Source organism: Cuculus canorus, chromosome 2 (genome assembly GCF_017976375.1).
Source record: "Cuculus canorus isolate bCucCan1 chromosome 2, bCucCan1.pri, whole genome shotgun sequence".
Taxonomy (NCBI): domain Eukaryota; kingdom Metazoa; phylum Chordata; class Aves; order Cuculiformes; family Cuculidae; genus Cuculus; species Cuculus canorus.
The window spans coordinates 89,390,401-89,517,797 of NC_071402.1; the positions used below are offsets into that span (position 1 = coordinate 89,390,401).

Sequence of the window (127,397 nt, forward strand, 5' to 3'; positions counted from 1 at the left end):
CTCTGAGCTTTCTCTTCTCCAGGCTGAACAAGCCCAAATCTCTCAGCCTGTCCTCGTAGGGTAGGTGCTCCAGCCCTCTGATCATCTTTGTAGCCATCCTCTGGACCATTCCAACAGCTCCATATCCTTATTACGTTTAGGATTACAGAACTAATATCCTGGGCTGCATCAAAAGAAGCGTGGCCAGCAGGTAGAGGGAAGTGATTCTGCCCATCTGTTCCTCTCTTGTGAGAGTATTGTGTCCAATTCTGGTATTCTGGAATCCCCGACATAAGAAAGATTTGGAGCTGTTGGAACAGGTGCAGAGAAGGGCTACATTGATGATCCGAGGGCTGGAGCACCTTCTATATGAGGACAGGCTGAGAGAGTTGGGGTTGTTCAGCCTGGAGAAGAGAAGGCTCCAGGGAGACTTTATGGAGATCTTCCAGTAGCTGAATGGGGCTACAAGAAAACTAGGGAGGGACTTTTTACAAAGGCTTGTAGTGATAGGACTAGGGACAATGGGTATGAACTGGAGAGGGGCAGATTCTTAGACATAAGGAAGAATTTCTTCACCGTGAGGGTGGTGAGACACTGGCACAGGTTGCCCAGGGAAGTAGTGGATGCCCCATCCCTGGAGGTGTTCAAGGCCAGGTTGGATGGGGCCTTGGGCAGCCTGATCTGGTGGGAGGTGTTCCTGTCCATGGCAGGGGGGTTGGAACTGGATGATCTTCAAGGTCCCTTCCAACCCATACCCGTCTATGACCCTACACCCCGCCTGCGCTCCCGGGGTCGCAGCCCCGCACCGCCCGGTCCCAGCGGGGGGCGGTCGCGGCGCAGCTCCGCCTCCTCCCGGGGCAGCGGGGCGGGCCGCCCGCTCGGGCCTTGCTCACCGAGGCTTTTTCCGCGTTGGGGAAAAGGCTGATGGAGTCTTCGGAAAGCGGTGGAGCGGCGGCGGGGGGAGGCATCGCCCTGCACGACTTCAGCGGGCGGCTGGGCGAGCAGCGCGTGCACTTCCACGCCATGCGGCTGCGGGATTCGCTTTTCCTGTGGGTGGGCGCCGCCCCCGCCCTCGCCAGCCTGGCCGTCGCGATGTGCACGCCCCGCGTGAGTGTCCTCTGTCCCCTCCGGGGCTGCCGGGGGTACCCCGCTGCCTTCGCACTTGTGGGGGGGAGCGTGGGAACCGAGCGCCCCCGGGACTGAGCCCCGCGCTGTGCTGTGCTCCGCTTGCAGGACAGCATCCCAGTGGCCGCCTCGCTCCTGGGGGATCCGTCCGACACCGCCTCCGCCTGCCTGGCGCAGCGCTTGGGTAGGTGTGGGGGGGAGGGACGGGCTGGGGGCTGCCTGCCTCGGGAGCGGTGGGAAAGGTGCGGGGGTGGCACCTTTCTGGTGGTTTTGGAGCCGCCACTCCGGGCTGGGCGGGCTCAGAGGGATGGGAGGAAGTGTCGATCTGCTTGAGGCTCTCCAAGGGGATCTGAACAGGCTGGACCGCTGGGCTGAGATCGATGGCATGAGGTTTAACAAGGCCAAATACCGGGTCCTGCACTTGGGGCACAACAACCCTATGCGGTGCTACAGACTAGGAGAAGCCTGGCTAGAAAGCTGCCTGGAGGAGAAGGACCTGGGGGTGTTGGTTGACAGCCAACTGAACATGAGCCAGCAGTGTGCCCAGGTGGCCAAGAAGGCCAATGGCATCTTAACTTGTATCAGAAACAGTGTGACCAGCAGTTCCAGGGAGGTTATTCTCCCTCTGTACTCAGCACTGGTGAGACCGCACCTCGAATACTGTGTTCAGTTCTGGACCCCTCATCACATGAAGGTTGTTGAGGCTCTGGAGCGTGTCCAGAGAAGAGCAACGAAGCTGCTGAGGGGGCTGGAGAACAAGTCTTACGAGGAGCGTCTGAGAGAGCTGGGGTTGTTTAGCCTGGAGAAGAGGAGGCTGAGGGGAGAGACCTTATTGCTCTCTACAACTACCTCAAAGGAAGTTGTAGAGAGATGGGTGCAGGCCTCTCCTCCGAAGTGACAGGTGATAGGACAAGGGGGAATGGCCTCAAGCGGCACCAGGGGAGGTTCAGGCTGGATATCAGAAAAAAAATTTCACAGAAAGGGTAGTCGGGCACTGACAGAGGCTGCCCAAGGAGGTGGTTGAGACACCATCCCTGGAGCTATTTAAAAGACCGGTAGATGAGGTGCTCAGGGACATGGTTTAGTGGCAGATAGGAATGGTTGGGCTTGATGATCCAAGAGGTCTTTTCCAACCCTGTGATTCTATGATTCTATGATTTATGCAGTGCTCTCTGCCCCCACCGAGGATCAGTTGGTGTCCTCAGGGATGCCACCTGCCTCCCAGTTGGTGCTATGGCTTCACCGTGGTTTCCATTCCGATTCAGTTTTTCAGTAGTATGTGAGTCTGCTGGAGCTCAGCTGGTGGAGTCTCTGCTGCAAGGCACGCAGAGCATTGCCAAAAGTGTGTTAGTTAAGATTGAAGAGGGCTGGAGCACCTCTGCTGTGAGGACAGGCTGAGAGACTTGGGGTTGTTCAGCCTGAAGAAGAGAAGGCTCCAAGGAGACCTTATTGCTGCCTTCCAGGACCTGAAGGGGCTACAGGAAAGCTGAGGAGGGACTTTTTATTCAAGGGCATGGAGTGATAGGACGAGGGAGAATGGCTTTAAATTGGAGGGGGGAAGATTTGGATTAGACATTAGGAAGAAATTCTTCACGATGAGGGTGGTGAGGCACTGGAACAGGTTGCCCAGGAAGGTTGTGGGTGCCCCATCTCTGGAGATGTTCAGTGCCAGGTTGGATGGGCCCTTAGGCAGCCTGATCTAGTGGGAGGTGTCCCTGCCCATTGCAGGGGGGTGGTAATTAGATGATTTTTAAGGTCCCTTTGAACCAAAACCATTCTATGATTCTGTGATCCTGAGGCAAGGAAAGCACACACATGTGCCTATTAGGTGGGATTTTCAGTGCTTTCCTCACTGCGAAGCTGTAATACTTCTGTGCGATAGGGTAGGATGGCCATCAATGTGAGACACGTGTCTTTTGCCTCAAAATTAAGCCAACCCTCATTGCTTCTTGCACCTTCTGGCTCCCAAATTCTGAGACATTCTGGCCTGGAAAGTCCTGGATCATCTTGCAGATGCCAGTGTTTGGTCTGACTGTCCCTACAACACGTAATAAGCATCTCTCCGGATGTCTCCATTTTCAGCAAGTGTAAGACTGCCCTGCTATACCTAGTGCAATGCCAGGCTTCTAAATCTGAATTGAAACTTTCAAACTCCTTTACGTCTAAACCAAATACCTGTCTGAATGCATTTACATCTCTGACAGCTGCATTGTGGTGGTTACTCATCATCCCCTATCAGTAATTGATACAGGTCCAGCTGGCAAACTGCTGAAGTTCTTGTTACCAGGTTTTAAATGCAAGATGCCGTGCTGCTCAGTCTCATCTTACTTCTGTTGTTTCAGTTGGAAAGTTCACGTGAATGAACTATATACTGATCTTCGCTACAGGCAATACTTCCTGAGTTTGTATCATCGGGCAGTTTCATGAGGCTACACTGACTTCTTCTCTGTGGCCATTAACACATATTTGAAAAAAGAGCTGCTCACAAGACTGATGATTGAAAAACAGTACTAGTGGCCTTTCTTCGTCCTGATAACTTATATTTAATAACTACTGTTGTAGTCTCCTCTGGTGGCAGCTTTTTCTCTGCATACCGCTTAAAGTAATAATTCTGTGGGGTATGGTATAACACGATTTCTTTTAGTAGTCAGAGAGGGTTTACTTTGAATAAAGTGTAACAGTTTATTCCACTTTCCATTTGGTCTCCTCTTTATTAATTTCTTCTGAATCTTGCTCTAAGCTTTTGTGTAGCATTGGACTCCAGCTAACAGCTCTAAGTTGTATCGGAGATTTGCACCCTCTCCTGTCCTTTTTTTAGCGCATGTGCTATCTTCACTCTTAAAGATTTATTACAGAATTCATAGCTAGAGTTAGTAATAATTTGCCATTACTTATATTAGTTCTTTCAGTGTTCTAGGACAGAGGCTGTCAGGGTCACCTGATTTTTCTCAGTAAGTGTTCTTAAGTTTTGCTGCCTTTTTTTTATTTAAGGTCCTTTTCTCATTTGAATTGCTAATTTCACTCACTTCATTACTGAGAACTGATAGTATTACTTGGTGCAGGGATATTCTTTACTTTTTATCCTCAGGCCGTAATGCACCTTCTTATTTTCTGTGTGCCTTACGTGTCTTTCATTATTTAATCTTGAGCTTTCTGTGCCCGCTGTGTTCCAGTGAGGCTTTTGGTCAATGTTCCTCTGTATCCGTGCCATCTAACTACTGGGTTGCAGATTTCCTTGCTAGTCAGTCCCTTTTATATTCTTTATAGATAACATTCTTACTTGTGCTATCCTGCTTAAGGTTTATTGTATTAAGGAAGGTCTGTAGAGCTTTGTCACTTTTGGTTGGAAGGGGAAAGTCAGTACTATGCTTCTGGCTTTGAATAATTACATGCTTCCTCTTTACCTGATCGTAACTGACTTTTGAGAATAGAAATAAATCCTCTTTCTGAAGTCCTAAACCTAAGTGTTTAGGCTTGCTTTTGTCAATCCAGCAATTTAAGTCAGCCTATGGTCACTTAGAACAAAATTATTTATTATCCTGAAACCAGTGGGTCTGCAAGATCGCTACTAAGCATCTCTGTATCTTTGTTTCACGAAGTGCTTGGTAAGGACATCTGTGTTCTGCCTTGACTGGAAACACCAAGCTTCGCTGTTATTGGTGTTTTGTTTTCCTCTGGGAAATTAAAGCCTCATTACTCCCACAAATTCTGTCATAACAGAGGTGTGTTCACAGCCAAATGTGACTTGTAGCTGTGCTTGCAAGGTAGCCTTTTTAACTATTCTGCCATGTGGTAATCTTCAGGCAGGCAGTACCTTTTTTTTTTTTTTTTAAATATGCTGTCATCATTTTTTCCATTCTGGTCTTGGCAGGAGCTAACTTAAGTAGCATACGATGCCATTTGAACATGAGTATTTTTATTTCTTATACTTTCCAGTCACATTCTGTTACCTGCCTTTTGTTCTTGCAGTGTCAAGTTCCTTGCCCTCGCGCAGGAGTTTTAGTGCTCCCACACATTTGTGTACACATTCTCCTGTTGTTTTCTTTATAGCCTGGTAGGAGTCCTAGCCAGAACAACTGTATTTGGTGTACTGGTTCTACCTTTTCCCTTATTTCAGAGAGGTCGTTTTCTTCTTTTCCATTGCTGGATACACATTTAACCATATTCCTGTTCCTCTTTCTACTTATTTTATCTGTATGTATTTGTATTAGATGCAAGGACTGTTTCCCACCATCCTGGCTGATTGCCTTGGCACAGGATGTGTCTTACTTGTCAAGAAACCCAAATCCTAAAAGATTGTTTCCTGTAGATTAGTGGATTCCAGTTCTTGAGAAGGTCTTGTCCACTAGTGTCTCCTTTACCTGTGTATCCTGAAATCACGGCACTTTTGGCTGCAGTGACTGCTGAGCAGTGCCAGGTCTTCATCTTCCCTCTGTAGTGACTGGCAGACTCTCAGTGAAGATCACCTCAACCTCTTCTTTGAGTCTTTCCCAGCTGGGCACAATTTTCCTTCACCATCTCTTTTCCAGCACATATGGTCTACAAACTTATGCCTAACACTTGTTCTGACTGTTCTCCTGCTCCCACTCGGCTCCCCTTCAAGGTTCGGTTTGGCCCACGGCCTTGTCCATGAGGTCACAGGAGCTGGGCTTTGCTGCCATCGTGGCTGTTGGCTCTCAGCATGTCTCGGATGAGGAAGCATTTTCCCTGCTGCAAGGACCTGGTGCAACAGGGATCAGCAGCCAGGCTGCATGGGAAGCAGCCCTGATGAAAGGGTTTCTTGAGTAAGCCTTGTTTTTTGTGGTTTTACTCTGAAGCTGCAGAGGGTCTTCTGTGGAGGCATAAGATCTTCCCTCTTCTGTCCTTCTTGCAAGAGTCCACATATCCAAATGAAGCCACAGGGAAGTGGGAACAAAAAAGGTCCTGCTGGGAGCAGAGCTCCTTGGCACAGGTAGGCTTGAGAGAGTCAGTGTTCCCAGGAACTTGAAGAGCATGCCAAGGATTCAATCAAATCTTGCACAAACGTAATTAAGAAGTTGAGTTTTAACATTGCAGTGTACAATGTAGTTTTGTTAGATAGGATAATGGTATTAATTAGTTCAGCATTAGTGTTGCATTCATTTAGGGCATGAAGATGAAGCACTAGTGCTTACAAAATATGCTGCTTTATATCACAAAATCTGGTGCTAAGTGCTAAATTTTTTTGCAATCAGAGCAACGTGCTGCATTATATCAGCATTTTTGTAGGGCCAAGTCATAGAAGACGAACAAGTCCTTGCATTTCAGAAGCAGCTTTACTTGCTGAGCCAGGAAGCTGGTAACTTGTTTGAATGGAAAATGATAATAAATTGATTTACATAAGGAAAATGCCTCAAAAATACTGTTTAAGTATATTTTATATGTATATGTAGGTTTCTTGTAGTTGACTTTGCTATTTAAAAGGACTGAGATATTAGGAGTTCTGGTGTCTTTACTTTCAATGTTTAAAATTTACATGATATTTTTGAATATTCAGCAGAACAGTCTGATTTTTCCCTGGGATTGTCAGCTCCCACCTCATTCCTTGCCAGGAATATATTGTGACCCAAATACAATTTTTTTTGTCTTCTGTTTTCCACAGCTCAGTATAAGTTCAGTGCCTGTGTTTCCTCTATGGTACTCACATTCTTCACAAAGTTTAGCTTTAGCTGCATATGAAGAGAGTTACTAATTTGCTACATGACTGGTAAAATCTAAGTAGGATTCCATTTTATTCATAAAACACATTGCAGTGTTATCTTTTCTGCTCTGATGATTAAGTATTCTTGCCCCAGTGGACATTATTTTTGTCACTGTTGAAGAGCTGTTTTCCATGACAGAGCTAATTATTTTATAGAACCTCTCTCTAGGTATTTGTCATTACAGTAACCTGGAACTTGTGCTTGGCTTCGTCACGTTCAACCCAGACTCTCCAGCATCCTGGAGTGTTCAGAGGCACCATAGAAATAAAGGTTAAAGGAAACAAATTTATTGGCAGCAGAACTTTGTCAATTTGGGCTTGATCACTTTCTTGGGCATTTTCACTCTGTGTTTTTCATGGCATAGACTTACCAGCTCACAAACTAGTTTTCAGTGCTAAGAGTCTAATATAGTTTGTGGTTTCACTTGGGCTCAGACAAAAAAACTAGTTGATAGTCACCAGGCTTATGTTGCCCATTACAGTGATGCGCAGTTGTGCCTAACATGCCAGTGGTCAAGTACTTCTGCTGTTCCTTTATAACTTGGTCCAATATGGCAGGAGCAGAGAATGTTGTCTTAGAAACCTGCATGATATAGCTTTTTGAAAGGCTTGCTTGAATACCATAATCCTTTTTATATAAGAGCAAACTATGGCTGACTACTCTTTTTTGTGTTTTAGCCAGCAAGACCAAAAAACAGATATTTGTCAGCTACAATCTTCAAAACACAGACAGCAATTTCACCTTACTCATAGAAAATAGGATCAAAGAAGAAATGATGGCTTTTCCAGAGAAGTTCTGACTTTGCATCATTGTAAAATAACCTGGTTTTGTTTTAGGAAAAAAGATCGCAATTTTCACACCGACATTACATTAGTATATTTGTTTTGTATTGTTTTATTTGCAGTCGCTATTAAATATAGATGGACCTAAATACAGTTGGACCTGGATTTTGTTTTTCAGATTTGTTACCCTGTAAAGTAGGGGGCAGGTGAATAGAGTAGAAAATACACTGCACTGTGAGAACATCATAGTAAAAGCGTGTGCGGCCCCTGGTGGGAAAAATCTGCTGGGAAAAAAGTTCCAAATTCTACCTCTACAGTTAATCTACGATTTAGTAGCATTGTGGCTTTTAGTGTTCAAATAATAATAAAAAAAAAAAAATATGTTTTTTTGTATGGAAAGCTGTAACACAAAATGAGCGTTACCTTGCTCTGTCTTCTTAGCCCCTGGTGATTGTAGTACTGCTACTAAACACTGTATTTACTTCCATCTTCTGGGCACACACAGAACACAAGCAGGGTTGCACCAAGGGTTTTCTCCATGTCCCCGAGGGCTATCTAGAAGCACAGCTTGAGTTTTGGAGCAATATCTGTCAGGCTGCTGGAAGAGCATTGTGTGTGTAAAGTGAACATACTCATTAGTAAAATCAGAGCAGTCACACTACCACCACTGCAAAACATCCTGCTGCTACATCTCTGGACTTGCTTTTAGGTGGGATGGATATCCTTTCAAAGGCAGATCCACAGGCTATTTTGTTAAACAAGAAGATGTTGTGGTTTGAGGTAAATTAGACTTAGTTTTGTGACTAACTCAGTCTCACCTAAGTAACTTAAATTTCTGAAAGCGAACTGCATGTTTATCAGACAGTTTCTCTCTATCACAGGGCATTGGTGTACAGAGAGGCCAATGCTTACACTTTTCCCTATAGTAACCAAGGCCCTCTTAAAGCTGTCGAGAAAGGGCTGCACCTGCAAGGAGGGGCAAACAGGACAGGTGACCCCAAACTGACCAACAGAGTGTTCCTTCCCATATCTATCATACTCGATATAAAATTGAGAGATCATCAGTGTCTCAGCCCTCTTCTGCACTGGCCAACGTGAGTCCAGTGAGGACTTCATCTGTCTGTTTGCTCCTAATCCTGGATCCAAGTATTTCTGAATCCATTTCCTGAGCTCGGCTCCCTCCTAGCCCTGGACCCGTTCTCTCATATCTGCTCTACATTGTTTGTGATGACATACAGTCATCGAGGGGTGGGAGTGCAATCTCGTATATTTACACATATATTATTACTTTCTAATAATTTTCGTAATTACTATGACTTCATTAAAACTGTAGTTTTAGTTTCCAATCTGCAAGTCTTTCCTCAGTTTTCCTTTCCCTGGGGGTGGAGGGAATTGTGGGACCAAGTGCATGGTTTTAGCTGCTGAAATTAGCTGGGTCAGGGCTAAACCATGACAGAAGGGCAGGTTGTTAACTGTACAGAAAAACCACTGAGCCAATGGCACGGTGACCGCTTGCAGCTGTCGCTCTGTGCTGTGCTGTGGCACACCACCTACTATTCAGACAATTTGAAGGACATGGAGCGTAGCAACCTGATGAGCGAGTTCAAGTTATTTCTTTTGCATTGCAAGTTGAATCCCGACTCAGACGTAAGCTTCTGATACGAATATTCTAGGATTCTAAATAAAACAATACGAGTACTGCTGCTAGACAACTGTCTTAACCTACAGAAAACTGTTCAATTTACCTTGCTGTGGTGGCACATGTAGCAATTAAAAACTAACTGAGAGGTTGCTAATATAGAAGGCATAACCCTTGATGAGTCTCTTGTCTGAAGGGGTTTAAGCACCCAGTGACTTCATCACTGCAGGTCTGATGTGGGAACAGAAGTCCCTTCCTCACCTGGTGGAAAGAGCCGCTGTCCTTGGCCGCAGTTAAGAACAGAATAGCAGAATCCAACTGTTGTAGGGTATTTTCTTTCTAAATTACAGTCAGCTGTTGTTCTGTGACTGAATATAAAAGGTAATTAGGCACAAATCAGTGTGCTGATTTAATTAGTTTCATTTAAAATTGGCTCATTCTGTTTGAGGAGGAGGGTGAGGCTGTTAACTGAGGTGTCACATTAGCTGCTGCTGGGTTGTTTCAGAAGTTCTGCAAAGGAGCCAGACCAAGGAGAGCAAACTGATGGGACAACGTCATTTTATTCTGTACATTTACATACAAAGTTCTTTTCAGTAGGTACAACAGATGTAACATCATGCAGACATTTAGCTTGTAAGACTGTTTTCAGTACTTGATTTAAGCTTGTGCTATGAGGAAGCACCACCAGACTATTCATGATCAAAACGTACAGTAACACGATTCTTTAAAACTTCATCAGGAACTGAAATGGGGAGGGAGGTCTCACCCACTAGACATAACACACTGTACTCCTTTCCCCAAAACATTTTACACAATACATTTAAAATGAGGTTTGTCATTTTATTTTTCTTAAAAAGAAAAAAAAAAGTTACAGCGGGAGGGATCAGCCCCCACTGAATAGTGTTGTCTTATGTGCCAGCTACAGGCGCAACTTGACTTGACATTCACAGAGTTCAGATAATGGCACTTCTGCTTCCAATTTGGTGACCTTTAGTGTTTGGCTCCAGGAAGTGGCAACAGTTCAGTAAAATAGTTCCATAAAAAAAAAAAAAAAGAAAAAGCCTGCTCAATGAAAATTAAATCATGCAACACCCTTTTCTGAGTGGCCACAAACCACTTTGCAGTGTCTCTAGCAACAAAAGCAGTACTGAAACTTTAAAAGGGGATAAAACCCCCAAGATCAAGCATAGTGTCACTTTCACATTATTGTTTAAACTTGCCGAGATGGAAGAAAGCCCTTAAAAGGTAAACCCAAAGAAAAATCCTCTGATGGGCTTAGAGGTTACTGAAGGTTCACAGAAAAAGGCCAAAAAAGACAGGACAGCCCTGACTGATTCCCCTGCTGTGGTGGCCGGAAAGAGCTGCCTGAGAAAAGCTTTTCCTGGTGATGGCTGCAGAGGAAACGCAGCTGAGGAGCCAACGGTGCTGCAAATTGAGAGCCTCATCCCACCACAGGACTAGGCAGAGGTCAGTAAGCATCTACGTGATTCCGTTTTGCCCTGCTGCATCACCTGGTACCCGACTCCTACACACTAGATATGCTTAGTAAAAGCTTTCCAACTCCATGTGCGTGTGTGGAAAACAATAAATCACAGAATCGTTCACCTTTTCAGGGAAAAGAGCAAAACTGGAGCTGCCGAGGCAGGGAATTAGTTTGTGTTTTATTGTCACGACAGAGGCAGAGGACCAGACCAATTTGAGAGGCTGGGGCGTTACGTAAGATTGGTACCATCTACCTGTTTTCAGGCAAAAAAACCAAAAAAGCAGAAAATGAAGTCAATTTCATCAGATTTTTTTTTAAAAAAAAAATAAATTGCCCTGTGTTCCTGTCACCTAGTTTGGTTACTGTAGAGATGTTGATATGTTTAAACAACCATTCTCTTCCTTGGGCCTGTCTGTCATCAGAGAGCAACCACCAGAATAGGAAACGATAAAGCGCTGTGGACAACAGTGGTGAGCTCACCAGAACTGCTGGCAGTACTGGAAGTGGCTGGTTTAATAGGCTTGTGGATGGTCTATAAGAGTAGCTTGAGCACACAGGCACAGAGACCATGGATGAAGGAGCTGCTGGCTCCACGGCACAATGGATGGCAGGATGCCATGCGAGCCTCTCCACCCCTGTGCTCGCCCCTCCTCCTCTGCTTTCAGGCCCTTTTTCTCTTCCCTTAAGACTGGTTTTGCTTCTCCAGTTTTTTGTTGTGAACCCACTTCCCCCCAACCCAATGTGTCTGACTTGCAACAAGCATCTCGTATCGAAGGCAAAAGGTATTGCACAAATTTGGCACGTGAATACTGCATGAATGGGGAAGGCCTGGGTTTTCCCTCAGGTGAACACAGACTGCTAAAGTCTCAGCGCAGAACAAAAAAGAGAAGCAGCTGTGCTCCAGCTTCACAATAAAACTCGAGCGTAAGGAAGATTGGGCTCTTGCTGTCACAGACAGCATAGCAAAGGTGAAATAAACACAGTAGTATAACTTTGGGCAAAACTACCATCAACTGGTCCAGTGTTTCTTACCAGGCTCACAAAGAACCTAAATGTCCACATCCTCTGTACAAAAATTAGCAGCTTTAGGACAACATTGTTACTCTGAACAGGATAATCTCTGTTGCTTCTGCAGGTCTACCTGTCCCCTTGCACTTGTCAGTGTCTGAGGCTGCGCTACTTACTGCATCGCCCGCCAGGGAGCACGTATCTCTGATTTACTGGGGCCTGTATGAGGACATTGGCAGCCTAGTGGAAGATGGAAATTGTTAGGTACAGTAGTTAATAGACAATATATACAGCAAAGGAGGAAGGGGAAGGGAAGGCAGAGGCGGAAAGTGCAAATGAGCGCTTTCCATACATATGAATGCAAGATGTACATCAAACAAAGTGGCAATCATATAGACACTCAATACAACATCAACATCCTGCTGCTCTGTTTGTTTGAACGTCTGCACTACTGAGCAATCACAAATGGATGGCCTGAGTGACAAAGGAGAAGAGGGAGGGAGAGCAGGGAGGTTAACTACAATGCAAGAAAGCTCTTTGTTTACAAAGTCCTTGCATTGAACTAGATACTCACAATATTCACACAGTGAGAACCAAAAGCCAATGGCCAAAGGAAATAGTTGGCATGGGGACTGGAGGAGAGAATTCAAGTGGTCACTATCAAAGTGCCATCTGCACATTAGGAGACACTTCGATGTTCACTTTGCTCAGCCTAGAGTAGGATTGATCCAATTTAATTAAACTTTTTTTTTCTGAATGAAAATCCTACAAGAGCAGTTGGTGAAGAGGGGAAACCTGTGTGAGTTCACTTCTTTAAAAGCCCCAAATGGGCCAATAGCAAACCGTAAGCCATTATTTACAGGCTATCAATTCATTCCTTTCCAATAGTCATTTAAGCATTTTGCCCATTTAAATTGAAAACCCAAACCAGGTAAGGCAATGCCAGGACACTCATTTCCCAGGAGCAGGAATCCCAGCTGTGCTGCCTTTTGGAATAAATGTACAGATTGTAGCTCATGCTCCTTAAGTTTTTGTCCTTGCTGGTCTATGTTCTCCTCCTGGAGCAGTCACTCAAAGAGTATGGGCCTCCTGGTAATTAAAGCCATTCCGAGCAAAATTAATTTTTTGCATCATTTACATCATCTACATTACTATTACACACCAGCGGGAACTTCTGAAATAGAGTAATGGACTCTTAAACTGCAGAAGGCTGATTTTCATTGAAAAATCAGCTTGTTTGGGTAGGATGTTCTTCACTGCATTTGGTGGAAAAAAAAGGTACTAATTTAGAAAGTAACTTTTAAGTGCACATGGGCTATAAAAACAAACATAAGCTGCCTGAAATGCAGTCAGAGTTTGAGTCACAACAGGTTTTGCTTTCTTTCTTCTTTTTTTTTTTTTTTTTTTTTTTTTTTTGGTGTATACAAGCACAGCAGACAACCTGGGCGCTTTGACTTTCTAGACAGGCAGAAGAATGTTGCACAAGTCTAAATTTCAGTCAATTCAACTTTGCGGTGGATACCTCTTTCCCTTAAAGAAACACAAAAACAAAATAGAAAACACACCCCCCCCCCCATGGTTTCTTTCTTGGAATGGCTGCACCTCTTCTAATAAGATGGCTTCATTTTTGCAATCTATGAAAGGACAAGGAAATAAAGTGCTTCTTGAGAATAAATCAAAATAAATATACATATTTAATGGCAGGAAAAAAAGAGTTCTGAAGGGCTACCTCCAGCCAGGTCTTTTCTCAGATGAGTCTTTTCCCCCAGGACTTTTTCAAGAGCAATCTGCACAACAGCTGAAGATGCCAAAAGTTGCTTTAGCAGCAGAGTTGAATTCTCCCAAGTCTGTGTCTGCTCCATCACTGGTTTGTAAAATCTGTGCAAAACACCTTTGCCCAAAGTGCTGTTCCTCCTGCACAACAGCATCAAATAAAATACAAAAGAAAGAGAAGGGAAAAAAAAAACCCAACCAAAAAAAAAGAAGGAAGAAAAATCCACCCGGTTACATTGACTTCATCCCGTTGGCAGTGGTGTTCTCCGAGATCCCATCACTCACAGCTGCTGAGTCATGGAGGCCAGAGTAATCTTTGAGTTCAGAGTTTGTCAGGAGCAGGGGCTGCTCCCCCTTCTTGTGCGGCAGGAGGGGCTGCCGGGTGTAATGTTCCCCATCTGGGATGTTCTCAGGCAGGTTCTGGTTCTTGCTCTCCGGCAGCAGCAGGATGCAGATGATGCAGATGAGCGTACAGCAGGCGAAGATGACATGGTGGAGGAAGTAGCCTTTCTGGTTGTGGAGCTCCATGATGGGGGCGGTCAGGCGGCCGAAGCCTGCGCTGGCCAGGACCAGCCCCAGCCCACCTCCCCTGCAAACACAGCAGAGGTGAGAGCCTGGCCCCATAGCCTCCTGCTGCCAGCACAGCCCCCAAAACATCTCTGTTGGGGAACCCACAGCCCTGATGAAGCCCCCAGGCTACCCCTCCATCTGGCGTGCACTCAGGCATATGAAGTCCCTGAGACAAACCTGGTTTGCTCACAGCTTCCACACTGTACAACCACCCTGCTAGGGAGTTGCTTTGCTGTTGCAGATCATTACTGTCTATTTGCCTCTCTGTGTGGAAATTACTCACTAAAGTATCTTTTCACACCCACATGGTTGCCCCCACATAAAGAGAAGTGAGCATGTAGACAGCCCTCAAAAGTATTCCCATGTCCAAGTATTCTAATATTCATCATGGGAATGCCAGATTTTGCTTAGCATGTCAGCCTTCACCACGTTAGACGAGATACACCAAAAAGCAGAAGTACGGTTTTGGCTGCATCTAAAGTATCTGGCATCAATCAGCAGTGGAGGCAGGAGATTACTGCCTCGATCACTTATACCAAATGCTGAGTGCTGAAATATTATCTCCATAAAAATGTGTTGTGGCTGGAACCTCTCAGCACTGACACTGCAATGACATGCATCCTTTTCAGAAAATAAAAGAAAACATAGGTAGTGGTCAGAATAAGGGAACAAGAGTTTGGGATTAATTTTCAAGACCTCCTCTTAACTCACTGTACAAGTTGAGGTAGGTCACTTGTTTCACTCTTTCTTGCTCTTATGTATACTTGTATCACAGAAAGGAGTTACAAAAAGGGTGACATTGGTGAAATGCTGAAACTGTAAATAGGTAACTTTATAAAATATTCTTTGTGGCACAGATGCTTATTTATTAAATGCAATGTGCTCATGTATTGAGATCGTACAGGTATGCACACCAAAAAAGGGTGAACACATTAAAGTTTTAAAAAATTAAATAAATAAATGTGAATATATCCTCATCCACCCCAGTCACAAGCATGGAAGTTCCTTGTGCAAACCGAATTAAGTGCTTTTTCTTGATGCATGGCTATGCAAGCAACGTCTCTTGCAATTCTTCATCTTGCTCACTAATGTCTCTCTGGGTCCTGGAGCAGGCAGGCCCAGCAGACCTCCAGCTCACACCCACTTCATTTTGAGGCACAGCTTGTGCTCCCGAGACCTGTCCCTGCTGGGTGACTCCACAGAGAAGCGTCAGTGCAAGCATTTCTCTGGGTAAGACTATTCCCTCTGCCTGCTGTGGCACATTTGAGCTCTTCAACCATCCTGACGTGCTGGAAAAGTTAGCACGGCAAGCTGTAGGCAATCCAGGGGACTCCTGGAGTGCAGTGAAGATAATTTCTTAGTCCAGCTGATAATGACTCCCACCTGAGGGGATGCAATACTGGACCTGATGGTTATGAACACAAGTGAGCTCATCAGTGACGTTAGGATCAGAGGCAGCCTGAGCTGCCTGGTGCACTGGTGAAGTTCAAGGTCCAGAGGGATAGGAGACACGCAAGGAGTATAGTCAGGACACTACATTTCAGGAAAGCAAACCTCCAGCTCTTCAAAGAGTTGCTCGGTAGGACCCCCTGGGAGATGGTCTTTGGGGACAAGGGAGCGGAAGAGAGCTGGCAGATCTTTAAGGATGCTTTCCACAAGGCGCAAGAGTGCTCAGTCCCCAGATGTAGGAAATCAGGCAGGAAAAGGAAGAGATCAGCACGGCTGAGTTGAGACCTGCTGGTCAAACTCAAGAACAAGAGGGAATGCACAGGCAGTGCAGGTAGGGACAGGTAGCCTGGGAAGTGTGGTTCTATTCTATGATTCCATCCAGCAGTGTGTCACCCTCAAGTGACTCATTTTAGCAACATCTCTAATCGTGGCTGCTTGTCCTTGTTTTTCTTAATCACTGGTACCCCGCTCCCCATGCCCCTACTACACTTGTCTGGGCAGCATGCTTCCTGTGGCTACTCTGGGAGATGCCATCTATTCCCAAACCATCTGGTGATCAGATGGGCTCAGAGGCTTCAGTTCCTGGCACAATGGCAGAGATGTAATGATCAGCAATAACTGGACCTTACAGGAGACAACTCCAGAAGGAAACTGAATGAACTGCTTTACGTCAAGTACTTGTGGGAAAACAGGTTTCATCCACCACTGAGCATACTAGAAATCACAGCACTGTAAAGCTACAAATGCCAAATCCCCTCAGCCGTCCACCATGGTAAAGCTGATCTTCACCCAATCCTTTCCAAAATCCACTGCTTCCTACTTGACAGCTAAAGGACAGCAAAACGCAACTTTCGAAAGACGCTCTTGGGACACTAACTGGGTCAGCAATTCATGTACCCTCTAATTCTCCAGACTCAGCAGAGCATCTTTTACAGACAACGGTGATTTCCCCAAATACTGCAAAAAATCCCTTATTAAAAACTTGCCAGTTTTCTGATGGCAATTTAGAAACCCAGCTGAATGTGGTCATTGTACAACTGGCCTCCTTGCAACTTCATTAGTATACTCACATGAGTAATCAACACAACCAGCCCCAAATGCATGGCAAATCACTCTCCAAGTTGGCTGCAGAGCAACAAAAGCCCGGCTCATTTACATCAGTGTCTGCTATGGCTAAATTGTATCTCAACCATGGAGGAGGACCTGAGGTGAGTTTTAAAAGCTGCTGTAGAAGGACATCAAGCAAGCCCAAAGGGAATAGGAAAAAACAACAAAGACTGCTCTGTCATTAGGGGTCAAGCAGCTTCAGATTTGGAGGGGAAAAAAAGGTTTTCCATGTGATGTCAGTAATTAGAGCAGGCATAACTTTATCCAGAGCCATCCAAACCTGACAGAAGGGGGCTTAAAAATACATTTTGGTATGCATGCTAGGAGATCTTTTTTAAATGTTTGACTGTACCACAAATAAAAAAAAAAAAAAAAAAGAAAACTGAAAATATGGACAGGAGTTTTTTGTTGTTCATGTGCACACGAGGAAAATGAGTCCAGAGAGGCAGCACCCTCATCACTCACACCATTTTTGCAGGTGCCATGGGGCAGCAAGTGGAAATCAAAACACATCCAGGGTGTTTTGGGATAGCGCTCTTCCTCAGTACAGTCTTCTATGGAAGTGGACTGGTGTCTGTATTTCGGACATGCTCAAAGGTGCAAAAGCAGAGTTGAGTAAGGGAGTGCAAAGGCTGCTGGGGAGGGGCTTTCCCATGGCAGAGCCCCATGGGTGGTCAGAGCCACTCCCCCAACTCCTGTTCTCAGTGGCAGAGGGGAAGGATGGTTTGTGTGAGGCTTTTGATCCCAATATAGGCAAATTACAAAGGCACCTTGGTCCAAAATTTTGTTCTCAGAAAGGGCCTCCCTGATCACAGGGGAGAACTTCCCTGCTTGCTACTGCAGTGTTTTTTCAGATAACAGCAAATATCCTCACTGATATCCTTTGCTAAAAACCTATGCTAAACCTATGGAGGGAGACTTGCCCTTTTCATCGCTGCTCAGAACAGAGACACGCTAATCCTGTCTTCAGATGGCCATTTGTCAGTCTTGAGCAAATGGATTGACATACAGTAGGGCTCGGATCACAGAAGAAGCAGAGAATTGCTCAGGTTGGAGACAACAAAATGAAGCCAACACTGAGTACAGATCAAGTTTTTTAGGGCTTTTTTTGGTCCAGTCATCTCAGCCCCTTCTGGTAGTCAGTCCCTGAAAGCCTCCATGGTTCTCCCTGCCTTTCCTACATGTAAGCAACCCTGTTGTGTGCTCAGTACCTAGACCAGAACTTCAGTAACACATCAGGACACCCTTGGCCCCATGGGGCAAAGTATCACCTTTTAAAAGCCAGGCCTGGTTCAGGTCTCAGTAAACAGCTCTGCACACCACTGGAAATTTGGCTTGAAATAGCTAGTGATGGGTAAAGCTCGTAATTTGGCCATCACTACCCTCTTCATTTCTTTGGCTGGGTGAGGGCAAAGGCAGGATACAGAAAAAAATCAGATTGCTTTTCCACTTGTTAGTAACTGAGGATGCAGAGAGGGAGAGGACACGTCATGTTTTCCTCAGCTTAATTCGCATTTAGTAGCCATGCAGCCTGCAGTGGTGTTGCCATCAAGATTATTAGAGATGGATTATCGGCGCCACTTAGTGCTTAAATTCAGTATTTGGAAGGAACTCTAAACTGAAGCTCCTGGTGGAAAGAACAGGAGTTTCCTGTCTGTAGCCCTCTTACCTATCATTAGGAGACCAGGGTACAATGCAAGGGTATGAACGACCCCTGTGTGCTGGGGGACAGCAAAGGACCTTTGTGTCTCACTGGTGGCACCTCTTGGCAATGAAGGTGACTATTTTTCTCCTGTGCTGTTGTAACCACACAGTAGAGCTGGATGGGTGCTACAGGTTGGCCGTCAGGTAGTTACCACTACCCTGGTAATGGCAGGGCTGTTCTCCCTGCCTCAGGAATGGAGGATTACAGGTAAAAGATTTGATCAGGGAAACCCGAGAGATGGACCCACCTCTCCCTCTGCTTTCCTTTTCCTTAAAGTTCCTTGAGATTCAATCAAAAGCATATTAAGATAGTCTGAAACACTAAAGGGCTTCCAAGGCAGTATTTTGGAGAGGTTATGAGAGAGCAGCCAAATTTGAAATGCGAGACCCAAGGCAGCTTAACCACACCTCTGCCTGAGACAGGTTTATGTACCAGCCTGAGCTCCACCTACTAATTACAGCCCTGAGCAAATCTCATCAAGAACTTCATGGTAGTAGGACTGCAAAGTGCTGCAGAGTGTCATCATCTCTATTAATAAACAGGGACTCTGAAGCATATTCAGCTATTGTCACTCGCCTGGTATCACTCAACATAGTCCGGGGAAGTGGAATTTCGTCTCCCAGCCAGGATTTTGTTCCCTTCCCTGCAGCAACATAAGTGACTTAAAGAAAAGAGCTTGCTTTTTACACTGCATATCTGACCCTACTTGGCAGATTCTCTTCTGGTTGACATGGCCAGTTTCTTCTCTATGTGTCTTTCAAACAGAGGCAAGAAGAGAATTAAAGAGGCATAAAAACATCAAACTGACTGACATGCACATAAGTAAATTGCTGTTAGTGTTTTGGGCTGCTGTGTAATCTTCTCGCCACTCACTCTGCCTTTCCCTGTGGAAATAATGTTATCTGCAAAATACATTCACAAAGTCAGATAGCTTGGAAGAAAAGGCCATGGATCAAGGATACTCTGGCTACTCAACTGATAGTTTTGCCTTAATACTTCTGCAAAGTTATTGAAAAGGCGTATGACTTGGAGAGATAAAAGAAAAAAAAGGAAAAAAAGAAAAGAAAATCCTCTTCCCTCCACTCTCTCTCACTCTCCCACTCATATGACCTACACTCCTGGGAAATTCAATCAGACTCCTGAATCACTGTGGCATTGCTGAAGCGTAATCCAGAATACACAAGCACAATCTTTGTGCCGTGAAAGATGACAGCGAATACGTAAAATGGTACAAAACCCTAACTACACAAAGATATTTATAAGATCTAGAGCACAGATCATCTGTATGATTTCTATTACTGCCCAGGATCAAAGCACTCCTCTTTAGAAAAACTTTGAGTCTCTGCTAAGATAGATCTGGGTACAAAGACAGAGATGACTTTATCTGCAATAAAAGTAGACACTGATGCTGTAGGAGAGGCAGGACTGCAGGCCGTCAGAGCACCTATATGCACCAAAAGCACTTACCACCACATGTTGCAACACCTCTTTTCCACCAAAGCACCCCTATAGCTGGCCCGATAAACCTGCCCTACAGAGGCAGAGATTGCCTGTACATATGGAGTTGTGAGGCACTGGCACAGGTTACCCAGGGAAGCTGTGGATGGCCCATCCCTAGAGGTGTTCAAGAACAGGTTGGATGGGGACTTGGGCAAGGGATTGGAATTAGATGATCTTTAAGGTCCCTTCCAACTCAAACCATTCTATGCTTCTATGTCCTCCCTTGCACACTCATGGAATTTCCCTTTTAATATTAAGCCATACACTTGCACGGTCACTGCTTGTACAAATCCAGCAGAGTAAGCAGAGCAATAACACAGTTTAACTGCATGATTTGCTTCAGCTAAGTAGATAAGACCATATCACATTGGAAAAAATGCAATTCATATGGTGCTTGCCCTGCTGATGATCACCACAATGGGACACAAGGTGGAGCCATTGGAAACAAAGCCTCTCTGTCCACAGACAGGCATTTACTTATGCAGACTGACTGCGGTGATATTAAAGAACAGTCCCAAAATTGCTGTAAGGTCCCCCAGTTATGGGGGATTTCCCCTCCCATACAATGAGTCTAGTTACTCAGTCAGTTATCAATCAAATGAGAATTTCTTCCCCATCCTTTGAGGGGGGTTGGGGGCTCCAGGATCTCACCTGATTACCGTGGGTGTGATTTCAGCACAGAAGAACACGCTGAGGCTTCCAACCGCATGAGAAGAAAACATACCCACGATGGAAAATGCAGTAGAGAATTTGTCTTTGACGCTATCACTCATACCTGTCAGGACAAGTGTGTTCACAGAAAGTAAGAATGAGGCCAAACTTCCAACAAAGAAAATGAGAAAACAGATGTATGTTACTCATTCTCCCTTGACAAGGATTTGAGTGTTTTTTTGTAACACTAATTTAAAACTAGTATTTATAAAATCCATTCCCAAGGATGTTGAAGCACAGTCACCATGTCCAGCAAGGCTGTTTGCTCAATCATTTCATGGCTGGATGGCAGCAGAGGTTCCGAGAGCAAACAGTGTCTGTCAAGCACAGTGAGAAACCCCAGTAAAATTTAAACAAAGCTAAAGGAAACTGCCTCCTGGTCACAAGGATGGTATATCCCCCACTTGCTGCCCTCTCACCACCTTCTGTGGGTGGAGGCGGGATCCAGGATGATACAAGCTCATGTAGTCTGTCCTGGCCAGTGAAGAGGTCACATTACTTGCGGAGACTGCTGTGCCGTATGGGGGGGAACACATCATGCCTAATAGAAGCACTGGGGAAAGGACTGCAAAGTGCAGCAAACACTCCGCACCTTCCTACAGCCAAGACCCGAGATCTGCCTGGAGAAAGGGCTGCTCATCAGCGTGCAGTCCCAAGCAAGTTCACTTCTGGGTTGGATCCAATGAAAAGTAGCACCTGCTTTTGTTTTTGCTGAATATATCAGCTCTCATGGGAGCAAGAAGTATTTGGGGGCTCTTAGGTTACAACTTCCAAAACGTGCTACAGCCTGCTCAGGGCTAAGCCCTTTCTGCAATGCATCCCTAGTCTGTGAGAGAGGGCAAATCCTGTCAGCGCACAGAGACAGACTATGTGGAGGGGATGCTACACCAAAAGACTGCACATAATCTCAAAGTCCTGCCCAGAAGTGATGTCTCAAGTCACTGTGTAGAAGCAGGCCTTCCTCCCAGTGCTCTGTGGCAGTAACACCGCTCTAGGTGCTTGGGCCATGGCTTTTCATATCCACCCACTTCTGACAGATCACTGCCTGAATGATGCAGAGCCATCTGTAAACCATACCTGAGTCTGGAAGTTGACTGTATTTTCCAATCACTGGATTGAAGATCATATTTGGAATTTGGAGCAAGATGAAAATAAAAGAGAAAGGGAGAGAAACCAAGAACACATTGTTGTTACATATGCAATTTATACAAAGGAAAAAAATTAAAAAAGGTAAATCCCACATGCCCCCCAACCCCCTATGCACTTTTTTCCCCATGTCACATCCGGCACATCTTCCCATGGCCACCAGATATGACATGCCATTTCCAGGCCCCTTTCAGAGGGAGGGCAACATGCTAATGAGACAGTGATAACAAATTGAGCAGGAAAACATTTTTAAGAGCCCAGAGTTACCACTGGGATTAACACAAAGGCCTCTTTGTTGTTAGTGAAGGGGAAGAAGAGAAACTGCACTCATACTACAGCCCTGAGGGAATGGCCAACAGAATTTTGGTTAGAGAGCAAAATGCTGTGCATCAGCACTGCTGCACTGGTGGGAGATCTCTTCCTCACCAAAACGTTGATCTAGTGGTCCATGTGTCATACTAGCCACCAGCTGCCATGTGTCCTAACCACAAAGGTGTGCACGGCAGTACTAGGCAGCAAGGATAAGAGCAGCAGCACAAGCTGGGCACATCTCTAGTGGTGATGTCTCAGTAGGCTCCTATGATATTCCAGGTGACACCCTGAGGTCCAGAGGAAGGGCTGAACACAGCAAGTCTCAAGGTCCGCCACAGGTTTGCTGCTGATGGAGAAGAGCCCTCTCCCTCTCTCACCTGCCTTCTCAAATTCTGATTTTGTTTGCTAATTACACACAAATTATGCTAAGCTAAAAGATGCAAGAGGCTGTAACAGATTTCCTAATCAGCAGGGTCACTGCTTCTCTCCAAATACTGTCTAGCTCTTCTGAGGAAGAAGGGGGGCATAGTCTAGACTGGAGAGAGGTGAGCTGCTCTGAAGTTCAGGGCTGCCTTTTCTTCATTTTCTCACAAACAAAGGGGTGAGAGTCAGAGCAGAGAATGCCAATGGGTTCACAGCATTGAGAGAAGTCTAGGTGCCAGTGCAGCAGAACACACCTAGAGCCTGTGGCTGCTTTTAGTTTTAGCAACTTTGCTGACAAAACCTCCTAAACCCATTATGGGAAAGGCAGTAATAATTCCTACACACTGTTTCTCCCCACCTCCCTCACACCTTTATTGTTGTTAAAAAAAGGCAACTAGGTTTTCATGGTTCTGCAGCAGACTAATGGCCCTGACACACTTTCTCTCCACTAAGCAAATTGCACACTTATTACCCTCAACAAACATCTGGCATCTTAAAAAAGAAACCAAAACATAAGATGAATCTAGCGTAGAGAGATCCTGATGGACACCACCACAAGAACTTAGGGTTTGGGGAGGTCTCATATGTGCCCAGTGTGCATGTGAATGGTCAAAGTTTACCAACGGGCTGAGGATGAAATGGGGTCAGGAGGCTTCTCCCACTCTCAGCTGGAACTGCTGGATATAGTAAACATGTGCTTAAAGGGAATGTAAACATACATGCCAAGCTGGGAGAAAACACGTGATTTTGGAGTTTCCTCCACGTCATGAAAGAAGTTCCCTGTTTCCCTCCTACGTTCCCACAAATAGTGTGTTTGTTAAAGGTTAACTTAGTAAACACTTATAGACCACATTTCCTAAAAATATGGACAATTCTTGCTGCCTTGGGGCTGCCTTCTGCATGCAGGAATGTGAAATCTTTCCATCCTCAACACAAAAAATTCCTTTCCCATTAAAGCCCTTAGTTATTTCTAAACTTAGAAATGAAAACTAGCAACAACAAGTGCTTTGGTGTTTGTCTTATATCCAGTTTGTCCAAAGCATGTTTCAACCCTCTTCCCATCTCCTGGTGGGGAGGTTTCACAGGACAGAGTTCTAATGATTGGCAATTGTGAGAGTGGCAAAGCACAGCCCACCTTCCCTCTGCTTTAATACTTCTCTGATCCATCACATTCAACTTCCTCAATCAAAAGAAAATTAAGACAAGGAAATAAAAAAAGGAAAGAGAATATTCCTGTAGCAGTTTTAACAGCTGAAGCAGCTCAAAAGGGCCAGAGAAAGGTCATCACCTGCAGATGACAAGGTGGGACACTCTTGCTTTTGGCAAGAACAGCCCATTTGAAAAGCTGTGTCACCTCACAATATCGTGTGTATACATTCACATGAGGTATACATACACCCCATGTTAAAAGCAGGGTCTCTCAACTGCATATTTCCATGCTACCTATATATTTCTACAACGTAACAAGATGCTCAGAGCAGGTGAAGTACATATACCTACTGCTTTAACTTCTCTTTGATTTAGATGCCGTTAGAAGGGCAGACTCAAGTGGGAAAGTTTTCCTTTCCTAATCCCTACCTAGCTCTTTCCCCAGAGGCTATTTCACTGAAATTAAATTAAAAGCATTTTTTATTTGTTTGGTTTTAAGTGACAGCCCTAGAAACAACACCAATGCTCAACAAGCTTCACCACAGGAATTCATCCAGAACACAATGCCTTTTTTTTAATGAAAAGTGTTTGGGGAATCCTTCTAATGAATTCAGCTTCTTAAACTAAGCAGGTGTATGGCACGTCAAATCTGAGAAAGGCAGAGGAAATGCGAGTATTTCCTAGTCCCTTACTTGCACATCAAACTCATGTGGTCCTGAAAAGCTCTCTCCTTGAACTTACAGTTGAGAAGGCCCAGCTGTAGAAGTGATGCCAGAGCTGTAAGGATCATGAAAAGCAGGAGTCCTCCTCTCCTCCCCAGAAACCCGACCACCGGGCACATGGCCAGGCAGGATGCCAGTGCAATTCCAGCCATGGTGTAGTAGTCCGCATAGAAGTTGTGGGTAATTGCCATCTTTCCTTCATGTCCCATCATGCTTTTTGCAAAACAGTGGTGTATGCCGTAACCTGTCAGCCTAGGGGAAACAGGAGAGGGCAAAAGAACATCATTGCTGAGAAGGCAGCCATCTGCTGTGGCATAATTCAGTGTCGGAACAGGCTAATGCAGGAAGCATCTCTTCTGCTACAGGAATACAACAACTGGTGCAAAAAGACTCAAATGAGACTTCTAGATGCTATTGTAAAAATAAGCAATGATCAAAGGAAGCAAAAGAGAAAACCCTGTTCAACCAGACATTTGCAATCTACTGGCTTCAATTGTTGCTCAAGATCCAAGTATGAGCAACTATACAAGGACTTCTAGTGTGTGACTGGTTTTCCCAACGTATTTCAGAACTCCTCTATCTTGGGAAGGGTATCTTTCTGTTCCCAGTGTATATGCTGACAACCACAAAACCAGCGCTGCTGCGATAAAGCAGCCTGTGTGTTTGGACTGCAAAACACAGCACAATACATGTGTATTCCAGGAAGACACACCTGCCTCTAGCATTTGGTTGTGCTAAGGACTGCATCTCACTTCCCATGTTAGCCTGTTACAACTGAAACAAGCATCTGAAGTCACAAATTGCACTGCAGTAATTATGATTGTGAAACGATAAGCCCTAATTCAATCTACACATTTACACCATCCTTCGTAGCAATGTGTCTCCTCTTCTTTTAAAAGAAGTTTCTTTGTGATGCCAGGGGTGAACATGTTTCCACTCCATTTCACTCCTCTTTCTCCTGTTTACCCTGGGAAAAGGAGCATGGGGGGGGTGGGGGTATGCAGGTCAGATGAGAAGCCTCAACATCACCCCTGATATGGTGCAAAATTACAACAGAGCTGCAGAGGTCAACGCTGCCATCTGTACCCAAGGCGGTCCCTGCTGGCAAGGGCCTCCCATCTCTGGCATTTAGACCAGGCAAACCTCATGTCACAAATTAATTGTCCCTGACAGAGTGGCAGGCACAGATTCAAGTATCCAAAAAATGAATAGCAGTTACATTACATTAATACATCCCTATCCTCCTGAATGTTGGGAATGTGAGGCGCTGTCAGTGTAAATAGGATATTAATGTAAGCATAGAAATGGTTGGGGCAATACTCAATTGCTGTGTGCATGATAGCCCAGGGCCTAGGGAATGTCTTTTGCAATCTTTTGAATCAATGTCATAGTTCATAAAAACACTCCCAATGCCAAACACCTTCCCCCCTCTATATGAACCTACCACAAGTACTTGCTGTTACACAAGAATGTTACTTGCTTTGGATATCTAGACTATAACTGACTCCTTCCATAAGAGAAATGTTAATCAGCAGAACAATATTTAATAAGAGGGCAGAGTTAACCAGGGTGTATCTCTTCTGTGCCCACAAACACACTTGCTGAGGTTGCCATGATCTATAAACTAAATTAATGTATCATTTGGACTTGGCTTTCCAGCCTGCTTCCCCAAGAATTACTCTATTAGCTTAACTTGCTGAGCAGCTCAAAACAGTTGCTTTTAAAACCAAACAGATTTATCTCCCTTGACATCTCATCATTCTCTGGAAAAGGTTCCTTCTCCATATTCCATGCTGCTAAAATTTAGCACATCCTCATCTAACGGGAACAACAGAATTAAAATTAAATATTTTTTCCACCCCCTAAAAACAAGCATGAAAGCTATTTCCTCACACACACATCTGCTTCATGCTCTACTTGGACAGCAAACAGACTCCGTGTGCTATTGCCAAAAGCCACTCTTTAGGCTGTCTAGTTCTGCTTTACAAAAAAGTGTAATCAAATAACGAGAGGAAGAAGGGGCGATTTCCCTATGTAAAGGTTATTCACAAAAACAATTAACACTGGCTATTAAATCCACCAGCTCAGCCTAAGATGAAAATGATTTTTCAGAACAAGGGGAGCCACTCACTGATAGGTGGGACAAAGAAACAAATTCATAAAACCAGAGTTGGTTCTGCAGCTGCTGTGCTGGAGACAGAAGCCTGAAGCCCATGTGCTTCTGGGTGACTATCTGCCCAGCAGAGGGACTGATCCATGTGTTAACATGAGTGAAGGCTGCAGAGTAAGGCCTTGAAATGATGGAAGAAAAAGCCACGAGAGAGCTATGTACTTCTGAAGACAGTAGAGAATGGGGGATTTCCAGCCTTCTCCACACCTCTCATTTGAAAATAAAGGGCATTTTATAAGACAGAAAAACTAGAAAATTTGGCCCTGCTACTGCCCCCAGGACCTGGCTTTGGTTAGAGGCTGATTTTGCAGCATCTGTTTTCCCTTTACAAGGTGCTCAGTTTTGGCCAGAACCTGTAACCTGCAAAACTCTCAGGCAGAGGTCTGGTTTTGCCCATACACACAAGTCCAAGCTGAAGCCTCAGGACGCATGTACCGCATTGCTCTGTGCGAGACAGCACATGCTCTCTGCGTGCCCTTAGCATGATTTGGGCAAGCTGAAGCACTTCATAATCTGCTTTTGAAGGCCTATCAAAGACAGCTGTTACACAAGGGAGTAGGCAACATCTTCCTCTGCAACGTAGGATGTAAACAACTTGAACTTGTACTCCTGTGGCATTAATGGTTTAAAAAATCCCAGGAGGGATCCTGGGAGGCCAGCAGATGTCTGCGTGCATGAGCATGCACCAGCATGTGGCCATGAGAGATCTGAGTGAAAGCAATGCACTTGCAGCACGACAATTGAGAAGACACGTGCTGCTGCTGCTGCTGCCTGAAATGGGCAATGATTTCCTCCACATTTGCCATAAGAAGTAGTTCCCTGCAACAGCCCGTGTTTTTCCAAGACCGTTTATCAAAGACGCTAATGAAGGGTCCCACACTAGGAAACGGAGGAGCTCCCCCATCACTTCACGTTACTGCTTCCGGTTCACCAACCACACAACTATTCAAACCAGAAAGAGATAGGACTTACGAGTTCACACATAATACTACGATGTTCTTCCACAAGTTCCTGGTTCCCACCACTTTAACAATGCAGACTTTCTTTGGTCTCCTGGTGATCTCCTTTTCCAGCTCTGAAACAAACCAAACCAAAATTATTCTTTCACTGGGGAGAACAAGAAAGAGAAGCTTCACTTGTGAACTACGCCTGTTCTGAGGAAACTTCAGGAGAACAGGACACTATCAGTTACACTAACAGGAGCTATGAAAACGCTGAACAACCTGCCTGATGTCCACCTCAGGTTCCTCCTTTTCTTCCAAGCTTCCCTTAATCTCCTTTGGGTATGAAGAATAGCCCAAGAACTCCTTCACATCCCAAACCTTCTCTCAGTTTAAAGCACGTATTTTAAACGTAGGCAGTATGGAACTTGGTCCCAGCAAGCATGATATCAAAGTTCCTGAAGAATTTCAGGATTCTGTGAATTTTTAAACCCTCACAGGCAGGACTGTTCTTGCAGATTTCTCTCAAAGAGAGTACCATAGCCTTCTTACAAGACCTGTTGCATTTCTGCAATGCACAGCTGAAAAAAACATGGAAAGGACTGGAGCTTAAACTCATTTTTCATGGGAATCTTTTGAGGTTTGTTCAAATCCAGGTTACAGAAAGAAGTGGCTAGGACTTTATGTCAGCTTACCCTCTTCCCTCCTGGTCATTTCAAATATTCAAAACTGTTCTAATGGATGTCCTACACAGAAGATTTCTTTTTAAAGAAAAATTCCTGGGCACTACCAACTGTGATGTCTGTGGTCTTCAGAACTAAACCTAAGCTAACTTTTCTTTGCTATGCTGTTGTAACACACAAGCCTCACAAACATTGCATCTGATACTATCGTTGGCTCAGAACAAAAAAAAAAAAAAGTAGGACATTGCTTCCCTCCTAAATATCATTAGGTTAGAGCTTGAACACCACCTAAGCATGTCAATGAAACCGCTGTTTCTAAGCTACAGGATCAGTGAGACAAGAAACTGTAGCTGTAAAGAAGCATCACAAACCCGATGCACTCCAAGAGTATGAACTAGGATTGCTTTTTAGGGCAAAGACTTGTACTGCTGCTTTCTAGATTGGCTGCTTTTGAAGGCGGCAGAGCGGCCCTGTTCTGGACAGTGCATCCGTTCCCTTTGTGCATACGCAATTAGCCTGCGTGTCCTCAGTTGTCCACACTGGCCTGCCCCGACCTCTGCATTACTCCACTGAATAGCAATGTTTTTAAGAGATGCAAGGAAGGGAAAAATAAAAGCAAGCCCTGGTGAAAGAAATAAGATAAATCACTCTAATTTACAAAGAAAAAAAAAAGGCATGCCTTTTTGCTGTTATTTGAAAATTGTATCAGAAAAATAATAAATCAAAGAAACTATTTATATGCAAAATGTTGAGCTATTCAGTGCTCACCAGGTCACTCCTGGTCTTCTATCTAGAGTAACTACAGGGAACACTTCTGAGAAAAGCAGCAAAGGATATTCTGCATTAATGATTGTACTTAACCAGAATATTACCGTGCTATTATTCTTTCCTTACTACCTGATATTATACATTTCTACCCAGAATCTACACAGCACGAAACCCACAAAAGCATAAAACCAAAGGTGGAGCAAAAGAGGAAATTGGCCAAATTAATATTTGTAGCACTCAGCAGGCTCAGCACTAGATCAGGGCTACATTGAAAAAATAAGCAATAAAAAAAGATGGTACCTAATTTCAAAAAGCAAGGTCAAAATGATTTTGTAGCAAGATTCTGGAAAGGAGTAAGTGGGAATAAAATAATTCAGAACATCTGAAGTGGTTAGATAAAACATAGTTATAAAGCCTATAATTGAGCCCAAGCAAAACCTTCTAACAGTGGAAGAAGTCAAAGCAAGCACTAGAAGCAGTAAAACGTTTCAAAAAGCTGTTGATGACTATTTCAGCTGAAGTACAACAATGAAAATCATTACCCGAACACCATACTTTGCACGGATTTCATGTGGACATAAGGGTTCACTCTCAAACTGTCTAAGTATGACCAGATGTCAAAGTAAAAAATCTCCTCCTCCATCAGTCCCTGATTGCATATTCTTTGAATTTTCTTAATTTGGGGTTTTGGTTTTTTTTTGGTTTCTGAAAGTAATTTTTACTTTTCTTTCTTTGGGAAGAGAAAATAGATTTTACTGTCAATATGTGCTTTATTGATCCACAACTTCATAAAATTAAGAGATGCAACACTTAACTTGGTAACATCTCTCTCTTGAGTCAAACGTTATTTTACCTCCACTCCTGCTTTGTTCATTCATTAGGGGTAGCTATAATCTGTACGTTCTTTATTTACTGTCATGCAACCTTCTCATGTGCACTCAGGCCCACTTTTAACCTTTTTTATAAATTAGTCCTTCTGAACCAATTCCCATTAGCGTTTCACACTGAACTGCTTTTCCACCCTCAAGTAATAGACAGCTTCTGGGTTATGTGAACTAGCAAACACATCCTCTGTTTGAGCTGCCGTGAGGATCCCACACAAGGGAGATTTCACTCATTCTCTACCTTGCTTTATGCAGCAGTCTCCCTTTAGTGGACCCTTGCTTCTGCTCTGATGATGGTTTTACTCCATGAATATGCAGCATTATTATATGAAAATGTTCCAAAATGGATTCCAGATGTAGCAGCATTGCAAGGATTAATAAAAAGAAAGAAAAAGGAAAAAAGGAAAAAAGAATCTGGCCTCAAACCTTACACAAAACAATGCAAACAGCACCTGATGCTTCACTGAAAGCTTTCTGACTGCCAGTTATCCACTCATACATCTTTCTATGGTGTTTTAACAGTCCCAAATCTAAGTCACCTGCTTGAGATGAACTCTCCCCAAGTCTCCAACACCATCTATCTTTTTGATGACTTTCTCCATTCTTCATTCCTATGTGTGTATGTATATATATGTTAATCAGTCAGATGTCCTTCAAAAAAATCTCCACCCTACCACAAAAACGATCATTTACGATAATCAGAATAGCAGATAATCAGATAGCAACAAATAACTGTGTAACTTGCAAAAATCCATTACCTACAGAACTGGCTCTCACTTAAGCAGCCTGCTTTTCTTGGAGGTAGCATGCCTGCACAAAAGGATCTGCACTCTGACTGACTATGAGTGGCATCAAGAAAGCCGCAGCTCTTAGACTGTCTGGACTTCATAGGTCAATGCTAAGATCTTAAAAGAGAAGTCAAGCCAATGCCTATTAAAATCCCTTGGAAACAAACTATTGCTCTGTCAGTTACTGGAATAACACCAGGAAATCTCCCCCTACCCTCAATTTATTCTTTGATTTTGCACTGTAGTCACCAATTCAGAAGGAATTTACATTAAATGTTTCAGTCCATTTACCAGACGGGCAAGGGTGGAAAATTAAAAGTATTTTTATCCATTTACTCAGACACCTATTATGAGTTTTCCTACATTCTGGAGCCCACACACACTCTAGGCTTCCTATTCAGGGATTTGGTAGGAAAACTGTCAACAAGCTAACTCTTTATATCTTGGTGGAAATTAAAAACATTCATTGGGAGACTTTAAAAGTCTCATAGGGAGGGGAACCCTACCAGCTTCCAGCTCCCAATATTGCTGAATTGGGATCCTCTGCATTTCAGGAGAAGGGCTTTCAAAGTCAGAAAGTGTATTTAAAGCAGTCAAATGAAGCCACCCATATCTGCATCACTTGGCAAAGAAGAAAAAGACAAAGCTCCAATCAAGCTACCAAAAACAGATGTCCAAAATGACAAGTGTCCTGGGGTGATGGACTTCTGCTGGATTTTTCTGGCTGCTAAATGATACTGTCAGTAGTTCTTTGAACTTGAAAAGAGCTATGGAAGCCCAGCACAGAGGCTCAATCAATCCCTGGAGCGTGACAGCTCTGCAGCAGGAGGTAAATTGGTCCAAAATGCAGAGCTGAAGCAAGTCACTTTCAGCCATACCGAGTTACTTGTACACCAAGTTAGTTATACCTTCAAAGATTTATGTCTTCATGAACTCCTTTTGTGCTTATTTATTCATTTAATCATGGAGGACTAGCAGCCCAATACATCGCATTTGTGAAAAGCCTAATAGTAAAGGAATATTAAAGGCTACCAAATCACAAACATAAATTATGAGGGGGTTAAGCCGTTGACTGATGGGCAGAAAGCAATAAGGAATAGAAAAATGGAACTAGTAAGCGCATGGCAGGAGCTTAGTGCGGGGTAACTCATCTCATTCTTAAGAAAAAAAAAATAAAAGAAATCTTCTTTAATAATCTTACTAAAAAACTTGCCACAAAGCTTAGAAAGCTTAGAAATGTGTCAGTGAGGTCTGTTGGTGATAAAGTGAGGCACTGCCAAGAGTACAGCACAGAAATGGAACATTAGAGAGAACTGGGCAAGCAAAAGCAAGTAAAAGTGCAAGATACTCAGGGACTAATGGGAAATGCTTCTGCTATAAGATAAAGTTCAAGCAAACACTGTGTTGAACTTGGTTATATACTACTCGAACACAAGTGACTATGAGGCAAAAGCTTATTGTGTCCATGAAGTATTTGCAATTCAGACAACAAAATACTGGTGCTCTTTTACAATTCTGATCATCAACACTTGAGAAACTAAAGCTCTGGCAACCTTATTCATAAAAGGAAAGAAGACAGAGGAGAATGTCAGCTCAGCAAAGGAGCAAGGCTGCTATCTGCTCATATAGCATAGGAAAAGAGAAAAAAGATTTAAGATAAAGATAGTCACAGACAGGAGCAAATGGGATGCATAAAAAAGAAAAAGAACCTGGACAACTATACTGTATTTGAGTTGAATGCTAAAATGTACCCCGGTACAAGAGTTTGGAACAAAAGCACAGGATATAAATACTAACAGCATTTAAAATGAAGCATATTTCATGAGAACAACTGTATAACTTGATGACTATAATAGCAAAGGACTGATTGCAATAATTTGTTTCAAACCTGTGTTTCAATGACATTAAAAAAAAAAGATAGGAAAAGCCAGATATAAGGCTGCCATTGCAATCTTCAATTGTTGATATGCATTATGATACAGCACTTAAATAGATGATCACAAGTTAGCTTTTCCCCCCTAGAGTGCTCATGGCAGTCAGCAAATGGGCAGCTGTTAATGATGTCTCTACCTTTCCCTTTCAACATGTGCACCTCCAGCCTTATTATCCAAACCTCCCAATAAGTACAAAATCATGTTTCCTCAGAGACATTCCTATAGTGCTGTCAGAATATTCATGTATTTCATAAGCGCCAATGACATCATCTGCACCACCATTTTGTAAGAGTAAAGACAAAGATTATTCCTATTTTTTTTGCAGGCAGGGAAATAAAACACAGAAGAATTGTGTCCAGAATGAGAAAAATCTCACAGCAATACGCCTTGTAGGTGCCAATACAAATGCTCCCAGCTTTCTGCAAATCAAGCCCCACAATTACATGCTAGAGACACACACTGAAGACATTGTGATTAGTGACAGCACTGAAAGAGCTGGTTCCAGGGAAATTTCCATCACTGTACAAGAACATCCCTAGCAGACGCAGGGAATGAGTACAGCTTTTCAGGGGGCATTCAGCTTCATTTTCCCAAGACTGTTCTCTTTCCCTCTGCAACCCTCTGCCTCATTCACTACACACCTTCCAAATTCTGCAACAAATGAGGAACAGATAACAGCTTCATTCCCACAGCATCGTCCATCCTATGCACTGATTCGTCCATCCTATGCCCTGTGGAAAAAATAGGTTGTAATCATGTTATTAAAGGCTGTATCATCATGCCTTCATGCCAAGAGGCCAAGCAAGGGTTGCCCAGGCAACCTGACTTCTTGTATTTCCCAGAGTGTCATTGTGTGGAGCTGTATCTGGGCCATCAGCAGGTTTCAGATACCTATACATGCATCGCTGCTATCTATGGCCGAAGCTACGGAGGAAATCCCAGCAGGCAGAGCAGATGAGTTGGGCATTACAAAGGGGTGAAGCATATATTGTAGGAGTGAATTTCAAAAGACAAGAATGTTGAGACTGAATCCTTAGGTTCCACAGTTTATTCTGGAGGGAGGGAGAAGCAAATGATTGCAGCCCCTTTGGTCTCCATGCTCTAGCTCTCCTCTCCTCTTTCTCTAGGAGCACCAATTCCAACCAGTCCCTTGTTGCCTTTGCCCCTCTAAGTCCCCAAAAATTATCTTCTTCATTCTTTGCTCCCACAATGCTTTTCATTATCTTATTCTGCTTTTCTTTGTCCACTAGTTCCCTCTCACTGCTCTTCACCTCCACTTGGTTCCCAAGATCTCCTCTCCTACCCCTCGCATCCACCTATAGACTCCATACATCCTCTTCCTCCCTGTTGCACAGCGGAGCGCTGGCATCACCAGGGCTTGCTGCCAGCCCTCTGCATGCAGTTCCTGCCCTATAATGCCAGATCCTCTGCAAGGAAAGGTAGAACTGCGGACAAAGAGACAGTGTGCCAGCTGGGCACAGAGCAGCTGTGACAGGCTGGAGTGCGGCCAGCAAAAGTCTGTGGAGGACTCAACTAGTAAGAAAGAGTTATTCAAGCTGCAATACAGGCTGACAACTTGTCCCTTTTTTAAAAAAAAAAACAATAAATTCTAGCACATTTGGCTTTTCCCAGTGGCATCAAGAGGCATGTCCTTAGTCAAGTGCTCAGTATTTCCTCTCTCCCCTTCAAATCCTGCTTCTCCAGAGGTCACTGCTGCCCTCACCAGGGATATAAAAGGCTCTCTGCTTCCACTCTAGCCAGCCGCAAAAGGACTTGTGCTGATCAGTTTTATTCTTGTCACTCGCTATTTATCATGTACGGCATGTCCTGAAAGAGTTGCACAAACTCCACCAGTTCCTACTCCTGGACAACAGGGGACCACCAGGAGAAACCCACCCTCTCCTGATAGCTGATTTAACATACAAGAGGGCAACAGAAATCACTGGCTGCTTTTGTAAAAGACAGAAATATCTGTGGCTGACACATGGTCCTTTGCAAGCCTTAAAGGCTGCCTTCAAGTAGCACCTTGAACTGTTTTAACTAAATTTCCCATGTTTATCTGGCTGCCCCTGGGACTGCATGGGATATTTAAGTTGGTCACCTTTAAACAATCAAGAAACTGGATCTACTAAAGAAACACAGGTGGCAGGTTTGTACACAGTACTATCACATGAAGTTACCTGTATTAGGGGGCCAGGGAACTAGCATTTTTTCCTCTAGCTAACACATCTAACTCTTCATTCACTATAAGCTTTAAAACACTAGCATAACTGTAGATAGGAATGTTGAAGGATACGAGTAGAGCTTTGTAGGGACAGTTGATCTCTTCTGTTGGGGAAAGAGACTGACTCTCAGACATAAAGCTTGTCCACCCTTCCCTCTACTCTTTACCCAATAAAAAAAAAAAAGCATGCAAGTACATAGATCCAAGCATCAGGCTTCAGAAAAAAAAAACCAACAAACAGCAAAACAAAACTAGCTTAAGTATAAAAGAAAAGTCATGGCAGCATGATGCTCAGTAGCAAGAAAGGTGAATGATAATTTTTCTTTTCATTAAAAGGAAATCCCCTGAAAACACAGCTTTCCTAACTGCATCCATACACAAACACAGCATTTGTCACCACTTCCTCTCCACAACACATCCTGCATGCTAAAGTTTTTGCATCTATTTGGATGCTTGATCTTTGCTTTCGAAAGTGCATTAATATTATTTCTCTAAGCTTAGAAAGGAACAGCTATAACCTGTCTGTCCACTGGAACGCTCCAGTTTTCATCTAGAGATGAGCAAAAAGGGGATTTTATTACTTGGCCTGGTCAAGCAGTTATTTTTCTGTTAAAGAGCATCTGAAATGTTTCCCACCACAGGGGAAGAGAAGGAGAACTGCACAAGGGTGGGTTTCCATGGAAGCATCAAGTCTGACACTCGCGTAACCGCTGATACAGCTTCTCTAGTGGTGAATTTCCCAGCACACTTAAATGTGCCAGCAGGGATGGGTGCTGGTGCAGCAAAGATCAGATTGCAGCACTCGACTTGCTCCAGCAAACAAGAAGACCCCTCATCTCACATGAAGAAAAAACATGCATCCTCCCAAAATAATCCAAGCTACGTAAACAACATGTCTTTAAAAGGTGTAAGGACAGTTAGCACTTTGGGATTCCCAATTCCCGCAAGCATTCTTCTCTCCTGTTCTTTAAACTGATCTCCATGCTTCTTTAGGATTTATTTCACTCGGGTCAAAATGAAATGTACATTTGTTTCTTTCACAGTGGAACAAGGAAGAGATGTGGAAGATTTTGGAAAAACCTGTACTGAATGAATATTACCAAAATGTTTCATTTGCTCATGATTGACACTGACTTTTTTGGACAATGTTTTGTAATATTTGTCAACAAAATTCAACAAATGTTACAAATGACATTTCAAGATGCAGTTGGATAAAAATCAACTTGATTTAATCTAAAAAATGAAACTTTATTTCTAAAAGCAGGTGAAATGTTGAGCGAACGGGTGAAATTTTGAAACTCAAAACATTAGGGATGATTTAACCACATCTAATTAGCTCACCTAGATTTCTTAACCATTAAAGAAGAAAATATGACCTCATAAACCCCAAAATCTCTCTAAGAAGGCTAATTATTCCTGCCAAAAATCACAAGGTGTACCAATCACTCAAAGCCACTTAAAGCTGTCAAGGGGGCAGCTTTACTTTGTTTTTGCAACAACAAACACTACATCACACCCCTGGGGGAGCTCACTGAGAAGATAAGGGCAACGTTAATTTACAACACTCTGGACTCCAATCAACATCCCTTGTCTCACTTTAATTTGTTTGTCGTGCATACACACTTGCTGTGTGAACATTTCCCATCAACTGCCCATGCTGATTTTCTCCAGACATGGGTTGTTACCACAACTGCCAGACCTTTCAGCGGCAGGGGGACCACTGTCCAGACATTTAATTGTTCTCTGTAGAGACATCTCCCGGAAGTGCATGGACAAATCACTCACACCCTATGGATTAATTAAAAAACAGCAGATAAACTTTGTGTCTTTTTTTCCTACCCAACACATGGACCACCTTGCTGTGAAGCAAACAGTCTGCACAGAAGCTTACGTTGCTTTCCTCTTTGAGGAGTGTAGCCTGATGGACAAGTAAAAGCTTTCAGCAGACCTTGGGAATGGTGTGATTCTTCAGAAATGAAAACAAGCCTGTTCATTGCTTGGACATTAATTAAAAACTGCATTTTCCTCTATCCCAGAAACACTTCGACCACTTGAACACTACTTTTTTTTACTAAGGAACTCTTGTTCATAATAAAACACTTCTTGTATCAGTGTCAGCTGCCAAAAGGAAACTACTGCAACTCCTGTAATGATGTGTTTTATACATAGGATACACTATTGTTATTTGGCTGGAGTGTATGAGTAAAATTACAGTGGGGTTTCCAGCTGTAAGGGACTGCAAGGGACTGAGCAGTTTATGCTTTAAACGTATTGGGAGTAATTCAGTCACAGGAGGCTGTTAGGACAATGCTGTGAGGAATAACAGCCAGCAACACAATGGTCCCTAACTTGAGCAAAGCAGTTTCCAGCCCTTTCAGATGGAAAACAAAGGATAAAACAAATCACAAACAAAACCCCCTTCACACAGATAGGAAAGCTCAACAATGGAGTCAAAGGGAAATAGAGGATATTTGCATCAGGCTCAATGGCATCCTTTCTTCCAGACAAGTACTAGCTTTCTACCCATGCCGGGCTGCAGCAACTATGGGTATATGATCATAACGCATAAAAGGAGAGAAATCTTTTCTTCTGCTTACTGACCCACAGGGAGACACAAGGCCTGTGGTTTGATCACATTACTCAGTTGGGATTTCTACTTTTGTCCTGTCCTCACTCAGACTATCAATACTCCCATACACCCAGAATGAGAGAGAAGGTCCTTGCAGAAATATTTTGTTAGGCTCATTTCATCCTTTTGATACTGCTCCTCTCTTATTAGCCCTACAGAAATGCAGCATTCCACCAAAGCTAGGTCAGGAAAGCCTTAGCAGGCAGGGCTACAGACAGAGTTTAAAGAGAAAAGCAAAGGAAGAAATAATTAAAAAAATCCCAACAATATCTTCAACAAATCCAGTATCAACAAGGAGGCAGAAATGACCATGTTCTATACCACTTAAAGTTTGCAAAGCGTTATGTACTGACAACTGCTACATCTAAATGTATTTGTAGGCAGAAAATCCATAGCATCACAGGTGCAATAACATTCTGTTTTCCACATGAAAGGGAGTCCTTCCTTGAACAGGAGTGTATGCCTACCATGAAAGTGCTGGAAAAAGTAATTGGTCACAAATAACAGTCATAAAACCATTTTGATACTCAGCATTGCTCTATGGAGAATATCATTATAATAAATCCCTCTAGCACACAGTTGCATCTTTATAATTTTCATAAATGAAACTCAGGTAATTTATGTTTTCTTTTCCCTAAAACACATTTTATTTCATCTGAAAATTCAAGAAGCTGACTAGCTGAGAAAAGGCAAATTTACAGCTGGTTGGAAACTCCAAGTCCAATTGTGAGGCATTTTGTCACCTCAGAGATAGGTTTTCTCTAAGATGCATCATTTACTCTGGGGAAGATCTGCAAAAAGGAGGTGGGTGGTGGTGGAGAAGATCACTGGGTTAATGGCTGCTCACATACCCCTATACTTCTCAGGACTTTACCAGTAAAATGGCATTTACATCGCAAAGCCATGTTGCGTGTGATGTAGACCCAGGAACTGTAAACCCAGACACACAGTTACGTGCAAACGAGCTAATTAACACTGGTCTGCCAACTGCATCAGAAATGACATCAGTGACCTGGGTATGAATACCACAGACCCAAATCAGACTTTCTCACCCCTCAGAGATGAAGGTTGCTCCATTTGTTAGGCACTGTTGTTAACTGCGAAGTTTTTCTACTCCGGATGAAGTCATTCCAGTGCTGACCAATGTCTTTAGCACTGACTGAAGCTACAGTTACTCTGGAGACTCGCCAGCTGCTCCAGTTACCCTAGTGAGTACCAGCCAAGTGCAGGAATCACCACCTCTACGCATGGGTGGAGCTACTGGAAGAGGTATCTTTGCAGCCCTGGGGTCAGGGCAGTCAGGGTTTGGAAAAGTGGGAAAAAAACCCGGATTTCCATTGTTTTCTGACTTGTGGGAAGTCTGATACAGATTGCAAGTGCAAAATGAGTGTTTATGGACAACATTAGGTCTGCGAGAAGGAACAGGGGAGCCTGAACCAAATCTGACAGGTGCACCACTGAGATGAACATGCAGAAACTCTTTGCCTTTGTTGTATTAGAGCCACACACACACACAGAGTGTACTCTGCAAAGTGTACTGTGAGACAAGAGCTCGACTATTTCAGTGACAATCCTGGTGACAGGGTGTCAGCTCTTCCTAAAAGCATCAGTAAACCAAGGAACTGATAACATAGACTCTCAACCTGCACTCTATCACTGCTGCTTGCAGCCCTTCCCGCACCCCCGGCGCAGCATCACTTGGATGATGCAGGAGAGGAAAGCAAAACAGCTCTTGAAGTAAGGCTTTAAAAAGAAACTGTAACATGGTTTAGGTCAGCCGTTAGGCTGGCACTTCAGAATTAGGGGTTCAAGTCCTGCTGCTTCTCCAAACCAACAAAATAAGCGTTGCGTGACAGTCAGAATCCCTGTGAACAGTTTCCTTAAAAACAGTTTCCAAAGGCACACAGGGCTGAAGGAACACGCTGTAGTCATGGCAAAATACTTCAAGAGATACCTCTAAAGACATATGGCACTGCAAGATGAGACTATAATTACTGGAACTGTTCAACAGGCCAAGTAATTTTAAACACAGAGCTGGAGTTCAGAATGGTTTTTCAAGAAAAGCAAAATAAACGAATGAATGGGATGATTTTACAGGCAGTAAATAGATTATCTAATTCTGGGCAGCAAAGCCATGTGCAGCCTTTAGCGAAGAGCAAGCAATTTCATCTGAGTGGAGGAATTCATGGTTGTCTGTCTGTCCTACTCACCAGGCACCACTCCTTTGATGTCGCTTTCCGTGTTCATTCTGTTCTTGTGCGTGAACTGAAGGATCAGTTCCTTGGATGCCTCAAACTGTTGTGTAGCCATCAGCCACCGAAGGGACTCTGGGAAAATACTTCAAAGATGAAAAACAAGTTAGGGCCACTCCCAAGTTTCCATCATAGGAGGAACTGATAGTGTTTAGCTGCTCATTTAACCATTCATGAGCAATGTAATTATTTTCAAAAAGGAGAAGAATCATTTATGAAACAAATAAGAGGGGAAATATTCAGAATGTACAAATTAATGAAGTTTTCTTTTACACTGATTCACAAATGATACAGGAACTATCCTATCACCTAGAAATAGGACTTATAAGAATTTTACAGTGTATTAGAGGCATTCAGCCCATCAATACAATTTTGAAAGAACTGGGAAAAGGAAGCAGCATTGTCTGCAATAGACATTTGCTGCCAAGAAGTCAATGAGATGTACAGTTATCACACAGTAATTCAGACCAAAGGAAAATAGCTGCTGACAGAAGTGATTTGGATTCTCTTGTAAAGACGAAGAGAAGAAAGACAAGGATTATATTTTTAGGATTATAACAGAACAGCTTTTTAACATTTTAAATCACGTCATGCATCTTCTTCCACATATGCAGACTTTAAGCCATTCTTTTATACAAGTCAGTATTGGGTATGCTCCAGAGAACATTCAGTTGTTACTCTAAAAATTTCCCCTAGTGAAGAAAATAAGTTAGTTGAGTTGCCTTAAAAATACACGTATTCACACAGGGTTACAAAGTAAAAAAGTTTATATTCCATCTGATTGTTTCCTTCAAGTACTGATATTCAACTGATTCATTAGTTTAACTAATCATTCTTCCTTTTTTTTTTCAGATTTTTTTTTTAATACAAACCTCAAAGAAATATGCAGATCTTAAAACAAACAAAACCTCCCACACTTCTATAGATACACAAACTTTCAAATCTGACTCCAAGCATGTTTTTCTTTCTTGTTTAGGCCTCATTTTCACTGATCTTCCAAAAGACCTTTCCAAGAATAAGTTTAACAACTACTTTTAGCTTCAAATATATAATAAACCTCAAATTTCCTTCACAAAACACTAATCTTTGCTGTGGATGCTGCCTCAGTTCTTAAACTGCTAAGCAGCAGACCAGGCAATTGCACCATTATGATGCTATCTTCTAAGGCTGACGCAATTTGGAAGACAGCTTAGCGAAACCTTCATCCTAGATAAAGTCTTTTTTTTGAAGAAGAAGAAGAAAAACTGAGAGAAGCCAGGCGGACTGCAATCCAAATGATATCAGGGAATAAAAATACGTAACAGTCATGATGACAGCCATTCAGCTTGACAGCTTATTTACTACCACTGGTGCTGCATGAATGCTTTGGCATATCCTCCTGTACTGCAAACGCATGTTTTGAAAAATTAAGAATTCTTTGACTGTAAAATCTCCTGCACTTATCTGGGGAGAGGGGACAGCTTCATCCACTAGCCTAAAAGCTCCAGTTTTTGAATGGTCAGCTTACAGGTCCTAAAGGCCAAGTCCTGTGGGGACCACCTTTACCTAAGGAAGGAAGAAAGCTGCAGGGACAGGCATTGCAGGGACAAGCACTGTCTCTGCCTTCCAGCTTCTACAGGTTTCTCAAACTGGAAGTGCTGAAGGCTCACATCTTTCAGCTGCTCCATTACTCAGTGCTGGCAGTGAGAGGCTCAAATCATTTAAAGATCTTTAAAAACTCTTGGGCTGCTTTGAGTCCAGGTTATCAGGCACAGCAAGGGGAAGAGCTGGCTACTCCATCTTTGTGCAGGTGCCTGAGCTTACTTTTGGAGCAGGGATCCTACTGCCAAGCAACAACACCCTAGCCCCTATGGACTTCTACACAGAAATTTGGTCACAATCTCATACATTATCACCTGGCATTAAATACTATGTGTGTATATATATATATTTATACATGAGAGAGAGAGAGAGAGAATGTGTGTGTGCACGTGCATGTGTGTGTGTATATATATATATATATAAATGAAACTGAGAGAGCTTTCTGCCAGGGTTTGGGCATTCTCCCAGACCACCCGACTGAGCTGACTGCAGACTCCTTGTTGATAGTCTTCTACTTCCTCCACCAGAAAGGAAAGGACTGACTTTTTCCAGTTGAAGAAAAGAACAAGGGGTTGGTGGGTAGGGGGAAGCATTGAACTCCCATTACACACCTGCTGCTTGGGAGAGGAGAGGGGGAAGAGCAGGACGGGCACCCGGAAAAAAGATCCAAAGCCTGAGAAATCTTAAGATCAGAGAAGAATCCTTGACAGAAAATGGCCAGGCAGGTACCATGCATAGCTGGAAGTAGAAACATGATCCTGTTCAGATGCAAAGCAAACCGATGGCCACGCAAAGGGTGTAGGGTATCAATTAGCAGACTGCCCCAGGGCAACAAATCTGGTTATCGTAACTTTGTGTCTTCATGAGGGTAATTCTGTCTGATAGTACCATAAAAGAACTGGCCATCCCTTCCCAGTTCTTCAGTTTTAGTTAAAGTGAAGCAGAAGTTTATTTCAGATTATCTATACCTTTGCTGAACTTCATGGTATGGTCCCATCAGGAGCTTCCTGCATCCAAGGGTGTGGAAATAATGCCTCTCTATGACTGGAGCTCTCCTTCTCCTAAGGCTCTAGCACAAACACACGCTTTGAAAGGAGCCTGACTTCTATCAACTTATCTTTATGTGCTCATCACCAACCCCTGTGCTCATGTCTGGCTTTTGTGGTGCTTCTCTGCTCTTCCAGAATGACATGAGAGCCCAGAAAAGGCATCTGCTTGATTTGCAGGTGTCTCAGTCCAACAGCACTTACCTCCTAGACAAAAATGCTGCTTTCCCCTTTCCACCACCTATGCCCAGCTTCCCACGCTGCTTAGCCGCCCACCTCTTGGGGATGGTATATCCTGCCATGTGTACATGGCCAGGAGCAGAGCAAATCTATAGGTGGGAGAGGGCTAAGCCTCAGAATGGAGGGGCAAACAGCTCTCTCACAGCAAGAGGTGGAAGTAAAGAGAGTAAGGAGGAATGAGGAGGCAGCAAGGGCTATCAGAGCATCTGTTATTGAACTCACTGCTTTGGATACGTGATGGGGAATTAACAAGCAGTGCAGTTATTCAGATTTCCTTTATTACGTATCAGTTAGTTTTCTTCCTCCATCTGTAACACATGCTGAGAGTCCACGCTCCGTTCCCCAACATAATGCTGGAGGAAGAAGAGAGGAAAGGAAATAGGTAATGAAACAGTAGCACTTTCCAGAAGATATGCAACAGATGGAAGAGAAAAGCCTAAGTGCATGATGTACCAACAGTATAATTAAACAGGCATCCTAACCAGAGTCCATTTCTGCAAATGGAAAAACCCTGGAAAAAACAAATTCTATTATTCTGACTGTTACCACTATTTATCAAGCTGTCGTATGAGACATTATATAAGGAGGATCTATTATATATGCATGGTCTGCCTCATGCTGACTCACTCACCTGGGAAATGCACTAACATCCAAAAGACTGCTGAGGGGTTAATACTGTCCGTGTCATCTATTTCATTTGTTAGGTGTCTTCACACTATCATTACTGTCCTTTTGGACACAAATGTCTGTAAGCATTCTGTTTGATATTGGGTTCTATCCAGTGGTGGATATTCTGCTTTCCAGCTGGCAGGCATCCCAATAGGAGGTTTTGGAGTAGACCTGAGTGTGTATGTGTTTGCATGTGTATAACATATGGCAGGTTTGGGAGAACAGTATTGTACACTAACAAGAACATTCCAGCTTATTCATCATCAAGATCAACACTGACAAGATGAGACTATTTAGATGTTGCATGTTGGAAAACAGCAGTAGGAGTGGAGGGAAAGCCATTATCTTGTACAAGACTTTTAACTTAACCCGGTGTGCTGCATTTTGCCCTCAGACCAAGGTGCAGCGTATCTGCCTCGAGGATAAGCAAAGAAATCCCCACTGAAGATTACTGTCATGAAAGCAGCAGAACTCCATAAGGCCTTCGTGCATTAATAAAAAAATATACAACTGTTAAAAATCATTATATACTTTAACGAGTTTTTACATGTTGCCACTTGTTAGGTATTACAACTAGCAACTTGTGTGTGTGTGTCCCGCCCTCCGTACATAAGCAACTTGGTCCTGCACATTGCGGTGGCATTTTTATTCATTTTTTTCCAGTGTACAGCAACTAAATATTTTAAACTAGTCAGTGTTATCCTTAAAATGAACCATCAAGCATGTTCTTACTGTTACAGTTTTGTACGATACTGCTATCATAAGCCTCCATTGTGTTATGTCACCACTGCATGTCACTATTAAGGCAGAATCAGCAAAGAAAGGCTTTTTAGTAAATTTATAGCATCCTGTTTGGGATGGACTCAGTACCACTCCCAAGGTGAGAGTCACCCTACTTCTCTTAGGATAGCTGTACCGATGCTGCAGTGCTGCCAGCACGGTGGGCACAAGAGTGGGAGCAGCCAAGAAGGAAGGATTACTTGCCAGAACAATCCCAAGCCACTGCCTAGCGCAGATTGGCTGCTCAGGCTTCAGCACAACATGAACTAAGTCAGGCAAAATTGATCAGGCAGTCTAGTTGAGGGCTGGCTACCTCATGCACAAAAGACATCCAAGCGAGCTTGTTCAAGAACTGACACGTGTTATTTATAACCCATCTTGGCTAACCCAGGCCAAAGAAACTAACAGTGACAGCCCAGAATACAGTTTTTAAAGGAAAATACAGTTTTTAAAGGAAAATTTAGGTCTGCAGCCATAATCAAACAGGTAGGCTAAGATGCGTCCTCTCAAGAATTGTTTTCATCTTCAAAGGGAAGTGAAAGGTGGAGTAATAGCAAAGTACAACTTGCTGTTCAATGAGAGGACCATCTCTCATGTTCCCATCATATTGCAGCACATAACCTATGTGTGTGCTGCAGCTAATTCTAAAGATGTTATTTCTTATTTCAAAGTGAAATCTTTGCAAAAGGTGAATGTAAGAACAAAAGGAAAGGTATGCAAACTTCCTGACGGCAAAACACCTCCCAAGACCAACATTAGGAGCACGTATTTTCTTTGACCCGAAAGGAGGCAGAAATACTTACACCCAGTAGAACAGCATCAGCAGGAAAGGACAGATGATGACAGCCTGAAGGACCTGCCAGTCCCTGCAGAGCGCAGCCAGCCCAGGCATGAGGAACTGCCCTGCCATTTCGATGAAGCTCGCCACCATGGTGATCATGAACCGGTGCCCAGGAGGACAGAGCTCTATTCCTGAAACCCAGAGCACACATGAACACATGAAGTCCCCCAACAGCAAAGGCACCCACAGAACATCTCTTTATGAAACTTTGAGGGAGTTAACACCCTTCAAGACGTTCAGCCAAAGTTATGCACAATCACATAAATCTTGTTGCCTCCTGTACTTGGGCTTCGAATACCCTACCAGCGCTAGAGAAGCCCATTCACCACTGGCTGTAGCACTAACATTGCCACTTCCTTACACCTATGGCATCTTCTGCAGACCTGCTGTATCCTCATTGTCACCTTTCTCAGTCTCTGCCTAGAGAAGTATTTTACGAAACTGCAAGATTTTTTTTTTTTTTTAATCTTTAAGTTAACATAAGGTACAACGCAATCCAATGGTTTTAGGTTGAGCATTTTCATAGTTCAAGACGCAGCATGTTTTTCCAATTAGTTTGCTGGGAGGCAGACAAGCACAGCTCTCAGGGTACAGCTGCCCAGCTCATATAGGATGCCACCTGCCCACAAGTTCAACATGCCACGACTCAGCCAATTTCAAACTGGATTTTGTTGAGTGGGTTGTTTCTGGGTTTTCTTTTTGTTTTCAGCATAGCTAATCTTGATCAATTTTCAAATGAGCCAACCTTCCATCTGTCTTATCCCGTCCTTCATCCTTCCTTTTGCTGTAGGCCAATTTGCTACCATCGCTGCTGTCATCAGTTGTCTCAGCTCCCTGGCGATGACAAGTGTGTTTTGTAGATAAAAGCTTCCTTAAACCCTGAATTCTGGCTACCTTTTTATTTAGTCCCCCAAGATGAAGATGAATTTATCAGAGATACAGCTTGGAAAAGAAAAAAAAAAACACAACAAAACAAACCAGCAACAAAAATCACAGTAGAGAAATTGGGCTGCCTTGTGGAAATATATTCGAACAATTTTTTTTGCCAGTAAGATTGCAACAGAAGCCTGTATTTCCTATCTCCCACTTGCCTGCATTCACTTCGACAGATTAATAATTAAGCACAATAAACCTGCCACAAATGACATGCAGTATTTATCAGCACGCTGACATAGAAACAGGCTTGTAAACATTCATGATACTTTGCTATCAGCATTGTTGCTTATCCTTGGGATGTTTCCTATAGTTGTTTTGAATTAGAATTTAATAAATGTTAAAATTGTAATTGAAAAGCTACAAGACAATAGGAAGAGATGACAACTGCTCCTTCATTCACTCTCTAATCTGTAGCTTGCTCAGCATTTATCACTGCAACACAGATTTAAACAAGCTGACCAGGAACTAGATTGTAGATCAAATGTAGGATTAAACACCACACACTCTTCCCTCCCTCCCCTTTCTTTTTAGCCAATGACAAAAGCCATTGATGGATTTTTGCCAGTAGAGAAGGAAAATGTAACTGTTGCGAGACAGCCCAAATTTTCATTAACTTAACCACAAACACAGCAGCTTTGGAAAAGGAAGGGGGGGAGGAACCCTCAAAGTCTCTCACTTGCTATAAAAGGCTTTCACATTTTAATTAGGAAAACAAGATTAAAACACAGAGCTCCTTATGTCGTTAATACGGTTTCATTCTTACTAACAAAATATCCCAAGTTTAGGTGATTTTTTCTTTTAATTCTATGCAAAGAGGTCACTTCCTTTTTATTTTCCTATCCTTCACAGATAAAGTCGTTCTGTTTGTTTTCCTAAAGCTTCAAGTCCCAGTTACTCCAATGTTCCTTCATTAAGTGCAAGGACAAGTTTTGTTGCTATAGAAACAGGAAGTCTGCATTAGATAGGTAAGGCTTTGGCATTTCAATTGCATTGCTTAGTGTGGTATCAGAAGAAAAAAAAAAATAACCAAGTGGAGAACAACTTTTATATGTAGTCAGACAGAGGTACCCAAATTATAAAAGTTGTATTTTATTAAATCACTAGTACATAGTACACATCTCTATATGCTAGAGTTATTCACTGTATAGAAAGAAAACAGCTTCAGAATTTTGCATCTGTTTTCTTCTCTGGACTATCAACATACATGACCTATTTTTACCTCTAAGAGAGCTGGAGAGGAAAAAAGTTAAATCCTTGCTGTCGCTGGGCAAGCATGATTTTTAAGTGACATCAGCAGGTGTTGTATGTATGAGAAATATCACATCTCTGTTGAAATATTCCATGTATTAGGACAGTCTACTGACTTTCCAGCATCTCTAGCATCAATTTTATAGCACAAAAGATTCAGAACTGCAGTTTTTAATAAGCATTTAGCAGTTATAACCTCTTCCCACCTCCGCCATCAAAGCTCTATTCCTCTCTTATGAGACCTCATCTGGAATACTGTATCCAGTTCTGGAATCCTCAATGTAAGAAGGATACGGAGCTGTTGGAATGGGTCCAGAGGAGGGCTACAAAGATGATCAGAAGGCTGGAGCACCCCCCATATAAGGACAGGCCGAGAGAGTTGGAGTTGTTCAGCCTGGAGAAGAGAAGGCTCAGAGATCTTACAGCACCTGAAGGGGCTACAGGAAAGCTGGAGAGGGGCTATTCATAAAGGCTTGTGGGGATAGGACCAGGGGGAATGGGTGTAAACTGGAGAGGGGCAGATTTAGACTGGACATCAGGAAGAATTTCTTCACCATGAGAGTGGTAAGACATGGGCACAGGTTGCAAAGGGAAGTTGTAGATGCCCCATCTCTAGAGGTGTAAAGGCCAGGCTGGATGGGGCTGTGGGCAGCCTGGTCTGGTGGGATGTCCCTGCCCATGGCAGGGGGGTTGGAAATAGGTGGTCTTTAAGGTCCCTTCCAACCCTAACTCTCCTATGATTCTATTCTCTGCAGCACCTCTGCAGCAGCACCAGGAAAGGCACGCTGCTGATGCTCACATCAGTGCTGCAATGCACCCAGGCACCAGGAGGCCTCTGCAGCTGCAACATTTTCCACCCAGTTCGAATGATAAATTACCAACTCAGATGAAATCACTACATGACAGAGATCAGCTGTATCCACCCATGGCAAATCCAGTAAGATTTAACAAGCAAGTTGTTGGGGTACACTCTTGCACATTTGGTCAATACGGAGTCCAACAGAATTTTAAAATCTGCAGCATTTTCCAAACATGTCTAAAAAAGCACAAAATGTAGGTTTTTAGGACCAGGAAAACTATGGGCTGGAGGCACCATTGTTGCATACAAGTCCTCATTTGATCCACGTTGTTTGCTGTGTGACAACAGCTGCAAGGTTAGGGTAAGATTTTCTCAACGGATCAAAATGAAGAAACAACTGAAAAGAAGTTGTTCATTGCTTTTTCATAGGAGCCAGCCCACAGCACACCACCAGAGTCATATTAGGTAAGATCTCTAAAGCAGGTTTTAGAATATTGAAATTACTTTTCTTTAAACAGGATTAATTTTCACTCCTTCCGTGTTCCTGTGTAGCCCTTTGGGATGCTAATTAGAAAGAAAGAGAAGCCTGAACAAGACTTTACAGGGAAAGCAGGTCCAACCCACAGAGCACATGAAGCCCTGGAAGGCCTTTTGGCGAGTGCATCTGTGGCTTTGCCAGAAAGAATCTGTGTATAAACATCAGTGAATTAATTCACTATAATTACATGGTACTTGAACTGGTGCATGCCATTTATTTCACCTTGTCTATGAAAACAGGTGAGCCTGGAAGAACCGAGGGAGCAGAGCAGAAAGGAAGACATTTCTGGAGTCAGGCCATAGGTGGGTGAGGTAGGACACAACTCAGGCCCACACACATCTTCAGAAGGTCTGCAGAGAGCCATTAGTCCTGAAAGGTTTTGCTTTTTTAATATTCTTCAGAAACCTAGAAATACCTTGCAAAAGATGACAGGGCTCTAGATTATTCCACGTCAAAATCAATTGTCTCCAACAACTGACAAAAAAGGCTGGGCTTTACAGAAAAAGATAGGACTTGATCACATATCTACGCACAGCTAGCAAAATTTAGGTAGATCCCAACATCACTGACAGCTCTAATAAGACAGTGGGGGCAGCTAGAGTGCCTGCTCCAAGCAGGACTAGGGCACTCTTCCCACCAATGCACCACACAAGCTGCATGGGACACAGAGATGGGCCAGGAAGGTTCCTGGCTCAGCCCTGCCTGCCACACAACTGCAAGCACTCAGACTTGGGATGTGGGTGAGGAAGGAGCTAACAAAGAGCTTCTGCAATGCCCCAGGAGGTCAGCCCCACACCACGTGCAGAGCTGCTCCCTCCCATATGCCGGAGGTCACCACCGCTCTGGGCAACAGCAGAGAAAGGCATGATAAGACCACAGGTCACACAACAGGTTACCCACAGCAAATGCAACGGGCACTGGTGCAAGGGACACATCAATTTTAGATCAGAACGGACAAGCAGCCTTTGCTAACAGCTTACTCTCTGGCACTGTGATGGAAAAACCCCTGGGCTGATATAGTTGACAACAAATTTTCAGGCAACCTCTTCTGAAAAGAAGATGGGAAACTAAGTTAAATTATCCAAGTATGCCACAGCCTGACATCTGCAATGCTGCCTTCTCCATTTTCAAGCTGGCTCCTCTCTCCCACCCTGTCCGCCTGCAGCTGAGGAAGGAGCAGTGCATCTGGAGGAGAGGGACACACGCACAGGTGACCAGGGAAATCTACAGTAACATTGGGTTAAGATCAGCTCAAATTGCCACAAAGCATGCCTCTGCACAGCTACCTCCTCCAAACCCCACTGGGTGAGCTGTCATGCCATGAAGGGATTAAGGGCCACATCTCATCCTTTCTCACTTGGTCTCACTCTTGTGCACTGGTAACAAATATTTTGTTTCAAATTTCAGAAAGCCTCTCATTTGTCTTCAAAGGCTGGCATTCCCTCTCATAGGATATTTGTACAAGGAAGAATAGCAAATACTTTTATTTAAAGAAAAAAAGTTCAGTCATTTGCAAATAATATATCAAGAGGAAAAAGAGGTTAAATCGCACCGCCTGAACAACTCTCTATCATTTACCTGCCCATTCTGCAGTCCCAAAACACAAAGCAATTCTTGCAACGCAGCCTAAGTGCTAGCTCCATCAGAAACCACAAGCTAACTGCTTTTTGTGCCTTTGCAGTTTTCTCTCCCCACCCAGTTTCTGTCTACAAGCCATCAAGACTGTAATTATGTAGGAGTATGCCTTGGAGAAAATGGCCAGGACAAATCACCTGAAGTCTGGGCAACAGTATTCCCACTGAAAAAAATCCCCAAGGAGATAGTCTGATTCTAGATTCACATTCACAGTTTCATATTATATTAAATAAAACCCACAAAGCACCATTTTTTACAGTTTTTCTAATTTACTATACACCCAATGCTCTTATTCCCCTCCCTCTAAGAACCCATCAAGATGTTCCCGTATCCTAAAAATGAGGAAACCAATCAGACTCAGATGAATAAGACCCATACGATCCCTAGACTCTGAACAGAAAGCTAAGGCAACACAGTTTCAGGTGTAAAATATGGGACACCAGAAATTCCCAGTGGTGTAAGCATCCTAAAGCACCAGGGCTGTGTTTGCCTCTCAGCCCCAGCAGCTGCTCAGCTCAGTCGAGAGTAACGTGCAGGCTGCAGCCCCAAAATAGGATTTTGCATTCGGACTCTGCTTTTCAACAGAGCACAAAAGGAAATAAAAAAACATCTCCAAGCATTTATTTTTCCAAGCTGTTCAGCTCTTGCAGCATGTCCCATCACCATCACTGTGCTCCATGAGCTGACCCTTTTGCCACAATGAGTTCCGCCACCTCTGTCACTGCAATCTTGAAGACTGCCGGGAGGCGACCCTGTCCCTGGCTGCTGCTGCAGTTCCTTATTCCCACCAAGCTCTCTCAAACCTCAGGGACTTCTTCTTCCTCCAACACTCTCTGTGGGATTTGCCTTCTGCTGTAAACAGATTCTAGGAATATCCAAGTGAGATGATAACGTGGCCTCAAAGTGGCTAGCTGAACAGATGAAATAGCTAAAACTATTAATAAACTCCCAGACAAACCTTTACATTTGCAGCTAGCTGCTACAGGGGGGAGCAAATAAAATCTACCATACCTGCTTATACACCTAAATTTCCAGGTGGTTAACAGGCACAAACTTCTAAGAGCTGCAAGCCCTACCCACAGGCTTCATACAACTCTCATCTCAATTAGTGCTGGTTGACACAGCCCAGGTTAAGCCTACGGTTGCCTCTGGCTAAGTTTAGGCATAGAGCACTTCTTGATCATCTTTGCTGTCACCAGAAGCAAGGGAGGAAGCACCATGTGTAAATACAGTTTATTAGAGAACAGCAAATAAATAAGTGCAGAGAAGGAAAGGTTATCACACACACCATAGTGCACGGACAACCACCAATTGATGTAAACACAGGACAGAGACATAGTGAAAGGGAAGGAAAAATCTAATTTCCTCTCTGGAGAAATCCAATCTACTGCCAAGCAAGAAGAGCAGTAATAGACTAAACCTCCAATGGTCAAATAAGAAAAACGGAATTATATTCCTCTAACAGCACAGCAGGACAAAAGTTACTCCTCTGCACATCCTGTAGTATCTGTATTTGCTGAGTTTTACAGTGTACAAGACAAGCACCTTATGAAACAGAAGGCTGACTGCGTAAGAAGCCTTCAACGTACCACACTACCTGCCATTCATGAAGTAATAAAAACAAAGAGATGTTAAATCACATTTGACGTACTGCAGTTGCCACCTATCCTACTTCCACAGGAAAGCAGCAGCATCTCTGCCGCTGCCATGCAGCAGCCCTAGCCAAAACCGATGTTTGATAACAGTTCCTTTATGTGAATTATGGCATTATGAAACAAAACCAGGAGGAGGAGGATGTCCCTGGAAACCTAAACAGCAATGAAAAGAACATAAGAAACTGGTAGATAAAAAACACGCTAATTTCAGAGTAAAGATGACAGTTTAAATGCAATTAAAAGGTGATTAAAAAGCTTTGCCATGACATGCATCATCGTATACACTAACTGCTACCTATAAAAATAAATTACCTTTCACCTCCAGTCTATAACTTCCTATCCTCCAGTAAGATAATCTTCAAACCCATATAAGTACTTGTTTATTTTTGCACGCAACAAAGATTGCATAGAAGTATATAGGAGTCTTCCTTCTTCCAAAAGGGTGGCTTGCTCTAAAGGAAATGCACAGCTGATCAATCACAGGAATATTTTTCAAATCGATCATCTCTGCTGTTCACAACAGCTGGCACTTTTTCTCTCAGCAGGATCTAAATCACAATTGGCATCTTTTTGACAGGAATGAATGAGACCAGCTGAGACAAAAAACCCGTGTGAGAGGTATCAGAGGAGCTCATTTTCTTTGATGCTTCAGATGAAAGAGATCTGTATTTGTTAGCGAACTTTTAACAATATTGTAGCCACTTAAAATAAGAGCCGAAAAGGAACTTAATAGCCACAAATCCACACGTCAGTCTCTTAATTAACCAGACAGCAAATAATAGTCCAACAGCAGCTGTTTCTAAATTTCACTTTGCAACCTCTAGATGGATAATGGTCCTCTAAAAGGCAAGAACAAAGAAATAACAGATCAGCACCTTGTTTCAGATTTATTAAATGTTTCCCAGCTCACTGAGGCGGCAGGGCAGCGAGGGGCAGCCCCCCTCTCCCCCAAGCACTGATCCCACATGAGATGCGCCTCCAAGCAGGAGCTTTTCACGATTACTGTCATGCTGTTGGATGAGTCAATAAACACACTGAGCCCCGGATTTGAGCATATTCCCAGCAGAACTGTGTATTGCTAAAATGAATTTGACACAGGAACCTCGAGCTGTTTGCAGCCTAGTTTACCAAGCTGAAAACACAAGCACAGAGGAAACCTTTAAACAGAGGGCCAAGAAATTGACTTGGTGGTCCTTAGGTCTTAATAAAGTGCTGCCTGCTAGGTACGCCTTCCCTTTGACTGAAGGAGTCCAAGGGAAGCTTATGTGAGGGAACTCACACCAGAAGTAAAACCCTAGGAAAGCACCTTGCTCCTTTAGCTTGTGTTGACTTAATAACATGGCCAACAAATGCTTACTTACACGGTCTAAGCAAACATTCTGGTGGTTGGTATTAAACTCTCACAAATATAGTTGTAAACCCATACACATGTGTGTATAAATACACACACAGATATGTGAATGTGTGTGTGTGTGTGTGTATATATATGTATATACTTTCAAGGCCAGGTTGGATGGGGCCTTGGGCAGCCTGGTCCTAGTGGAAGCTGTCCCTGCCCATGGCAGGGGGGTTGGAACTGTGTGATCTCTAAGTTCCATTCCAACCCAAACTATTCTATGATTCTATACAATAAGGCAAAAGCTTCTAGTTCCTTTTCCTTCCTTGATTCCTCTCTGACATAAAAAGTAATCAGTGGAAATTTGAACGATGCCCTGAAGAACCCGGTGCCATTTCAAAGGACTTAAATTACCCAGGTAGCATCATCAGTGCCAGGGAGAGCCCACAATACCATAGCGCTGGCTGAAACCACAAGCACCAAGAACCAGCAGAAATGGGGGTGATTCAATCAAAAGCAATTAGTGAGCATGTTTGTGAAAGGTTGTCATGCATTTGTCCTCTGGGACATCCTTATTTTTAAAGATTTATGCCAGGCGTTCTGGAGAAATGTTCCATGAATGCTGTGAATGAAGAACTGGGGAGATTCAGGACCAATAAGCTGCTATATTTTGGGCACTTTTAGTTACATGTGCATTCACTGGAGAATGAAGTGCCACTCAAACTAGCATTAGTAGTCCTCTGTGTTTAGGATTCAGTGTCAAGACTGACAGAGGTCCAAAGGCAGACAGACAGAACGTGAATGCTCACGTGACAAGAGAGTACCCTGTCAAAAAGTATACACATACCGCTGCACCACAATTGGCAAAAGCAGAGTGGCCCCCCTGGTTTGGTCTCCTCTAACTTTAAATCTATGACAATACAAAAAAGAAGAATGAGGCTGGGGTGGTACATAAATGGTGAGAAAACTGCTGATACAAAAGCAGCCAGTGCACTGTTAGAAGTAGTTCAGGTATTGTTTTTCCTCTTCCGTTTACCAGTGAGCTTTTATTTTCCAAGTAACATTCCTATAAGGGAGGGAAAAAAACCCCAGCATTCTAGGTGAAAAAGGCAAGACCAGTGAAGATTTCCTTTCAGAAAAACCTGCTTCCTGAAGCTATTAAAGTTATCGTAATTTTCACTCAAAATTAAGTCCTAAGTTTCCAGTAAGGGTTTTTTATTCTTTATATTAAATATATTAACTGTATGTTGTATAGGACAGCTTTCACCAGTCTGCACACAAGGAGTGCTCTGTCCAGTGAACTCTGCAGCAAACAGCGTAATTCAATAAGTATGCAGAAAACTTGTTTGGGAAAGAGCATTCCCTTTCCATCCCTCTTCAATCACATCTCTATTTCAAGACAAGATTAATTCAGGAGGGCAACACCTGTATATGCACACACAGGTGAGCACTGTGGAATGTCTCCCACGTGCTGCTTTCAGATACATAATTAAAATGATCTCGTAATTGCCAAAAGCTTAAATATTTTTTAAATTTCTTCCCTGCTATCTTTAAAAAAACTGTCTGTGAACAGATTTTCCCCTGACTTAACAGAATTCTTTGACTGGTAAAACCTAACTTGTGGTGAAGAACAATAAACGGGCAGCTGGCATTACAATCCCTCCAGCATTTCATATTCCTGTGTAAACTGCTGTGCTAAGGATGCCCACACAATACAAAGCCAGACCACCCAAACCCATCCAGTGGGATTCAAAGTTTTCCCAGGGCCATCCAAGAAAAATGGGCATTTGTTCAAAAGGGTCTAATAGCCAAGAAGAATATGTAGCTTTACAAGGGTAAAATACTAATACAGCCTTATAAAACCATGGTAAGAGCTAAGTATTTCTGCCGAAAGAATGGAAAGCCTCCCATTGCTTTACAATAACTTTGAAAATGAGAAAGGTCATATTTCTTAACATCCGCCTTCCATTGAGGCGGGCAAGTAGGCTGGGAATACACTGTTCTCCCTGAGAAGAAGCCATCCTCCTGGGGCAGAGGCTCGCTTTTCTCCGGTGAAAGACCTCTTTCAAGAAAAATCCTGCCACTTACAGAAGAGCTCAAAGATTGCAACACTTGCTGATTTGTTCCAAATAAAACTAGAATGAATTGCTGAGCTAATTAATAACACCACATTAAAAGGAAACCGAACTCCTTGGAAAGAATCCAGCCACAGTTCATCAAAGCAGATTCCACTTGTTCTGATTACAAAGCTAGCAAACTTTGTACACATCACAGCTACAACTAAAATTGTGAAGATGTATATGCTGGCACCCACCCTCTTGGAGATGAATGACTTAATCTTTTCTTACTAATTCCTAAGTATTTCTCTACATGATTCTGTATGTTTCAAATGGCAGTTCCCATTGAGTAGTGCTTCACTGCACCTACGACAGTGCAAAGTTAAAGTCAAGACCAGTGGGCAGAGGTAATGCTGCCTTGGAGACTAGCTGGCAGAGCCTGCTGTAGAACTCACTTTGCTTAGGAGTGGCCAAGTCTCTTAAGGTCAGTGGATTTTTGGGAGGTTCTCTCTCCAATAAATTCTGCTGCTTACTTTGAAGACAAATGCACACAGCGAGCAGTTTCTCCATTAAGATAATTGAATTTTAGTTTGTGCGGCAACACTTAGATTGCTTATAGTACATAAATGACAACATGACTTTATGTGCTGCTTTCCTATGCATGCAGTGTCAGAGGTGTGTGGCTTGTGGTGCTGGGTTTCCCCTGCTCAAGGACCAGTTTCAGGTACATCAGAAAAGCCGCCTATATTTATCATCCTTTTGTAGCAAGGGAGAAATGTGAAGTGGGTGGGAAAGGAATGACGAGTAAGAAAGGAGATGGTGGCTGATGACCATAGGGAACAGGGGGGAAATAAACTATAGACCGCTAGTCCCTGTCTCATCGGATCAGATTTCCTTCCTACACTGAGCTATGAACAAATCACTCCACTGCTTGACAAAACAGAAATAATTCAGTTCCGGTTTCCAAATTTTCCTTTGGGTATTCTTGCAGAGCCAGTAAGGAGATCAGATAAGAAAGAATTGGAAAGGTACTGAGATCAGGTTTCAGCTCAAACACCAATTTGCTTCATAAATATATTCAACCTCAGAAAGGAATGTGGGAAACTAAACAATGATTTCCGTGCATGAGAAAAATGTTTGGTGACAGGAGAAAAAAAGCTCTGTGACTGATCCTGCCTTTCCTGGTGTGACAAGGGGTCCTCAGCACCTCCACCCAGGGCTGGGACATCAGCACCTCCTGTCCCATCCCAGCCCCCAGGAGGAGGAGGACGAGACACCTCTCTTGGGCAAGTCCTCACACTTGCTGACACGCAGCAAACCTCGGTGCCCTGTGGGTACAGTCGCCTTCAGCACAAGTGCCATAGAAATATCTTAGGGACTTGACCATCTCCCAGCCCAGGCAGCCACACATCCAAGCAAAGACGACATGCACTCCCTGACTCCAGAGCCACACTAGGCAGGCACTGCAGGCGTGTGGCTCAGAGGGAGGGCACGCCAGGGAAGGGGGGCAGAGTCCTTTCCCATACCATTCACACCACAAACCCGTAAGTCGTTGTCTCAAAAAAGGTTTCAAAGGTATCTTTCAAGCTTCACATTCCAATTAGGAAAACCACTCTGTGCCTAACATCCAGATCTTAATAAGTTACTGACTATGTCCAAAAGGCATTCTGGTTTACCTGAGATCTCAGAACAACTACATCTGTAAGAGCTGTTCTTACTGAAAAAAAGTGCAGACATAATTCGAAAACACCAAAATTAATGTCCACTTATGTTTATGTATGTTTACAGAAGCAGAGAAAACATTAACTGCTCCTCTGTCTCACTGAGTGATGTTTCTAATCAAAATCAGATTAAATAAAAATATTAGACATTTAGAAGTGCTGTAAACTCTTCAGCTATGAAAGACACACAGAGATCGCTGCCAAAGAACAGTCACATATATTATACTGAACTCTGGTGTCTGCTCAATGAAGGATAAAGCTCAGAGGGCTATATAATTGAGAAGCATCTGGAACTCTGAGCCAAGAGTAAAAATAAATAAGTAAATGAGCAGGAATAACATGAGAGAGTGATAAAAATAAACAAAGAGCAAAAATAACAGTCCTAAGTAATAAAATAAATTACAAGTTACAAATCAGAAAGCTTCCATCATGTATATAAGAGAAATAGGTGTATTATGATATTTAGGAACCGGAGTAAGAAAAGCAGGCTTATGATTTTTCTTTATGATTTTCACTATTCTAAGTGGAGTATTAAAGAGAAAATATTTTTGTCTGCTTCATGTTTGGTTAAGGGATTGGAGATTTGCGGACTGCAGATTTGAGCACCTGGAGAGCCTGCCCTTGGAGGGTCAATGAAACAATGCTCTGCTGGGGTCTGCCCACGCTCCTCACCAGGGAGTGGCTGGACCCATGAAGAAAGACCCTGCACAAAGCTGTCAGGATCTGGAGAGCAGGCAGGTCTCTTTACACATCCCTGCCCATTTGCAGGATGCTTCCACGCACAGGGAAGGTTTAATTATAATTTTTTTGACCCAAGAAGAGGGCCAGAGATCAAAATCCTGGGAACACCAGAATTTCAGCCACAGCCACTGGGTGCTGTTGCTCCTCCATATGGCTCTCAAGCGATGGGTGCACATGGTTGTCAAGAACAAGAAAAATGTTTGCACTCAGCACCACCAGCCTCACTGCAAAACACCTGCCTCATCCTGGGGCAAGTTTAAGCTCAAGTTTTGAAAAACAGAAACTTGTCATTGTCACTGTTTCCTTATTTTAACTAGGAATATGTGACTATATGGCTAAGCCATGACAAAAGATAAAAATTCTACAAAATCGCCAACAAAAAGCAATTCAGTTAAGCCATTTCTTCAGCCACTACCTCACAGTTATAATTTGGTGGTACTTGTTCTGCTCTACACCTGCCTTTGTGCAGTTCTTGCAGTGGTGCTCTCACCACAGCCACCATACTCCTCAGGGCCCACCACCAATGCTGATGGACAGGGCCTGCTGAGCCTGATGCTTGCGCAGCCCCCGGCAGCCCAGCTCATTGCTCTCTCTCCTTGGAAATCAGAGCCACAGGAGAGTCCATGCCACAAAGCAATCACCCAACTTCGTACACAGTTGCAACACAGCAGTATGGGAGAGTGCAAATGCCACCAAGTCTCAGAGCGGTAAGAGGTGAAGCGTTCTATTATTTTGCCTGCTGCCTCTTGTATCCATTGCCCAGAGCACATGCACTGGTGGTGATAGTGGAGTAGAAGATGACATTTTCATGAAGAAAAAAATTGCAAAGAAGCTAGTTAGCTTTTGCCCACTGTTTCACCCTTCAGCAAGAGACTAGCAGCTCCCAGTGCAGCAAGATGAGCTCCTTCATCTGCTAAAATTCACTCCTCTGACCTAGTCCCTCTACCTCTATTTTCTAGCATTCACTGCCTGAGAGTAAATTGCCACTAAATACAGAGGATCCTTAATCCAACAAATGCCCTGCAACAGTTTCACTAGTAGTGGGTTTCCCTCACTCCAAAATCCAGTTTGTTGACACTCTGTACCTTTTCCTACATGGAGATAAAATGTAGGTATGACCTTCACCCCGAGGTGTTTTTTCTTTAAACCTGGCAGAAGCTGTTGCTCAGATCACTTTGTATCTGACACTGTCGGACTATAAATAACACATCCACAACACAGCCAAGTACTCACGTCCACTTGATTAAAATTAACTCATGAAAAAGAGAGACCACCTTTGAAATGGAAACAAACGGATACAGGAAGGCTGAAAGATTTAAAAGCCTGAGAATTGATGAGCTAGCTACCAGGAGCCTGCCATCTCCATCACTGAGCCAGTTGTCACCCACTGTATTTCTGCATAAACACATAAACAAAAATCAAAGGAAAAGAAAATTATGTGTGTGTGTGTGCATATATATATGTATGTATGTATTGGGGTGTGTGTGAAATTGAGGGGGAGATTGAGAACCACACAGAAATTAAGAAAACAAACAAAAAGACATCCATCTACAAGCCAAACCACATTAAAATATTCACTTATGACTGACAGAGCGATATGCAAGCTCTTATAAGGGCAAGAACAAACACAGGTAGTACAGGATTGGAACAAGGCAAACAGTCAGACCCTGTCTTGATCAGACCTGGACAGACAGCACAGTTCACTAGCAGGCTGGCATGGAGATGGCTAAGCTTTGTGACTCGTGGTCCTCCTGCCTTTCAAGGAACTCAATTTATAGCCAATTTCTGAACTCCAGATATGAGAAATTGGAAATGCTGATACAGATGCAGCCTCCGGGTTTTAGGCAGCACAGTGTGGTTTTAATATTGACCTGGCTGACTGGCAAGGAAGTATCTGCAAACAGAAAAGAAGATTAAGATCTGAAGCGTGGTAGTGAGTTCATTTCCAAATCCTTCTTCAAAACAGGAAAACTCCTAGTGCAGGTCACTGCACAGAAGAGAGCAGGAAATAAAAAATATCCAAGTTCTGGGCAAAGAAGGAGAAGTGTAGGCAAGTGAGGCTTGCACTGATTTATTACTGGCTCATCAGTAGCTAACATAAAACCAACTATAAAAGCAGGAGTTGTAAAAGATCTTTCATTTTAACAATCATTGCACACTCTTTCTTCCTCAAAGATACAAATATTCAAAGTTGATTTTTCAATTTGAACAAAGGCCTGCACAAAAAAGGAAAACAACATTGGGGGGGGGAGAGGAAGGAAAAGCAACCTGCTTTTCGGAAAACTCTCCCTATATGACCAATGTAACAAGGGTCACTGTATTCAAGTATAGGTCCTAAACACATCAATTCTAAGCTTCATTATTTAGGAACCCAATTAAAGTTATTCAGAGATGCATATCAAATATGTAACAATGTTTGGAACTTATGCTAATAAGGGTATCTTCGTATCTAATTATTGTAAATCTACACCAAGCTATTTATATCACATGTAAAGATCAAGGCCTAACTATTAATTTTCATACAGCACACCAGACTCAATTGCCTATTAAAAGGATCTTCCCTTTTTCTCGGTAGTCAATTATTCATTAACCTCCTAGAAACATTCGTAGAAGGCACAATTTATTTCAGGAAAGAATAGGAAATTATCATTATAAAGACATCTGAATTTAATATTGCTTTATGACAGAAATAGAACAGTAGGTAAGGGGACATTTCACTAGCCATTATGAGAATAAGCTTCAGAAGAATAGTCTTGGACATTATTTATTATACCAAAAGAATCATAGCATCTGCAAATCAACATTTTCAGCTAATTGAATGTATTTCCAGCAGAAAGAGAGCCTAACATTAGAAACATTCCTGCAGTCTGTGAAACAAGTTATCCTCAGTCTAAGGGCTTCAGTAATGTTTCCTCTTACTGACTGATCACACTATTTCCACTTCAACAAAACCTACTTAATTTTAAAGTAGCCAAACTTTAAAATTGGCTTTAAATTTAAATTTTAAAATTGAAAATTTACTCTTGGAAACACTGTCACGTATAACAGACATGACTTAATTAAACCAAGAATACAGCATATAGACAACCACCCTAAGAATGTGTTTCTCTTGATTACACCTTCCACCGAGTTCTTCACACTAAACAGCAGAAAGTATCTATGTTCCAGCCTCTTCCTTCCATGGTTTCACACTTAAACCACTAAATGACTTTGTGCTGTGGTATATGCAGCCAGTTAATATTTATCCATGTTTACACTACCTAGCTCGTATCACGGGAAGTTCCTAACAAAAGTACTGTCTCTCAAAACACATGGGAGTCACTTAACCTTTGCTCAGGGACTGTCAACTCTTGGGATAAAGCAGAACAGCTTTGTGGAAATCCACAGCAATTTACTCCAGCTCAAGAAAGCGGGAAATAACAATAATAAAACCAATCCTTGTTCTGAAAAGAGATGGGGAATTCACCTTCATAGAAATGTGTCTTGTAATACTCCACCATGAAGTTATCCATGTGTCTCCTTCACATTTTTCCAGAAAGGTGGTAAGCTGAGGGAAAGAGTACGTCATCTCCTGACTTTTTTGTCTCAAGCAGTGGAACTGCAACTGGCCCGTGGACTTTGGAAATGATTTATAGTGCTTCAGAAGGGGAAACTACACATGCTTTAGTACCCAGTAACATAAACACAGCTGGCATCCATTGCAGTCATTCTCCAAAAACCAGGTTAATTAAAAATACTCAGTCTCTGAAAGATTCAGGATTGAGCTCAGCAACATCTGAAGCAAGCCATCCAAACTTTAGAAAAATTGATAGCAACAAGGAAAATTTGAGACATGTTTTTATTCTGAATTTGACAGAATAAATGTATCATATTGATTAAAACATGTCTGAAAACAGCCGACTACAAAATACTCTGGTGTGTGATCAACATGTTGCACTCACCAATGCTATTTACTGCTGGGACACCCCACACTATTTGATCCTTTTTTCTGGAAAGTTGCATTCATTTCTTCTGCTTAAGTCTTAACTTCTCCCTTTGTTCATTTTTTTTTTTTTCAAGGAGAAGAGCAAAATATCTTGCTTTTAAAAAGGTGGTTTGTTTTTTATTTTTGTGTCTACATTTTTTTTTAAATGAAAACATGTACAAAACTGCTACACATTTTAAGCAATGAAAAGAACAGAAGTTGTCAGTCTTCAGTAAAAGGGTTGTGGTCCTTCCAGCAAGTGCATGTGTTTGAGCGCACCTTTTGTCACCTGGAAGAAACCGTGCACATCTGCACTGTGATGAACAGCATCCCTCTAGCACTGTGGATTGTATGATGTTCAGACAGACACCAGCACGCTTGGTGCCCTCAACCCTGACCCGGGTCTCAGGGCTGCTTAACCCTTACTGTCTGCCTGGTGTTGAAGCAGCCCCAAACAAATGCATGTGTCTGAGTCCTGATGGGCACATTCCCCATCACGAACAAACTGTGCATCTAGTGTTAGTTGGCTGTACAGTCCTGGGGAACGATGTACGTGTGCATAGCAGGGGAGGCATCCAGTTCGTGAAATACCAAACAATTCTCAATGCACTCCTTGGCAGGTCAGTAACCAAAACACTGAATTTCCAAGTAAGTGTGCAAACACAGATGAGATAGGATGAGTAGGTCTGGCTTTTATAATACTTTAAGATAACTAATGATGTCTTCAAGTGCTGTAGAGGATTTTCAAATGAAGCACTTAATAAAAAAATCCACGAGCTCACGGGAGAGTCTTATTTTAGAGTACTGGCATTTTCCACATATTACTGCTTGACTTAAAAGTGGTCCCTGTAATAAGGCATACACTGAAGCACATGAAGACCCAAAGCTCAAGACTTAATGCACTTTATACAGAATTAGAATTAGCAAAGTTATGGCTAAAAATTAAGTTCTCTGTGACTGCAGTGCATTCCCAACAACAAACTTGCAACGAAGTGCTGTACAAGCTCCAAAATGTATATGTCTGTGAATGTAACACCCTGGGGCACTAAGGGGTTTAGCATCCTTGGAATGAAACAAGGAGAGGCAACAGAGAAATAAATTTCTTAGTGTATATATATATATATATATATATATATATGGCAACAAAACAGATTTCCTTATCTTACATTAGAAAACAAATGCACACCAATCTGTGGTACTAAATACTTAGTACTCTGGGCCAAATCTGTTCATAATTCAAAGGCAAAGTGCTGTGTCTTAAGAAATAATCTCCCCAAACAAGCAGCCTGACCTCCCCTACTTACTCTTCCAGTTTTCTTCAGTGTTAGCTGTTATGCAAATGCTATGTTGAAATGCTTCATTGGCCACCAATCAGAGGCCTCTTCGAGAGAGGCCACAGAGACTCCTTTGCATTGGGATAGCCCTCTCAAAGAGTAAGATCTTTCACTCTTAAGTCTCATAAGCACACACAGGCAACCAACTAACGTAGTAAAGGCTTGGAGAAGAATAATTTCTTCCTGAGAAACCAGATGGAGGATGTCTTCTGCATGGGAAATCAAGGAATACAAGTGATGCCACAAAGAAATTAAGACATTTCTCTTCCTAAGAGGCATCTGTAAAGGCACTACGCAGAAAATAAATTTTGTCTATTTCGTTGGTGTAGTTATACTTACTGCAAAACCAGGCAACATCTGGTCTCAGCTAGAAGCAGAGCCACAGAGTGAGTAAAGAGAAGTATCCCCATTTGAAGATCACAGTTTTGCCTTCCAAAGGTGCTGCATCCTGAGCAGCCTGGCATCCAGCTCCTTCCCACAGCCAAACTCCATCATCTCCAGGCATTTCTAGCTTCTATTGCATTTACATGGAGTGGAGCTCCGCACAGACTTACCTACCACCCTTTGTGCCATTTTTATAGCTACGGCTTAGTCTAGAACATGAGAACACGTCCCTCTCCACTGCATCTGCAAAGGAGACCTATGCTCCAATGACAGAGCTGCTTTTAAATGGTGGCTAAGGTGTACTGAAAACTTGAAGTGCACTTTAAGTAAGCCGATGGTGCTACAGTGACCTTGGATATTTCATTCAGACATCACAAATAAAAACACAAAGAATAATGAAGGAACTGTTGAAAAAAATCGGAAAAACACTTAAGCTAGAGACCACATGGGAATTTTCCCAGAGAAATTCAACTCATGAAAAATTTAAAAAATCATTATCCTTTTTTCCTAAACCACTGTTTCTCCTTCCCCCACTGGGCACACCCCCACCTGCACAGATGCACAGTGATCTTCATTGTTTCCAAACTCCTGACAGAGGAATTGTGCCAGTCTCCTTGAAAACACTACTTAAACAAAAAGTTTGCCCCCATATGAGAAATACTGCACACTACAGGAGTCAGATAGGGAAAGAAGATAAAGTTAGAAAGTCAAATGCAATAAAACACATTTTTGTTGTTGCCCACCTCCACCTCAGAGTGACCCAGGCATTCCTGAGAGACCCCGAGGGACGCCCCTTCTTACACAACCAGCAGTTTCTGAAACGCTTCAGTTTTAACCTGCTGACAGGTTAAGCGCATTGGAGAGATACCATTGTAGAGATAGATAGCCCAAGAAAACCTCACCTTATTTTCAAACACGTCCCCTGTTACTTAGTTTTTATATCCAATACTGCATTGAAATACATAGGACTAGCCTTCCTTCCTAGAAAACCTGTTCAGCTGTGTTGCTTTTCATCTGGGGCTAGCGCAGGCATGACAGGTATCTGGTTAACAGCAAAAGCTCCTGGGATCAGTGGTGGTTTAGGAAGTGAGGAGGAACTCTTCAAATCCAAATCATACTTCTGTGTATTTCTACAGCTGGAATTAAATCAGACCTATTTGAATCTCTTAATCAAATCGTTTAAATTCTAAATCTGACATCACAGTATGTTTACCATAAATTAAATTAATTATAAAACCCCCCTAAATTAATTCAAAACAGTGTTTAACTAACCAATTATTTGCTTCTCAGAGCTTTAAAGAAAGACACTGAGCTTGCAGAAACCATTGACCAATGCTCTGAAACAAGACTGCAGAAGGTCTAACACAGTTTTTGACAACTACGCTTTTCCCCTAACACACAAGAAGTAGCTTGTAAATTTAAATTGCTTAAAATAACAGTATTAGTATGGGCTTTGAACTTCTGCTGACAGCAAGCTATAGGAGTGGGGAATTTTCAGGATGTGGAAAGCTTATTCTTCTCTTTCCTCCAGCATCCACCATGTTATCTACTAAAATATCTAAAATCTTGAAGGACTTTGTGACCAGAAACAAAAAGCCACAATGCCTCCTTTGTTTTATGACATTGTGTAGCTTTAAAGAACAAAAGCACATGTTGGTAAACTTTTATTTTGCTCAAACAGAAGACCATTTGAACAAGTTTTATTTCACTGATAATTAGTCTTTAAACAATGTTAGTGTTTTTTAATTCCATTTTCCATCCAAGTGCAGCTTGGCACAAACCACAAGAAAAAAACCCAACTATTAATCAGGGATTTGCGCAAGTGTACGCTGAGCCCTACTACTGCTTCAGTAGGCATGTGTACACATACAGCATACGTCCACCCAGTTCTCTAGGAATAGTGCCAAATGAATGCAAAAACTATATTTAATTAGAAGTCAACACATTTGAATTACTACCAGCCAGTGACCACCTACTCCCCTTTTAAAAAGCATCTTAATTAAGTTCTGATCTTAGGCTAGGGTTTCAGCTTTGCTGTCTGGAGGCAAGATGATAAAAATTTATAGCAAACCTCTTGATGTTCTCCATACCATATGCCTTGTCTAATTTAAGATGTAATCCAAAACTGGGATTTGGAGTTAGCAGCAGGAACCAGCTCTTGCACTAACTAGGAGACCCACTGTAATTTTGTGTATTATGTGAAATCCACTCTCTCCTTCAGTTGTCCCCTTTTCCACCAATTACTTATTGTCCTTCTGGGTGATGTACAAAACGTTCAAGGCTTTTGCATTTTAAAACTGCTCTGCCTGTCCTTCCATTATGGATACAGGAAGGTTTTCTGACTCAAAGATGTTGATGGTTGTCACCAGCCATGTTAAACAGCATCAAGAGACCGTTTTGATCTTGCTTTATTCAGCCAAAGATTTATATTTGGTACTAAGTTGAAAAAAAAAATTACACGCATAAAAGCATCAATAATGCGGTCAGGTATGTAGAAACACAGTTTGAAAGATGCCAGCCAAGACCAATTGTGAACAGGACATAGACAATACTGTCCAAGGCAGGACCCTAATACCTGACCAGCACAGTTATAGTAGCAGACAGACAATAGTTGATCAAGGTCTGCCAAGGAAAAAAAATTAGATCATAAAATACAATAGCCTTCATATGTTTCTGTGCATGAGACAGAGAACCGTGAGAGTGAATATGTACTGAATAAACCTATCAACACACAATTGAAGAGAGTCCTTTAATTCCATTAAATCCAGACTTACTGCATCACAAAACCACATCCATAACATTCTGGCACATTGTAACCACATTTTGCTGATGTCAGTTTGGTTGAGCAGAACAGCCCTGCAACTATGGGGCAGTGGGAGGAGACCGGACCACTGCTACAACTCCCCAAATTTCCTTACACTAGAAAAGTCCTTCCTCAGTTAAGCTGGGGGGAGTGGGGAGAGCTTTTGTTTTACTGCTTTGACATTTAATGTTTGGAGATGTAGGAAAGAAAATGCTCGGAAACAATAACTCTCTATGACGTTCTCCCCCCAGATTAAAGGAAAAAAGAAAAGGGGTCTTAAACTCAGAAGCAAAGACTGACGCTACACAACTAAAAATAAAAAAAGAAAGCCAACAGGTAAAATGCATTTATAGAGCAAATGATACTTTGGTCAGGGAGATTAGACAAATGTATTTAAATTCACTTAGTTAAGTTTAAATTCACTTGCATGTAGGTTCACTACAGTTCCTCTCTTTAAATATATCCCTAAGCAGATTTATTCCATTTTCTAACACAGTCTTATTGAAAGGCACATAAGTTCATCTTGGTTTGATGATGATGACACATTCTTCTGTTTCAAGGGAATTCCAAAGCTAGGCAAGAAATTGCATATCCTTACAAACATCCTCTTTCCAGTCTATTCCAAAGAACAAATAAAAGGGAACCAATGTGATTGCATCCAGGTGGGTTTGGTTTTAACCTTCTTACATGTGACAGTTTCAGAAAAATTAATAAGCCAGGTGGACATTAGTAAATATCTGAAATTCAGGGATTTCTACAAACTATCCAGCTTCCTTTCCAGAAGCAGAGATACCCCAGCAGAATCATCAGAAATCTTAAGAACAGCAACGAGATGTGCAATGATCTCCTTGTTCTGCTAGTCTGTGCGTTACACTTCACAAAAACCTCTTCTTCTGACTGCAGATACACGTTGGTCTGAATGAGCAAACCAGAAAAGCAATAACCCAAATTTCCCTGGGGGCCACCAATCTGGTCTTCTCCAGTACAATTCAACGTAACACCTTTGTGCACACATGAAGTCCATCACTCTTTCCTGACTGCTTTTTTTCCAGATAACTTCAGGGAACCGAAAGAAGTTCAAGAAATTCTAGTCCTCTCACACAAGACCTTTCTGGGATCAAGTGTTCCCTGATAGCGACAACATACAAGATGTTTTTCTGTGTCTCCCCCATCCCTCCTCCTGTGCTTTCCTCTCCTCACCCTTCCAACAGCTAAAAGTGCTTCTTAGTACCATCTATTAGAAATGCAGATATACTACACATCAGTTTGAAGATACTATACAAAATGCAGAAACTTTTGGTCTACAGAAACACCTATGTGAGACACAGCAGTCTCCCCTCCTGACACCTCTCTACCAAGCAGTATTTTTACTTACTTGACCATACCACCCTCAGCCCCTTAGCAGCAAGGTGGAAAGAAGACGCAGCCTTCCTTACACATGGGTCAATACCTACAGCTTCCAAGGAAGCCTAACGAAGAGAGGTTTTAAGTGCGCTCTAAGTGGTAGATGAGACAACAGTGACAATATATAGGCTTAATGCCCATGGCACCATTCTCTGGTGTGGCACTCCAGAGGCGCTACAGATAAAGGCATGATGTCTCTCTGGCATTATCACGGTGTCTAAAGGGGAGACCAAAGATAGTACTATCCCAGCGAGTCCTGGAACCCAATCCCATCTTCACCTTTTCAGCTTTTTTCAATAGCAGGAAACAGACGTCCCTCCTCTGTTTGAGAGGAGTTACACATGAAGCATGAAGTACATAACTTGCAGAAAACACTCTTTCCCCTCAGGAAAGAGCCCACTGAGAGACTGAGACTTGGGAACAACATGGGCCCCCAACAGACAGTGGCTTTTACTTGCAGGATGGAGGTGCCCTGCTGTGAGTGTCATGCCACTCCTGGCTGAACTCTGCCACCCTGAGATGTATTTTATCAACAGGTGGCAATCACCCTCTGGCACCCACCTGCATCCACCACCACATACATGTCAATCAGACCTCAAGTGAGCCAAGTCCCTAAGGCCTGTCCAGCATGGCTTTCAGTAAAATCTCCTGCAAACCAAGCCTGAACCAACAACCAGCCTCAGAGCTTCATCTGCTTATTTGACTTAAAACAAGGGACCCCTTCCTTTCATCTTCAAGCTGTACTGCTACTTCTATTCAGCTGCCTTCAGAGGACTACTCTGCTCCAGGAACAGGAAATATTTCATATCACAGCAGTTTGTCCAGGAAGCTTTGAGATGCACAAGCATTTCCTAGCCCTGTCAGCCATACAATGAGACCTGAAAGTCAGAGTTTAGTTGGCAGAGTCATTAGATCAGTCATTACCACAGCTGCACACAGACATGCAATGTTTTAAGTGAAACCTCTGTGGCCACCTGCACAGAAGGGTATGTGCTGTGACCTTGTTTACAGGAGTACTTGATGTTATAAGCAGGTGGAAACTTGAGACTGACTAGCAAAACTTAGATGCTATGAGCTTCTACCTATTTTTCTAGCTGCTCTTAAAATTGCTGCAAACCCCTCCTCATGGCTGAAACAAATGTCCAGAAGGGATCCATGATTTGCCACAGCGCAAACGATACTTCACACACCCTATGCGCCCTTGTCCATAAGCTCAGCATCCACTGCAAGTTAGGAGTTAGGGGAAGGCAGACATCATCTCCTTCCTAAGTGTGTTGGAACTCAAGTTCTACTCTTCTCTCTGGGCAGCTCTTGACAGAGCAAACAAGCTGCCTGTAAGTAGAGCCACTAACAAAGCCTGAACTGTGTGCGCCTAGAGGATTTTAGCTTGCTTCTCTGTGACTGAAAGTGGTCAACAGGCTCAAAAGTGATGGGGGCAGAGGGAAAATGAGGAAGACTAGGGTAAGGAGAAGGATACAAAATGACTGAAAGAGCTACATTAGAAAACAAGGTTAAAAAAAATTCAGTTACATGTAATGACAAGCATCTTGGCCTGGAAACATAGAAAATTTAAGGCAAAGCTAGGAAATTCGGACTACTGTTTCTGACTGTGGCCTGTGCTAGAACCACATGGCAAGACTTTATTTGGGATAGCTTCTCCACAAGACAAGTCTCCATCTGATGCAGCTACAGAGCTGCTCTTAAACTACAAAGCCAGAGAAAGGACCTTCCTAAAGGAAACACTCCTTCCTCTTGTGGGAGCTCTCACACCTTTAATACTAATTGTTCTGACTTTCTTGGCACACCAAGAGTACCTGCCAGCATATTTAAAATGACATGGGTCTGACTAACACCAATTTACACCGTCACTGATTTGAGTAAGACATGAAACTTGCCTGAAAGAACCACATCCAAAAAGTTTATATTTGCACTTCCAAAATTAGCTACCAACCCATAAAAAAAAAAAAAAAAAAAAAAATCCATAATTTAGCCTTGGTGCAGCAAGGGCGTACCTTCTCCTCTGATGACTACCAATTCCTAAGAATTACCACAAGCTCCTCATGACTCTTCCCTCAAACTCCCAAGATAGCTGCTTGTTTTCCAGTGTCAGATTTGGTCTTAGGAGTATAGAAACAGTTAATATAGGATATGTATAGAAAGCTTAAAAAGAAAATTATTTTTACTTCAGATCAAGGTAGTTTGATACTCCAGAAAAAAATGTGTAGTCACTATGTACGTTATGAGATAGGTACTACAGAGAAGGGAGGACATGTTGGCAGCACAGCGCATGAAATGACATGGGCAATTTGGCTACCAGCAGGAAGGACTGTTTAGATTGAATAAAAAGGAGTGTTAAATGTTTGCCTGTGCCAAGACAGCTTGACCTCTGCTTTTGAGAAGGATATATAAATCGCTTCAACATTTTAACAAAGTTTCAATTATGCAGTACTTAGTGCCTGGAAAAAAAAACTTTATACTTACTACTTAGGAACTCTGCTGAATCCCTGCAAGCATGTTTACTTAACACTCTTAGCACTGCAAACACAACACTAGGAAGATTTTTTTCCCTCCACTTCTACAGGGTTTGTTCAACACTGTCACAGATGACCAGTTCAGTGTGGCAGAGGCAGAAATCAAAGCTAATCATAATATTCTCCCCATTTTTTCCAAAGGCTTAGTGGCATAGATAAACTAGCAAGCTAAATTTCATTTCAGCACCTGAGAAGAAGCTTAAAGTAAACACCTTAAAATAACACCCTGAAGAAGCCTTGCTCTTTGCCACAAACAGTTCCGTGCAATGATGTCCAGAAGAACAGGGAGTAAGTATGGCACATGGTGAATCCAGTCTGGTACCTGTATTTCAGCATCAATCCTATCAGTTCTTCTTTTTATACCAGTGGTTATAAGCATCTACTTAGTGCTGCCATACATAAATAACGAACACTTCAGTTGGAGATAAAGCCAATCCAGGGGATCAAAATTAAACCCAAGTAAAACAGAAGAAAAAACCCAACCAACCAAAACAGTGAACTAACATGCTTTGTCAAGTTGGCAGCCAAGCAAGCTGTCTTCCCTGCACTCCCCCACTACTGTCAATCATCTGATTTCACTGCAGTGGCTTTTGCTTCACATATTACAATATGTCACCCCTCTGTTCATGGGTACATGATGATTACTAATAAAAGAGGCAAGAGAAATTAAATTAAAGAACAGAGGCTCAGGATAAAATGGCTTGTATAACTCAATGTTTAAGATGCCAGCTTTTCACAACACCAACTGTACGTGATAAACACAGAGAAAAATATATCACAGCTACAAGCAAAAACTCCACAAACCCACAGCCATGGGTTGGTGTGGTTTTGTGTGTGTGCACGTAGTTTGCTTTTTTTATTTAAAAAAAAGGGGGGGGGTATATCCTTCACATTTGTAATCAAATAGACTTGAAGATCACAGTTTGCTGATGCCTCTCAGTTATGATCCAGAGCTGCTTGTTCTCCTCATACATAAACTTCCAGCAGGCAAGGAATCTCACCTTGAGCATGATGCAATTGCAGCTTTTGTGCATTTCGGGTCTCTATGAAGCAATCTGCCAATTTGCGTCCAGCTAAGTCAGATGGCTCGCATACTTGCCAAAGAGCACTCAAGTTGCTGGGAGCATAGGATTTCATTATCTGTATCAATTTGGACCATGACTTGCAGGCCAGCATGTGAACTGTAGCGTAATAATACTGTATATTTTTAAATGACAAGAATAGATATACTTAATTGTTTCCACAGCCAATCTGCCAGCATCAACTTAGTCTACACTTCAAACTGAACAAAGGAAAAAAAAAAAAAGAGGAAAACAAGCTTTGTTTTCTGAACAGCAGTCCGTAAGAAAAGAATGCAGTTTAAGGACAGGCTTAATGTTTGGGATAATGCACTGTTCCCTCAAGAATCCCTTCCCAAGTTTAATGAAGGGTGAGTGGAACATCCCTAAAGAGCAGGTAAAAAAATAAGCAAAACTATAAGAGTTCAGTCAACATGCCACTGATTCTCACCTTTTGAAAACTATGAATGCTGCTTCAATCAAGAACACTGTCCTTTTACAACAAAAAGAGGACATAAACAATTTTGATCCTTACAGAAAGCACACATATTTTCAGAATCATTGGTCCACAGCCCTGCACTCACACACATCCAAGCTTGGCCCTGCCGTTCCTTTGGGCCACATGAACAGTAATGGACCTCTGTGGAGAGCTAAAAGCAACATAAAACCAGAGCTTGACGAATTAGCTGAAACACTAAATAAGAACAAGAAGCCCAAAACATATGAGTTAAGGAAGTGCCTGAACCCAGCAGATGGCGAAGAGAGTCAACTCTGGCTCCTACAGTTCAAAAGACTACAAGCAATGAACCAGGCTAGATCAACCAACTACAACACTGTCCCAGGACACAAGACTGCTTGAAAAAGTCGGAAAGATGTTGAAATGACATAAACAGAAGGTCATCCAGCCAAAACCAGAGCATTTCAGAGCTGCAACTGCAGGAGATGACAATGATAACTACTTAGTTCTTTATGGAGTCAGGCACATAGGACTAAATATTTTACCAAATGAACTAGGTAGGGAGAATTCCACCCCTAATCATTTCAGGGAAAGAAATATATGCTTACTTTCCCAGTTTTATATGAAGTCTCTGCAATATCTCCCAGGCTATGTATAATAATTAGAAAGACCTGTGGCTTTCAGTGTGTATCTTGCATGATAGCCTTTGCAGAAAGCCATTCACATTTTATTTGCATATATACCTCTGTTCTCTCTCCTCCACCTGAGGAAATACCTTCTGGTATTTCTCAAGCTGAGAATCATACTCTCTTGCAGTGTGGAAATGAAGATATCTGCCAAGGAGCACGACGGAATACAAATAAATTAATAAAGAATGAAGGATGCCTAGAATACTATCACAACCTAAATGTTCCAAATAAAAATTTCTTATCCCTGAATCAACACAACTTGCAGCTCTCTGTCCAGGTTTCTTTTCCTCTTATTTCTTCAGATGAGCTCTGTACCGTATGAGATATCAGCACCAAGAGCACACAGAACAACTTCTCAGAAAGAGACTTCTCCTGTACCTCTCTCAACCTTCCTGAATATAACTAACAGAAATGCCTGTCCAAATTTTTCTGGTTTTCGTATAAGACTGAAATTGATTCTGATTCTTCAACGAAAACTTTCTCTTCATTTTTTTAGGTTGCTGTTAAAGTTTTCTTGAACATAATTTAAAAACAGATCAAGAAACTTCTAAATTTAGAGTTATTTCTCAGATGATCTTCCAAAAATATTCGCATACACTTTTCTGTTCATGCTTCTGTCAAAGTAACTTGGAAAATAATTAGCAGTATCTTCTTTGTTGTGACGGTCTAGGAGCTATATATACATGTAGAATGGCAGCAGTTTCCTGGGTCATTTCTAGTTCATTCCCTTTCTGGCTCTACAAATCTCCACCCACACCATGATTATTATTAATCAATATATGAAGGAGAAAGAAGTGGAGCTGTATGGGGAGAAATGCACCAAAAAGCATCTTTACCCAGGAACCCCTAAAGTCCCCTTACAAGCTGGCCAACTTCAAACATACGAACTACAATCTTGAATGCCAACTGACTTCTATTCAAGCCCTAGCACTTTTCAGAGTCAAATCACACTGCTGTAACACCTGAGCTTGTCAAAGTGAAGGCAAGACCTTCAGTTCACGAAGAGAGCAACACTGCCTGAAGCACTACTAGTGACAAGCAAAAAACAGACTTAACAGCATGAAAAAAAAGCCTGCAAGACCTAGTTCTCCAGCTCAACCTTTCTGTAACTGCATTGAGAAAGACCAAAAGAAAGAGAAGAGAAACCTCTTCATCACTCATCTATTCTAATGCTGTCAACACATCATTCACTTTTGCTCTGAAATGCAGAGAGGATGCATGCAAGATTATGCTTTAGCAAGGGAAGCAAGACTCCCACCTTCTTTAAAACAGTCGGAAAATAAACTGTTAAGCCTGAGATGGTTAAAAAAATAAATCTGTGAATTAAAGGAGGAAGTCATTAGTGTTTAAAAGGCTGATGAAGACAGATTCAAGCAGCTGAAAACAGACCTGATGCAATGGGACAGCAGAGGAGGTTGACATCTCTGAAAAGCTAGCTATAAGCATTTACAAGACAAACACCAAGGAAAAGAAAATGACTGAGAAAACCTAGGGGAGTTACAAGACAATAGGAGCAAAGAGGTTCCAACCGCCATTACTCATTCATGAGATTTACAGCACTATTAACAGGCACTGCTGTTATCTATTGTTAATACAGACTACATCCTATTTTATTTAAACTAGTAAAACCAAGAAGTACAAAGGTGATGAACACTTGGCATTGTCCTTTTGCAGAAGGTATCGATATGCACTCAGGCAGCCAACAGTGCTGAGCTAATCGAGACTCCATGGTGTTTCCTCAAGATCCTGCCTGTATTTTATAGCTTGCTACAGCCCGCAGTGGGGTGCACTCAGTTTATGTCTTTGCATACTCTCCTTTTAATAATCTAATGAATAATTTAAGTCAAATGGTAAACCCTTTTGGGTACTTCAGGCATTTTCTTCTCAAGACTGTCAATATGGTCCCAAAGTATTGAACTAGAAGGCACTTAAGCAGTGCTATTGACTGCTCCTTCCACCTCTCCTCATATTTTGTCTGTTCTGAACATAGCGTTCAGAACATAGTGTTCAGAACATAGGTCAGTCCACGACCTTCAGTGAGATGCATTACCCAAAGAAAACTGGAAAGATGCATTGTACCACACTAGTTTAAGTCATGGTTGAGCTGAAGAACAAGGAAAGGCAAAGTGCTTTTGCCCAACTAAAAACCATGCTTGCAGTAATTCAGCTTCCCAAATGCCTGTTATGCATCTGAAAGTTTGCGTGAGGCACACGCAGGAAGGCTGAGGAGATTCACAAGGGATTTGCTGGGAGCTAAGTAGCAGAACTGCTTGGATCAGCCCTGTGCTGGCTGGATGAAGCTGCAGGGCCTTGTTGATGATTTCCTCTCGCGACTCCACTGCAGCAGCTTCCAGTTATGCAGATTGGTCCTGTCACAGGGATGACTACCTTCCTGGCAGCCTTACCCAGCATCGTTTCCACTGGACCCACTTATGGGCGCTCCCTGTGCATCTGTTGCTGGCAGCTTGCACCTGGCTCTTCCTCTTGCCTCTGGTATCCCATCCCAGTAGGGCACATTACCTTGCAGATAACAGTACATGCTGTCATTTGATTTAGCAGTGAACCAGATGATTTTCTTGCACACACAGAAGCAAATTCTCTCCTGTGCCACACAGGAGAGATTCAATCCAAATTTGTAAGAGCCAGGACAAAGAAGGTGCCCAAAGGGCATTTTCTTTTTTAAAAAAGAAGGCACTATCTTGGCATACACTTGGTATAATAAATATCCTTTCTTCCCCAATACGGAGGGAAACTCTGACTTCTCCCAAAACTGCATGGAAAGGAATTCGTGAATATCCACTTTGGCATCTCTGGTAGTCAAAAAAATTCCTTCTCCACTTTATTCCTCAGTCTGAACATGAGGAAGCTCCGATTCACAACTGCCGAGGTCCTTCCTACGCAGCATGCACATTCCCTGCAACACAAAAACTGTGCCGTGTTTCCAAATAGCATCACAGGTTGTTTACAAAGACAAGCTGATGAAAGATATTTTTATCCTCATCTCCCAAGACCAATTTATAATTAGTATAGCCTTTGAATAATACGTACTTGCAACATAGCAACAATATGCTGACTCAAAACAGGACTCCTTGTAGTGCCAGCAGCCTCCCCAGGACAACTCTTCTCAATGAATTTTGGCATAATGGTATGTTGGTCCATAGTAATAGAGACGCAAGCTCACTGCAGTGCCCAGTGCGGACTAGGAGCTGCTCAGGGAAGGAAAACACCTTGCTGTGGAGCTGGGAAGTCCCCTTGAAAGAGGTATTCCTGCTCCATGCAACTGCCACTGCTGTCCTCTGGCCTTCATACCACTGGCCTGAAGTGAAAAAAGTTTTTTTCATTTACACCTATCCATATGCATTGCTATTTGAACACACAGCAGTTGCTCTGCAGAAACACTTCAACGGCAGCCACTGCCAATGTGTTTCCACACAACCCATCCCACAGCATCCCCACAGTTCTGCTGCTCAGCTCAGACAGTGTCGGCCACACAGCTCCCATCTGAAGCATTCCCTAGTGCAGAGTTTCGAATATAGGTGGCTGCTGTAATGCTTTTCACAGCATACAAATAGAACACTCCAGCTACAACAAAGGCCCTCTTGTGCTACTGCATGGCTTGAAAGGGGATGAAAACAGTATCTTAGAGGCATATGGCTGGCAGGAAGCTAGGGAAAATCATGAGGGTGTAGGAAAGCAGAGAAACGGAGCCAGAAGAGGAAGAACAATAGGAATCTTGGATCTAGCTGCATCCTTCTCCCCCAGCCTGGTTAGGGTGTACTACCCAGGCACCCACAAATCACAGCATTTTCCTTGCTTCTTTCATGTTTTTGAACATGATAGCTGAAGAGCCAGAACAGAGCAAGGGGAGCCTTCAAGGGTCCCGGTCTGCCCTGTGGAGCTCCTCCCATGGAGCCCCAACTCCCTTGGGAGGAGAGAACAGGCAGGCACCACCTGAAGGGCAGTGTCCCTTCCTGCCCCTGTCCTTAGGGCAAGGGAAGCCAAGATCAGGTGAATGCTTCAAGTCTCATTTATGGGATAATTCAATTATAATGCTCCAGTTTGTCCAGAACCATCGATTATCAAGGCAGGCAAGGCATCAATTTACCAAACCACAAGTCACAGAAGCAGGGAGTAAAGCCCTTAGACTGCAGTGACATCCACTCTGAATTCTTCTCTTCTTAAAAAAGAAAGTCTATGGGCTTAAATGTAAGGAGAAATATTTACGACAACCTAAATAGCCCTCCTAAACATAATTAGCAGTCTCATTTTATTTAATCATAAGTTCACCAAGATTCCTTTCCATACTCTGCCAGCTTTCGCTACAGTAAAAAAAAAAAAAACAACTAAATCCTCACAGACTAAACCCACACTAAATTAACTTGGCTTTCTGGCCTCCTTTGACCTCAAACAAGCAAAACAATTACCTCAGGAGAAACAAAGTTTGTCACCCGCACCCATGGCACTGCAAGGATAGTTTTAACACAAGTGAGAAAGCTAATTGAAACAGCCACCATAGTGAGCTGGAAAACAAACACTGTCCGCAGAGATCCACTTAATTAGATCTGCCCACACTGTTACCAACCAAATGTTATCTCATGTCCACAAGTTTTCCATTGACAGACTGCTGAGGATCTTCCTCCTATGCTAGCTTTGCCCTTCCACCTTGCAAAAACTTGCTCTGTTTGGCCAGCAGTTAACCAAGAAATAGATCAGCTGGAGTGTGTTCTGTTATTGCAATAGAGCACTGATCTCCACAGGTCAAAAATCCTCATTTTCAAGTAAAGCAAAACTTTAAGTGCATGTAATCAAGAGATAGCACTTACTATATTTCATACATTGAAAAGCGCACACACTTTCGGGCTGTAAATCAAAGTTTCCAAGTCTTGAGTTAGCTTTCAGTGTCTCAAAACCAACAGTTGCATTGCTTTGCCTAAACCATCATGACTATAACAACTTCAACAAAGAGAAATAATCCCATGGAAAACATTGGCCAGTTTCCAAGCCAAATAAATAGCTATAAGCAGAGAACAGCTCAAATAGTAATTACAGACAATAGTCAGTTGGGTTGTGCATGTGGAGTAGCCAGGGAGACAGGATAAACTGACTCTCTAATGCAAAGGGAAGAAAGAGAGACAGCTTATTAGCCCTACAATGCAGACGGGCTACAGCCGGTGTGGTATATGGGAAAACAGTGTGTCTCCAACCAAACCTCTTGTGAATCTGTGCATGGTAGACTCCTGTACACAGAACTGGCTTCCTAAAAGAAACTACGTCTAATCCTGGTACTAAGTCATCCTTTTCATCTCCTGGAAGGAAAAGCACTTGATTTTGCACCATCCATCCCAGCTTTCAACATCACCAACACAACAAAACTGTGGGCTACTAGGGCCCCAGTTTGATTTTACACAACTATCCCTTACAGGAAGCTAAATTTTAGAGAATAAAATCAGTAATTATTTTGTTTCTAAAGTACACAAAGATTTACAACAACAACAACAACAACAACAACAAAAAAGCAGTATTTCTGATGACTTAAAGCATCACTGCTACACCAGCAGTCTAAGCTAAATTGTATGCCTCAGTAATCCTAGAAATTTGTGTGTTCAAACATAGTAAAGACAAAGAGCTATGATCACTGTGGAAATGGCATACTTTGTTCTGATGGGGCATTATTGCTTTACTGGTGGATGTTCTGCTGCAAACTGACAGAAATGACCAAAAAAAAGATTGAAAAACAGTACTGTTCTTCCACTAGCCTCGGTTCCAGCCAATACTCATCACATGTGCAGTTACCAACAGTACCACTGGAAACAAATAAGCACAGATACGGTTTTAACCAATTTTCTTTGCCAATTCATAAGGAAACACCCTCCTACCAGCAAAGCTGGGCAGTAGCCATACAATAAAGCTGTTCTATTACTTCCAGACAACCTGTACAACCTTGTTTGGAGACTCTGAAGAATGGCCCAACTGGATTAAAAATAGTTCAATGAGGCCAAAAAATACTATCTTTTGCTTCTGGAAACCTGGGTTAAAACATAGTTTCATCCACGAAGGCAAACATGATGTGGTCTTAACTGTATGGCCTGCTACAAACAGAAAACATCCACCACTCACCAAGGAAAACTCTATTTAGATGCCATTGGCAGCACTGAAAACACCTTCAGAATTTAAGCTCTGCGTGTATGAAAAAATTAAATAGAAACACAGCAGGGAGGGGATCAATCCAAAGGGCTTGTATTGGCTGCTAAGTCACTCAATATACAAGTTGGAAACAAGTCTTGTTAGAAAGCAGGGCTCTCCATATTTTTGTCCCTCTTTCCACTCCTTGGGTTTCAGAAATAGGTGATTGAATCAGAATCCTGTTATTACTCCTGTCCACTCTACATTTCTTTATTTTCTCTCTCCCCAATGCACAGATGCAGCTTTGACAGCTCCTATTTTCACTCCTCCTGCTTCTTTCACCCTCCCACAAAGCCTGTTCTAGGGGTATCTCTCCCCATCTGTGGCTAGAAAGGCTTGCATTAATTGACTGCCCCAAAGTAATCACCTTCAGCAAGACACTTCCTTCTTGGAGTCATAAAAAATACCTTGAGAGATGAGCGTGTTACCTTTGCCACCCTTCTGTTAGCCAGCCTCCCAGTCCTGCTTCCCCTCTCCCCTTCAAAAAACCAGCAACCATGTGTGCCTTAAAGCATAAAAGACACACGTCCTTGCCCCATCTTGCCCAGCATGACGCGCAATGTACGGATGGAGATTCTTCCTCATCAACCAGACATTGGTGCCAGATTGTACAACATGCAAACCATGGTGGACATCATTGGTATTTAGTGGAAAGCAGAAGGGCAAGCAGGGCAAAGCATGGCACACAGTAGCCACCTGATAAAAACAAGATCTCCTCATGTCAGAGAACAATACAAGAAAATGTAAAGTGATCTTGGGAAACAAATGCAAGCAGCTGAGTGCCCCACTTCACACACTTCCACTACAGCAGACATTACGTGTTAATTTGACTCCTTTCTACACCAACAAGACAGAACTGGAAAAACACAAACCACATGCGCACCAACAACCTGCAGCGACTGCAGACAGATCCAAATAACACCTCAACACAACAAGGTCTTTCTCAAGAAAGCGTGGGAAGGCCCTGAACAGAGCCTGACTCAGCCTTTCACACAGGGGAAAGAGCTCATCCAGCAGCAAGACCTGTGTTCTAAGGGTGAGAGTTTCTCCACTCCTAGCCAGAGACAGGCAAACAACGTGCCTTCTTTCATAGCCAAGTCCAGAAAAAGCTGCCATTTGTTATTGCTAGTTGTTAATGGACCGGCCCTCCTAGCTAGCATAGAAGAGATCTGCAGAAAAGAACTAGAGCTTTTATGTCTGAACCTGGCAGCAGGAAGGGATTAAAACCACTTTCTATGAAGATATATGAACACACAGTCAAAGAGGGGAAAAGCTCCCTGTAGCAGATTCTCGTGCTACCATCTTGCTTTAAGGACGAGTTGGTAGATATGAGGATGCTAAGAGTACATTAATCCTAGACAAAAAGGCTGCAGCTTCCAAAGGCTAGATCAATTATTAAAGCAGCAGCAATAAAAATATTCAGTAGTTCAGAGACATATATCCATATTACAGGCATATAAGTGTTCCGATAACCTTGTACTTTACTTTGTAGAGTCACTCTCCCCTCCGTGCAGGTAGCAACATAGCCATTTAAACTATCTTTTTCATTAACTTCCCTTTGTGAGAATGACATGAATTTGAAAATATAAGAAGTACCCTTGTACACAGTAGCAGCAGCTTCCTTCCTCCTTCCACCTTTTTCTCCTTCAGCCCCCAAAAGACCAGAGGACTTTTGCTTTACCTGCCAACAAACCAAAAGAGGGGTCCTGACAATGATTAAGAGCTTTTAAATACATCTGGTGTTCCTTTAAAATACTCAGGATGACAAACACTTGGAGATTAAAGATACGGGCTGTCAAGCTTGAAGAGACACTCCTTAACACCCTTGCTTTTCAGAAGTCAGATTAGTCACTAGAATAGGGATGAGCATATGTGCCCTTGTGACACTATAACTTTGGGGAATAAAGTCCACAAAGTACACACAAAAATCATCTAGTCTTGTGAGCAAAAGCAGAGCATATTCCATGTTTAAATGAGGAATTGTTTTTAACTGTCAGGAATTAAGTTTCATATCTGTGCATTTAACCTAGTTGAACTCCAAACCACCAACTTACAGATACAAAGTGCAAAAAAGCAGAAATAAAGTCTTCCAGCATTGGTTGTGCATCACTGAGTTGAGCAACTCCAGCTAGCAGTATTTAACTTGGTTAAATGAAAAAGTTGGTAGGGAGGCTCGATTCTCATCAATTTCTCAACAGATTGATTTACTTTATTGCCTCTTGAAGGGAGAAGTTTTAAGACTCTGATGTGCATATCACTATACACTGCGAATATTAAACAGCAGATGACAAACAATTGCCAAGCCGGCTATCCTCCAGTTAATCAGCCCACTTTGACTTAGATTCATCTGTGAACTGCTGTTGAAAACCAATTGCTTGTTTAATGGGGCAGAAAAATGAAATCAATTTCAATATGCATCTCTAACACATCCCTCTTACGTACAAGTGATGCCTGGGGGAGTGAGGGACATCATACATTTCCTTCTAGTGGTACGAGTTTCACTTCCAATTTGCTATCCCTACAGGTACGGTGATATGAAATTACACGAAGAAAGAAGCTGTAGCTGCCTGCAAATGGTTTACAGCATCCTCAAAACATAGACAGTTTGTCTCCCTGGTCTTCAGGCAGGAGACAGCCAAACACCCAAGTGAGATTAGTTAACACTGACTCATCAGGTGTTTCATTAAGAAGCTGTGTCAATAAAGAAACTAAACACAGTGAGCAACTCTAATGCCAGATGCTGCCACCAGCACCCTTCGTGCCCCAGGGAAAACTGGTAACTGCTGAGGTGGAGGACATTTCAAGGACACATCATCCCGTTGTGGCTGGAGAACTCAGCCCAGGCCTGTCTCCAAAGAAACAAAACCCATTAAGTGGCACTGCCAGGAAATCACGGTCAATAGTAAGGCACACACACAGAACACCATAGGCCTTCACTCAAGCGAACAGTATTCTCATCAGAACAAAAGCGATTTGCTGACTGCACCGCATCCCATAATCTTTTTCCATACTGAGATACATAAGGGCGATAACACCATTTTGGACTCAACCTTTTTTCCTCTTCTCTTTTAAACACAAGAAGTTTCCCAAGTTAAGAAATAGTTAATTCCCAAGGTATAACGTAAAATTGAAAGAACTGCATTAACAAAGAATTTAGGATTTTTTATTTTTCCGTTGTGTATTTTATTATGATTTTACAACAGAAAGTCCACACATACAAGCAGCTTATGCGATCCTTTGCTAACACAACGAACCAGACAACAAAAATTTATGATATTTTAGGAAAGTACAACAGACCACAGCCTGGACTAGTGGTGAAAACATCACCTCCGCAAACCACTCGCGCCCTCCCAGTGTTTTCCAGTCACATTTCATTAGTTTATGGCCAACAAACAGAAAAAATGTTCCTGTGCCACACAGATGCATGTGAGCGGGTCTGTGTCCCCACCAGCCAGCCGCTGCACAGTGGGTGCAGTAGTATAGAGGCAGTAGTACCTCCTCTTATAATGGCTTTACATATGATTTCAGGGTGCCAGCTCATTTTCTGCAGCTATTTTGAAAGCAAATCCTCCCAAAGGCATGGCTTGCTTCCTCCCCACTCCTCGCCCCAGCACCACGAGCTGTGTCAGAAGGTGGTGAAAATGACAGTGGACACCTTTCTGATATATTGATGTTCATCCTACAGTCCTCTGTCATTTCAAAGGCTCCAAGTGCACAGACTACTTCATCCCACACTAAGGCATTTCTGTCCCTTACAGCACTCTAAAAGTTCACGCACAAACAAAAAAAATAAGTTTCCTCCTATGTAATATGCAAGGTATTAACACTGCAAAAAAAGCCAGGCACTCAAGCATGCCAGAACTAAAAACCCTGCATTATTTCCTTACAAATCTAGCATGGGATCTCATACCCTTTCTATCATCACACTGATAACTAAGTTTGCAAATTGTATCCTGCTTCTTCAATACATCATCTTTGGAATAAGGTACACAGATAGATGAAATGTTTCCAAGACCCACATAAAGGATACAAAAGAAATTAATAAAAAAAAACATAAACCAGCACTTGGGATGTGTGTCCCTCTGGAATGGAGGGTTCCAGCAGCGTCAACAACAGCAGGAGAAGGTTGGCCTTGCAATTCTTGCCTTTGATTTCACAGTTCACAAACTTTCCAGGAGCTTCCAAAGAAAGGCTCTAACTTTCTATCCAAAGGATTTGGGCTGGCCACTCTCAGTTATCCGTGTTGAAATCAATGTGGTAAAGAATACCGGTGGCATTACCAGGTGCAAATCAACACCGTAATACTAAGGTCTCGAAATTTTGGGAGCAACTGTCTCTCCTACTGCATACCCATGTGGCACACAAGTATCGCCAAATATTTCAGGCCATTCTGGATTCAGTCAGCATTTTCTGTAAGTTAGTCTTAGGTTATTATGAACTTGATTCAGAGGAAAGAAATTAAAGGTATTCCATGGGAGACTATGCCAGCAGTAGGTTATACATGTTGTGTACGTGGGATAGGGAATTCCTACCTCACAAGAAATTTAATATTTTGATGTCTGCTTTCACCTATGTCTGTCCTTGCTGCTTAAGGATTCCCATGACACAACAGACTAGTTTAGCAAGGAAAGAAACTGCAGTGAAAATATGTAATCCAGGAATCTAGGCATGAGGAATGAAACACAAACAGTGTTTGAAAGCACCACATTATCTCCAGAGAATGCAGAAATCCAATTTGACCCAGAACGAAATAAGTTTCCCCAGCACAGGGAGATGCCAAAGAAGTCAAACATTTTCTGCAGAAAGTTTCTATCTCAACTCAATATATTTTCCAAAGAAGCAGTATATGTGTGTTTGTGTGTGTATTTTTGGTTTTGTCAGTCTTTCCCTCTTCTAAATCACACGCGCCCTCATGTGCCACTTAGTGCTTCATTATGTGCCTTTTACCCATGCGCCACCATTCACTCATACATCCATCTTTGTTAGGTCTGCTGCTAACATTTCAGAACTCCAAATCAAATAAGACCATGACCTTCCATTAAAAACAGGTGAGTGAAGAGAGTTTGTTCCCCTCTCTGACCCTTCCAAGGGAGGGTGGCCAGCTCAGCTGGAACTCCCCACATATACCGTTCATCCCTTGTTGGTTGCATGATGCCATTAGAAAGATCCATACTTCAAGAATTCAATTTTCCTCACAGAATCATGCCCTTTTCTTCCCCTTTGATCTTACTCCATCTCAAGAGCACTCTGCAGTACATGAGAGACTCATGCACATACAGTTCATTCTGAATGCACACAGTGTGGTGCAAGGAGAGCACATTTCAGGTTATGATTCCCTCATCCACATCAATTCCATCGCTGATGCAATCACACAATAATCCTAAAGGGGATTTGTTAAAAAAAACAGAGCAAAGCAACTAGCAGTGCTGGGGTGGGACTAATTCTTCAAGAGGCACTTCCGAATATTTGTCACATCACCTTGCACAGCTGGTTTTGAGTGCAGTTATGAAAATACCCAAATCAGCAAAATTCAGGAGGTGGCAACATGCAGAAGAAAAATCTGAACCTGAGTGTGTGAGACTTGGAGTGCAGAGGCACACCTTTGCTCTGTTTTCAGATTTAGTTTCGTGAGAGAGCATTGGTCAGGATGCAGTTTGCCCCCCCCTATGTTCCCTCATCAGCAAAGTCCACCGTCCTGCGTTCTCCCCTCCCTTGACACTTCTGCCTGACATTTGCATCTGTTTGCTTCCTGAAGAGCAGAATATCAGCTCAGGAAAGAAAAGTGGATTTTTTGTTTGTTTGCTGTCTGGATTGAGTGGCTGAAGAGGGAGAGATGTGTGTCAAAGCCATGCTGCTGAGAGGGATGTGGTTGAGCAGGGATGCTGAGTGCTCCCAGGATTCACCTTGGCAGTTAATGTACAGTTACAAGAGTGCAAAGACAGTTCTCCTATATGGTGACCACAGTAATGTGAACACTATATCAAATAGGTACTGAGCATCAGTATCTTACTAGGATCAGAAATTCCATGCAGGAAAACTTTTCCTTAAAGATTGCCAGGAAAACACTGGTAGTGTGAGGATTGGGTATTGGACACATAAGCAGTGACTTTGCTGCCCCCCTGACTCGTACGACTCTGCCAGTGCCTCTCAACATACGCCTGCAGTGGGGCAGCAACAGAGGGTTTCAGAAGAGATCATACCACTGCCAACTTCTCCAGGTACAGACAACAAGGGACAGCTTTGCCAGCCACGTCCTATTCCTGTCTAGACCCACCAGTTTGCAGAACAAAGGGAGAATGAAAGTTTTGAAGTTTGTATGTTTAAGTTTCTCAAACGCTTAATAATTTTACACTTAGCTATTAAGTGAAATTAAATCGAATGCATTTTACATTTAATGCCTGTCTTGAAACTGTCTCCACGTTTACACACCAACAGTACCATTTCATACCAACTGCACATTTTACAAGCATAACTGCAATGCAATATAAAGAAAAACCTTAGACACTGATTAGTTTGGCATTTAACCTTGTTACTGTAGTGTCTTAAATTTAAGTAATTAAAATTATGTTATTTGGAATTAGGATAGCGGATAATTTTTTTAGGCAAATGTTCCCAATTTAGAATCATTATAGAATCACAGAATCACCAGGTTGGAAAAGACCTCTTGGATCATCAAGTCCAACCATTCCTATCTGCCACTAAACCATGCCCCTGAGCACCTCATCTACTGGTCTTTTAAATACCTCCAGGGATGGTGTCTCAACCACCTCCCTGAGCAGCCTCTGCCAGTGCCCGACTACCCTTTCTGTGTAAATTCTTTTCCTGATATCCAGCCTGAACCTCCTCTGGTGCAGCTTGAGGCCATTCCCCCTTGCCCTGTCCCCTGTCACTTGGGAGAAGAGGCCAGCTCCCTCCTATTTACAACCTCCTTTCAGGTAGTTGTAGAGAGCTATAAAGTCTCCCCTCAGCCTCCTCTTCTCCAGGCTAAACAACCCCAGCTCTCCCAGCCGCTCCTCGTAAGACTTGTTCTCCAGCCCCCTCACCAGCTTTGTTGCTCCTCTCTGGACACGCTCCAGAGCCTCAACATCCTTCTTGTGGTGAGGGGCTCAGAACTGAACACAGTACTCAAGGTGCGGTCTCACCAGTGAGGAGTACAGGGGCAGAATCACCTCCCTGGACCTGCTGGCCATGCCATTTCTGGTACAAGCCAAGATACCATTGGCCTTCTTGGCCACCTGAGCACACTGCTGGCTCATGTTCAGTCGGCTGTCAACCAACACCTCCAGGTCCTTCTCCTCCAGGCAGCTTTCTAGCCAGACTTCTCCTAGTATGTAGCACTGCACTGGGTCACTGTGCCCCAAGTGCAGGACCTGGCGCTTGGCCTTGTTAAACCACATTATATAACTCTTATATGTTACAGCAAGTGTTGTAGTGTACCTTTCTCACAGATGTCTTTTCCAAAGAATAAGTACCATCCCCTTCCAGTGCTGTGAAAACAAATCCTGCTCTTTTCGGTACTACCCTTTATAACAAAACAAACAGGAGACACAGCTGAAGCCTGAACACACAAATCCAGAAAATTCCCTTTGCATTTTTCTATTTTACACAATATAATATTTTAAAATAGAGATAGACATGGCGTAGCATCTCAAACAGACACTTAAATAGCAATCAAAAATGAATTAATTTTTTTAGAACAAAAAGCAACACCACCACCCCTCCCCAAACAAGAAAAAATGCAACAACCAAAAAAACCCCCACAAAACCCTAACATTATGACAACCCCAAAGACTTTGCAAATGCTCCAAGCAGAGGACCAAGATCGCATAAGCTGGTCAGACAATTTGGCACAGAGAGCAACTTTCAGCATCTTTATCCTAGACACAAACACTGTCAACTCTGTCCGTCAGTTCAAGCTCTAACCTTTTTTTATCCTAAAGCCAAAAATAAAACCTAGTCTCCTTAAAGGGTAAAATTTACTAGAGCAAAACAGACAGTACAGCAACCAAACGACCTTTTCAAAGAAACTAGGTCTTTCTAGTAGTGTAGTATCAGACTGACGGTCAGAACTTCTGCTCCAGAAGGTTTAGGACTGCCAAGTCCATGATCAAGCTGTTTTACTCTGAATCACAGATTATTTGTTGTCATCAGCAGACTGGAGGCTTCTATTTATTCACTAATTTGGAGGTTGCTAAGAAAAGCCAGCCAGAAAAGTGGATATCCTGTAACTAACTTCTGATCATATTTGGTTCTCCAGCTGAGCTTCAGAAGTTTTAAATAAATCCAAAGCCCGTATCCTCACTCCAAAGGCTGAAGCAAATAAAGTTAAAGCCATACAGATGTCTATAAATTATTTTCAATAATCCTTTTCTCTGCTGCCAGTTTATCCACACTTCTCCAAGACAAGTTAGTGCCTAGAAGTGGTGGAAAGATTTCAATCTGCTGTTATTTCAAACAAGGACAGTTATTCTGAGAGGAAGTGTAACCTGTCCAAGACATACATTTCTAAACATATTAGACCTGCTGTTTCTGCCAAGATACAATTAAACACTGCCTATTCTTTAAAAAGCCTGCAAGAAAGAAGTTTTAAATCCCACATTCAAGAATGACCTACACAGAATAAAGGCAAGCTTCACAGTGACTTGTAACAGCCTGATCTATTTTCACCAAGAGAATTTCCTGACCTAAGGTTGCTGCAATAATCTTGCAAGAATTGATTCATCTGCACTACAAGTAAGCCACAAGGGCTCTTAAACTGCACCTACAGCAAGGCTGTACAGCAGGTTGAATTTGTATCATGGTTTTTGCAGTCTCTCCTGTCTCCAGTCACCTGCTCCTACTCTCCTCCTTTGTCTGCTCACACTCATCCAACCCTACGGTGAGCTTCTGAGAGCAGAAAGACAGGGGGAAAAATAACTTACATTTCTACTGGTTTACAGCCTTGAATCAGTTCACTGTAGGGCCAGCAGTGGGTGGGAGCACCAGCCAGGGAAGGATGGGCAGACCCAGAGCAAACAGAACCAGGTCAACTTAGGCTGACCCTGAGATATCTCAGATTCTGCTGCAGGACAAAAGCTTCAGCTTTTGAGATTTTAACTACTCCCAGGCGTCAGTGCAGAAACAATCTTTTTTTGTATATACACATAAATAAGAGGCCGTCTCCCGTTTGGATAGGCAGGTGGGTTATTTCTCAAAGCCTTAAGCCCATGTCTGTGAGGTATTTCATCTGCACTGCGCTGCTGCAAGCAGGGACATGCTGCACCTCTTGCCTTGTAGCTGAGCAGCTCTGGGCACAAAGGTCATGCATTGGTGGCCTGAAGGAAGGATGGAGACTAGGAGTAAATAAAAGTTTCCTAATCAGAACAGAAGTCATACAGAAAGCTGTCCTGGCAGGAAAAGGCACAAGTATCTCAAGTCCAAGTCCCACTGGGCACTTAAAACTCCCAGCCAGGATTCCAGACAGCAGTGCTACTCAGATTCACACAAGCTAGTAAAACACACTGCCAGCTTTGTCTGCCTGTGTTTTTGTTTCCAAAATAACTAGGATACAAAATCTTTAATTGCTGCTATTATTCTTCATTGGATAGAAACAGACTTCTTCTTTTAGAAAAATATCTGTCATGTTCTCTCTTATCAGCAGCAAAAGAGAAGAAGCAGCTGCGGTGTATGTTGTATATTCAATTTCTTTATTTTCCCTCTAGGTCGTGTATTGGCTATTCTTTTCTTTTTTCTGCTTTGTTATATGTTACTGACTCCACACTCACGTGAAGCACCTATCCTCATTCAAAGACCACCATTAAAGCAGAAGTCAGGAAGGGAAGAAAGGCAGCTGCATCAATACTTATTTTATTGATATGAAACACTTGGTCAAAAAGGGAGAATTTTGTCTCCTGAAAATGTCAAATCCATCAGGTCAAAAGTTTAGAAGATGCAAATTGAACTTTGCATATTTTCTTCATAGCACAGACATTAAAGAAAAAAAACAAGCAGGAAGGGAGAACAATTCGGGCTGATTCACAACTCTGAACGCACACGATATCTGAAAAAATTCATATGGGTAGAGTCTAGGTTTATATAATCAAAGCTTCTTCTCCCCAAATTCCAAAGCATTAGACTGCAGTAGTTAGGTTGCTCTACTGCACAGATACAAGAGAAGCCATTTTTTCCAACAGATGACCGACGGTTTTATTTATTTAATTTTCAAAGTAGAGTCATTTTTAATGGATCTATAATTCAAAAGCTCTTTAATTAATTTTCCTCAAGCTTCCTAGAAAACACAAATTTGGTTTTGTGCCTTGAGAAAACAAGTCAGTCAAGTTCTAGACAAAACCGCCTCTTCAAAGTCAAAGCTTTAAGTGAAACCAAAGTGGGACTTTATTAGGAATGCTGGTTGCAGTTTCACCACATAAGCTACTTCTTACATTATATAATCTTTTTAAGTTGCTCTTGTTTTTCCTCTCTGCTTTCAATCTTTTTTTTTTTTCTTTAATAAGAAAAACTTCACTTCCCTTTTATTGCTTTTTGCCTAACCACATTATTGATTCTGCTTCCTGTATATTTTTGTTACATTCCTTTCAGAAGACTTATCTTTTGAAGCTGTAAAGCAAGTGCTCCAAGGGATGATAGCTCTATAGCCAGAAGACAGCTACACTGCCTACCAGTACAGGACTGAAATTGGGGTGGATGCAGCACTGGAACTGGAGAAGGCCCTTAAAGAGGAGCTGACAAAGCAGTACTTTGTTCCTTCTGGACAGTAGTTTCACATTAAGCAGAAAACTCTGGGGATTCATTAATTTATTTCAAACAACAATCCCTGGTCCATGTGCTTAAATATCTATTGAACAGAATGCTTCATGGAGAAAATGCCCTCCTCATTTCTCTGCAGAATTAGTCTCAAGCGTTTGGATAACAGATGGTACATAAGTAATTTACCTATGCCTCAGTACTGGGGCACAAAGGTCTTACGGTTTGCATTTTTAAGAGAATTATTAACTACAGCACACAACACTCCAGCAGAGCTTGCCCTCTTCCACTGCACCAAGGCACTTCCTCACATCTCCAGCTGGCTGAGGCATGCACAAACATTGCACTCCGCTGCTCCTTCTGTCAGAAATTATTCTCTTCTGAGAATAAACAACAGCAGAATGAAATGCATGTCCTTAACCTAATATATTGAATATGTGAGGTAAGCCACTGATGGAGATGTATTTGCACTTAAATGCCCGACTGTATGGGAGAGTATTGAGGCATCAGCATATGAGCTAATAGTTTGTTCTATAAGAAGGCGATCTCTGCCAGAGGAATAGGACAGAATGCTGGAAGGAGAAGCCACAAGAATGGTTAGTCTGCCTTGAATTCCTCCAAGCACAAGCTGGCTAGAGAGAGATGCTGGGGCACCCAGGAGCTGGGGAAATCACTCACAGAGGTGCAGGAACATGGATTCAGAACTTCTGAAGCATATACTGGATGATGCTCCCTTCCACAGTTTAGCGAAGACTCTGTTCATCAAGGGACAGTTATATTTCCAAGCCACAGAGTCTTCTTCAAACACCCTTCTTTAAGATACTGCTTAGTTTATAATCAAGCATAAATTCAAGATTATCTATAGTTGAAAGTTTCCTTACTGAATGTATCTGACTAAAGCAGACATACAGCTCATATACGCAAAACTGGAGCAGTCCTTGCAAAGATTTGCACATCGGTCATTAGACTTCAGTAAAGTGATTTCTTCTCTCACAATTCATACCATAACCAGAATTCAAAGAATGCGAGCAAACAAGTTTTCAAGATACTAACAAGCACTTATGTCTCAGTTTATATCTAAAAAGTACGTAAGTGTGTGTACAACTTGTTAAGAAGGGACCAGATGTTCTCAAAAGGCAAAAACATAGCTCATACTTTTAGGTCCATCAGCAATTGCAGCATATGACTTAAACCAAAATTCATCTGCAAAGAAACATCAAGCAGTTCGCCTTTTTAAAGGAAAAATAAGTGATATGAGCACCATTACAGCATGCATGACTAAATTCTGCAGACGACCAACAAACAAAACAAAGAATTAAAACAAAAGTGAACATTTTTTAGTATCTGACTAAATAATACACGTTTGTAGAAAAACTGCAGTGAGCACTGCCTGCAAATTTCATGCTTTGAGTGAAATTTAATTAACTTGAACTAGTAAAAATCCCACAGGGTTATGTTATTTGTAAGCGAGAAAATAGAAGTCATATCTGCATGACTGGGGACGGAAATTTGGCTAGCCTTCTTAAATTACGGTTCGTCTTAAAAGGCACATAAATATTTATGTGAATTTTTGTGCTGACATTTGTTGGTAGTCACTACAGATAGTTTCTAAATCCACCTTCCTCATACACGTGGTTTTTCCTCCATGCACATCCTGTTGCCATGATAATTTGCCTTAGGACAAGCAGGAAAGGGAAGTAAAGCACCATTCACTTACAGATGATTTATGAACCTATGTGCGCTTCCTTTTGCGACAAAGTTAACACAAGCATACAAGAGAAATGTGCCTGTGCCTCACTGGGAGAAGCAACTAGGGGAAAAAATCCCAACCATGTATGCTGACTACCTTAAGAGCAGCTCCTGAGCTCGTTGCTGCCCATCTCATTTCCAACATTAGTTCTACCAGTTCTCAAGGTCTGCCAAGTGTAAGGACACATCCGAGAAACAGCATAGCTAAAGCTCAGTAAGCAAACAGACTTAGTAGAATAGCCTTTTTATATACAATTTCTCTTTAATGCTCTCTGCAACAAATTCATTTTCCTCCTAGGGAAAAAAAAAAAAAGAGAAAAAAAATCACACCTAACAGAGCTTTCACACCTCTGTCTCCATCCCACTCACATTTCTCAGAAAATAAAACCCCAAACCAGCCACAATAAACCTCAGGTCATGGAAGTGTGGGATTAACCACAAACTGGAAACTCCAGCAGGCATACACCACTGATACAATATAGCTGCACTATCAAACCCTTGTAACTGGGAAGTACATAACCCTTTCCCAGCCAAAACAAGCAGAGTAGTTGGAGCTCAGACACAGGAGAACTCCTTGGCAGTACTATTCTCAGGAGTGAAGCTGACAGGGGCCCAGGACTGGTCCAGCAGTCAAAGGACTCCACAAGATAGAGATCATCCACATCCCAGTGGTGGTATGGGTCACTTTGGACAGGGCTTGCACAGATGCTTCCACTCACATAATGTGAAGCTTTTGTTATCAGCAACCCTCCACAACGGTGAACACTAGCTCTGGTGTACATAGGAAAGAAAAGACATTTAGCAGAAACCTTGCAACCAGGAAAACAAAAGCAACAGAGGGAACAGACACTTCACAATTTACTGTTACAGTAAGGCTCTAACACCATTTCATCTGAGACAGAGTTGCAAGAGAAAGGCAACTTTCCGGACTTAATTATATACTCCCATCTTAAATGCTCCTTTACAGTCTGAAGTCATGGCTGTATGAGCAGCTGAGACAATGCAAAGGAATCTGGAAGGGGAAGAGAGGACCTTCCCTCATTTCCTTTCAGTGGTAGCAGGCTCTTAGCCATACAACAAGGATGAGCAGACCTGAGTCTGACATTGCTCAGAACAAAAAGAAGTAATAAAGAATTCCCTAGAAGTGTCATTACAATCCTGGACAATTACATTTGCATGACAGAAAGTAAAATTTTGCATACTGAGCATACCCAAACTACTGGAGCTTGTTTGGGACAATAATTAAAAGACACACTTTAAATGGTAAATGCAAGCTGTGGTTTGAGCTGGGAAAATGGCAAGTGTCTGATTGTCACCATCACAAACATAATAACTGCAGTGTTGCATCTTGATTGCATTTCCAATTGACCAGTCATACAAAAAGCACCTCAAATAAAATTAATTCTATGGTCTTCTTCTTACATTGACAACACAAGTTTTTTGGCAACCGAAATCAAAAACTGATTAAAATTAGATCCTGCTGCAATTTCTGCATTAACCAAACATCTTCTAACCTCATAAAGATCATAGTAAGATCTTTTTATTCCCTTTTGGGACTTCTTTAAGACTTTGCATAAATTTATTTCAAACAGGCTGCCTCAACAGTTTTTTTCCAGGACTTGTGACAATGTTAGCAATGCTTCAAGGTCACCTATGCTGCAGAATACAGTTTGGAGGGCTTAAAACAAGGATGACAGCCCGTGCCCTATAGAAGAACCCATACCCTATCTGACCATCAGAAAAGGACAGGAAATCTAGAGGAAGTCCTGAGGAGAAAGAGGTCAACAGACTATATGAGGAGTCATAATTTGATTGTACTGAAGGAAGAAACGTAGAGCAAGTAAGACTTATACTTGTAAGGAGAGTATTGTAATTCCAATAACCTTTTCCACTCTTGCACAAATTGAGCCCTCAGGCATTTGATAAAAAGCGTTCACAGTCCTTTCTTTTTGAGCAGCTGGAGTGCTCTTACTAAATACTATTTTGTTGGTGTTTTTTTAACAGTTATTGCACAAAGCTATTAACAATGTGGCAGTGCTGTTTCCAAAACCTCACATTCAATCCCAATGTTAGAACTGCCTTTGGCTGCTCTTTAAACAAAGATTTATCATCTAAAAATTATGGGTCACTTAAAGGTGATCCAGTAAGTTTTTCCTTCAGTCGATTCCTCTGTGATCACTCCTACTAGATCTGTGCCGGTGACTCAGAGCAGGGAAAGGCAGGTTACATAAACAGAAGGTAGGTGGCTTAACAACCTTGATCTTATCACAGACCTGTCAGAGAAGAGAACTGTGTGTAACTGCAGAGCTAAAGCACATGTCAATGTACTGAAAAGCAGGCAGGTGTTTTCCACATCCTCAGATTTGGGAATGCTTTGCAGAGCTATTTACTGAGCTGGTTCAGATTACACAGAATAACTGGGGAGCCTGTGTTTCCAGTGCTTCACCTTCCTTGTCTAGCAGAGACCTTGCTTGCTACTGAAGAGTGAGGAGAAGAAAACAGACAATAAAAATCAAGCAAGACTATTCAAATTCCAAGGGAGGTGGGAATTATAAACTTGGGATGCATGAGGACTTTAGAGCCTACGTGCTTCTAAGAGGGAGAGGAAGGAGGGAGGGGAAGAAAAAAAGAAAAACAGGGCTAAATCTTATCCCCTATATTGATACCCGACTGGAAGAAAAAATATTTTACAAATCTGACATCACTACAGCCCAATACCCAGAGGCTTCCATGCTTCATTTTGGCACTTGCTCGTTCTTCAGCCTGGATCAAGCTTTCTAGCACACTGCTCTAGCTTTCCAGGATATGTGTTACAAAAAAGAAGCACACTTAGCCTCTTTAAGATCAGTGCCCATGCAATTTACAGGAGTAACAGGTTAGATTGACCTAGCTATAAATGACATAGGTGCATCACAGCTGGACATCTTAACCAGTCTGAAAGCCTTTGCCAAGCTTCTCCAGTCTTTTGAAACACAACCTATGATTTTCAAAAGCATTTCTACCTTTTGTTCTCCTAACAACGTAAGGGAAAACAACATGCCTAGTCATCCTGCTAATATGCATTGGAGGGGCACCTCTGCTTCCTCGCTTTAAGCTGAGAAGATGTTGTCTCCCTTTCAGCAAATCTATTTCCAGAGCCTATTTACTGGTTCATTCAAGTCTAGACGTTCTAATTTTGCAGTGTAATCCGTAGTTCAGTCACCCATGAAACTGCTGAATGGCCTTCAATTGTGTGCAAATCCACACCATGGCTGGTGCTGTCTAAGCTCAGGTGGCACGCAGCACTTGAACCAAAGGCTCATTAAACCTGCCAGTAGCATTTGCCAGAAAAGTATGGCTCTTTCTGCCCTCTCCTCCCCCTTAAATAGTTTAATTAATATCATCACCCTAGCTTCGACTCCAGAATGTGACAAAAGAAGGGACACTGTGGAGGAGACCAACAAGACATAGGAAGTCATTAGCTGAATGACTTCACCCATTTAATTGGCTCTGCATGGTATAGGGCCGTGTTCTCTCTCTCTTTCTCAGGCTCCAGCAGTGCAAAGGATGAGATGTACAGCAGAACATTTCCCAAAGGAAAATAAGAGAGGAAGGAAGATAAGAGAGCACATCCTGCTAACAAAATCATATTTGGTCTTCTCCAAAGGGAAAGTGGATGGCTTGCTCCACAGAGGGCTCGGAACGATGCTGGCAGCAGTACGGCTTGGGCAACAGCACATGAGAGAAGAGGGGGAGAACAAGGAGGAGGAACTCCTGCCATCAGCCATGAGAGCTCTTGAATCAGCTTAAGCCAGCTTGTGAAAGTGAGTCCCAAGAAAGAGACCTGCACTGAGTCAGCCACAATATCTGGCCTTCCGCACAAGCACACAGGAAAAGACTGACTGGAAGTCACAGCTGAGGCAATGCCCCAGCAAGACTAGAACAACCCAGAAGCAACAGCCTCCCCACCCTTGAGACAATCAGATTTACCTTCTCCCATGACTGCCATATTTACCAAGTGTACTTTGTCCCACATGAGCTGCAACCAGACAGCGGAACTATTTGCAGGAGGAGTGGCACACCTTGCCTGCTGAATGAATCCACAGACACCAGCTGAGATATTACTCAGGCACACATGTCCCTGCTGAGGGCTCCCACACCTCCTTCCCTCCCTCTTGGCCAAACTAAACTCCCCACAGGACTGGCCACAGCGATTTCCACCCCAATCAGTAAACTCAAAGTTCTTTGTCTTCAACTGAGCAGTAGGCTACTGTGCTGTGCATCCAACTGTAGTGAGCCAGCAGGTGCAGGATGCCTGTCCTTCGTCCCCTAGACATGCAGCAACAAACAGCAGGGTAAAAGCCATGCAGAAAAAAATAGCTTTTCCCCTGCTACCTCTTAACTTGTCCTCCTCCAGCCCCCCAGTCTACACTCTTTCCTACATTTAACTGTTGGGGAGGCTATACACTCCCTTCCAACCACCGCAGCCAGAGCGCTCCTTAGCACGCCTCCACCATTTCTCTCTCCAGGAGATTTTGCCTCTACTCCCAGAACTCTTCACCACCAAGAGGCAGCCCATTTCTGCAGAACTCTGCTCAGTGAATGTAGCAGGGGACCTAACCAGTGTATCACAGCAAACAGCTCCAGCTCTATGCATTAGATGACTGCCGTGCGTGGCATATCAGGACCTACTTTGGCCTTATGGGGAGAGCTTCCTAAGGATCTTGCTGCTGCCTCACCACACAAGACATGTACCGGCTGCTCGGAAGCACAGAAACCCATTGAAGGTCAGGTACCATGCAGGAAAACACTTCTGGAAGACAGAAGTTCCCCCACCTCCACCTCAGCAGGAAATACAAACCTTTTCAAAGCTCTGTTTGTTCAGTGTAAGAGGATTAACTGCCTTTCATTCCCCCAGATGACAATGACCAGCATCTGGGAGGAAAAAGCCCTGGGTTCACTACTCCTCTGTGGCAAGCACATCTCTTCCTGCGGACTCACCTTTTCCAACTAAACTACAGCACCTGCAGGAAAACTTTTCAGTTTAACAAATCAGCATCCCAAAGTTGTTTCTTTAGACAAGTCCCAAAGCATCTCCAGTCAAGATGCTGTATGTGGAGGCCAGAAGAAGCTAGCTCACTACAACACTGAGGAAAGCCCATAGAGCACAGGCATATGAGACTCTGCTGTCCCTCCGCAGAAGGTGACACTCATTCCCAGGCTCACGCTGCACCTTAGGGCAGGCAGGTAGGAAAACCATGTTAGCCTATTAAAAATAGTGCAATTCAAAAGGTGATTGCAGCTCAATCTTGACACCTCTGTGTTTTTAAGACAGCACTTCAGTGCTCTTCCCACTTCCAAAGCACCCAGGACTGTTATTTACAATTTCCCTTAGGCAGGCCATAAATCCAAGAACAACTAGCAAGCTCAACACCGTGTAAAAGGATCCCTGTGACAGGCTAATTACCTTTGCAGGCTGTGCAAGCCTATACAGTTCACTCCTGCACAGCAGCTTTGAAAACTTCAGCTAATGACTGTCTAGCAGATCAAACCTCACATTTCCTATTTTTCTGCTCAGCACAGCTAGGAACAAATTCAGAAGCAACAAAACTCTAGGGGAAAAAAACATCAAGGCCATTAAGAGAACAGGAAGAGGGGCTATAAAACAGAAAGTGACTCTACAAAGGAGTGCAATGGCATGCTACAGATTGCAGCAGAAAGGGAAAAATAGTAAATCCAAATTGACAGCAAGCCTAACAAATTATGAGTACTAAAATCAAAACCAACAACATAAACAAAAAAAACACCCTGTTCTTCCCATTCTCTTTAGGGTCTGACCCTCTCACATGACTCGACACCATGATGGCAACTCTTTGTTCACTTGTTTAAATGAAAACATTTAATACAGGAAAATCTACCCCCCTAGCCTCCCCAACCAGAAGGTCAGAAGATTTATTGCAGGTGCAGGTGCTGCATCTTTCACATACTCTCACTTCCTCAAAAGTGTACTGATGTTCAAACTGCAGCCAGTTCCTCACAGATCTCTCATAACACGTACTAGCTCTATTCGCACATCATCTATCTAGACAGTTGTCCATTTGCAATGGACACAAACATGCAGTGGTTATGGCAAATGCTTGAATTAAAGGGGGAAATCAGAGCCATTGCTCTAGATGCAGTAAAGCATGAACCAACCATTTGCCGAATGGGAGACTTGGCTGGCAAGCTACTATCTGATCTAGAGTGTAACATGCACTCTGTTGCTCTGATCTCAGAAGGTCCATAATGAAACTTTTACTTAAATGGTATTTATGAAATACTTATGAAATACTTCAGTTGCAATGACTCTTAGAAGTAAAAAAAAACCCAACCCACCAACCAAGAAAAACTAACATGCTGCATGCAGCTGTGAAAAATCCCAACATAAAACGCTTCCCAACAAAAGCGTAGGGTCTTCAGTAGTAGTTCTGGGTTTTGGTGAAAAACTCCCAAGAGAAATTACATGACCAAAGGTAAGAAGAAAAACAATATGTATCCTGGGTACCATATCAGCTATAACAAAAGTGCAATACAGAGCAAACTCTTGTACACTCTTGTTGGGCTTCATTCCCCTTGGTACACACCAAAATCAAAACAAGTGTTGTGAAAGTTAATACTACCGAGTACTCCATGCAGAGTAAAGATATTGGGCAAAATGTTGATGGATTAGATACTATCTACCCTAAAAATAAAAGGTTACATTTAAATAAAAATTTATAAAGATCTGTACATCAACTTCCAAGATTAGTTAGATAATACTTTTCCAGAGTCACAATAAAAAGGGGAAAATCTTGTGTTTTCCTTGGCTGGTGTGGTACTACCTCTTAATTACGAACAGCTAAGGAAGCACAAGCAGATGGAATTCCCTGGAGCGTATCCAAGGGACACAGATTAGGCTGGTGGCATCATTCGTGTACTGTCCAAAGGCAAGGCCTCAGAAAGGGGTTTTCAAATGCTTTGGCTACAAGTTTATGAGCCGCCCCAGCTATGAGCATTTAGACATTTCTTACAAGCTTTCTGCTGAGTTTCTCTCAGTTGTTTCTCCCCAACTCACCCATGAAACACACAAAAATAACCATCCTCCCTATACCCCCGAAATCATTGATAAAAGGACTTCAGGCTCTTCTCACATGTTTTTGCTGTACTTTACAATCCTGAAGCAGGGACACAGGATCTCCTGCTGCAAGAAACAGAGAAATTCCTGAAATGATGCCAGATTACATACCGCTAGAGACAGTAAAAGTGAGAAGTGTCCTACTGAGCTTAATACTGCAAGGTGAAATCCACTCCCATTACACATTATGGCCACAACATAAATGACTTCTAAGTTCAAATAACAACAAGCAAACCCAAAACACCTTACAACTCTTTTAAACTGAGCTCTCAAACAGCTTCACAGACTGCTCTGTAGCAACATAGAGAGAGCTGCAAAATCTCTACACCTAACAAAACTCTTACTAAAGGTTTTTCAGGCTGTATGATTCTGGTTTGATCTGTTTGGATCACAGTGGGAAGCCAGAGAACAGGAAACCATGCACTCAATAAAGACACATTTGGTTGGGTGATGAAGGCATACTCACGCAGTGCGTACAGGGAGAGGACTATTCCAGCCAGGCAAAACCCCTCAAAAAACCTGAGTGTGCTGAACATGGTCACGTTCACTGAGAGTGCCACAGTCAATCCGAATATCAAAATGAATATGACAGAGAAGAGCAGTACAGGCCGTCGACCAACCCTAAAAATAAGGAAACAGGGAGAAAACATTAAAAGCCAGGATGGACATAATGCTAGAGTGATATAATGCTAGATGGACATAACTAGCAGAGGGGAACACATCATGCAAACCATTCCAAGTATTGCCATCCATTTTTAATGCTTGTTTCATTCTTCTCTTTTTTTTTTTTTTAACTTACTAAAACCCAAATTCCTCCATCAGCTTTGCGCTGACAAGTTAATTTCCAATGGGATTAAGAAAGGACAGCACATGATGTATTACCACTTGTTCCAGCCAATTTTCAAAACATCAAGGGTGAACAAGAAAACATCTAGAAACTACAGTAAGCCCTTAAACAATACTTTGGAGATTAAAAATAACTTTTCAGAGCTTTCTGCTATGGCACAATGGAGTATATGGTATTACATGCTATATACAGCATGGCGTGTTGTTATTTCTCTGTAGAATACAGCCACAGAGCTTCCTGCAGAGCTCCCTTCTTCTCAGCCTCATCTGCAAGAGGAGGAGGCTCAAAAAAACCCTACTTTTCTTGGCCACATCGTTGAAGGCAAGCCTAACAAACACAAACCAAGCATTAAACAGGGTTTGTGTCACTTCCCTGAGCCTTAGAGAGCCAACAGTAATGCCTGCAGGATAATGGTGAACTTTCAAGTCCCTTCTACCCTGCATCCCCATAGTGGCTGCCGAGATCTGCAAAACAAGCTCAACCAGAGGACTGGGAAGAAACTGTTCCAAAAATGATTACTGGCAACATGGGCGTGAGGATTTGCAGTCCTCCTTTGCAGTCAGGCTCTGCAGTTGTGCATGTTGCAGCACCTATGAGGAGGAAGAGCTTTATTGCCACTGAACATGGGGGCACTTGCTGCAGAGTTTGGCTCTTACATGTCAGAGGAACGCGAGACTTTCACAACTCTTACTTATATGCTTAGTTTTTATAATTCCCCTTTCCCTGTGCAAGAAGAATGATATGAAGCACCAGAACACATGGTTATTTTTAAGCAAGAATTGGATCATTATGTGGAGATTTCCAAAATTTTTCAACTTGTCAACTCCCACACATTTTCCAGTGGAACTGAGGATCCCTTTTAGTCAGCTCCATATGCCATTTCCACAAAGAATATACGAAGTTAGTTTTCGTAGGCAGCTTTCACAGACCCATTCAAAGCAGTCTGTCAGCTGCAAGCCAGCCATCAGGTTGAATATCAGCGCAATAAAGAGCATTTAAAATCTCACAAACTGGTCCAGTTCCACATACTGAAGTGTTTCTATTCAATTAATTCAGCAGACTGCTACCAGCAACTGTAAAGAATATTGTATATCTGCATTCACAATTAATACTTTGGATTTAACATAATTAAAATGCAACAAGATGAACAAAATAGGGGTTGAGGGACTGAAAAGGAGAGACAGTTATAATTTTTGATGTTTTTGGGAACTAGAAGAATGCACCAGTATGTGTGCCACTACTCATGCTTTTTCAAAGTCATACCTAAGAAGGTGAAATCATAAGTCCTTACATGAAGACAGGGTTACTGTTCTTTCTTTACAGCCACAGCATCACCTGTGTGGTACCTTAAAGATTTAACCATTTAATATTGTTAAAACAGAAAGCACCAACGTGCAAAACTGAAGGCAGCAAAGTCAAAGCAGGCTGCTCTTAGTTAATGGACAAACCCAGCTCACAAGAAGATGAGCTGCCATTGAGCTCAGGATGGTTACACATCACTGCCTCAATGATATGCAATGCACTGGGAACATGCTGAAAGCTGGGGCGGTTACTGCTGTGCCTGCTTCAGATCTCATATTTATGGAACACAAAGCACTTGGCCAGGGAGAGGGAAACACCTCATACAAAACCTTGAATACTGAAAAAATGATGAACTTTGTGTTATCAGTGATCTGTGCAGACTTTTGCAGCCCTATATTCATAATCGTAAAGCTGTAATTCATACTAATTAGTATTTGTGGAAGCATTTTGTAGATGAAAGGCATTAGACTCAGAATTAGGAACTTAATTCTCATCACAAGCCCGACCTGCCATTCCCTGATGTTGACTACAAAAGACCTCATGCTTAGCATGTATCAGTTCCTTTCTTTCCCTCCTCCCACTCTCTTCAGGTTATCCATCATTAGGACACAGAATTTCTTTTAACATTATACAAGTTATGTAAGTAAATGGTTGCTGCTAACAAAGACTCATGAAATCCCAAGACCCTCCTGGGTCTGTGAAAGCCAGCTGAAGCCAAATAAACCCTCTGGTAAGAGTCTTCATCAGCACCTCCTCCAAACTGGTCTCCTTCCTCCTGGTGTTTTAGAGTACAAAACCCCCTTTTATATGTAGACAGAGTTATGTTTCTAACAGTACATGGAAATGCTTGTGAGAAATGAAGCCATACACAATCTCCCTGGTAAAACAGCCCTGGGATGCTATTTGCTGCCATGCAAACTATTCCAGAAAATTTTCTGTGCCACAAAAGTCTCAGCCTACACTGCATACCATTATCTACATCAAATGCTAGATGCTGCCTAAACAGGTAAATAACTACAGATACAAGAAAACCCAGGCTTTCGAAGAATCTGCGATCAGCACAGAATGATATGCAGATGCATTAAAAAAAATACTCCTAACATCCACAGTTACATCACAGGGGGAAAATGGATGGGTTTGGGGACAAGACCTGCTCTTCCAATGCTCTTACACTTGCACCTTGCCACCCTGAGAAAATGAAGCTTTTTGCTCTTGCTGCTAATCAAATTGCTCCATCTACGCCATTCTTTGCAGGTTTTGGCATTTGAACAGGCACAAAGGCTCCATAAAACACCGCAGCAGGTGCAAAACAGGGCAGTACCGGGCAAAGAGAGGCAGATGCCTACTGTCCCGATGCTACATGAACACCAAGCCCGCCTGCTTCAAAAGAAAGCCATCTACAGAGACCTCAACAACATCTGTCCAGAGCAGAAACTGTCAAAACTGCCAGCAATGCTCTGCCTGAACAAATAACTTATTTGGACATTGGACACAGTCTTCACACAGCCAAATGTGTTTACAGACCTTCTTCCTACAGATTTTCCACATAGAGCTATCCAAGCATACACACCTACTGTAATTTTAACGTAGACCACTCAGTTTACTAAGCAAATTACTTTAATACACTCTATGCCTTTACCATATATGCCTTTAAAAGCTTTCTTTTGAGAAGGAAAAGCAAAGCCCCAAACCCTAATGGTACAATGAAACCAAAGCATTTTTAATTATGCAAACTGGACAGTCATATATAAGTGAAATGAAAACGGATTTTAAAAGTCTGAAACACTTTTATGCATCACTGTGTTTGACGTCCTCTTCTCTTGCTTTAGATTGACATCTCTTTTTTTGTGGTTTTTCTCTTTTTACAGGTACCATCCCCTTTGTATCTGTCTCTCCACACACCCCTCTGCCTTAGTGGAAACTCAAGTTGCAACTAAATAGCTAAGTAGCTTCCATTCAAGCCTTCTTTTACCAGCCCCAGATGTTACTCCTAAGTGACAAAATATCTATCCAGTTCAGAACCCCTGCCGAGTTAGTTACATCAGATGACAAGGATGGGGACTGAAGAGGAGCACAAGGACTGGGTTTGGTGGCAAACTCTGTCGTTTCTGGTCATCCACAAAAATGCAAAGGGCTCACGAATCCCTGCAGCCACCAACTTGCTCTTTTTTTCTTTGCATCACAGCTGGAAACCAGATTCTCCTTAAGCTCTCACACTCACTAAAAAAACAAAACCCAAACACAAGCCAAACTTAATTTTGTGTAATCAGGGTAATTTTATGCTGCATTAGCTCAGCTAAGCAGCTTGCAGAGAGGTCCAACAAGTACACGTGGCAGCACAAAGTACACGCTGGGGACAATATATGGAAGAGCAAGATGCTCCTTCTTTTGGTAGCAGAGAGTTATTAAAGCTGCTTATTGCATTCTTCTCTTGAAGCCAGTGCCTTGGGCAACAAGTTGTTCACTTATTTGTGACTGACTTGTCAATTATAGCAGCATTTTCCTAACTTGGGAGTAAGCCTGCTTTCTCCACATAGATTCCCTTTTAGGAAAACCAAGCAAGATCCCTCACTCATTTCCCACACTATACTTTCTATGTGTTGTTAGGGGCCTGTATTACTTTGGTATTTTAATTACACTCAACCCTATTTCATTTTGTAGGTTTCCTACTTCACTGACAAGTCATGATTCCTCACTTGCTTAAAAACTTTTCAAAACTATTCAAGAATTAAGATACAACTTTGCTACAAATGTTTGAGCCAAATTACTTCACAGCTACAGGGGGCCTTTTCTTTCCCAACTGACTGGTGAATTGCTGAGGCTCTGCAAGATTTCCGTAATAGGCAACTCTACTTCTTCCTTTCCTATTTTAATGAATGGAAAAAGAGTTAACTTCGGGCTATTTAAAGCACCAACATTGGCAACTGTGCTGGAAGCCACTGAAACGATTGGGACAGCATTGCACAGCTATTGTTTCAGATGCTGCAAGTTTCCATTGAAATCACTTGGGTCGTGCCTTTCATTCTTTCCCCCTCCTCTTTTCCACTACAAGAATTTTTTTTTTTTTTAAATAAAGGCTGAACTCTCAGAGTAAGTAGGGTATCCAATAATGTTTTCACGGCTGCAATAAAAGGAATTGCGGTCTATGCTTTTAAATCCAATATCCCAATATTATCAGCACATAAGTCAGCAATTCCTTAACACTGAATCGAAATGTTTGCTTCACAAGTACTTTAAAAATAGAACAATGGAAAGGTTTGCAAAAACCAGCCTTCTACCCCTCAAAAGATACCGTGTAAGCACAAGGTTGACATTATACTGGTCTTATTTTCAGTCAAATCAATGCCGCTTCCAATTTCTCTTTGTCTGATCTCTTGATTAAAAAAAAAATAAATAAAATCCTGAACCAAAAGGTTTAACTTACATAGTTACAAAATACTTAATTCTGTACTAGTATTACAGCTGTAATAAATCATGTCAGCAGGAAATAAGTCAACAATCAAATAGCTTATTTTCATGTTATTTACCTTGATATAAATAACTCAGTTCAAGCAATTAATACACAACTTTAAACTGTTTATTCATCATGCTTCTTTAAGAATCTGAAAAATCATTATACAAAGATTATTCATGAATATAAAGCAGAAGCAATTCAAAACAATATTAAATATTTTATTGTTATTTACTTATGGTTACACTGCATTGAAAGACTTTTCACTTACCAGTCAGCTATACATCCTGTTATTAAGTGGCCGAAGATTAATCCTACCAGCAGGGAGAATTTAGCAATGTGGACTTTCCAGGCAGAATCACAAACAAGATCCCACTGGAAGAAAAACACAGATAAACTGAAATAAGTAATTATTCTCAGATGTGTTTAAACATACTAATGTTGGTGTAGAGCTCCTACCAAGTTTCAGTTCTAGCATGAGTGCATGGAAATGGTAGAGGAAAATTTTCCCCCTCAAGTAAAAACCTAGATCCCAAGCAGCAAATTAAAGACTTGTTTACTTCAGTGAGTTTTATTAGGCCCTTAATTATTAAATGACATTATCCCACACTTTAGTCTTCCCCCTTCTGCACGCCACAGGAGTTTAGACATTGGCAGAACTGCTGCAGCTGAGCATCCCACTGTAGCAGCCTCAGACACCGACTACCAGCGCCCTGTGATGTGCATCAGCAGGGAGCCTGACAATTTCAGAGCAAGTTCTTCTACTGACCTCAGGGATGCTCGGAAATTGCTTTATCACGGACCCTTGATGGCCGTTAGCTCCAGGCTCAAGTGGACAAAGCATCAAGACACTTTTCTTTTCAGAGACGCATCCAGGTTCCCCAGGCAGCAGAAGGGGCAGAAGACAGACTAACAGCATAGCTCATCAGGCCAGGTATGAAAAGCCAGGTCCTGGCATGGAGCCCGATAGGACAGCCAGTGAGCCCAGCCCAGCCACATGATTCTTGGGGACAGCAGCTTCCACAACCACATCTCACAGCTCAAAAGATCCAACAGGGACTGAACCTCCCCACTGAAGCTATGCCAATACTGAAATTACCCTCTTTATGTAGAGGAAGGGGAAACGGACCATTTCAGGTCCCCGGTCATTAGGGCACTGCCTTATTCCCATGAGAATGATGGGAACAGCAATGTATCTAGTAAGGCTTCCCACCAAAACACCAAGACATTTTCCTCTGAGGAGTTAAACTGAGCCTAAGAGAGCCAGGCTGCATTCCCGGCTTTAGCCCAGCTTCCTCAGACACTTAACTTAAGCTCTTTAATGTGTAAAGTGTGGAGAGTATTATCATACCCTTGAACAAACTTAGGAAGACATGTTTGTTTGTGGTTTGTGAAGTGTTCCAATATTGATGGTAATGGAAGCCACACGCATTTCACAACAAAAAAAAAAAGTACAGCTGACTTTGGAGAGTCAGATACTTCAGAACCAAAACTTTGCAAAGTAAATGGTTATCCACGTGTAATGTAATAGTAGCAGCCCTCCTGACACCAGTAACCGAAGTTTCATGACCAAAATCAAAAAGTGAAAGATTGCGATTTATTTTTAAAAGTCAGACGCAACTTCAAAAGAAAGCTTTCCCTAGAAGAGTTCAAGTAGGTGTGCTGCCCTTTTAATCATTTCTATGACATAGAGCCCTTCCACAAATAAGGCTAGCTCTGATTCAGACTTCTGGTTCAACATCACAGGAGACGTCCTCCCTACAACACAACATCTCATCAAGCAGTATTGCACTTCTGCGGCTGAAAGAAATGTGCTAGCTTTCAGGCTCAGGCTTTTTGTTTTAGTTAAATACATTTCTTAATTCCTCATTGCACTGACTTGCAGAAGTTGGAACATACGTGCCCAATCCTCCAACCTACAGATTAAAAGCACTAAAGAACCAAAAGCAAGTAGTATGAGCAAGTATTTTTTCCACCAAATAGCTATGAATTGTTTGCAGCAAACAGCTCAGCAAGGCAGTAAGAACTGCTTTCCAAACATGTTGACTTTGAAGAAGTATTTAGCAAGAAGAGGGAAATCTAATTCCTAATACTTGCAATTACGGAACCAATCTCCAGCTAGCAAAGAAAAATATCTGCCCAGACAAGCCGCAAACAAAATGAAACTCAGAAGATACATCTGAGCGCCAGGCAGGCTTTCAAGTTTTCCAGGTTTATTTTCACAATGCAGGTGGTACACACGCTGCTTAAAATGAAGAAATAATTTTTGCTTGTAGAGAAAAAAATTAAGTTTATTAAAAATAGTCATATTAATACAAGGACAACTTTTTAAGGCAATCTGTAAAAGTTATTAATTTTAATTTGATTGCCATCAGAGAAATAGTAATGTCTTTCAAGTGCAAAAAGAAAAAGCAGATACCTTGGTGCCTTTTCATTATCACCGCTTACTATCGCTAGTCAAAGCCCCTGCACGAGCCCCAGGCAAATAACATGTAGCACAAGATTACACTAGGTAAAAGTTCATAATTGGAATAGCAAAAAAAAAAAATAAAATCTCATGAAGGGCTGTTGTGAAATTTCAGCTCAGGACAACAGATGTCAAACCATTTTGGCACAATGGCACACAGTAAGAGTTTAAAAGCTAAAGAAAAGTCAATTTATTAGCGTGTCCTTCACTGGCACCTAAAATGCACCCGCTCCTTTTGATAAGTTATCTGCGAGTCATTGGTTGTTTGTTTTTCAGCCTATTGCCCAACTCCCCAGCTGCTCTGAAAATAAAAACATTTATTTTCTTGCAAACCCTGCATCTGGCCCTTTCCTACCCTCGGTTAAGCACTTGCTTTGCAGGCCAGTGTAAATCAGAGCCAATCCCTCAAGTCCACGAGGGCAGCCTAACACACGTGCCACCAAACACAGGGAGCCCCTGACCTTCCCCAGATCTCTGGCTCTCCAAAAGCCCCAGAACCCATAAATAGGGAAATGGTGAAATATTTCAATGGTTGCTTTAACACAAACTTCCAGAGAATCTGCCATGACCTCAAGTTACTTGTTCAGTATGAAGGGCCCAAGCATATCTCGGTTTCTCCTCCAAAGGCTGTCACAAACAAGAGGGAACACTGTGAGGCAGTTATCCAAAATGAATTCAACAGGACAGTAGTGGGTAACACCAGGACATATGACTCTCAGTGAGAGAAAATAAGAAGAGGGCGCAAAAGAAAAATGGATGCTGCAGTAAAAAACAGCCTCAGGTAAAGATGACATTGATAGGACAAAATACATATTTAATAGCTAGCATATCATCCCCACCCATCTTAACACAGCAGCTGAGCAAACCAGGAAGGCTTCGTCATGCTGAAAGTGCAGTAATTTCGCATCCCCTCTCCCTTTCCCCGTGGAAAAGCCAAAGGCAGAGTACTGCAGCCTCAGCTTTGATGGGCTAGAAATAAAGCAGGAACACTATCATAGCATCAACACTGCCTCTCCCCTTACACACACCTGGGCTCGGCAGAACAGAGCCTATTCAACATGCATCCACATGGCACCTCTATGCCCGGAGCTGTGGCAGGTCCTGCTGTAAGTGCCAGCGGTTTCATCCTACAAACATGACACCCACGTTTGCTCCACAGAGAAAGGAGTGACAGGTTTCTATGTCCCTGCAAAACAAAACGCTGGGCTGGGCAGCGCTGATGACAGTTCAAGTGGCACTCCAAGTAATTCTGTACTGGAAGATTGTTTTGGCTGGAGACTAGACAGTAATCCTCTACTGCCTCTTACAAAAGCTAGATTAATCTCATACATGCAGGGAGACCTTGAAATTCTGTTACTGCTCTGGCTGAATCCCCTGCTATCCCACTTGGGAGTTAACAGTGTCCTGCCTGAAGGAAAGCTGCTGCTAAATTTACAGCGCTCCCTAGAATTTTGCTGTGTCCCTGGGTTTTGTCAGCCTTTCAGCCCTCCATCAATCCTCCTAATGCAAGAGATGAGATAAAGTGACTTGCTAAACCAATAGGACTGTATTATGATGCTGAAACAAAAATTACATTATATAAAATATGCTAGTGGAAAGAGAACATTTAAAAAAAACAAAAGTGTTTTTTTCATAGCAGTACAGCAACATAGAGGATTTGCCATCTAGGCAGATGTGCAACTGTTTTTTTGCAAGATACTGCAAATGTGGTGGGGTTTTTTTCTGTGTTGCAACAGCATTTTTTTTGTCAAAGCTTAAGGAGGAGTTACACCTTCATGATCCTAATGTTTAATTGATAGCAGTGAGTCACCACCCATGCTGTGAGTCACTGTGCTTCATATGAAGACGGAGGACTATTTGAAACATACTGTGCTTGGGAAGACATGTGGCAAAAGGTAACGCACCTGAAGACTAACCACCCCGTAACTTCTTTGCAAGGGGTGAAAATATGGACAGGGCTCATGCAGCGAATCAGTATTTGCACTGAAGTTATGAAAGTTACAAATGTAAAGTCTGCTGCATGCTTGTTACTACAAACACAAGATGTTTCTATTAAGCCCTCCTGCCTCAAAAGCACTTGTCCTCCAGAGGCCATAATGCTGTCTTATGGCATCTAAGCACACTAAATACCCACTGCGAAAAGGTCATAATAAGATGTCTACCAAGGATATGGTTTGTTCCTCACTTTGATTGCATGGAAAAGTGCAAATCATAACTTTCAGTCCTAAGAAGGACAGAGAGACAGGAGGAGAGATGCACTGGTCCAGTGCTTGCCCGGAACCTGGCACAAAGAGCCCATGAGAGGGGAACTGAACATGCACAACCTGTTCCTACATTGTGGGTTTGCAGTCCTTTTCCAAAGACTGATGCCGAGATCGCTGCTGAAAGAAAGCAGACCCTTCCCCAGACAGCCTGCAGGTGGATCGTAGCTTTGCTCTGACTGCTCTCTGCACTGGTTCAGCACAAGGAGACCAGAGGGTCACCCGTGCTACTGCCTCAGAAGATCCTAAGCCAGGCACAAAGCTACACCCTCCATCCTCCCCCATCAGGCAGCACCTGGCTGCTGCACTGTCCTTCACAGACCTACGCGTAACAAGACCTACGTGCCATATGCAGCCTGTTGACCCCTAGAGGAAAGGTCCACTTTGGAAGCCCCAGCCTCTAGACATCACATATGCCACTGGTTACTGCTGCAGTCCCAAACCTCTCCAACGGAAAAGCCACAAGCTCCCCCGCACCTTAAATAGTGTTTTTAAGACCAGTAAAAGAAAATAAGAATCTATCATTTGTCACTGAGGTCTGTGTGTGTTGGGTCTCATCTTTCTTTGTTAGTCTCCTTCCTGCTTCATCTTTTTATAGCCAAACCCTGTCAATTTTTCCTGCACAGCACTAGAATCCATCTTCTACATAAATACCTCAAAATACCTCATCTAGTGAGAGTTTAAATTTATGATGCTTTTGGAGTATTTTTCAAAAAAAAGAACCACAGTTATTTTTAAAAATAATAAAAGAATAATAAAACAATAAAGTTATGCCTTTCATACAATATATGTAACAAAAAGCAAAACAATCTCCAGGTATATATTCTTGGAGAAAAAGCTCCAAGTCAGCAGACAAAGCACTAAAAAAAACCCCAAAACAACAAACCCCAAACCACAAAACAAAAAACCACACACAAATAGAAAAGCAAAAATGTCAGTACTTCTACCATAATATACCTACCACTAATGTCTTTTCCCAGTATTAAATTTTCTAAGTAGTACTCTTTTACAGCCACAGGAGACCACTGTACCAAAATTCCCCTCCAGACTGTACAGGACAACACTTTTCTCCTTCCCCTTCTCAATCCTCAGCCAAACATGACACATTGGGTGCATTTTTAATGCAAAAGATAGTGTATAAGTTTCAGAAAACAGTGTAATGCTCAACTCTATAGAAAATAACTGTGCAGTTGAATCACACTAAAGAGGCTGCAGGAGAAGCCTTCCAGAGGGATGTGTCAGTCCAACTGGAACACTTAAAGTTGGGGTGGTTTTACTGCTACAGGTGTCTCTATTTCCCTCTCAGCCATGGCAGCAACATAGCATTTAAACTATGTAACCTTCAAGGTTCAGAGTAAGGATGCTTCTTCATTGAGATCACAGCTGGGCAGAACACTCCCTGATCTGTTTATCAAGTGTTAATAAAGTGTTCTTGAGAACACCTGGTATTTTTTGACCACCAGTACAACCAACTGGGTGGACATAAAGAAGAGCAAAAAAAATAAAAAATAAAAAAGCAGAATAATACTGGAAGACTGGAGAAGAAGGTATAAAGTGTCTCCAAGCTACATGTTTCCTTACATTTTTATCAGATACAACTTGGACTTACCTGGAAAACAACAGTCACTAAAAAATCCGTAATAAAAACAACCAACAAAGCTATTGAGAGCTTTTTTATTTGTATTCTTTGAACAACCACTCAAAGAAGCCTACACCACCTTGGCTGGAATGTCTCAACCCACGACACAGTCAACACCTGACCTTTAAACTACTTCCTCTCTGTATTATCACAAGTGGAAGCTTTTGCTGAAAACCTTCAACTAGTGCCTGAGAGCTTGAGATCTGCTAAAGGTAAATCCTCCTAAAACAAATTTCTACTGAGCAAGTACACACTGATACTTTGAGAGGTTTATAACAACCCAAGCTTGCAAGAACTTTTACTCAGGTAGGAAAACAGATACCGTTGGTATCAGAGTATCACCTTTTGCTCAACGTCTACCCCCTTCCCTGACAAATCCGGGGTCCCTATTTCCCCCTTACACTAGAGTTTGCTAACTGAAGAGATGCAAAAGTTTGTTTTGTTTGGCTTCTTATCCAGTTCATATTTCTTACAGTGGGACCAACTTTTTCTGCACTTTTCACCCTTAGAAAACAGCAAACCATTTCTGACCATGGCAAACAGCTGGCAGGGAAGGCTGCAGCCCAGGAAAATCACTCATGAACAGTGAACATAAGGTCACATACACAGAAATTGTCAGGTTGCTTTAACTACAAACATGACTAACTGCTTGGACAATGTACCATTGGAAGAATAAAGCAAAGAAACTACTTTCGACTATTGCCACAAAGCTAAAGGTTTTGGAGACACAGGGAGGGAGAGGAGAGGGGAGAGAGAAAGAGGAGAGGGCACGTGAGCCAGAGTACATGTGCTTAGCAGTCTTCCAAGAAAGATATAATTAGATCGTGCAGTGTTGTATGTAAGCATCTTCATGTACCTATGAAAACAGCTTCCATCCACACTAGATAGTACAGGACTACACAACCATGGACTTTACAAATTTCTCTAATGGTTTTTGAAGTTTAACAGCTGAATTTGATGAAATACATCCTTCAAAACCACGTTTTTGGATATGCATGACTTAGCTGTGAAACTTCCACATTAATTTTTGAAGTGTATCATTTTTAAGTCTGGTATTTCAGCATTAAAAATAAAGCACACAGGCTGGGGTGCTGTGCTGCCACACAACTGCGTGAACATCAGTACATAAAACAGCACTTCCCCCTGGTTTGCAAGCTTCAGCTCCACCATGAAGATAGGACACTTCAGGCAAATGTTGTGTCGAGCTGCTTGCAATCAGATGCAGAGATACTCTGCCTCCTGTGCATTACCTCAGGGTAACCAAGCTGTTTCCACTACGCCCTATGGGGAGAAGCTCTCCCACTCATATCCAGTACGTGCGTGGCCCTGTTTCCTCGCCAACACCACCCAAAGCAGCAATTAGCTGCCAGCTGTGCCACGCACATCTGCATGCCCTCTGTCATATCTGAAGCATTTCGGTCACAGGTAACCTGTAAGCACCATCCCCCCAGCATGGCAAGATGGCTCGAGCAATACTGCAATCACAAAACACGTCCAAACATCAAATATGCTAAAGCACACATCAACTTTGTTTCAGAGCCAGTAAACTAACCTGGCAAAGAATTTAAACTGAATGCTCTGCACTAAATTATTCCTTACTGTAAGCCGTAAGCCAAAAAGACCCTCCATGCTATCCTGGACACATCACGAGAGCCCCAAGGCAATGAGATGCCACCTGAAACACAGCAAAACTGGAGAAATTTCATTTATCCTTCAACTTCACACTTTAATCAAGACCAATTAGCTCTTCTGTTCCCAACTTTGCTCTTGTCACAGATCTGTTTCTTATATACACTGGGAGATGGAAGAAGGAATTTTTCTAAGTAAATAATCATCATTAATATGCTATCAAGTAAAATATGATTTGTTAATCATATGGCAGTCTTCTGAATACTCAACACAATTAAATCAATTTTAGTAGCATGCACAAATCACCTACTTCTCCATCACTACTTCTTTTATTTACAGAATAAAGGGAACTCCTTCTATTGAGACATTTTGATCTTCTCCAGCCTTCGCTCTTCCCAGATTAGTCAGCTAACTTGTTTCTCAACTGATGCGATCTGCTTTGCTTTTTCCAACTCCATAATATCATCTAACATCAAAGAGCTGGGAGATGCAAAATCTGGCTTACAGCCTTTATGAACGCTATACTCATAATTCTTCAGAGAGCAGGATCAGGATATTTCCATCTCTGTCTTATATCTTTGCACTGTAATTAAGTATCTTTTCTACACATACTCTTACATCACTACGAGCCATTGTCCAAAACTGATTTTAATTTTAAACCTATTCTTTGTTATAAGACTTGTTTGTAGCCGTTTTCCTCCCTCTGGCTGCATGAAAAGACCAAGAACAGTAACACCCATCACTAGGACAGACACATACACAGAAAAATGGTTTTCAAGTGCCATCCCTCAGTTTTCTGCTGACAACTTTTATTCTGAAAAAGGTACTTGCTGCCAGGACTGAGTTCACAACTAAACTAAATAAAAAGTTGAACTAGCTTTCAAGTTGGTGTTGAGAACTGATTTAGGCTCCATAAATAGAAGCCATATGTAAAAAAAAACCTCAATGTTTTAGTTAAATATTAACAGTTGTTATCATCCAATTATCAAAACCAAGTTAACACTTTGAGGACTGTTATTTTCTAGGCTGCCAAAACCATGCGTGCATAACAGACACTGCATGTATGCAGCCTTGAGAGGGCTGACATGGCAAAACCTAATTTGCTCTTATTAGACCTTTTCAAAGACTTGGGAGGGGAAAGCCTTGAAAGTGTCAAGCATGGCATAAAAACTCTGAAATGGAGAAAGGGGAAGGAGATGACAAGAGAAGGAAGCCATTTCTCAGGAGAAATACTTGCTCAGAGCGACCGTAGATGAAAAGATCAGACACCTTAATTTTGACACACAATTATTCCTGCCATGACCCTGCCCTTTCATCATTTGAGGACTACGGCTATTATAATTCAGTCAAGGAGAAAAGAAGAGAGAGAGAGTAAAAAAAGAGGGTCTGGTATTAATTCAAACTTAAATAAATATTAAGGGGAAGGAAGAATGAGAAAAATACTCTGCTTGTTTTACAAATCAAAATAAGAAACTGGTCTGTCAAGCTTGCATTGTTCATGCAGACAATGCTTTACATAGCCCTGGGAGAAAAGCAGGGGGAAAGGTCTTACAGTTAATTTACATTCTCTCTTACTAATAATATACGTAGGGTGAATATTGCGACATGGTCTACATGCTTGTGGACTTTAGTCTGGAGGCCAAGAGGAGACCAGGCAGCTCCAGTGCGCTGCAAAATAACAGGGAGATGGTACTTAAGCTGAAATGAATTCCTCTACAACTGTCTGGAGCCAAAACCCTTTTCCAGGGACTGGACCACCCTGCTCTGAAAACAGCACACAAGGGTAACTAACTATAAATCACGTGCTGCTGGACAAAGCAAACCTACTGCTTCCCTGCATCTCACAAATAGCATTACTGATTATCACAACTTTACTGCTTATGGCTCTATATAGGTGTCCCAGAAACAAGCATCAGGATATATTCACTTCTTGTTCCTGTGTTTGAATAGAACCATCTGCATTTGGGGCTCTTCCATACAAAAAGACCAAAAAAAAAAAAAAAAAAAAGAGTCTTCTCCACTGGAGCAAGTTCTACTCAGCTGATCGTTCCCCGAGTGTGTTTGCCCTCACCTTATCAGCTTGCAGGGCATGCAGGGGTTTCTGCCCTGAATGTGCCGGTTGCATAGGAGCGTACTGCAGCCAACCACTGATCCACCTCCTGCCATGTGGGAATGGACACAGACCTATTGCATGGTCTCAGCAGGTATGGCACAGCCTGGATTGGTGGGAGCTACTCAACATGGATGTTAACCATTGCTGCCTTCCAGTGGCATGGCAGGCTGTGTAGTACCTGCACCAGGCTGTGTGGTGCTGATTGCTTATCCTACGCTTACACTGGATTTGCCTGGATACCTCTGCAACACAGCCTGATGACCTGTTCTGGAAGAGGTCCTGAGCCTCCTCTCTTCCTCCAGATCTCTTCCTTCCCCCTTGACCTTAAAAGAGGATTGGAAGGGTACACAAGGCCACTTGCCTTCAAAAGTCAACTAGAAAAAAATAAAAATAAATTACATTACGAGACCTAAGCACACATTTCAGAGTTGAGGCGACTGGAGCCCAAGACAAGTCCCTCTGAGGGAAGGAGGAATATGAATGGGAGAGAGTGAGAGCAAGTGTCCCAAGCAGGGATGTCAGGTAGAACAGAAGGGAAACCAGACAGAAACAAATAAGACTGACAGGGAAAACAAAAGACAAGGTACAAAAAAGTACTGGGTCCCTTTTAGAATTTCCTACATTTAGCATCTCTCTAGGATTCCTTTGGGAAGCTTTAATTTAAAACTTTAAGCCATTAGGGTGGCCAAAAGTTTTTAATCTAAGGAAAACTAAGTCTTGTGCTATTCGAGGTGCTATTTCATTAAAAAAAGAACACCTTAATGTTTGGCTGGCCTGTAATCTTCATCTCAATGCTGCCATCAGAAACGGCTCCAAATTAGATGCCTTCATAAGTGCCAGCACCTCCTCTTTGACAAATGCTTTAAGAAAAACATGAGGTCATCTTTTATAATCACACTCTTGTAGCCAGAGTGAGAGGTAAAACTGTTAAATACACTTTAGAAACTTGCTTATAGAGTGCCTGAACAGATGGTAAATGTACACCATAGCAGGTAACTTCTGCCACAGCATGGGCAGGGTCGGTATATTTTAACTAAATGACGGAGATACAGGATGTATTAGGGAGTGGAAACAAAAGCAATCAAAACCCCAACCATTTAAAATACCAAGTCGATCCAGAAAAAAAAAAAAAACAAAACAAAAAAACCAAAAAGAGCCATTGTTCGATAAACACACAGAAAATGAGGAATATGAAAGGCTCAAGAGCAAGTCTTGGAGAGCCGAGAACAACTTTAAGACATTCTGATATGGAATTTCCTTCCTGAAGGATCATTGTTAGGCCGTCTAATGCTTCAAACTATGATCGGCTGAAATCAGATTCCTGTATCCAAGATACCTTATCTTAAGGAGGTAAACAATAACACTGTGTACATTCCCTTCAGCAAAAAAAAATTAAAAATCCATACCAGATAACACCCAAGACTACCTGAGTTCTGATGTCAGTATAGCTTTTAACCCAGTCCCTGTCTTCTAGATCAATTGTTTCAAAATATTTTAGCCTGTACATAATGCTTTCCCCTCCAACAAATAAAAACAGCACCCAGGCACAGTAAACAAGTACTTGTAGTCTGATGATGTCATACTTGGTTATCTCAAACATCAGGTAATTTGTTGTTTGCAGGCAGACACAGGACAGCTCTTCACCACTAAAAAACTGCAGGTACTGTTCCCGAAACAGCCATCCCCTTCCTTCGTGCCACTCAGCCAGAAACTCGCCCTGTTGTTCTAGGGTGTTGTTCACCAGTGTCCTGATAATCAGGATAATCCATCACCATATTCAGTGTGTACAGGCTGGTCCCAGAGCTGCTGCAGCGGGACAGGCCATTAGCTCTCCTCCCTCCCTCTTCAACAAGCAGATTTCTCAAGCCTGCAAGCAGTAGACAGGCAACCGCTAACTGTTTATCAGCTAACTTGCAGAAGGAAGGCAGAGAGACAAAAAAAGTTTTATATCTCTCCCAAAACTGAGGAAGCCATAAGAAAAAGTAGTGGAAGTTTGATCTGGTCTGCCAGTATTTCTAGATAACTCTGACCACAGGGACTTGTTGACCCCTACGGCATCTGTTAGGAACAGAGACACACATTTCAAAGCCTTGTCTGAAAGAAATTTAGAATAGTCTTTCTGCCCATTGCAAGTATCTGCCTTGCAGGACTTTATGCCCCATTCGATCTGTACAAGGGAAGCAGGGGCATGGGTGATGAGTTTCAATCTGGCTACTTCTGGCCCAACTACCACACTGGGTACAATAACTCAAGGTTTTCCTTGATTTGGGAATAGGTGGCAGCCAGTCAGCCAGGAACCAACACTGACAAGACAAGTCCTGGTAGTTGCAGGAAAAAGAGAGAAACATCAGTATTTCTTAAGTCTCTTCACAGAGATCAGCCAACTAGAGGATACGAAGAAATGAGTAAAAGGCATCCTCTCATTTGTGCCTAGAAAGGGCGACAAAGCTCTCATTTTGGGAAGTAACTTGTCAGAGTAACCCCTTCAAATGAATGAACAATGACACTCTGAAAGTCTGCTTGCAATGCACACCGATCCCCTACCTCAAAAACATCACCTTACAAGCAGTGCCAGTACAAGCAGATATCACTGCTACCACACACAGATTCATTTGCTTTACCATTTCTGGCAACTTGCAAATATCTGCAATAATTCCATGAGACAACACCACAATCTAGGGCACGTATCACAGCACTGAGCCATTTCACTTCATTAGACCCCCAGAAAATCTACAAAAAAGATTATAACAATAAAAATGTATTTAAAGAGAAAGTATTCTACCAGGCAAGAAAGCTGAATCAGCTGAAGATGCGTCCAGAAAAGTACCGGAACTGCCATGAAAGCAAGTGAAAGAAAAGCTGGTAGGGCAAAGACATTCTGCCTTGCAAGGGCAAAGAACATCACATCACAGCCTGAACTGATCCAAGAGAGCAGCACTCGGTGCTCACTACATGGCAGCAGTGCCCCTGGACCATTCAGCTCTTCTGAATTAAGGTCTGCTTTTTTTGGATGGGACAATTTGCTAAAGGCTCAGCCAAATTGGCATAAGCACTATTGAACTGATGGCAAATAGGTAAAACGATGGCACGTTACTTGGGAAAGGTGATGATTCAACTCAAATCAAGTGGAAAGTTGAGAGTCAAGAGAGCAGCATTGCAGTAAGACAAGGCATCTGGAGCAGAAAAGCAGCCACAACAGGAATTCCCTTGTGACTAGACATAAAGTATTATTACATAATTGCTCTAGGTGATTAAAATACAGACTTCAACTAACCACTTCACTCTACACCACTCCCAGGAGGTAGAACAATCTGGAACACCGAGGGTCCCCGCAGCGGAATGCTGTGCCATCACCTGCTGCAACTTAAGTCCCGGTCCTTGCCCGTCATCAGCTTTTGGTGTCCTTTATACAAATTAGCATTCAGAACAAACTCCACACCACACCACTTAATGCAATCAAACACAGTGGACAGGTCATCCTAGTAACAGAGGAAAGAAACAACTATCAATCCTGTAACCAAGAACTTCCGTGAAAACTTTACCCCAAGATTACAGCTGGCTTTGCAGATGGTCAGAAGATCCAGGCACTGAAGAAGTTGATGAGAGTGTTGGAAAAGTCCCTGATGCATACACACTCCAACTTCCTGCTAGGCTTTATGGCTAGGTATGTTTATATATATGTCATTATGTTGCTTATTGCATCAATGCTAGTAATTCACCCGAAACATCACTTTGCAAATAGTAAAATGAGACCTCAGGTTTCCCCATGGCAAAAAAAGGAAAGTATTTCTCAGTATCCTTCCTTAGGACTAGTGGTGAGATACACGGATCATTTAAAAGGCAGATTTTTATTAGCCTTTTGCCTAAAGGCTAATTCAGGATATATCTCTCACAAGGGATACACATGCACTCTGTTTATAGCGGTGTGATAATAGTGATGATGTGATAAAGAACAAATGAAAATCCTCAAAGAAGCATTTAGCAGTGAGAGAGCCTTACAAATGAATTGTCCTAAAGGAAGGTATTTATGTACAAACCAAGGTAAGATTTACGTATTAAGTCAGGACATTAGCTCAGATGGGTGATTTAATATGGCCAGTGGAATCCCTGTGGTTAAATTATGCATCTGACCTCTTCGCCACACGTACTTCAACAGTGTTAAATAATAAGCAGTGCGTCCTTTATTACCACATCCAGTTCTAATGATTGGCAGCACTATAAAAAGCACTGTTCCCACTGCCTCAGTCACAGAGGTCAGGGTAATGGGAGCACCTACGGCAACACCCCTCTTCCAGGAAACTGCAAGGCCACCTCTGGCTCCAGCAAAGACTCAAAGAGAAGCAGGCTAAGCAAAGCACAAAGCAGGGCTGGAAACAGCAAGATCTCTCCACTCTGTCAGTCCCAGGCACAACAAAGGCTGGGAGAAAATGGGCATTGGAGAAGGGAGAGCTGAGAAAGCCGAGACAGAGAGACAACATCTTCTGATGTACTATTTGGAGAGAGGCTGTGGACACAGTGAAACTTAATGTAGTTAAAGGACAGCTATCTGATCCTAAGGAATGGGGACAGTGATGTCTCATGTGCATGTACATCAACAAAATGCAGAGGAGGAAATATGCTTTGCACTGAATAATCACAATTGTGATTTGCACTAAAAAATCACATTGTACAGCAATGGAGCATCCAGCAGCGATTAGCTTGGATCACTGAAGATGAGAAGAAGAGCATTTTTTATTATTATACTTTTGGCTCTCTTTATGATATTGCAATAGAACCCCTGGCTACTACACAGATGAGTGTACATTAGACTAATATTTAATAAAATCTCTATCTAGAAAGATAAGAACATCATGAAACATGTTACAGAAACAAGTATTTTTGAGGGAGGTTAAGGGAGATCCAAACATCCCATCTTCCAAATTCATCCAGGGCAGCTCTTTCTCACAAAGGATGGTGGTGTGCATGTAAGGAACCAGCAGTTACAAGAATTGCACCCACAGTATCAGAGCTCCTAGGGGTTTATAAGAAAGGAAGTCCAAATTAAGCTACGCTGATCTTCTGCCTGGGTTCTTCCTCTCTTTCTTCACTAGGATAAAAGCCTACCCACCCAGAAAAACCCCAAAACAAAACCAAAGCACAAACAAAGGAGCAATCCTGACCCTGAGAAAATAACCTAATTATAATTACATGAGATTACAAATCAAAGTGAAAAAGTTGCCAAGTTTTTAGAAGTAAGCATACAACAAAAACTCCACACTGGAAAAACCCGTAGTCTCAAAAGACGATTATTATTCTTTGTAACAGAAAACAAGACAGCAGGGACCACAGCTGTTTATTTATCCCTTAAAATTGATCTGCCCTTTACCGCAAGTTCTTCCAAGAAAGACTTTTTTATTATTTTTAAAGAACCATGCAAGATAGCAAACTAACTCTCCCCTGACATTTTGTGGCCAACTCGATGACGACCTTCAAAAGATTCAAACATTTCCAAAAAAATTTTTTTACAGTTCACACTAGAAATAAATATTTCAAGATAATTTATTTCATGCTTAAGCACCAGTGTTAAACCCTAAAACATATGAAGAGCTCAGTCTCTGGTTATAAACAGAAGAAAATCTGCCTTTCTTAAATGTCAAATTTCATTATGCACTTCTACATCACAAATTATTCAAGTCCACCATGTGCCCGTGTTTTTCTTATGGAAGGAGCGTAGCAGGGTTGCTTTTTGCTTTATTCTGTTCTAGGTTCAATGTTTTGAGGGATTTACATTACCTGCTTTCCCCTCCCTTTGCACACGCTTTCAAGGGACACAAAAAGAAACTGAAATGATTTTCAATGATTAATACTAACGTGTGCAAGCTGACCAAAGCGCAATCATGCCGGTCATCTGATTATGGTCACGTTTCTTTCTCCCAACTAGATAAACACAGTTAATCTAAAACACCACTCCTGGGCAGGAAGTATTTTTTGCTGATCTAAGTGGGGGGGGGGGGTGTCTTGAGATTAAGGGAACTACTTTATTACTATAACAGTTTCATTTTAAATTCCCAAGAGTTCCACTTGCCTGTTAATACCAACAAGGCCCATCCAGAGATGGCAGAGCTTTCACGGAGCCAGAAGCATAAACAAGCAAAAGCTTTCAGGTAAAAAGGTGAGGCCTTTTTCTACATGGTGCTACTCAGAAAATATGAAGCAAGAGCAGAAAGTGGCGCAGTCCTCCTCGCTAGAAATTTTTCACCTCAGCCACCACATTGCAAGACAAAACCAGAGCAGCATACACTTTCTGCCTCTGGAGTACAACTACTTATGCGAGACCTTTCTTCTCTTACAGCTCTGCTGAAACAGTTATCAAGGGAGTAAGTACAAACCAAGAAGAATTCAGCAGAACTTTGGTTTTCCCTCCAACAGTGACCACCTCAACAGCTTGCCCCTAAAATCTACCCAGTTTTTGGCTTGCACAGCCACTTTTGTACAGAATCATAGAATCACTAGGTTGGAAAAGATCTCTTAGATCATCAAGTCCAACCATATACTCGCACGAAGGTGAGCAATACCACAACTGGAGCCTTCTCCACAACTCTTCTCCCTCGCTAGTTGGGAATGCTTGCCAGCATCGTCTTTTTGCCCCAGACACCTGTGTCCTGAGTGCTCTGCCCACTGCTGGGATCCCAAAAAGCCACCAAGGACCCCGTTTCAGGACATAACTTTACTGCTCGGCGCCACCACAACCAGCACCCAGGTACAAAACCAGTAGGGAAAGAGACATCCAGGGAGCGAAAGGGTTAGGGGATAGAGGATTGACTGCTGGCGAGAGGGCAACCAACAGGACACCTGCAGGACCCGGCAGAAGCGCGCACGGACAGATCAGCATCACGTCCAGCTTGTTCCCCTCGCTTTGGGAGCAGCGGGAGCTGGGCAGGGCTGGGGTAGGGCTAAGGGGGGGATCCGTGAGGACTGGATGGGAAGCAGGACACAGGGAAAACCTCCTTTCTCACCTTGCTCACGACGTTTTGGACGAGGCCGGCTCTGATGCGGTAGTGCCACTCGTGGCAGTCGCACTCGCTGGCGTTGCCCCCCGCGGGGGTGGGCAGCCCGGCCGGGGGGAAGAAGCTGCTGTTGCCGCTGCGGTTGGAATGGCTGGGAGCCAGGGACCCGCTCCAATTGCCCTGCCCGTCCGCTTCCCGGCACCAGAAATCGGGCTGGTCCAGGAGAAAGGAGTCCGAGAACTTGCTGAAGCCGATGAAGAGGGCCGGCACCCAGGTGAGCAGCACCAGGGTGCGCTGGTACCCGCCGCCCAGCCCCCCGAGGAAGGGCAGCACGGAGCCGTCGTAGTCGAGGAGCAGGGGGCTGCAGGCGGCGGCGGGGGGCGGCGGCACCGCCTGGATCTCAGCCCCGGGGGCGCTGGCTGGGGGTGGCCCCGGGGGGACGGCGGCGGAGATCCCCCCCGCAGCCCCCGGCACAGAGCCGTTCTCCTCCGGCAGCGGCCGGACCCCGCCGCCAGCCTCCCGGCGCCGGTCTATCGCCATCCAGCCGCGGGGATGGGGGTCACATAGAGAGAGAAGGTGGGGGAACACCGGGGCAGCCCCGGCTCCCGGGAGAGTCCTTCCCTCCTTTCTCCTTCACGCACACCTTGCAGTGTTAATACACTGCACGCGCTCTCCCGGCAGGAGACGGATGGGGGAAGGAAGGAGGAAAGGAAGGGAGGAAGGAGAGGGGCGAAGAAAGGGGGAAAGCACTGAGCGAGCCCCTTCGCTTCCTCGCCCGCAGCCGGTGGCCACGATTCCGCCGCAGCTGCCGGCGGTGCCCCCCTCCCCTCGGCGGTGCGTCAGGCTGCACTCATCCCAGCTCTCCCTTCCCCCTCCGAGAGGCACCGCCGAAAATAAAGGAAAGGATCCAGCCGGATCCGAGCATGCGATGGGCCAAAGGAGAGGGAGGGAGAAGGAGAGGAGGAGAAGAAAAGAGGGGGGAAAAAAAAAAACCGAACCAAAAACCAAACCAACCACCCTGCGAACCAAACCCTGCAACAACAAACCAAGCAAAACCGGTGCAGCAAGGCTCTCTGAACACGCCTCCTCTCCCGGTTTTGGCGAGGAGGAGGAGGAGGGAGAAGAGGGAAGGCAAAGGAAGGAGGAGAAAAAAAAAAATAACAGCTCCCGGCGCGGCTTCTTCGCTGCCCGCACGGCTACGGGCTGTGCCCCGGGCGCGGCGGCAGCCCCCCCGGCGGCCCCTCGCCGCCCCCCGCCCCGCGCATCTGGCTCCGCCGCGGGGGCTGCAGCCGCCGCCGAACCCCGCTCGCCCAGCCCCGCCGTGCCGCCTCCCAGGCGGGGGTGCAGCCCGCCCGGCTCCCTCCCCGCCCCGCGGCAGCCCCCGCTCCGCCCTCCGCGCTGCCGCACCTGCTCCCGCCGCGCACCGAGCCCGCCGGGGGCGGAGCCGAGCCCCGGGGCGGCCCCGCAGGGCTCCCGCACCGCCCCGCCGCGGCAGGTACCGCGGGGGCAGGGGCAGGGGCAGGGGGGGGTGCGATCCTTCCGCTGGCACCGAAAATGCCCGCAAATCGACTCTCTAAGAGTCGTTTTGGAGGTCTGGAAAGCGAGCATCCTTTATCAGCCTGGACAACGCGAGGAGCGATCCCCATCGCTCGTGTGCAGCCAGATAAAAGCTGGGACAGGATGCCTGGAGAAGAGAAGGCTCAGAGGGGATCTTATAGGGACCCTCCAGTACCTGAAGGGGCTACAGGGAAGCTGGAGAGGGACTGTTCATAAAGGCTTGTGGTGATAGGACAAGGGGGAACGGGTATAAACTGGAGAGGGGCAGATTTAGACTGGACATCAAGAAGAAATTCTTCACCATGAGTGGTGAGACGGTGGCACAGGTTGCCCAGGGAGGTTGCGGATGCCCCATCCCTGGAGGTGTTCAAGGCCAGGCTGGATGGGGCCTTGGGCAGCCCGATCTAGTGGGATGTCCCTGCCCATGGCAAGGGGGTTGGAACTAGGGGATCTTTAAGGTCCCTTCCAACCCTAACTATGTTATGATTCTATGATTCTACGTATTTCCCACTTACATTTATAGGTATAAATTTTCCCAGAAATCTTATGCCTATTCCATTACTTTCCAAGGTCTAATTTGAATGTTATCATGCAACTTCGCAACACTCAAAACTCTTGCTAATTTGGAGCTGGCTCCATCTCTCTGCTTGACCTTGCCTTTAAGACACGCAGAAACTCCAAACAGAGGTGATTACACGTCTGTTCAGCACAGATCATACTGCACACAAAACATTATCATTTCGTGAGAATTGATAGCGTTATCATCTTGTTAGAATTAATTGATAAGTTTTGCTGCTGCTGGTTTGTATGTTTAATTATCCTGTAATATATATCTACCTTATATCAAGAGATAATAAGCAGACAATCTCCAGACATGGATAAATAACCTGAATGAATAAACACTCTTAGAGTTGCAATAATTTATTGATATGCTTAATTGTCTTCTAAGATGTAGTTGTCTTAAGTCAAGAGATAACGTGAAGGGAGTCTCCAGACATGGTTGGATAACCTAAAAACCCCCCTATTCTTTGGGGACTTAAACGGTTCTTTGTCTAAAACTAGTATATATACCTATTGCTTTTGTAAGATGGGATACCTTTTCTTAGAGGGGCATCTGATTCAGCGCTGAATTGTAAAAAAAAAATATTATTGCATTTGCTTCAAAAACTTTATTTATTTCAATATCCTACTAGTGAATAAGTGTTTCTCACAACCTCCAAATAATGAACAGTGTCTGGAAAAACACCGTCTAAAAGAAAACACGCTATCAGAGGGGCATTCTGTCTAACTTTCAAAACCACAACTGCTTAGACAAAACTTAATTCTACTTTAGCTTAAATAAAAATATTCCAATTTTTCTAGTAGTGACTACTTCTTGTATCACTACAGCTCTCTGTAATTTCCATATGAATTATTTACAGGATATCCCTTTAATAATGCAGCACAGCTGCAGCAGGCTGCGCTGGTGGTGCGCCAGGGAGCCAAGGCACTGGAGCAGCCTGAGTGGCTGGAGCGGGGACAGATCCGGAGCAAAGAGCGGAAAGTCTTCTTATCACCTTATGGACCTTTTCACTGTCTACAAATGCCTGAAAGGACGTTGTACCGAGGCAGGTTCTGATCTCTTCCCCCAAGTAACCAGTGATAGGATGAGAAGAAATGGTTTCGAGTTGCACCATGTGAGGTTCAAATTAGATATCAGGAAAAATTTATTCACTGAAATGGTTATCAGGCACTGGGACTGGCTGCCCAGGGAGGTGGTTGAATCACCATCCTTGAAGGTATTTGAAAGCAGCGTGGATGAGGTGCTCAGGGCCATGATTTAGTAGTGGACAGGTATGGTTGGACTGGATGACCTCAAAGGGTTCTCCAACCAAACCATTCCGTGATTTATTTGTGAGACCTAGAGTGGTGTGAGTAGATGTACTCACATTGTTTCAGTCAGCCTGCCGAATTAGTACACATTTTAAAAAATTAAATCATATTAACACCTGACATTAATTGTAAAACAGACATTTCAAATTTGTGAAATTATTTTTACTTTAAGCTAAATTTACCTCAGCGTGTAATTGCCTCAGACTATTTTCTTTGTGGAGCATAGTGCATGCATTACTGAGCCGTGCAGTTATTTTTTCCTTTGGACGATGGGAAGGAGAGACAACAGATCAATATACACCTGTACACATGAATGTGGCTAGCGAGCAGAAAATACTTGTGTGCATTAGAAGAGAACTGGCATCATTAGCAAATATAAATAGAAGCACAAGTTGTTGGCATATTTTCATTTACTTGATCCAGTTTCTGCAAGAGAGCTATTGTACACCATTAACTCCTTATATTTTCCTTCCTTTAGCTCCTTTTCTTGCATAGGGCAACAGAAAGAGTTCCCATCTACTGGTGGCTCAGGATTCCTTTTTAGGGCTTCCCTTAGTCCTGCTCTGGGGATCTCCAGTACCTCTGCGGCCCTGCAGCCTTCCCAGCTGACAATTCTGTCTTATATGAATATTCCTGCTGAAATGTGAACCTGGTGCTCCCTGCCCATGGAAGTCTCCTTTTTCTCCTCCTGTGTTGCAGTGCCCTTCTATATCTGATGTCTGTTATCATGTCCATGCACCATGCTTTCTTCATGCTGACCAGCTGTAGTTTGTCCACATCCCCTGATGTCTCCTCAGCCACCAACTGCCCCCCAACTCTCCTCTGGTTTCACCTCAGCTGCTGCCTGCACTATGCATTAAGCAGTGCCCTAGCCTCTGTGTGTGTGGGAGGTTAACCTGCCTGCAACACCAACTCCTCTTGTTGCTTTTCAGCCACTATCTGTGCTTTCCAAACAATTCCTTAGGATTATTCTTAATTCTTATTCCATCCTCCAATGTACTTGCAGTCGCTTCCCAATTAGTGCCATCTTTGAAGGCTGCTGCTGAAACATCCTGTGACAGACCTCTTTGGAACTGCATCTGGAATCCACCCATTTGTCAGTAAACCAACAACAGAGGCTCTTTTCACTCTTTTGTGCCTACTGCCCAACTTTTTCACATAACCTAAACTCCCTCGCTAATGAACGGACCTTACCAAGGGACAGATGATTGTGCCCTTTGCTCCTTTCTTCCATAAGAAGGTCTGCTTCTTTATCACCAAAGGAAATTTGGCCAACTTGTCCCAATTTCTTATTGATGAGTCTATGTTTATTTCCTTCTATCTGTTTAGAAATGATGCATCTATTTGTACTAGGTGCTTTCTGGGGAAAAAAATGGCTGGCTTGTCTATGTAATGGGTTTTTTAAATGCCCTTTTTAAAGAAAGGTAATGTTTGTGCCTTTTTCTGTTGGCAAGGTCCTTGGTCATCCTCCCTGAGCGCTCAGAGATAGACATTAGTATTTCCAACACTGTCTGAGCAACTTCTCTCAGTACCCTTGCATGAAGTCCACCCAGCCTGTTGATTTGAACACCTCTAAGTTACCTAAATACTCTTGTAACTGATTCTCTCCTAGTCTCAGCTGAAACCTTATTCCTTTGTCATTAATATGTATTATATCAATCACCTGACCACAAGTGGCTAACGCCAAGATTGGTGCAAAACATGTACTCTGAGTCTTCTCAGCATCTGTCTCAGCTTTCTCTCTCTCTGTTGAGTAACCCACTTACTTTTGACTTCTTCTTCGCACTGAGATACCTAGTGAACAATTTCTTGTTACTTGCCAGATGCTCATGTTAGTTAAGTTTTATTTGTTGTATTGGCTTTTCTGTGTTTGTCCCTGTCTGCTTTTGCTACACAGTACTTCTGTACTCACTCCGTGGAAACCTGACCTACTTTCTCTGTGTTTCCTTTTCGTGTCATGAGCTCACAATTTAGCCAGCTCTGTTGCTTCCTACCATTCGTGGATTTCTTCTGTGATGGGATCATTTAGGATAGGTCTTCTAGTTACACCCAGCTACCAACCACTCGCTGTCTTTTCTCACAATGGGGAAAAGGCCTCAGCATGGTCTGGAGATGACAGAAATGAAGAGGGCAAGAGGACTTCGGGTACAGGTGTCTCAAGCTGAGGTTTTGAGGGAAGAGAAATTTGACTGAAGAAAGCAAAGAGTCGAGAACTTGGAAGAGATGGGAGGGAAAGGAAGAGCCCTTATAGGAATAGGTAGGTATATTGTAGAAACAGAATAAAATCATACAGTACAATGAAAAACCTATAACAAGAGGCAACAACCCTTACTCATTCTGAACAAATGTTTTCACCTAAAATGCCTCTTCTGGGCTGCTCCTACAGCCCGAGATTTTGTTTGGAACTGAAAAATTTCAAAGGTAGCGTATTCCTCAGAGTTACATATTTTCATGTAGAAGTTCTCCTACCCTTACAACAGTGATCCTCAAGAGACTGTTTCTAAGAAGGTTAAGTACAAAAAAGGAAGGAAAATACAATTTCTAGGAGTTAAGAAATAGGTTTTTTTGTGAAATAAGTACTACAGAAGCAAAACTTCATGGAAATATATTTTTCAAATAACAGAAATGCCTTTACATATTCTTGTGAAAACTGGTTTTGGTTTGAATGAAGAAGTGAGAAAGATTTGAAAGAAATATTCCAGCTGTGTGGTGGAGCCTACACATAAGTAAATGCTGAAGTTAAGATTACAGAGGCAAGGCTCTCTTTCCTGTGCAAGGCTTCATGAAATGCTACATTGCATGATCAGGCGTAGTTTCTCTGAGAGTGCCTCTTTGAAGCCAGAGAGAAGACAGGATCTTTAGGATGCCTCTTTGCTAGAAGACAAACCAATACCATTTAAAAAGTAAGTTGCATTCAAGAAGAGAATGAATCAATGTCCTTGGCAGTTGTATTAAGGAAACTGCATACTCTCATAATTTAGGTCCTCAGCAGTTTGGGGAGAAGGAGCAGAAAAGATGGCTTTGGTCTCCTCTAACAGAACAAGTCTGACGCTTGCTGTAACACCAAGTGGCTTCAGAGCTGGGACAACAGAACAGCAGTGCAGTGAATTTTGCCTCTTTGCAGAGCTAGAGTCCCATTGCAGAATGAGCATCCTGTCTGTTGGCACCCTGCCATGGCTCAGAGAAATTGAAACCAGGACCCAGAGAAATATCAACATGTTTCCAGAGAGGAATTTTTTTTTAAAAAAAAAGCTAGCAAACTTCCTTAGCCCTGGTGTTAATATTTCCAGATTCCTGGAAGGCCAACCACACTATTTTGAAGAGCTCTTGGCACAAATTCCTGGTTTATGTGGAATTTGCAGAAACTTCATTCCACATAATAACAACCTTAGCTATATTTTATTGTTTTATGGGGTGTATCCTTGGTTGCCTTTTTTTGTCTA

At 42.8% G+C, this 127,397-nt stretch overlaps 2 protein-coding genes across 4 annotated transcripts; one reads left to right on the forward strand and one right to left on the reverse strand.

Annotated features, from left to right (window-relative positions):
• The first annotated feature begins 811 nt into the window (after positions 1-811).
• On the forward strand, positions 812-7,759 carry PSMG4 (proteasome assembly chaperone 4). 2 transcript variants are annotated; one of them, XM_054057623.1, is made up of 3 exons: positions 812-1,086; positions 1,213-1,288; positions 7,506-7,717. In XM_054057623.1, the coding sequence occupies exons 1-3, from the start codon at positions 904-906 to the stop codon at positions 7,574-7,576; spliced, it is 330 nt and encodes a 109-aa protein (XP_053913598.1). In that variant the 5' UTR covers positions 812-903; the 3' UTR covers positions 7,577-7,717. The 2 variants fall into 2 exon arrangements, with proteins under 2 accessions (XP_053913598.1, XP_053913597.1); XM_054057622.1 differs by having other exon boundaries at positions 819-1,086; positions 7,502-7,759.
• A 3,531-nt stretch (positions 7,760-11,290) lies between these two features.
• SLC22A23 (solute carrier family 22 member 23) lies at positions 11,291-121,565 on the reverse strand. Of its 2 annotated transcripts, XM_054057619.1 has the most exons (11): positions 120,535-121,565; positions 103,702-103,805; positions 98,297-98,451; positions 44,696-44,864; positions 39,535-39,662; positions 33,113-33,202; positions 27,446-27,548; positions 24,323-24,555; positions 21,629-21,661; positions 20,492-20,615; positions 11,291-14,098 (listed from the first exon to the last, which is right to left on the reverse strand). In XM_054057619.1, exons 1-11 carry the CDS (start codon positions 121,063-121,065, stop codon positions 13,741-13,743), a joined length of 2,028 nt encoding a protein of 675 aa, XP_053913594.1. In that variant the 5' UTR covers positions 121,066-121,565; the 3' UTR covers positions 11,291-13,740. The 2 variants fall into 2 exon arrangements, with proteins under 2 accessions (XP_053913594.1, XP_053913595.1); XM_054057620.1 differs by lacking the exon at positions 33,113-33,202 and having other exon boundaries at positions 120,535-121,556.
• Between the last annotated feature and the right edge of the window lie 5,832 nt (positions 121,566-127,397).

Bases quoted from the DNA above. Each gene is read 5' to 3' on its own strand.
- SLC22A23 (XM_054057619.1), bottom strand. From the start codon at position 121,065: ATGGCGATAGACCGGCGCCGGGAGGCTGGCGGCGGGGTCCGGCCGCTG. The intron at 44,865-98,296 runs GTGAGTATGCCT...TCTGGGTTTCAG, and splicing joins CCTCTCCCTGTACGCACTGC to GAATAGAGCTCTGTCCTCCT. The intron at 33,203-39,534 runs GTGAGTAGGACA...TTTTTTCCACAG, and splicing joins CATCAAAGGAGTGGTGCCTG to GGCATAGGATGGACGAATCA.
- PSMG4 (XM_054057622.1), top strand. From the start codon at position 904: ATGGAGTCTTCGGAAAGCGGTGGAGCGGCGGCGGGGGGAGGCATCGCC. The intron at 1,087-1,212 runs GTGAGTGTCCTC...CTCCGCTTGCAG, and splicing joins TCGCGATGTGCACGCCCCGC to GACAGCATCCCAGTGGCCGC. The intron at 1,289-7,501 runs GTAGGTGTGGGG...TTTGTGTTTTAG, and splicing joins CTGCCTGGCGCAGCGCTTGG to CCAGCAAGACCAAAAAACAG.